This window comes from Plectrocnemia conspersa, unplaced genomic scaffold, assembly GCF_051122295.1.
Source record: "Plectrocnemia conspersa isolate PC_06_02 unplaced genomic scaffold, ASM5112229v1 ptg000001l, whole genome shotgun sequence".
NCBI classification, from domain to species: Eukaryota; Metazoa; Arthropoda; class Insecta; order Trichoptera; family Polycentropodidae; genus Plectrocnemia; species Plectrocnemia conspersa.
The window spans coordinates 21,737,570-21,853,336 of record NW_028277165.1 but is presented as its reverse complement, the minus strand read 5'-3'; the positions used below and the strand labels follow the sequence as shown (position 1 = coordinate 21,853,336).

The following is a 115,767-nucleotide window of genomic DNA, read 5'->3' as shown; positions in this document are numbered from 1 at the left end:
ACCTACAAATGAAAGGCAACGTTGTTAAAAGTTTATGGATTGTGAGTCATATGAAGAGTCATTATCAATAATCGTTAATGATATAAATAAGGAAAACTAAATGGTGAATTGTTACAATTACAATTACAAAATGTTATTTTTTATTTCATACTATTATTTCTCAAACATTTAAGAGTAATATAATAAAATGTCGAGTTAAGAATGGATCCGTAAATATTAAAATAATAAATAATCTTGAGTTGCGGCTATAATATTCCGGATAGATACCGAATATTTATTAGAATTTTTAGAATATTAGAGGCAAAATAACATCTTGTAATGACGGTGATGATGACAAGACCCATGCGCTTAGTTGGTATCTTAAATACTTATCGCAAAACATGTATTTTTGATTCTTAACGCCTCATTAGTAAATATTAAGAAAACAAAAATGTTAATCTAGAACGCATAAAAGAACGAGAAATTCTTTTAAAAAAGAGAACAAACGGAAAGTGAAGAAGCTTATGAAGTCATAGAATGTCAAGGTGAATTTTGAATGAAAATTTTTGTCTTTTTTTGATTTTTAATGTACAAAATGGTATAAAGTTGTTAAAATTAAGTTGCTTTAAATTAAATGTATTTCATAATTTTATTTTAGTAATTATTAATTTATTTTAGTAATATGGGTTGTAAAAATAATATGTGTATACTACATTTTATATGGGGTTCCAATATATAATTTACTACAAATATATTTTAACCTTTACGGATAAAAACTTTTACCTACCTATTATTTATTTATCATTTATTGATAACTTGGGACCACCCAAGAATGCAATGAAAAATGAGCGAATGTTTTGCTCTATCCTTCTAAATAGTATATAGTTAATTGTTCACTATTGTAATTCACACAATACCAGTGGCTCTCAACATATTTTTAATCGCACGGAATTTATTGTTGTTTTTTTATTACTTATGTAGTATGTACATTACAATTACTTACATATTTATCAAAAGCAATAAAATCTTCCCGTCGCTGTCACAGTGGGAACGCTCGATAACGAGCGTTCCCACTGCGACGGCGCCGACACGATTTTACTTGTTTTGATGTGAATTTTTGACTTCTGAGAAGTGATAATTGTTTTTGCGCCCTCCTATTGATCAAAATTCAGTTTGAATACACTTTGACCAATACTTTCAAATCAGAAGGATAGCTATCACATTTTTAAAACATAGTGTAATATTGAAAAGTGCAGACAAACTATGGAGCAATTTGAAAAATGCCACATCTGTCTTATACTTCTTCTTCCGCTTATTTTTCCCTAAGATTTATATTATGGACTTAACTTAATGAAAGCATGACATACATGCTTTTGTACTTCTAAAGGTTAAGCTACTTTAGTAACTACGTTCTTGCTATACATATCTTTTAATGTTTGACTTGAAATATGTTTTATAAATTATTCAATTTTATTTTACTGAAAAAATATGATAAAATCATTGCCCTTCATTAAAATATTGTTGATTATCACTGAAATAATATGATTTTATAAATTAAGTAATGGTTCAAATGCTTTTACCAACCATTGAAAAGAATAGTGAAATATATTATTAACCCTTTGGTTGCCGAAATTCGATTTATTGGCTTTAACTACTTTGGCGAATAATGCATTTAACATTTTTTAACGTGTTGTAGTGTGTTTGATTCAGGGGTAAATAATATATATGAAGGCTCTTCGCAAAAATGAATTGATAGTCAAAAATCTTGTCAAGCAAAATCAAAAAAATTGGCAAAAATCAATAAAACAAACAACGTAACATAGATATAGGTACTTTCGTTTGTTTTTGTCAATAATTTATACTAGGTACTTCGAAATCTAGAGCTACACTGAGCATCGACCAAAACTGAAGACCAAGGAAGCAGCCGCTTCCCACTTTGCGTTATTCTGGTCCAGCTCCGAAGTCAGAGTTAAACCTGATCTTGAGTGCATTAGTTTTTATGTATAAAATAAGTATTTAGATTAGAGTATTGTAAAAAATAGTAATAATACCATATTAAAACATGATCAATCATCGGGAAAAATAAGAAAGTAATTTATACTAGTGTATTATATTGTGTAATATATTACCTAATAAAATAAAACATATTTAATACAAAATAATTAATAAGTTCAGAATAACTAATTATCAACTATCAATTGGGTGTTATTAATTGTAAAAAAATCTACATACGTACATATGTATGTAGAACCTCACGGTATTGTAATTGTACCAAATATTTCCTTTGAGTGCTCGATGGTTGACCTTGAATTAGATAATCACAAATATGCATTTTTTGTTTCACTTAAAAATATCACATCATTTGATTTATTTATCACATTATATCTAATTCGAAAGATGTTTAATCTATATACTAGTTTAATCTGATAATATCGATTTGTTTTGCTGTCAAACGTTCGTTCTGATATTAGGCACTATTATGCATTTCACTTTTACATTATGGTAAAACCAAGTATTTGCATCGTGAATCGTAAGTATGTATGTAGTTTCAATATCATAGTTGTTTCTATACTCTTTTCGAATATTGTGAAATGAGTAATGACATATTAAATATTTAAACAGTAAAATAAATGAAAAATATTATTAATATTCATAACATAAATAATTGAAAAATGAACATGTAATAATTTAAAAGACAAACCTAAAATATGTTATAATGAACGCGTGTGTGTGTGTGTGTGCTTTTCAACATTAGAAACAGGACTGCACAAACATACGCGCATTCAATAACGAATGCGCAAGCGGAAATATTATTGCAGAATTACAAGTATGATATAGCATGGCAACACATACCGGCAGTTTGCCAAGTGTTGCAAGCACACAAATGTTCTGAAAAAAAGGTTAAAAATGTTTTTTTTGAAACAATTATTTTTAAATATATTTTTTTTTAATATACAATATTATAATAAATAAGCAAGGCAAATTTCGATATAAGTTACCGACATTTATGACCAAATAGCCTTTTATATATTTATGAATATTTCGTGTTTCTAACAATAAGAAGCTTATAAATAATATTCTTTACATTCAGGTACTTCTAAAAATACTTTGTACGTTGATCCTTTATTGTGTTATCTACGAGTACCAATAAAAATAAATAAGACGACTATACACAAAATCCTTTTTGTCCCATTTACTTCTTCATTCATGCATTACATTATCGAAAAACAAGTTTGTAAGAATGCGAGCGCCAAATCTTTCTTCTTTTGGAACAATAAGTCTAGGAAAACATCTTTGCAAAAAAACATTTTTCATCGATCGTTTCCGAATGCCTCTTAGGTTTTTATTAGGCACCACTAGCTAATATATTCTTATAGACAATTATCTGAAAGAACTATATGAGAAAGGAGTATGTTCAAAATGCAACTTATTTTTTTCTAAAAACTGATTTGTGTGATTGATGATTGTGATATGTATTTATATATTTTTATTTTAATTATTGCATATTTAATATTTATTTTGGAATATCTTAATAATATTTATTTCAGAAAGATTTGTCTCACATATATTTATTTATTTTTATTCATGTAAAACGTTATTTCTATTTTAAAAAAATACGTAAATATTCATAATATTATTCCACTTTGATATTCTCTGCCAATAACACTACTTAGGACATTCCCCAATATCGTACAATAAGCATCATTTTACTTCCTGCATCTGCTTATAAGAAATATGAACATCGTAGATTTCGTAGCTCTAACCTAAGGATATATCGTGCTCAACAAATAAAATAGTTTTTTTTTGTACTACCAGTAGTATCGAATGACGAAACCTAGTTCGACGCCAATCTACTAGCAATTCCATCTCCGGGACAGGATTACACCGCAATTTGAAAATGTTATGCAATTTTTTAGGTTATGAAATGCGAAATTCATTACGAGATATAGGATTTTATGTAGACAATTACAACATACACATGTATGCTCAGCTAATTCGTTTAAAAGCGACTTAGACCAAAAAAAACATTTTAAAGTATTTTTTTGTTTTTCTTGAATTCACTTTTTTTTCATAATACACCTAGTCATATATTATTTTTTAGTATTATGAAGTGTCATATTTTTTAATTAAAGTCTATATTAATTGTAGTCGTCTTGTAGGTAAGTCTTAATAATATTTTTTAATTAAAACTATATTCAGTTGTAGTAAGCAATTGCAAAAATATTTTTTACAATTTTCGCTAGATGTCACTATTTATAAAAATTATTCGCAAAATATGAAGATGTCACCTTTATTTTAATAACCGTTTATTTTAATTTTAATTCTAAAATGAAAAAATATATTTTATATTAATTATATTGTATTATGGTACACCAAATTATAATTTATTTAAAAAATATTGGTTCAAATAAACACCACTAGGTGTATAATTATACAATTTTATTGGATTTTAGGTATAAATTAAATTGTAGTAATAGTAATAATCACAAATGGTTGAGTAAAATAATTATTCTAAACTATTGAAAACAATTTAATATATCCATATCGAATACTTTTATTGCATTTTCGTCAAACTCAAACGGATCACAACTATTTTTCTAGAACCTATCTGAAACTAGGCAAATTCTCAATACATTTTTAATGTGCTCTGGATAATACTTTCCAACGGCAACGCTCATTTTGGAAACATTTGATGAAAACGTTTCGTAATACATATCGAGTAATTCGTTGTAATGTTTACATCTCATTTCTTTGTCGGTGCTCAAAAATATGAAATAGCAATATTGAGGATAGGTGAAAATTCTCTCATGGTTTGCCAATCTATCATTTTAACATCAATGACTTTGTTATCCTGAAAAACATGCATATTAAGTTGAGTCAATTAACATTTAAGCTTAAGTACTATTGATTTTGCTTACTTCATATTTTAACAGCATATTGTTATACTACCAGTCATCATGACAAAATACATTATAAGGAGCTGTCAGTTTTGAATTATTGGTTCCATCGAAACCACTACTGTTTTCAAAAACTTTAATCAATTTATCCTCATACCAGTCTTCTCTGCAGATATCAATGGTCAAAGATTCGCTTTAAAAGTCACCATAGTCTGATTTTTTCATACAAAATCTTTGTATAAGTTGATAAAATTCTGACTTTTTATCCTTCAGAACAATAGTGGCTGTATGATATCACTCAATATTCCTAATACATACACAGACATGATGGTTATTGAAGGTATCTATGAATCTAAAATCTACCATGACAAGTTTACCATGACAAAATACTAGTTTAACTCTTCTGAGTTGAGTTGGCAAAAACTCTTTATACATAAAAAATCTCTCGGTTGAATAGACTTAAAATCCTGTTCTGTCTGGAAAGCGACGCACATTTTTTAAGATCAAATTCAAAGTTTGTTTGTCTTGCCTTTGACTTTTATTCGAAATATGTTGCATAAGGTCGATACGTCTTCTTCTTTGGTGGCTTTTGTCACATGAATGGCATAGTTTTTTTTACTATGACTGTCGATTATTTCTTGTATGGTCTTTTGTAGTGTTCGTTTAGAGTTTTGAGATATTCAGTCCACTCTGACATTTTAGTATAATGCTTTTTCTTGTGTGTATGCAATTATAAATGCGCGATAGCAAAGGCATTTATATGCGTTATAAACTACGATTATTAATGTAAGCTCAAAGTTGTACATAAAAATAAACATAAAAAACATTTAAATGCTTCAGAGTTAAGTACATGTTTCTAATGTGAAAAATCTAAATATGACACATGAATGAGTAGTGAGGCAAATATTTTTAATTTTCGGTCAAACTTGAAAACAAAAATGAAACAAAATAATATTTTACAAAATATATTTTCTTTCGAGATAATACTATAAACTTTTTATATATTAAATCACATACTTCATATTTTAATTGCTACAATCTCATCGATATAATTCGTGAAGAGGTTGCTTATGTTGTCTTAAAATAAAGTTATTGATTTGAGATTACGTATGGCAAGTCTGAGGGAGGTTTAGTGCTCACCCACTTTTTCGGCAACTGATTTGCCGGTGTGACCGCTTGTACAGGTTGCAACCTGTAATCTATTTTGGATAATAAGGATTTGTTTTATATTAAATTTGCACAGTTGTAAAACTTATTGATTTAGATAGGGTTTAACGCAATAAAAGTGTTATTTTCTCACACATATTTCAATTTTTTATACATATTTGCTGATTTATTATTATTTCATGTCTGAAATTAGTAAGTTAATTATAAATACATTAATATTATTTTGAATATATGGATTGATTCATTTAAGTTCGTGTCTTGGAGTCTTATTTATAAAATATAATTGACTCAATATCGATAAATACTTCGAAATTATGTTTTATTTTTTAATGGATTTTATAATTAAAATACATTTTTTATTGACACTTATTATCGTAAATTTTTAAGAGTATTGTACTTAATCTAAAATAAAAGGAAAAAAATAATATTGTATAATAGTCAGTTTATTGAACAAAAATTATATTTTATAAATCTCCGTATTTTATACAATCTTCAATCAAGTCTTTCAATTTTCTTTTTGTTAACTCGCTGTATTCAAATATAGGTAAATTTCTTTCATCCGCATACGGGTAGGCCATCACTGTAAATACCATTATAAGACTAGTTTTCATCAGATTTTTTATTTGACTGCGATACACATGTTCCGGATAGTATTTTTCGATGTCGACGCCCATTTTGGTAACGTTTGAAGACAACGTTTTGTAGTACATATTTAAAACATCATAATAACGCTTTTCTTTAAAATCTCGATCGGTACATAAAAACATAAAATAACTAATATCCATGAGGGGCGAACCTTCTCTCATGATTTGCCAATCAATCATTCTCATGTCAACAACTTTATCGTCCTGAAAAAAAATATACAAAGTTAAGTTTATCAGGGAAATTTAACTTATAATATATAAATACTAAAATGCTTACTTCATATTTGAACATAAAATTATTGCACCAACAGTCTCCATGACACAACACACTATAAGGATCTGCTGCGTTTGAATCAATGTTTTCCCTGATATTTTCACAAACGTAGTCGTAAAAATCCATTACTTTGTTATAATACGGTTCTTCTTTTATCAAATGTTTAACGTTAGTCTTACTGCGTTGAGCCATTATTCGAAATCCAATGCCAAAGTCTGATTCATTTGCCGTAAAACTTTGAGCGGTTTGATAAAACGTTGGATTTTTGTCCTTCAGCACTATAGACAAAGCATGGAATTGGGCAATTTTCTTGATGCACATTTCAACATGTGCATAGTCGAAAGATTCATGCCTATCTTTCATTTTGAACCCTGTTATTGAGAGGTCTTCCATGATTAAAAATATATCGGACTCATTAACGCTGCCTTTATAAAACTTTGGAATACAAAATTTATCTTCTTCTTTGAGACCACAGTCTTCTTGGAATTTATACAAAGTAGGCAGCAGCTTTTCGTATACAAAAATCTCTCGGTTGAATATCTTATTAAAGTCTAGGTATTTCGATGATAGCAGTTTAGATAACACGGTCTTAAGGATTAAATATAAAGTCTTGTTCGATTCACCTTCGACTTTTATTCGGAATATGTCGCTCAGGAAGTTATCGCCATATTTGATCGGCGATTCGACGGTAATTTTGCAGTTTTTGATTTGATGACTGGCAATTATTTCTTGAATGAGTTTTTTAGAATAATCAAGAACAGCGCTCTCTTGAGACATGTCTGTGTTATGAAGTTTTGCTCGCAACTAAACGTTAATCGTAATAGTTTATTGTGTTTGTTGAATAATTGCTTTTTCAGTGACCATAAAAACGACATAAAGTAAACACGCTTAATGTTAAACTTATGACATGCATAATTTTTATTTTATTTTTCCGATTACTTATTGGAGATTTTAATATACTAAGCTTTGTCTAATCCTAAATACACTAAAAAGGAACATTTGAGGTCGTACCTTTTATTCCTTCTTCTGTATTCAGCAATGCTTCGTCAAAAATCTATTTGGAGATAAAATTAAACATTGCCTCTCTCCTCGGTGTATCTAATGATGATTTGTCATTTATTTTAATTCTTGTATTTTATTGCCAATAATAATTTGAAGACTAATGGTACATTCCTGTAGACTTTAATATTTTTGAATTAGAGACTCCAAACATCATTTTCAATAATTCGAATACCGATTATATTCGCCCGTATTTTTAACTATTCGTTATACGAGTAAGTCCAAGTAATTTATATTTGAAGTCAGTGGAAAATTTTAAAGTTTTAAATTTTTTTTTTTAAATTAAAAATTAAAAATTTCATTAACATTTTTATCGTTATTTTTATAAAAAAAATATTTAGCATTATTTTTAGATGAATTTTTTGCAGATGCAAAGAAATATATGAATATTACACCATGAATTCTTTTAAGATCGCAAAAATTTTGTACATTTCTAATTTTTAATTTAATTTTTTATAACTATATATATTTTGGCTACAATATTTTACTTATTTTCATTTTCCTGTCAGAGATCGAGTACCAAAAATAATTATTTATTTGGCATCACCGTAGCAGAGAGGAATCATCCTCAGCTATACGGTACAAGACCTCTGAGGACCTCCCACGAACATCATCCCTGCGCCAGCTTCTCCATCACCGCTTGGAGAAAACATCTCGCAATTTATCGTCTGTAGCAAGGTATGTAAATATAATATAATTAAATTCTAACTAGATTACACTAACGTCTCACTGGCTACGAAGTCACACCTAGGGTTGTCAAACCATAAAAAAGTTTAAACTTATTATTTTTTCCGAAAATTCAAACTTTCAATAATTTTTTTCCCATTATTTTTAGTGAAAATTTTTTGACCGGTATTTTTTTCAACCATTTAAACCTCAAATAAATGTTGCCCCCTTATATTTTTCCTAAAATTCCAACTTTAATATTCAAAAAAATTAAATTTAGAATAAAGTAGAAAGAAAAGTAGAACAGAACTTCGAACTAATTTCAAATTTGGTGCATTCTTTTTATTTAAAATTTTTTTAAAAAACCGGTATTATTTTAGTAATATAATTTTTTAAGTCTCTATACGTTTATTACACACAGTAACTAACAGTAGTTTTGTTCAAAGTAATAATTTAACTAAAGTTTCGTATTTATTTAAAGTATGAAACTTTTAATGTAGTATTAAATGTTTTGAACTTCATGTTTATCCTGTATTCATTATTTAAACTGTATTTTTCGATTATTTATAACTTTATGAAGATCTTCAAATATTTAATCGTTTATTATTCTATATTCGAATAGATAAAAATTACGACATTTGGAGTCTCCAGTTAGAATATGCCAAAAACTTATCAAAACTTATATACTGAAAAAAGCTCATCTTGTTCTTTGCGCCAACTTTTTTTAAAAAATTTTCTTTAATCTGATAGTCAGTTTTATGGTATATCTTGTTATAAATTATACGTAAGAATATCATAAACATACAGCTCAGTAAACTTATTATTTGGTGATCACATCACTTTTTTTCTATTGTATTTATCGTCAATCTTTTTTTACTCGTCAGTTTTTAGTATATAAATTACCCATAAAAATGAATATTTTTCAGGCTTTGTTGGTTATTGTAATGCTGGGTGAATATGTTGATATATGTTTCATTGCAGTTAATTCGTATAGCATTCAGATTTAATTTGGGTGTTAGTATCGGGCGGTTATGTGACATAACCACGCATAAAAGTGCCTCACTAATTGCGTGAATGTGTTGAAGTGAGTTTCTACCTCTCTATTTATCAACCCTTTTATATGTATATTTTATCACAGAAGCCTGAACGATTAATAGATAGAAAAAAAAGTTTATATAGAGCAATTAGGTCGTATTGTCAAACTTCAACTCTCTAATGAACCATGAATATGCCTCTTATTTTGTTTTTAGTTACATTGTATTAAAATAACATGATTATAAACATCACAGTACATGACATATTTTTTATCTAAAATATTGTTCGTTAATTAATATAAAAATATGTCCAAAATAAAATGAACGAATTTTTTGGGCAAAGTAATATATTTTATTTCGATGATACTATAATACAACGTATAAGTATAATCTTTATTACTAAGTGATATCAAACCGTACCATAATTTTTGTTTACTGTGATTAATGTTAATGGTTTTCGAAAGAATTTGGTAGTCATTATTCCCGTCTGACTCTAGAGTCTTCTAATATGACGATTTTTCTTGAGGGTTTGTTTATAGTGCACCATTGTTAAATTTACGCTATAGTATAAATATAATCTTTACGTGCGTTTTTTGCCACATTTTTTTTAATCAACTGCCAGTGTTGCTATCTAGAGAGAATAATTCAAAATATTATGTAACTGTACACCTACATGATAGTATCTAAATGTCTTTAGACATCAATTTTCAACAGGAAGATGAATAATAAATCTTACTTGCTGGTTCTTACCAGATGTAATTTTATATGTCAGTAAATCACTGTCAAGTTCCTCAAACAGTAAACAATCAGTAAATCAATGTCAAGTTCTCATTATCTAAGTACAAATATTTTATTATGCTGAATTATACAACTTAGGAATTACAATTTATACAATGTTTACATTGCAAATATAGCTTGTAAATTTATAAAACAAATAATGATACCGTGGTTAGTATTTACTAAATATACACAGTTCTTTGCTATATATTAAGATAGATATAAATTGCTTTCACCTAAATTCAGAATATTGATTTGATTATTAAAATTATTATTTAATAAAATCAGACAATGTTATATAATATTTAGTTTTTAATTTACAAATATCCATATTCTATGCAATCTTCAATTAGTTCTTTAAATCTTTTTCTTGATTTATCGGTAGGGACAATTATAGCTTCCTTGTCGATTATTCTGGATAGATCTACGGCTTCTTCCTTATCACCTAAAACGAACGGTAATGCGATCGTAGCTATAATCAAGCCATATCGCATAAACGTCTTAAGTTGATCCCTGTAAATATGCTCTGGATAGTATTTATCAATATCTACGCCCATCTTGGAGACATTCGTAGACAATGAATGATAATATAAGTCCAGCAACTCATTGAAATGATTGGTTCTTAATTTTTTGTCCGAACTTAGGAACAGCATATAACTTATATCGGTGACTGGAGAAGCTTCTTTTAACAATTGCCAGTCTACCAGTCTCATATCAATAACTCTTTCATCCTGAAATATATACATAAAAATGTTATAGATATAATAAATAATTTAACTGAATAAATAAAACTTACCTTATATTTGAATAAAAAGTTGTTATTCCAGCAGTCTCCGTGGCATATTACATTATAAGGAGCTGCAGATTTAGAATCAACCAACATATTGAGTTCATCGTACATATTTTCGTAAAATTTCACGATTTTATCATAATAAGGTTCTCCTTGACATTCTTTTAGGATGATTGGTCGGCTGGATTCGATCATAGATTTATAACAGTCACCAAGTTCGATCATCTCGATTGAACGATCCTTCGCTATTTTGTAATACGCTGGGTATTTATCCTTCAGTACAATAGTAGAAGCGTGGAATCTCGCTATGGTCTTAATGCAAAGACTCGCATGATCGAAATCAAATGCATTTTGCCTATCGTGCATTTGGAGTCCTTTTACAGCTAGATCTTCCATGATTAACAATTCGTTAGATTCTTCACAGCAGCCTTTGTACAGCTTAGTAATCTGGAATCGTTCACACTCTTCTATTCCATAGTCCTCTTGGATTTTATACAAAATCGGCAGCAATTCAGAATATGCATAAACTTCTCTCCCGAATATCTTGTTGATGTCCACGTGACTTCTTACTCCTAAAGTAGGCAACGCGATTTTCATGATCAAATTCAAAACATCAGATTTGCTTTTGATTTTTATACGGAAAATATCGCTTAAGTAATTATCGCCTTTTTGAGAGCCTTCAGTAACGAAAATTTCTGGATGTTCAATGTTGAGATTTTTGATTATTTCCTGAATTAATTGATTCGACCGTTCAGTAGGGACCTCAAGCAATTGCCTACTGGGAGACATCTTGAGTTCGCAGTATTTGGCTTTCTACTAAATTCTTATCTTCTGCCAAATACTTTATATAGAATTAAGATTGTTAAAATACACAATACATACAGTGGTTTACCCAAAAATTTTGAGGCAGAAGTACATGATCTTTTTATTCAGCGACATTTATTTTAGAGTTCCTGCTTTAACTCAAAATTGCGACGTCATGAGAAACAGGGATTAAATATATTTTTTTTGTAGGGAATCAGTTCAATATGCAATACTAACTTTAATAAATTCGAGTGTTTGTTATTGTAAGGGAAATAATAGTATTTTAAATTGAAGTAATTTCATATCAATTCAATTAGATAATATGACCTAAATACTATTATAAAAAACATAATTTAGTAAATAACTCGGAAATCAATTGGGAAAACGAGAAGAAATATTTATATATTAAGATTCCATGTATACTCGGTGTACATGTATATCATAGTAAAGAAAGGGTTAATTTCATGAAAACTAATTCTTGAGTGAGATTTTCCAGTACAAAGAATATTATTTTTGCAGTATTTTTTTTATTACTTGATTTATATAAAAATTAATTATTAAAAAAAACATAATTCAGTAAATATTTGCGATTCATGTTTATGGTTATCGAAAATATTTACGTCTGATTCATGGGTCTTCTATTATGACAATTTTTCTCGACGGTTTGTTTATATTGCACTATATATAATACATCTATAATAGTGAGGTGAAGTAGGCTATCGAATATGGAGAGAAAATGAAGTCTTTTAAAAGTGCTTTTCTAATCATATTTTTATTAAACGATAAATATAAAATTTGCTGATTAATCGAACCATGTCTTACATAAAGCACTCACAATATAAGACTTGATATCTTTGTTATCTATATTATTGTGGAAATTTCAAGACGCCTGAGCTCAACATAAACGAGTATTTTTTAGTGCTACTTACACTTTTTCTTGTATTTTTATAACAATTTTAACCAAGGCTATCGTTGATAGTGATGTGAACTAGGCTCTTGAATATGAAGAGGAAATGAATACTTTTAACTTTTTAAATTTGCTGATTAATCGTACCATGGTATTATTTAGTATCTCTGTTATCAATACTTATGTTTGCTATATATATATATAATATGAAGAGTTTGATAAGGTTAGTAAAAGAAAATAACGTTTTAATTTATTTTATTTGATTGCAAATTAATAATATGTAACACAGGTGCCCAAAAATACGAATATTTTAACTAATTTTTTTTACTATATTCATGATAAATGAAAGATATTATAAAATTCCATATTTTAAGCAATCTTCGATTAAATCTTTTACCCTATTCTTTGTCCTTTCGTTTGTAATAAACGCAGTTTGATTTCCAATGATTTCAGGTAAGTCGAGAGCGTCACATTTTTCGCTAAGAAGGATTTGCATTCCTGCAACTGCTACAATAAAACCATACCCCATAAACTTTTTAATATGCTCTCGATAAATATGTTCTGGATAATATTTATTAATATCGACGCCCATTTGGGATACATTTGAAGACAGAGTTTCGTAATACATGTTCAATAGTTCGTCATAATGTTTTGCTCTTAGTTCTTTGTCGGAACTCAAGAATAACAAATAACTGATGTCAGTTACTGGCGAGGATAATTTGATTATTTGCCAATCTATCATTCTCATTGCCACGACTTTTTCATCCTAAAATAAATAAAATAAATATTAAAATAGATATTATGAATAACGACAAGTACGGATGATAAAATACTAACTTCATATTTGAACAAAAAGTTATTGCACCAACAATCACCGTGGCATATGCAGTCGTAAGGTGCACTAGTTTTTGTTTCCATCATCATCGTAAGCTCATCATATGCGTATTCGTAAAATTTTACCATTTTATCATAGTATGGTTCTCCTTCGCACTGTTTGAGAACGTGTGGTTTGCTATTTTCGATCATGCCTTTAAAAATATCACCAAAATCAGTCATTACGGCGCTACGATCTTGAATGGATTTATAGAAAGCAGGATCCTTATCCTTTAGCACTATGCCACAAGCATGTGTTCTTGCTAACGTCTTAATGCAAAGGCTTGCATGATCAAAGTCAAATGCTTGATGTCTGTCGTACATCCTGAATCCTGTCGCTGAAAGGTCTTCCATGACCAGCATCTCGTTTTCTTCTTCATCGCAACTTTTGTATAGTTTCGCATATCTGAATCTATCTTTTTCTTTAATTCCGAAGTCTTCTTGCAGCTTATACATGATCGGCAGTAATTCGGAATATACGAAAATTTCTCTTTTGAATACTTTATTGACGTCGACGAGATTTCTCATATCAAGAGTAGTCAAAGCGAGCTTCATGATCAAATCCAAATCTTTCAATTTACTTCTGATTTTTATCCGGAATATATCACTCGTGTAATTGTCTCCTTTTTGAGACCCTCTCGTTACACTTATCTCATAGTCTTGTATGTTGTAATTATTTATTATTTCCTGAATAATATCTTTGCATCTTTGAGACGGAAGCTCAATCAATTGACCTTCGAGAGACATCTTGATGCCGCCAGTCTACGTTCACTACTAAGTCGTTATCGTTTATTACAAATTTATAAACAGCAGTGGCGTACCGAAGGGTATAAGAGAGGGGCATATGTCTCTGGGCGCCAGATCAGGAGTGGCAAAATACTTTTGAAAAAATATATTTTTTTTTAAAAATCAATTTGTTGATGATCAGTTATAGCAATATATTTTTTCACTATGATATTTTATCTCAATATTTACAACTACCATGACCTGAGTATTTCATTATAAGGATAAATGTGTCCTACTCACTAAAAAAGAACGCACGAATGAACTCTCAGTTGTGTTCAATCCTAACGGCTACAAAAGCGTTTTGCTACATAAAAACATCTTAAAATATAAACAAATTAGGTGCGAGCGAGCGTTGGTTAGAACAGTGAACACCCCATTAATAACTCTCTACAACGAATCTACTTAAAAGGAGGATTATAAAAATTTACAATGCTTTAAAAGTCACCATAGTCTGAATTATTCATACAAAATTTTTGTTCAAGTTGATAAATTTCTGACATTTTATCGTTCAGAATAATAGTCGCTGTGTGATATCGCTCAATATTCCTAATACATACACAGACATGATCGTAATTGATGATATATTGCCGTCTATGAATCTAAAATCTACTCGCTGTAAGGTCTTCCATGACAAAATACTCGTTTAACTCTTCAGAATTGCTTTTATAATACTTGGGAAAACTAAAATAAATATTTACATATTAATATGGCATGTATACTCGGTGTACATCACAGCAAAGAAAGGGTTAATTTCATGAAAAATAATTCTTGAGTGAGTTTCTGCAGTACAAAGATATTTTTTTTGCATTTATCTTCTTCTTAAGAAGTATTTTTTTTAAATATCTTGATTTATATAAAAATTATTTAAAAAAAACATAATTTAGTATGATTGTCATTCACGAGATTAGGAAAATCTATGAAAACATAATCTGTTATGATCCATTATAATTTTAAATATATAATGCTTACTAATTAGAATCTTCCAGACCATATAGAAATGAAAAAAAACTCTAGGATTTATAGTATATAGGATTCGAGCTCAGATCTTTCTGGTATTAGTCACCGACTTATACCACTAGAAAATATTGCTAAAAAATCTGTTGATTTTCTGAATGAGACCGCTTAACTCGTAATTATAGTATCTTACGGCTATATTCAATATATGTAAAAAAAATAATGCAAACATATAATGATCTTTTTCTGTATATTTAAAAAAATAATTGCTTTAAATATTTTTTTTAAGCATCTTTTCTTTTAAACTTAAGATATCATAATATTCAACTTTGTTAAGCAATGTTACACAATATTGTTTGACAGCTTAAAATATTTGAGTTGAAAAAAAAGATCAAGCTGTGCAAATTTCACGACACCCGAGCTCATCATAAACGAGTATTTGCTGTTTCAACAAACGTATTTTTTAGTGCTAATTACACTTTTTCGTATATTTTTATTTCAATTTTAGCCAGGGCTATCAAAGATAGTGATGTGAACTAGACTCATGAATATAAAGAGAAAGAAAATACTTTTAAAAGTGTTTTTATGAACTGATTAAAATAAAATTTGTTTATTAATCGAACCATGATATTATTTAGTATCCCTGTTATCAATACTTATGTTTGTTATATATAATATCAAGTGTTTGATAAGGTTAGTAAAAGAAAACGCTATTTTTATTTAATTTTTTAAATAATTAAAAATAATATTATGTATCACATATGCCCAAATATACAAATATTTACATTAATTTTCTATTTTGTACTCATGATAAATGATATATATTATAAAATTCCATATTCTAAGCAATCTTCGATTAAATCATTCACCCTATTCTTTGTCCTTTCGTTTGTAATAAACGCAGTTTGATTTCCAATGATTTCAGGTAAGTTGAGAGCATCACTTTTATCGCTAAGAACGATTTGCATTGCTGCAACTGCTATAATAAAGCCGTACCCCATAAACTTTTTAATATGCTCTCGATAAATATGTTCTGGATAATATTTATTAATATCGACGCCCATTTGGGATACATTTGAAGACAGAGTTTCGTAATACATGTTCAATAGTTCGTCGTAATGTTTTGCTCTCAGTTTTTTATCAGTACTCAAGAATAATAAATTACTTATGTCAGTTACTGGCGAGGATACTTTGATTATTTGCCAATCTACCATTCTCATTGCCACGACTTTGTCATTCTAAAATAAATAAAATAAATAATAAAATAGATATAATGAATATTGACAAGTACGGATGATCAAATACTTACTTCATATTTGAACAAAAAGTTATTGCACCAGCAATCACCGTGGCATATGCAGTCGTAAGGTGCACTAGTTTTTGTTTCCATCATCATCGTAAGCTCATCATATGCGTATTCGTAAAATTTTACCACTTTATCATAGTATGGTTGTCCTTCGCACTCCTTAAGAACGTGTGGTTTGCTATTTTCGATCATGCCTTTAAAAATATCACTAAATTCTGTCATTACGGCGCTACGATCTTGAACGGATTTATAGAAAGCAGGATCCTTATCCTTTAACACAATGCCACAAGCATGAATTCTTGCTAACGTCTTAATGCAAATGCTTGCATGATCAAAGTCAAATGCTTGATGTCTGTCGTACATCCTGAATCCTGTCGCTGAAAGGTCTTCCATGACCAGCATCTCGTTTGCTTCTTCATCGCAAACTTTGTATAGTTTCGCATACCTGAATCTATCTTTTTCTTTAATTCCGAAGTCTTCTTGCAGCTTGTACATGATCGGCAGTAATTCGGAATATACGAAAATTTCTCTTTTGAATACTTTATTGACGTCAACGAGACTTCTCATGTCAAGCGTAGACAAAGCGAGCTTCATTATCAAATCCAAATCTTTCGATTTACTTCTGATTTTTATCCGGAATATATCACTCGTGTAATTGTCTCCTTTTTGAGACCCTCTCGTTATACTTATCTCATAGTCTTCTATGTTGTAATTATTTATTATTTCCTGAATAATATCTTTGCATCTTTGAGTCGGAAGCTCAATCAATTGACTCGAGAGAGACATCTTGATGCCGCCAGTCTACGTTCAATACTAAAGTCTTATCTATTCATTTTATTATATAACTAACAGCAGTGGCATACTGAAGGGGGGAGGGTGTACAGGGGCATATGCAGAGTAAATCGAAGCGTATTCTGAATCGCGACGGTCAAAATTACTTTGTGACGTTTGACAAACGAATAGGGCTGTCACATTTGTAATTTCTTAATTAACTTACTATTATTATATCATTACAGACATTTTAAAATTCATTTCCGCACCACCGCTGAGGTAGAATAAATAGCGCAAAAATTGACAATTGTTTTGTTCAGGATCAAAATTGCTTATAGTGGCAAACCGTTTTCCTCACTTAAAAATCCTTCGTCTGTTATTGATTAAACTTTTTTTTGGTTTCTACGATAAAGTTTCTGTCTTAATGCAGGTATTATTTTTTCCCGTTCTTTTGAAATTAAGTTTAACATGATTTCATTTTCGTAATAATGTAATTTTTCTATTGTAAGCATCAGTATTCGAAATTGACGTTGACGGGAGTGGAGACGATGGTTGTAAAAATAAAATGATCTGAACAGATGACGCTTTTTACTGATGGCTTTCATGAAGGACGTAAAATATTTTCAAGCCATTTTTTTCACAATTTTGGTATTAAAAGAAATTTAAAAAACTAATATGTGACAAAAATATTTACTATTATTCAACATTTATAATTAATTTGATATTAAATATAAATGTGAAGTATGGAATGCGCAGCCTCAGTTGGCACGTGATAAATGTCGTGTTTTCATGCGTCACGTTTAATAACTAATTCTTAAAATGACACAAATAATCGCAGAACGTAATTTATGAAAATATAAATTGCATGTCTTCTGCTGTTTTGCACTGTTTTTAATCAAATATACAGAACAGGAAGCCATGTTTTATGAAGTTCGACGAATTCGCGGAGACAACCACCACTGTGAATGACCGAAACACTAGATTATTATATTTTTTTTGCACGATTTTTTAGTACGTGTCACCGCCTCTGTTAATTTATGTGCTCCATGTATTCACTAACAAAAGACGCACGTGTTTTGTTTGGAACAGGCGTCCCAAATGAGCAGAAATATTGTGATATTTTTACTTCGCTTTTCTCAGTTTTTTATCCAATCACCCGTGGGCATTTTGTTGCTTTGGGAATTTTGGCGTCCATTTTAAATTTTCAAATAGTTATAAACATAAACAAATTAAAATAATATAATTGATGAAAAAATACCAAAATGGTTTCTGATTTAAATTTATTTTTACATTAATTTATATTTAATGTGATAAATGTACCCCATGCATATTTATTATACTTCAATTTGTTTTAAAAAAAAAAATAATAATAAATGTGTTTAAGCAAAATACAAAAATAAGAATAGTAAGGGCGTAAACACAAACTTGCCATCTCTTTCTTAATTATAAATAATGATGATTTGGATCGCTCTCGAACTGACTGTGTTAACGCGAATATGATATATGAACGCCATTGTCGTTGTTCGGTATCGCGTGCTGCAAACTAAGTTAGGTTAGATCAGTGGTCGGCAAACTTATTAGCCAAAGAGCCAAATTTGTACATTACAACGGTTAAAAAAAATTGAGAGCCAAATCTATTTATTAATTTAGCAAACCTTTATTTTAATTTTCCAAATCAATACAAAGACGTTTAAATTTAGAGCTCCATATTTCCTTATTTTTTAAATCGAATGCGCGAATGCGCGTGGATATTTGTGCCAGAGCCGCACTTAAGGGGCCAAAGAGCCGCATGCGGCTCCGGAGCCGCACTTTGCCGACCTCTGGGTTAGATGAAGTTCATTACCGAAAAGTTATATATTATTAATTATTTTATAATACATACATATATAAATTAACCATTGATTTATTAAATACACTAATATAGTCGATTGCGTCATACAGTGAAATACTATAATTGCCTTTATTGTATTTCACCATATGACACAATCGATAAAATATTTTTAGGCAAATATGTTTAATGTTCGAATCTGTTAAAATGTGTAAAATTATGTTATAATTTATATTTCAGATATATAATAAAAATATGTATGTCTTTTTCTGTTAACATTTTTACCTTTTCGTTGACCTGATAAATTAACAACGCTGTGCAGGAAATAAATACATATAACAGATACCTTTTGTATCTGGTAAGAATAAGCTTATCTTATTATGCTAATCAACTTTAATTTAATCTTACTTTTTGACTCACAAAATAAAATACAAATTTGTATGTATGTACCGATGTAATTTATCATTGCGTGATGTGTGAAAACCGCCGTTTCTCGGGAATTTTTGGGTTTTGACTTGTATTGGTATGTAAATATGTTAAAAATATTTTATCAGTGGTTTTCAATCTGTAGATCACATAAGATCACAATTAAAATCATAAAAATGGTTTTATTCTACTATGGCAATTATTTGACAGCTGAAAATATATTGTAAAAAAAAAACGATTAAGCTGAGCAAATTTCACGTCGCCAGAGCTCAAGATAAACGAGTTTTATTGTTTCAACAAACGGATATTTTGGTGCTAATTACATTTTTTCGTGTATTTTTCTTTCAATCTTAGTGATGCGAAATAGGCTCTTGAATATGAATACATAGTGAAGACTTTTAAAAGTGTTATTTTAATTGTATTTTTATAAAATGATAAATTTGCTGATTAATCGAACCATGTTATTATTTAGTATCCCTGTTATCAATTATAATGTTAGTTTTATAATATGAGGAGTTTTATGATGTTAGTAAAATAAAAACATATTTTAATTCAATTTTTTTTAATTTTTATTGGATAATGCGTAGATATGTAACGTAGGAGCCCAAAAAATACGACTTCTTAAAATAATTTTCTTTATTGTATTCATGATAAATGTTAGATATTATAAAATGCCATATTCTAAACCATCTTCAATTAAATCTTTAACCCTTTTTTTTGTCCTGTCGTTTGTAACAAACTTAGTTTGATTTCCAATGATTCCAGGTAAGTCGACAGCATCATATTTTTCGCCAAGAATGACTTGCATTCCCGTAACTGCTATAATAAAACCATACATCATAAACTTTTTAATATGCTCTCGATAAATATGTTCAGGATAATATTTAGTAATATCGACGCCCATTTGGGATACATTTGAAGACAGAGTATCGTAATACATGTTCAATAGTTCGTTGTAATGTTTTGCTCTTAGTTCTTTATCGGTACTTAAGAATAGCATATAACTGATATCATGTACTGGCGAGGATACTCTGATTATTTGCCAGTCTACCATTCTCATTGCCACAACTTTGTCATTCTAAAATAAATAAAATAAATAATAAAATAGATATAATGAATAACGACAAGTATGGAAGAAAAAATACTTACTTCATATTTGAACAAAAAGTTATTGCACCAACTATCACCGTGGCATATGCAGTCGTAGGATGCACTCGTTTCTGTTTCCATCATCATCGTAAGCTCATCATATGCGTTTTCGTAAAATTTTACCATTTTATCATAGTATGGTTCTCCTTCGCACTCTTGAAGAACGCTCGGTTTGCTATTTTCGACCAAAGCCTTAAAAATATCGCCAAAGTCTGTCATTACGGTGCTACGATCCTGAATGGATTTATAGAAAGCAGGTGCCTTATCCTTTAACACTATGCCACAAGCATGAGTTCTTGCTAACGTCTTAATGCAAAGGCTTGCATGATCAAAGTCAAATGCATGATGTCTGTCGTGCATTCTGAACCCTGTTGCTGAAAGGTCTTCCATGACCAGCATCTCGTTTGCTTCTTCATCGCAACCTTTATATAGTTTCGCATATCTGAATCTATCATTTTCTTTAATTCCGTAGTCTTCTTGCAGCTTGTACATGATCGGCAGTAATTCGGTATATACGAAAATTTCTCTTTTGAATAATTTATTGATGTTGACGACACTTCTCATATCAAGCGTAGGCAAAGCGAGCTTCATGATCAAATCCAGATCTTTCGATTTACTTCTGATTTTTATCCGGAATACATCACTCATGTAATTGTCTCCTTTTTGAGACCCTTGCGTAGCACTTATCTCATATTCTTGTATGTTGGAATTATTTATTATTTCCTGAATAATATCTTTGGATCTTTGAGACGGAAGCTCAATCAATTGACTCTCGAGAGACATCATTCTCCCGCCAGTCTACGTTCACTACTAAGTAGTTATCTTGTTTTATTTTTATATACGCTAACAGTAGATGCTCGGTACCGCGTGTCGTTTAGTTAGGTTAAGCTATATATTATTAATTATTTTTTAATACATATATAAATTAATAATTGATTATTCGAATATACTAATGATTGCGTCATACAGTGAAATACAATTCTTGCTATATTGTATTTCACCATATGATGCAATCGAGATTATGTGTTTTATTTAGCCAAATATGATGTTCGAATCTGTTACAACATATAAAATTATGTTATAATTTCTATTTCATATTATCAGTTGTTATCAGTATATTTCATATTATTATCAATTACATAAATCTATAAAGAAAAAATGTATGTATTTTTATTATTTTCAATATATTTTGTAATATTATATAAAAAATTATGTATTACACCCGCATTTAAAACAATCTTCTATTACCATTTTAACCTTTTCGTTGACCTTATAAATTTACAACGTATTCAAATTTTTGTTTTGAATATCTCGTGAGCGAAATAAACATATATAACATTCCTTTTGCACATGGTAAAAATAAGTTTATCTTATTATGCTAATCAACTTAAATTTAAACTTACTTTTTAACTCATATAATATTTAAAATAAATATTAGTTATAATATAAGTTATGCCCGTAAATCATAAAATAAGTTTTATTCTACTTGCTTTTATTTCTAATTTAACAAAATATTTACAAAGAAACTGAATATTTTGAAATTCAATATACAAATATGTTTGCTTTAAGGATTAGTTGACGAAATGCATTAATGTTGTATGATACTTGTTTATTTGACAAAATTTGACAGTTGCGAAACGTCCACTTGCCTAATTTAAGTAGCAATTTTATTTCAGAGCCCGAAAATCGTATCATTTTTCGCGGGAAAAAATCTTTTTGTCAATTTACATAATCCTACTTTTAAGTAAATTCGTTGTAGAGAGTTTATTGTGGAGTGTTCACTGTTCGCTGCTACTCGCTTACACCTAACCAGTTTTAATTTTAAAACGTGTTTATGTAGCAAAACGTTGTTGTTCGCTTTCGTAGCTGTTAGGTTAAACGCGACAGAGTTCATAACCATTGGTTTCTGAGCGTGGCGCTGACTCCCTTTTTTATTTTATTTATATTGAGTTTATTTTTAAATATTTTTTTTAACTAGAAATATAACAAAAGTTGAATAATACAAATTTTATAATTTAAATTTTAATCTTATGCGTCAAAGCCAGGGTCAGGTCCTGGCCCTCTCGCTCTGTCACACGCATGCTAAAGCATGGTGTTTTTTTATGATCGTGCAACTGAGATGTTACAATGTTTCATTGACCGCCAACGAGAGTAATAATCAGGCGCGTACCGTGAGATACTCTTTCGTTCGCTCGCGTGATAAGTGACGAGGGTGAGTGAGAAGAAGTGGGCGTGCGGAGCGCATGTAACGCACGCTCTTATCTCTCACGTTCGTCACTTAACACGCGAGTGAGCGAAAGGGAATGTATCTCACCGTACGCGCCTGGTACTCATATCGGAATACATTTTCACTGGTAGATATATATTTCTACTACACTCTATTTGCGTTAGCACAGTCAGTTCGAGAGCTATCCATTTCATCATTATTCATAATGAATCAAAAAAACCCTACTTGTTCCAAAACTAATTATTTTTAGAATTTTTATTAAGTTAATTTGGAATTGAACCGCAAATGAATGTTTCGCAACTGTTAAATTAGGTTGTATTGAAATTTTTATTGCAGCATATAATTTCACCAGCGCTATCAGTTTATTATATTTATGTAAGTAGATAAGTTTATCTATAAGTATAAATCTATATAGATATGATTTTATTGAAACAGTGTGTGAGATTATATAATTTCACTAAAAATACATATTCACTGTAACATAAATAGTTTGATATAATTATAATAAATTTTCAAAGAATAAAAACACGGAATCAAATTATTTGTTATTATATTTATATATTTTTAAACGATTAAATAATACATTTTACGAACAAATATAAAATTAGACATTAATTATAATTTTTTGATAAATTAAAGTACAAGTATCTTAATATTCGCTTAGACTAAATACTTAATAAAAATGATCTTATTATTATTGATTATGTTCAGTTTTTAAGCTTGTTTTTAATTATGAATTTTTAAAGTAAAATTAATGGAAAATTTGATATAATAATTGCTTAAAAATATTAGATATTTTTAAAAGATATTTATATCATTAAATTAATGAAAAAAAAAATAGTTTCGTGATAATATAAATATATTTTTTGGAATAGTTGATTTAATATTTCGCTTTAATTACACTTCATAATATTTTTGTGCCAAAAAGATTTAAATTATATTTTTGTATTTATTTTATTATTGAAAATTTATTATGGTACCGTACGTAAATCATATAAATACAAAAAATATCGTTTCCATAATAAACAGTACACATTTTACTTATAAATAACGTTATTATATATTCATGACGTTCATTCACATGGAAATATAAAAATGATAAAATCAATTTTAAATGAATTTTTACAGCAACTTTTATATGTGAAACTTTACATTTTTACTAGTATTAAAGCTTTAATTTAATATTTGCGATGTAATTGGTAAACAATGAAAAAAATAGGAATTATATAAATGATACATTTTAAACAGCGTGTAGTTAGTGTATAATCTTATCTTGCCACAAAGTATTATACACCTAATAATTACATGTTAAAGTTGTATATGACATTGCAAATACGATTCTAACTCTAAGGTTAAATATAACCATATTCAATGCAGTCTTCAATTACGTCTTTCAATCTTATCCTTGTTCTATCGTTGATGGAAATTGGTTTTTCTCCATCTCCAATTTCGGTTATGTCGACCGCTTCTCCTTTATCGCCAAGAACGAATGGCAATACAATTACTGCCAAAATTAATCCATAATGCATGCACTTTTTCAGGTGTTCTCTATAAATATGTTCTGGATAATATTTATCTATATTTACGCCCATTTTTGTAACGTTTTTTGATAGCGTTTCGTAATATATGTCAAGTAATTCGTGATGATGTTTAGCTCGTAATTGTTTGTCAGAACCTAATAGCAGCATATAGGCAATGTCGGTAACTGGCGAAGCCTCTCTTATAATCTGCCAGTCTAGCATTCTCATGTCTACGACTTTTTCTCCCTAAAAAATAGGACAATCAATACACGACTGTAATAAAATAAATAAAATAAATAGCATACTTACTTCATATTGAAACAAAAAGTTATTGCACCAGCAGTCTCCATGGCACATTATGCTGTAAGGAGCTACAGTATCTGGTTTCATGAATGTCTCAAGTTTTTCATACATGTTTTCGGAAAGCTTCATCATTCTATCATAATACGGCTCTCCTTGACACAATTCTTGGATCACCGGCTTACTTTTTTCACAGAAGGGCTCCATGAGTCTGAATTCTGACATGGAAGATGAATGTTTCTCAACGGTCTGATAGAAACTTGGATTCTTATCTTTGAGAACTATCATACAAGCATGTGTTCTCGCCAAAGTTTCGATGCAGAGTCTAGCGTGGTCGTAATCATACGAATTGTGCCTATCGTACATTCTGAATCCTTTCACCGACAGATCTTCCATGATCAGCATCTCGTTCATTTCTTCTCCGCAGCCCTTATATAATTTAGTGAAACTGAATCTATCTTCTTCTCTGAGTCCACAATCTTCTTGGAATTGAATTAAAGTCGGCAGCATTTCGGCGTAAACGAATATTTCTCTGTTAAATATTTTATTCATGGATGCGTGTGATCTCATTTCCATGTCGGGCAACGCGATTTTCATGATCAAATTTAGTGGATCACCTGATTTTCTGGTAATTTTTATACGAAATATATCACTCAAGTAATTGTCGCCTTTTTGAGAGCCTTGCGTGACGATCGTATCATACTCTTCAATGTTAAGAGAGTCGATTATTTCCTGGATTAATTGTTGCGAACGCTCGGTTGGAAGTTTGAGCACTTGACTTTTTCCGTTGTCAGACATCTTGACGTCGCGGTTTATGATTGCCTACTGTGCTGATAATAACTTCAACAGCGTTTGCCTCTCAATTTATTTCGAGCTACACACGAAGGCTTGAAGAATGATAAAAAATCTAGTATTGAATAGCTCTCGAACGGCTGGTGCGTAAGTCGTGTCTCTTGTCAGATAATTCAACTTAAAATTCTGTGCATTTAACTATTAAATTATTTTAATGGTCATATTACCGTTATAGTAAAACTTAAGTTAAATAAGTAATAACACAGAAATGGTACATTTAATGATGGTTTGTAAAAGAAGTGCCTTGATATTTATAGCATGCATTTTTTTAACTGAGTAAAAAAATTCAATCAGGTTTTTTACGTCAGTCTAAAAAACATACATTGAAAGTATGCTGCTAGTTCCTCATTCTGACGTCATACATTAAGCAATATTTTTTATAAACTCCAGCTGCATACAGTGCTTCGGTTATTTGTACCAGAGAGTATTTATTGATTAGTGACATTTTGACAATAATTATTATAAGGATATCTTAAAGAATCTTCTGTGTGGCGAAAGCTTTGAGGGTGCAGTCTCTGCTGCCTTGGTTCAACCGGTCACAAATACGCGTTAAAAAAGCAATAAACCTGAATAATAGTGTCAGATTTTATTTTTATTTCTAAAAAAAATCTGCATAAAAGATTGTGCCTTCGATTTACGTAATGCATATTTCATGCATTGTATATTTCATTACTAACCACTTATTTAATTATGGATGAAACTGGATCTGCAAATTTTTACAATGCTGCTTTTGCCTCGGTGTTCCTTTTATAATTTGTTGTCCATCAGGTCTATCAGAACTCAATATTTTCCAGTTATAATTTAACTTTTTTTTTGTATAAAGTTTGATATTCCAGAACGATATTTCAGTGGTATAAATTGACCAATACCATTCGATTCCCATATGTAACACTATTGTTTTCAGCTCTCATCTTGCTTATAATATTACAATTAGTGATTATTATATAATTATAATTCCGATAGATTATTATAAATTAAGGTTTTCTAAATTTTACTAATCTCACGGCTGAATAATTAAAAAAAATCGAAGGTCACTTATAATGAGATTTATTAATTGTAAACTGCAATGATAGTTTATAATTAGTAAAATAAACGTAAATAATTTAGTCTGCTGTCTAACTAATTATTTTTGTCATGTTATTAACGAAGATTAAAAAAATTACAATATACATATATAAGTCCGGTCTTTACCAAATAAACTGTTTTAAAATAAATAGCTCGTGAAATACCACATTTTTAATTATTTATTTTATATTATTAAGTTTAACTAAATATATCAACTATTTATAATATTAATTTTTTTTATTCATAATGTAAATATACGTATGCAAGGCAAACATAATTTTTAGACAATTAAGAATATTAAGAGAATATAAATATTTTTTTCATTTAAAAACCAAAGACAATGCAATTGAACATATGTAGTGACATTTTAATTAAAAATCAAGATTAACTATTTTCCTGCCCATAATTGAGAATAATCATCAAATACTTATATATATGAATATTCAAATATCTGGACTAAAAAACGAAAAAATGTATGGATATGGTTTGTCTCGTGTTTTGACTCTGAGGCGTCTCTTCTTGTGCTCTCACCGCGTTTCTCATCGAGTCTTGAATCGTCTTTTTAAGTCCAATACTGTCTCCGTGAGCAAGTGTTACATATTTTATATATTTTCTTCTTATTGACTTCTACGAATTTCGGTCATAGTTAATACCGCCGATAAACATCTATTCACAGAAGTTTTTCAAATGCGTAAAAACATTTTTTGTTGAGAAGAAAAGTCCTAATGTCTCATATTTCGAAACAAAATAAAGGCACATAAAGGACCATGGATTTTGTAGCGGCACTAGTCACTCGGGTATATTAAGTGAAAAAACAACTACCTGTGTTGCTCAAGTATACAAATTGTTTTATTCTAAGATTTTTTCAAATTTAATTTGCGATATAGATAGATATTTTACGAATATTCGATCAATAAATGGAATATTTACGTAGTTGAAAATCAGACGAATAATTCGAATAATCGAATATTCGATTGAGAACAAACGAATGATTGCGATTCTTTCAATTGTCTTTTTATGTTAAAGCGCCTTTTCACAAATACTTTGAGATTGTAAAATTCAGGCAGAAATGGTTCATTTCATTCTTATTATCTTGCCATTTCCGAGCTTGACATTCCAGAAACGGAATTTCATAAATTACTGACGGATAGTGTCACCAATGATTTACGTTGATTTTAAGCACGCATAATGGTTAAATTACTCTGCTTATAGATAAAGCTTAATCAAATAGAAAAAGAATGATAAAATGTTACATCATTTAAATACAAAAATTATTTTATATATAAATGAAGTTACGTTTTTTATAATATAAATTATATTTATTTTTATAATATATATTTATATTATACTAAGTTATATTTATTTTAATTTTATTTGAAGTTTTGTGTATTAATACAGTCACATAACTTATATATAAACTTTATATGTGAATACATGATATGATATTTGCGAAAAATTAAGTCAAAGTTCAATGGTGTTTTTATTTATCTATTAACATACAAATTAACCGAGTCATCCTTAATTAAAGTGCTTCGTTTTCATGCTAATTTCACAAATAACTATATATCATTATAAATCATCATAATAATTAGTACACCATTTTAATCAAAAATTAAATTTAAATTAATCCGTAATCTAACAATCTTGCATTGTATATTTTTGTATTTACAAAAATATACAATGCAAGTTTTATTTGTAAAGGCTCATTTATTTCAATCAAGAGTGCTAAAAGTTAGTCATTTCGCAAATTTTTTTTTTAAGATTTCTTCTAGATAATATTTATTTCGATGCTCGTTTTTAAAGACGACACATTTCTAGATAGTGTTATAATTCATTTTACTTAAAATATACTAAAATCTGTTTCTTCTGATTATAGAATCTTTTCAAACAATTTAATCTCTTTGTTCCAGTGTATTAAATATAAATTCTGTGACAGATGTGTTAATAGGAGGTCCGTGAAATAAAAACAATTAAATACGCAATTGCTTAGTCCCAAGATCTTTCTTCCATTGTTAAACTTTACTTACGCACATATTGGTTTCTCTTTCGTTTTTAAATTTAAATGCTCTTTTATTTTTATATAACATAGAAATTTAGATTACTTTTTAAGATTCCCTTATATTATTAATATTTTTAAAATTAAATAATTGAAGAAAAAAATAAGGCGAAACGAAAAAGGTTTGAAAGTAAAACGATTCTAATGCTTGATTTGATTTTAAATTAGTAGCTTGCTAGGTATATCTACTATCAATTTAATAAGCATTGTTTTAATCACATCAAGTTTATGAAAAATGGTTTAATCAAACATTTTTCTTCCCTTAACAAATATTTTCTTTTATTAGCAATCTTTAAAATGTAATTATATAATATGTATAGTATTGTATGTGCTTCAAAAAATGTTATTTTGGGGATCTAGATTTTTTAGTAATTTAACCATATTGATTTTTTTTATATATTAAATTTAAATAAACAAGGTTGGTTTATTAAATCCACAGTAAAGGATTCTTCATGTCTAGTATTGGCGTTCAACTTTGATAAAATCATTAGTCAGCTCTAAATACGGCTTTCAGTGGTTTTTAATAAGCTCACATTGAAACACCCCATCTTTTTACCAGTTTATAAAACATAATAAATAATATCAGAATAATTTAAAATAAAAATATCATTATTTCACTAGATTTTTTAATTATAATATAAAAATATGTATTACAAAATATTTTGGTCGATTAGTATAATTTATAATAAACATATCTATAATATTCCATATTCCAAACAATCTTCGATCAAGTCCTTGAGCCTCTTCCTGCACGTTTCCGACACTATAAGCTCGCAAATACCTCCATCTTCTACACTGTTCACAAGATCGATTATATCCATCGATTCTCCCTTGTTGCTTAGCGTGAGCGGCAGAATTGTGAAGGACATAATGAGCCCATATTTCATGTGCTCCCTGACATGGTCCCTGTAAACGGTCTCGGGAAAATAATCGTCGAGATTGATGTTCATTTTAGCGACGCTCGTATGAAGCGTCTTGTAATAGAGAGTCAGTAATTGCTCATAGTGATTCGCTCTCGTTTCTTTGTCAGTGCCGGTAAACATTAAATAAGATAAGTCAGTGACCGGCGAGGACAGTCTGATTATTTGCCAGTCGAGCATTTGCATGCTTGTCACTTTGTCGTTCTGTAAAATAAAAAAAATGTATGTACTATATTATTGAGGCGTCTTCGATATTATTTATCTGTAATTGGGTTTACTGTAGCAATGGTTGAATTTCAATTTTAACATGTGCTTAAAAAAATCTAAGAGATCCATAAAACTTTACAATGAAAATTTAAGAATGAATTACAATTTTTTCTTTATAACTTAATGATTTGTCTATTTAATTTATATTAATTATTTGAAGTAATGCAGTAACATTGAAAACTTAAATATTATTTGAAGGTCCACTTCGCCCCTGATTACTCTGCAGAATCAACTACAAATAATAAAGCAATAAATTTATAAAAATTCATAAACGTGGCAAATCTACGTGAAAAATTACGTGAGTTACTTACCTCATATTTAAACAGGAAATTATTGGACCAGCAATCGCCATGACATAAAACATCGAACGAATTCATTTTTTTGCTTAGATACCATCTAAGCGTTTCCTCCATCGAATCGAAAAACACCTCCAGCCTGTCGATATAAGATTCGCCTTCGCAGATCTTCATAATCATATTTTTGTTCTTCTCCACGAAAACGTTAAAATTATTACCAAAATCGTTGAAATTGGTAGTATAATCCTTCACCTTCTCGAAAACATCGGGATTATTATGCTTCAATGCTATGGTAGATGCGTGAAAGTACGCAATGTTTTCAACGCAAAGCTTTGCGTGATCGTAATCCAGCGATAATAATCTATTGTACAACTTGTACCCTCTCACAGACAAGTCTTCTAGGATCATCATCTCATAATTCAGTTCAGTAACTCCTTTATAAAACTTCGCGTAATTGAACCGTTTATTTTCTGGTATGTTAAAGTCCTCTTGTATATTATATAGGATCGGAAGCATATATGAGTACATGAATATTTCCCTAGCGTAAAAGTTTTCGATTCTCACTTGCTCTCTGATTTTGACGTCGAACGGCGCCATTTTCGCGATCCAATTGATACAATGCTCACGGCCATCTTCTTTCACTCCCTTGACTACGATCCTGAAGATTTCGCCTAGATAATTTTCGCCCTTGCTGGAACCCGGCGTCACGTGTATAGTGAACTCTTTCAAGAGTTGACTCTTTAGAACTTCTTCGATAACACATTTAGAATAGTCTGTTGGCATGCCAGACAATTCACAAGACGCGGCCATGTCTCGACGAGTGACAGTTTAATACTAGAATGATTATAAAGCGCGTTCATGTCTCTATGTAGGGTGTATCTGGGAGCAATAGCGCAACATAAGATTAATGTTTGTAACAACTATTTCGCGCAATATTTACTGTCTATAATATTTTCGCTATAATAAATTGTAAGATTATCTTTAAACAAGATACTAAATAAAGTGATTACATATAAAAAGCTGATGACAATAGTAGTATTTGTTGAGAAATGTAACTGTTGAATTTAAATGATTTGGATAAAAATAACTAAAGTTTAATATTTTTTAAAGTTAGATAATTCAATTGCAGTACAATTTTACTAATAGATATTACCATTTGATACAAGTATATATTTAATGAAGCTGCGAGATACGAGTCACTCGTACAAAAGTGGTCTATGTCTCAAAATTTATTTATTTATTTAAATTAAATTAAGACCATCGTAACATAACATATTACCCAAATGCGTCACTATATATTGTATTATTTCAGTTAAATTATATTTTCGCTAGTAGAAATATATATCCACTGGTGATAATGTATTTGGACTTCACTAGTAAAAATATAACGCTACTAAAAATTCACATAAACTGTAACATTTATACATCGCATGTAAATAAATAATGATAATATGTAAATGTAAAGCATATAATTTTGCTAGCACCTGCCAGATAATTTATATTTTCACTAGTAAAAATATATCTAGCGGTGAAAATATATTCCGATATATTTTCACTGAAATGTCATATTTAAAAAAATATTTTCAGGATAGATTCGAGACTGTTTTTATAGATTTTCTTTGAGGGATACCTGAGGAAGCAAAAGTTGGCCTGTCGGTGGTCGTTTTTTTATTATTCATATTTCGATCTAATTAAACTGCACTGTATTTCATTTAATGCATTTTTCTGGCCAAATTCAAAGGAACAGAAATTGCTCCATAAATTATGTACCTTTAGAATAACAATATTCTTATGCGCATGGTAGAACGCATTGTTTATCGCGCATCCTTTTTACACAAGAGTAGTTTTTCTGGTACTTATTGCTGCTTACGAGTGATTAACATCTTAAACAGATGTGTTAATAGGAGGTGCGTGAAATAATAACAATTAAATACGCAATTGCTTAGTCCCGAGATCTTTCTTCTATACTTATGCAACGTATTGATTTCTATTTTTGTTTTAAAATTCAAACGGTCGTATGAATGCCCTCTAATTTGTAAGACTTTTATTTTTTAATATAATATAGCAATTTAGATTGCTTTTTAACATAACCTTGTATTAATCATATATTTTTTATTTAAATAATTGAAGAAAAAAATAATGCGAAATGTAAGTGAAACGTTTGTAATGCTTGATTTAATTTTCAATTGATATACTATAAATTTAACAAGCATTGTTTAAAATCACAACAAGTTAATAGAAAATTATATAAGCCAACATTTTTCTTCCCTTAAATAATACACCTGAAAATATTCTTTTATTAGCACTCGTTAGAATGAAATCAAATACATGTAGTATTGTATGTGCTTCAATAAAAATGTTATGTCGGGAATCTAGATTTTTTTTAGAAATTCAACCATACTGAAATTTTTTTATGTATTAAATTAAAATAACCAAGGTTGGTTTACACCCACAGTAAAGGAATCTTCATGTCTAATATTGGTGTTCAACTTTGTCAAAATCATGTCAGATCTGAAGACGGCTTTCAGTGGTTTTTAAGAAACTCGTGTTGAATCACCCGATCTTTTTGCCAGTTTATGAAATATAATAAATAATATCAGAATAATTTTAAATTAAAATATCATTATTTAATTATATTATAAAAATATGTATTACAAAATATTTTGGTCGATTAGTATAATATATAATAAATATAATTGCTTTATAATATTCCATATTCCAAACAATCTTCGATCAAATCCTTGAGCCTCTTCCTGCACGTTTCCGACACTATAAGCTCGAAATTACCTCCGTCCTCTACACTGTTCACAAGATCGGTTAAATCCATCGATTCTTCCTTGTTGCTTAGCGTGAGTGGCAGAATGGTGAAGGACATCATGAGTCCATATTTCATGTGCTCCCTGACATGCTCCCTGTAAACGGTCTCGGGAAAATAATCGTCGAGATTGATGTTCATTTTAGCGACGCTCGAATGAAGCGTATTGTAATAGAGAGTCAGTAATTGCTCATAGTGATTCGCTCTCGTTTCTTTGTCAGTGCCGGTAAACATTAAATAAGATAAATCAGTGACTGGTGAGGACAATCTAATTAGTTGCCAGTCGAGAATTTGCATGCTTGTCACTTTGTCGTCCTGTAAAATAAAATAAATGTATGTACTATATTATTGAGGTGTCTTCGATATTATTTATCTGTAATTGGGTTTACTGTAGCATTGGTTAATTTCAATTTTAACCTGTGCTTCAATTTTTTTCTTTATAACTTAATGCTCTGTTTATTAAATTTATATTAATTATTTGAAGTAATGCAGTAACATTGAAAACTTAAATAATATTTAAAGGTCCGTTTAGCCCTAGTTTACTCTGCTGAATCAACCCAGAGTATATTAATATAATTAGATTGTTAAGCTAGCAAACTGAGTTCGGACAATGCAAATTGATAAATAACAAGGCTGTCATATTGCGGACTTTGGCTGTTATTATCCAATACACAAATATTAAATCAATATATAAATACAAATTCAGTGCTATATAACAAATCTTTCTACATTACATGAGTTACTTACCTCATATTTAAACAGAAAATTGTTGGACCAGCAATCGCCATGACATAAAACATCGAACATATCCAGTTTGTCGATGTAAGATTCGCCTTCGCAGACCTTCATAATCACATTTTTGTTCTTCTCTATGAAAACGTTAAAATTACTACCAAAATCGTTGAAATTGGAAGTATAACCCTTCACCTTCTCGAAAACATCGGGATTATTATGCTTCAATGCTATAGTAGATGCGTGAAAGTACGCAATGTTTTCAACGCAAAGCTTTGCGTGATCGTAATCCAGCGATAATAATCTATTGTACAACTTGTATCCTCTCACAGACAAGTCTTCTAGGATCATCATCTCATAATTCAGTTCAGTAACTCCTTTATAAAACTTCGCGTAATTGAACCGTTCATTTTCTGGTATGTTAAAGTCCCCTTGTATATTATATAGGATCGGAAGCATATATGAGTACATGAATATCTCCCTAGCGTAAAAGTTTTCGATTCTCACTTGCTCTCTGATTTTAACATCGAACGGCGCCATTTTCGCGATCCAATTGATGCAATGCTCACGGCCATCTTCTTTCACTCCCTTGACTACGATCCTGAAGATTTCGCCTAGATAATTTTCGCCCTTGCAGGAACCCGGCGTCACGTGTATAGTGAAATCTTTGAAGAGTTGGCTCTTTAGAACTTCCTCGACAACACATTTAGAATAGTATGTTGGCATGCCAAATAATTCACAGGATGTGGCCATGTCTCGATAAGTGACTCTTTAATACTAGAATGATTATAAAGTACGTTCGTGTCTCTAGGTAGGGTGTAACTGAGAGCTATCAAACAACTTTAGATTAATGTTTGTAACAATTGCTTTCGTGCAATGTTTACTATTTATAGTGTTTTCACTATAATAAATTGTAAGATTATCTTCAAACGAGATACTAAATGAAGTGAATACATATGAAAAGCTGATAACAATAGTGGTATTTGTTGAGAAATGTAACTGTTGAATTTAAATGATTTAGATATAGTTATGCGAACTAAAGTTAAATATTTTTTTATAGTTAGATAATTAAATTGCAGTAAAACTTAACTAGTAGATATTGCCATTTTTGAGAAGTATGTATTTAATAACCTTTCTGAATCTTTTCGACTAAAAGAAAAGGTGGCGACTACACAGATAGGTCCACGTTTGAAAGGGCCATTGTCTCATTGTTATGACTGTGACCAAAAACGATCATTTATTAACAATGAGACAAATATCATGGCACAAGAAGGATTTCTTTTGACCACACAACACGAGTCGTTAAGAGAGTAAAGAATGTTTGATGTTACTAGGATTCTATTCAATCGGTCCATATTCTATAAACTAATAACCAATGAATCTTTGTTATATTATTTTATTGACCACGTGAGCCTTTTACCCTGTAAGAAGAATTCTTCCGAGATCGCGAGAAAATCTTTTTGCAAATGTTTTTGCAAACGGTTTTTAAACACATGTTCGTGATATTTTCATAAAAAATTACCAAAAACATTAGTTTTATTTTATATTACAAACGTTTAAATAATTTAAAAAGAAAAATATTTGAAAATAAAACACGTAAAACAAAAGAAACGAAATGTATAAATCTTTATCAAGCGTCAAGTGGCAACTGAGAGTGTTTCGTTTGTTAATACGTAACGCAGACGTAACGTAAGTCAAAACACGCGAACGCCACTCGGGTTAGTGCGAATCGGCACATTTGCCACGCGCGAGTTTATCTCGTTCAAACGCATGAAGTGGTTAAATTAAGGTATGTGAAAAACGGATTGCTTAACATTTTAGCTTAATATGACGAATAAATTCGTCATAGAAAATTTTTCAATCACATGGGCATGACTAGTTAACTTGTAATGGACTTTTAAAGAGTAATCTATAGCGAGCGGGTCGAAATATCAGGCTTTATGCTAATACATCTGTGGTGTATTGAGGCTGGAATGTCGCTCCAGTACATTTTTCTCGACCAGAATGCTTTTCGGTTTGATTTTTTAGAATATCTGTTAAAAATTATTTTAATTTGTCTGCAAGATAATAATTTATTATTTACTTCTAAGAATGTCAATACATCAACTGGAAAAAACTCATACTTGATAGTGATGATAAAATTTGTCTACATTTTTTTATTTTATTTTTTTTAGATTAAATTAAGACCATCGTGGCCTAACAGGTTACCCCAATGCGCCACGATGGTCGAAAACAAATTTTAAATTTATAAAACAAAAAAAAAACGTATATATACATAAATAGAACAATACTTAAAAATAATAAACATAACAAAAAATTATAAAATATCAAAATTAAATGAGACAAACTGGATCAGCTCCTTGTAGCCAACATTAAACAGGTCAATATGTAATGCAAGCGTATTAAGGAGCCGTATGGCCACAGCTATAGGCGAGTCGGCAAGTGCGGATGTCCTAGCCCTAACTGCCATCAAAAGAGGTCTCGATCGTGATTCTCGAAAATGTTCCGGAACCCAAAACTGGAATTCCTCGAGAATAGCTGGATTGTCGACAGCACCTTTTAGTAGTTTGAAAAAATGCTTAGCGACATACAGCTTTCTGCGAGAATTCAGCGAATCATATCCCAACGCCCCTAAAAGAAAGGCGCTGGGATATAAGTACGGATAATAACCAAATGTCCTTTTGTAAAGGTATCTTAAATACCTTTTTTGAATTTTTTCCACTAAAAGGGAATATTTGGCTATTCGGGGATTCCAAATTATAGATCCCGATTCAAGAATGCTACGAACTAAGGTGTCATAGAGGATGCGAATAACTGACGGATCGTCAAAGTGAAAGGCATTCCTCATAACAAAGCCGAGCATCTTGGAAGATTTATCACAGACGTCGTGTATGTGTAGAGAGAACCTCCATTTGCTCTCGAAAGTGATTCCGAGATCTTTAATGGAAGTTTCTCTAGTCAAAATGTTACCACCGAGATGGTAGAAATAAGCTGATGGCGAACGGGATCGAGAAAATGACACAGTATGGCACTTTCCGACACTAAAGGGCTGACGGTTAACGGAAGCCCATCTCCACAGAGAGTCTAAATCACTTTGTAGAGAGAAGGAGTCCGCAACAGATCGAATGCATTTATATAATTTTAAATCATCTGCGTACAGAAGAAAACTTGAATTTTTAATTGCTGTATTTATGTCATTAATAAATAACACAAAAAGCAGAGGTCCCAGATTGGATCCTTGAGGAACCCCCGAAGGGGTAAAATATTCTTTTGACAATCGGCCACCATAGGTTACAAACTGTCTACGATTGCTTAAAGTTGTCACCGTTTTGGTGAACGACAGAAGATTAGTAACAGTAAAACGGGCAGGACGAAACCCGTGCTGTTGGTCTAATAAAACTTGCTGAAAGTGATTGTAAAGATATTTATGAATAATTATTTCAAATAATTTAGCAGGAGCTGACAACACTGCTACTGGTCTATAATTCTTTATATATAATTTGTCACCCTTTTTATGAATAGGGGTGACTTTTGTGCATTTCCATAGATCAGGAAATGATGATGTTTTGAGAATCAGATCATAAATACATTTTAGAGGAGCAGCGAGACTTACTTCGCAACCCTTCAAAATAAAATCGGGAATTAAATCAGGTCCAGAAGAACGCCCTGTCTTTAATTTATTACATCGTAAATCGTAAATGTTCTCGCACAAAATATTATAATATATAGTATTAAAAAATATCTATATAGTAATTACTAAAAAAATTACTATATAGTAATAAAAAATATCTTTTTGATAAACAACGAGTGTTTTAGAATATATTTTTTGTAATTTGTTCATATTATTTTCATAATTTTTTAATGGCAAATATGATTTTTTTATTATTTCTTTCATTTGCTTTTGATACTAATATTCAATTTATTTGTTTTCGTTTTTGCTCTCTTGGGTGTAACGATAATTCACAAACATTTAAAATGGGTATGACGACTTACTCCATAATGACGATAACTGTAATGAGCATGACGAGAAATACCGTCAATGCAATAAAAAAGTCCTTACTTCAGAGTTGTCATTTTTATAGTCTTCATAATTAAATCCAATTTTATTTTTTATTTTATTTCAATGAATTTTAAGACATTTTATTGCTATATATAATAAAAAAGTGACTAAAATGTACATACATTTATCTTGATGAATGTGTTGTTATTATTATATATTTATAAAAAATAAAAACATCAAAGTGCCTATATTTTTCAAAGCACACTGAATGATATATGTTTTTTTTTAAAGATTTGCAACTCATCATGATACAAAATTTGAAGTAGGTAAATATAGATAAAGCTGTGACTGCAAAAAAGACCGTAATCAACATGTGATAATAATTACACTTGAAGGTCTTTGATGATTTTGCAGAATCATCAAATTGCGATTTAAGATGTGCGTGATGCTACAATTAAAAATGATTGCCTCTAAAAATAGTTTTATTACATGAATTGTATCCAATTCAGAATGTGCAAAAGTCATTTGTGTGACATAAAAAACAGCCTTGGAGTAACTATGAGAAACATGTGATTAATTATATTTGTATTTATGTTTTGTTTTAATATTGAAGGTTAAATCTTTATAAAGTTTTATGAAATTATTATTATTATCAATTGTGTGTACACTGTTTTTGTTATTTTTAATACGTATATATTTTTATTTAAAACAAACGAATTCATGCTAATTTAATTTATTGAAAGCTAATCTAATTTTTTAAAATGTTTTTCTCGAAACCAACAGCTTTTTAGATATCCTATAATTTCGATTTGTGCTGCAAGATGGCGCATTTAATTATTAAAATATTATAAAAGGAAAATTAACAAAATCGAATTATTTTTGCTAAATATAAAAGCAACAAATATTTTTTTTCTCAACTTTTCTACAATACAGTTAATATTTTTTTATTCGATATAGATTCAGAGAATTTAAGGAATTAAATATTTATTTATGTAGGTAAAAATTGTTTTACTTTGATATTTTTAGAAATTTTTTTAATGGTACGAATCAAAACGATATATTAATATTAATCAGGGGATATTAGTTTTGATAAATCAACAAATTATAATAATTTGAGCAATGTTTTTTAGTTGCATCATATTTTATGCGAAATGTTTTAGGCATTAAAAATTATTAAAAATATTTACTTTGATGATATTTATCTGATAATTAGTCGTGTTTTCTTTAGTGCTCAGTGTTGCCATATAGTTAATTTTCAATCCAAGTCAAAACGCTTGATTATCAAGCGTTTATATTAAAGCTTTTTATAACAATATTCATTTAAGTATTCGATCTGAATTTACTACTACTAATTTACATTCGCTAAAATTTTTCTCCCATGTCTAATATTTTTAAACGTTCAAAACGCAATAAAGTCAACAGTAATTTGCAAACAAATTTTAACACAATCGTAGCCGCGTCAAAAAAATACACTCTGTTTCTTTGAACAATAATGTTTATTGTGAAAGTACTACCTAGTATTGATAGTGATAGTGGGTGCTTTTGAAGGCAATGTTCCGCTCCTTTTATTTCTTGTAAAATATATATAAAAAAAGGATAAAAAACTTATACATTTAATACATCTCAAACAATTATAGTTTAGTTCAGATTCATTATTTGAGTTCGGTTTTTATTTTTTTATAAATATATTCTTGCTATGATTTTCCCCAGAGTTGGGTCCCTTAAAGAGAACGGGCCCCGGGAATTTGTCCCCTCTCCCCCTCCCTCGGTAGGCCTGCAAATACTTGCGCAAAAATAGTTCTTTTATGATTCCATCATCTATGAAATGTGTTGTTGAATATTTCAGGGGTGAAATAAATAAGAATCGAGAAATAATTAAAAAACACAAAAATTCATGTAGTTTAACAATTTTTTTTACAGTAAATAATAAAAAGATTAAAGTTTATGCATAAAAATGATTATATTTTCACTATTATTGTATAAATTTCATTTAATAAAATTAATTAAACAATATTAATAATACCAACAATTAATAAATTAATTAACAATTGTAATGTACAGAATAAAATAAAATTAAATGATTGCATATTATTGAGCTCGCAAATAAATTTATGAAATATAAATATGAAAATGTAAATTTTGTCTGCTTTTTAAAGGTAAATTATATTGATGCTGTTTTCCTTTATATTTGTAATCAATTATATTTTTTTCTGATTAATAAAATCATATACAATTTGAATCAAATTATAAAAATAATGAACACTGTTAAGAACCTAAATAATGACACAAAATCACCGTAATGTTTGCATTAAATATGTATAATGATTTTTATCATTCAATACTACTTCCAACATATTTTTGTTCGTATACTTATTTTTACTATACACAAATTTGCTTTGGCAGTAAATTGTGATACATTATCTAATCGCTTAATATATATTACATTTTTTTTTACATAACGGCTAATGGAATATATAATAAATCACAGGTTTAGTAATTGTTAATTTAAAATAATCTATATAGCTCCGAACTCGATGCAATCCTCCATTACTTCGAGTATTCTTTCTACGCAGTATTTAGACAAGTTCATGTTCATAGTATCTGAACCGCCCCCCATGAACTGATCAAAAATTTCTTCCAGTTCGGGTGTCTCTCCTCTGTTACTCAATGTCAACGGAAGAAGACCGAGGCCCATCATCAGGCCATAGTTCATGTGGTCCTTTATGTGCTGTCTGTAAATCCTTTCAGGGTAGTACTCGTTTATATCCACCCCCATCTTTGCCACGTTTGCCGATAGAGTTTCATAGTACAGATCCAAAAGATCCTTGTAATGCTTCCTTCTGATGCTTTGATCCGTCCCAGTGAACAGCATATAGGCAATGTCCGAAACTGGTGTAGAAGCCCTCATGATTTGCCAGTCTACCATAGTCATTCCAACAACTTTATCATTCTGAAAAAAATATAGAAAAATTATATTTATGACAAATACAATGAAACGTGTTTAACTATCATGTCGGACTATACTGAAGATAAAACTGTTAATACAAAACAGTGTTTGTTTTATATGAGAGAAATAACAGTACAAATAGCTGATAATGATTACGATAATTTACAACCACAGATGCTTTGTAATAACCGAAGCGCAATTATGTAAATTCCGGGTTGCTGAAAAATCGAATCTAATTTAAAAAATCAACATCTATTGATCTGTTATTGATAGCATTTTAAACATTGCAGCATTACAATATATTTAAAAATATAAATCTATATCTCATATATGTTTTTAGTTGTGATAAATGATTTTTTTATTTAGTACTAGTTTCAATCGAATATTCGAATTATTGGTCCTATTTTTACAGTTAATAGCTATTAAATAGTAAGGCATTATACTGAAATCTCAAAGTCTGTAAGGTACCGACATCAATAATATTAATTATAAAATATTATCACAGCTAACAATCAATATATGTCACTATGCACGACCTAGCTTGATTTTATTTTAATTATACATTACAATTTTCATGTGTAAGATTAGAAAAATTTAATTACATAATAATCAATAATTCAGATCTCATACTAAAACAAACGGTCAATATGGGATTCGAACCCTGGTCTTACAGGTATTAATCACAGTAGTCTATCGTGCTGGTTATATGTAATAAATAAACGCATTAATAGCTTAGGTTACATTATGTTTAACCCTCGAAAACTTTAGAACGGTTTGACCGCAAAGTTCACTATCACGCGAAAACGCGTGAACGGATCATATTGTGTTGTACTCAAATATAACACGTAATTTTGTCACTAAGCTGAATATTGTAATCTGTGATGTTTGCGAGTGACTTAGGAATGAAATTTATTTAATACATTTTACGCATAAAAATAATATTTAGCTGCACGAATGCCATTGTGGGTTAATCCTTATGTAACTGCTACTCACTGATAATAAAAGCTTTGTATGTGTTGTATTCGTAAATTATATACTATATAACAAACGTGATATGCTTGCAAATACTGCGGCGTGAAGGCCGAATTAATCCTAATGAATTAAGGCACAATTCTATTATGCAAACTAGTTATTAATCACTCGTCATCTCGCCTTCAAATAAAAATTGCACGCAGTCATAAATAATAAGTTGCAGAGATTCTTAAAAACTATTAAAAGTATATTAATAATTTTTATTATACTTGGTAAAGAAATTATGTACCGAAAATGATTGTTTTTTTAATCATATTTTATACAAAAAAAATATGTTTTACATATTTATAGTTTATATTACGCAATTGTATTTATAATATTTTATATTTACATATATGTGTAAAATTATGCAATTTTTTTTATGATAATTTATAGATGCAAAAATTAATGAAAAGTAATAAAAAGCTTATTTTTAACTAACTAGTATGCAAATATATTTGCTTAAATTAAGTATAATAAAAATTGTATCTATCACTCTTATAAATAATTATATATGAATCGATAAATTATATATTTTTAGTTTTAGGGTTTGTTTATTTTAATTTTAATAAAACATATGGTTTTAAAAAGTCATGCACTTAGTTTAGTATAAGAAAACTTCGGTCTGTTTTTTGTCTAAATTAAAATTAAATATTTTATTTGCAATAACAAGCACTAAATATTGACTTACTTCATATTTGAACAGGAAATTGTTGTTCCAACAATCTCCATGACATATGATGTTGTACGGTGCTGTAACATCTCCATCTAGAAGTCCATTCATTTCATGAACTACCTTTTTCAATGCTTCTATAATCTGATCCTTATAATCTTTATTGTGGCATATTCTTTCGACCATTTTGATGCTTCCGTCGATCCACATATCTTGATTGTTTGTGAAGTCTGACATCTTAGTGGCCTTAGACACGATCTCGTCGAAAAGTTCGCGGTTCTTGGCCTTGAGAACGATCGACGTAGAATGGAAACGAGCCAAGTTCTTAATGGCTAATGACACATGGTCATAGTCGAAAGAATGCAGCCTCTCGTGCATTCTGTATCCGTCCACTGATATATCCTTCAATAGCAACATCTCTTCCATTTCATCTTCGACGCAATCGTAGAACTTAGCGTACGAGAATCTGTCTTCCTGCGAAAGATTGTGTTCTTCCTGGATCTGGTTCAATATCGGTAGCATTCTGGTATAGACGAACTTTTCTCTGAGATACAATAGCCGCACGCTCAAGTGCTCCCTTAGCAAAGGAGTCGTAGGAGCCTTCTTCATGATCAGGTAAGCCGTATCCTCTTTTCCGTCGGACTTTAAGCCCGTGACTTTGATCTTGAATATCTCCCCCATGTAGTTGTCTCCTTTGGCCGCGCCGCTAGTGATAACGATCTTGTGGTCCTTGAATCCCAAACCGGTGACGACATTTTCGATTACTTTTTTGGATATATCCGAAACGTCGATCTCCGCGTTCGTCGCCATTGCGATACTGATAACACTGACCGATTTTAAGATCGTACGCATTTTAATATATACATATATACAAAAGCGAAGACAGGTGTTGCGAACCATTGTTTGCATCCTCTGAAATATTTACCAATGATCCTTTTACACACTAATTGAGGAGAGCAAACGCCATGATACTACAAACTATTTATGTTTACGAATTCAATATAATACAAATAATAATTGTTTTTATTAAAATAAGTTATAATTAATTGATGTTTTTGTAATTCTCGATTTTTGTCAAAATTCCGATATTTAGTTATTAATAAAAAGTAAAACACTATAAAATATTATTAACCACAAAGATAAGACCAATTGCTGTATATGTAGAATTTTGTTTTGTTTTGTTCGATTGTAAGTAGTGAAAAAATATTTTTAATTGTATTAGCATAATATCTTAACTATTGTGCATAAGGATTGCATTAATACCGGTATTATGGAGAGAGAAAACACTCAATACCTGTGTTACCGATATTGACCGAGTCCCGCCATGTTTATTGATTAGTAAAATCAGCAACTATTGTTTCGATACATATATTTTAATTAAAAGAAAAATTATTTTAATGAGTTCGGGCGCAAAATTTTTCTTTTTTTTGGAACAATAAATCAAAAAAGGACAACACCATTTTTGACAGAATATCGTCTTTGATCGACCGCTTTTGAATGTCTCCTTAATTTTTATACTGGGGGCCAGAGCACCACTCGACAATTTATTACAATAAAATATATTATTCATTATTTTTTGTCAGTTACGATATCCGAATAATGAAAAAAGAGTGCGTAAAAAATTAAAAACATGTTTATATGATTAATGATTGTGATGTGAGTTATTTATATTATTTTATTTTAATTATTGCATATATTATATAATATTAATTTTAGAATATCGCAATAATATTTATTTTCGAAAGATTCATCTCTCGTATAGTTATTTATTTCTACTTAAATTTAAAGTAATATTAATTCAATTTGAGCTATAAATGTTTATGTAAATATTATAGATTTAAACATACGTAAATACCGCATAACCCTTTTATTCCCGGACAATTTGACCTTTTCTTAATCATTGATTGCATTTTTAAATAAATTATGTTACACCTGTGTTTTGAAAACTTAGAACTTTTTTTGTGTACTCTCAATGATGCGAGGTAGCAAAAAACAATATTATTCAGTTGTTACAACATTTACAAAATTTGTTTGTTTACTTAAAAAAATAAAATATAAAGCAATTTTAATTAGTACTTATCTTTAGTTGGTTGCAATAATTGTGCGATATATAAATATGCTTTTAAAAAAAACATATTTCACAAAATTATTTCAAATATTTTTTTTATTTAAAACCAATGTTTAATGAAGCATATTTCGTGTAGAATTTGGTAAAATATATTTATGAATTGAGATAAAAATGTACAAATAATGTTCGTAAAAAAATTCGTGTATGCAATACTTGCTTTTGATTTCACTTCGCCAGCCATCCCTATCATATAAAAGAGCGCGGTTATTTCTCTGTTACATAACAGAATAATTGGGAACTGTGTGTATTTATTTTATGTTGACACTTCGCAAATACACAAAAATATGTTAATTTCAATTTTAAAAATTTGCTCCGAAATATCGGCCGGTGGAATTTTCATTAGGATTTCTACCGCGGTAAAATTACTTAGGATAATTTCCTACAATAAGCATAGATTTATTCAACGTTTTTGCTTTCACGTTATATGGGCATCGTCGTTTTCATTTCTAAACCATGGAAATATCATTTAAATCCGTACATATTATTTGCTAAAATATATATATATATATATATATATATATATATATATATATATATATATATATATATATATATATATATATAATATTTATAAAGGTGGTACCGCCGGTAGTACAAACGATATTTTTGCCTCCAATACCGGTATTACTAGTACCGGTATTGGTAATACCGGTATAAATCCTTAATTGTGTATCGTTTCTATAGATGTTAACTATATCACCTAAATATATCCGATTTATGAATCATAAGAAAATTTTGAACAGTGATCTCTGTGGTCTTTAAATTTGCACAGTTTATAATATGAATTAAGCATGCTAATGATCAATTACGTGCTATACTGCAGTACGTGGCAATAAAATCGCTAAAGAAATTGAACAGCGACGTTCAACGATTGATTACGTGTTACTGTAATTCGTGAAGACATAACATATTTAGCCGAGTAATAAAATTAATTTGTAATAACAGGATGAATTAAATTAATTGTATCGAATTTGAAATGAGTCTGAATCTATCTCGGGCATAACCGTGTAATTTAAGCTAGTTAAATATATAGTTTGAAGGTCCCTTAGCATTAACAAATTATTTTTTGCCATGAATTAAAGTAAAAATGATATTAAATCACCTATAGAGTTAAGCTCTGTGTAATTCTATAAGTACTTAAGGTCGAATCCTACTAAGCTTTTGTTATATTATTTTCTTATTTGACAACTTGCCAACTTTTCCAACAGCTGGTTATAGAAGTCAACGTACTAAAAACGTGTTGTATATTTCTGACGTACTATAATAAAAAAGTTAACTTGCACGTTTAATTGTTTAAGCGATCATGTGATACAAATATGTTATTAACTTTTGAAATTTTAACACAACCACTGATTCGTGTTATATGGAACATTTGTGATAATATTGTCAATTTTTAAGTTTAACACGTAGGTACATATAATTCGTTCAACTGATCTAGATTACGTTGATAACGATCGGGTTTTATAAAATTCCATTATGTTTTTGTGGATCTAATCTCATATCCAAGTGAAAAGTTGAAGTGCCAAAATAAAAATCATGACTTAACATTTTATTACCAACGTTATCTATCGCTAACGCTATTTTAGCTACTCTTTTAATTTCAATAACATTTTAGTATAGTAGAAATCGCCTCTATATATAAAGGCGATTTTACTCAAATTGTTGGTTACTTAACTTAAATAGCAAAATAAGATCATTTCAGCTTTTTTAAATAGACGGAGCATAAGTTGGTCAGTCAGTGGTCGTTTTATTATTATTTCGATTTCATTAAGATTAATAGTATTCAATTAAATAACACGTATTTTTCTGGATAAATTAAAAGGGTAGGGGGAGGGGTTAAATGCAAAAAAAACCTGCCCGCTCTCCAAATTACGTCTATGCTTAGAATGACTAATAAACTGATATGGCAATTATGTATATTCATAGTAATATTTTTATCAGGTTTATTAATATTATGGATTTTTGCGGTTTTCCCTATGGTAGAGAAACTCTCAGAAGAAAAACTTGCATTCAAGATTTTTATTAGATAATGAATGCAAATTACAGGAAGCTCTTTTTTTAATCTGTTATCTAATCTAACAATTCTTCAACTTCTTCATTTTTTCAATGAAACCACGATTTTTTTATGAGCAATCCCCCCGGAAGTTTTTATTGCGCAAATTACCAAAGCTACAAGAACATTTCTAGCTAGCATTTCAGTCTGAAACTCATCGGCTGTTTTATTCATTGTTTTTTCAGATACATTTATATGATGTATTCTTCTTAAATTGCTATCAAAGTTAATCAATGAAATGCGTTTGATGACTGATTTTTTACACTGGCAACAACGCAAATGTTGAATTTAAACCACATAACATTTGTTTATAAATAACTAGCAATTGTCAAACTTCAATCGTTGTAAACGACCAAGGTCGAGTGAATTAAAAATGGTATCCGTTGATGTAACGTGTATTTGAATGGTAACCGTCAATTATCTTTCATGAATTGGGCGCTACGTAGAGACGACAATGACCGCCGTTTAAAATAGCAATTTGATGATATAATGCCATGCTAAAAATATATATCACGACTAACATCGTTGGAATTTTTTTTACCATACCTTTACTATATCTTTTTAATGTATTTTACTTTAACTTATATACATAGTTTTATATTATACGTCTAAAGCAAAAGTTTCCATTAAAATATAAACGCCACTCGATTGAACCAATTGAAAAAAAATTATCATATATCACATTTTAGACTTAAACGATTGACGATCAACTATTTCCTGGTATCACTCATTAAGCAAATAATTTTAGTCCGCGTCTATCGTTTTTCCGAATCAATTCCGCGATGTTTTCATCTCTGGTTTGAAAACCGGTTTTAGTGTGTTAATAAGCCATTGACGCAGAGTTTTACTTTATTGCATACCAATGCGAGTTTCTTGCATAATTATTTTTCAATGAACTTATAACTAATCTCTTGACTGCATCAGTTAGACAATATCAAAAAAGAATAATAAATAAATATCGAAAGACGTGTTATTTTAATAAGCAAATTAAATTAACGGATATAATAACTTATTTTATTTAATATATAATTTTCACCTATTTAAATGTTGTGTAAAATTTATTAATTATCATTTGTAACATTGTAAAGTTATAATCTGTGTTTTCTGCCTCGTGTGCTACACTTAGTTTCATTACAGTGATTATGTATTTTATCTAAACGTAAGTTGAATGCCTCATAATAAAACATGTATGTTTTATTATGAGGCATTCAACTTACTTTTTTTAATACTATTTATATTTAACTAGCTGTCGGTATCTCACTATCATGAGGTACCGAAGCTAGCGAGTGTGCGAATACCGGACCCTCAACTTTTTGGGTTTTAAATATTATTTTTGCTTCGTTCTGATTTCAAAAAATATTTTTTAAAATATAGTGGTTCAAATTGGACATTATTATTTAGAAAATGGTTTAATCTATAAAATACTACTTAACATTTTCAATTCATTTGAAAATAGGTTTACAACTTGACTAAATATTTCCAGAAAAAAACATTTTATATTATTTCAGAAATAGGTTTAAGAGTTAGCTAGATAATAATAAATTAAAAATTGTTCAGTAAAATCATAATATAGCGAAGCTCACGGAACCAATGAATAAATTTAGGTATACTGAAAATTCGTTATATTGAATGTAAGGAAGATGATATATTTTTATTTTATTTTTAATTACCATATTACTATAGCATCAAAATATTCACTTGAGTGATAAGGTTGACAGATAGTTTTTTGTTTATTTTTAAGGATACTGTATGAAACACAATAAAATTTGTGAAAAAATTGTTTTCTATAAAAAGTTTGAGGGTCAGTGAAACACTTGTAATAATAGGAATAAAGGTAGTCCGGATTTTTCGTTATCCGGACTACCTTTATTCCTAATTAGTCTGGAAAATCGAGGTTCTACTGTACATCGCTTCACAAACAATAGTATTTCATAGCAAGGTAAAAAACCATAAATTTCTGCCCTTTGTAAGAGGTTTATCGATCAATACTATGTGTAACTTGGAGTGATTATTAATTGTGTTATCGATGATTAATATCAGTTTATTGTATAATTGGCAAGATTAGCAAGGTTTAGTTTGATATGATTTCTATAGGTAATTAATGTATAAATACTTTTGGTTTATTTATTGTACTATTTTTATGTACTTGATGTTGATTTTTACAGATACATTTTAATTAAAATTATATACGAGTTTAACTATATGAAAGTTTTACGTTTAAAATTAAAACAATAATGTTTATTATACACTGTACATAATTTCTGATTGATATTAAAAAAAATAGTTTGAGTTTATCCTTGAGCAAATAAACCAGTCTCCACTTCCACTCTGCCAAATATACCTAATCTATATATATATATAAACCTCGTGTTGATTTTAATTTGTCAGTATTATTTTTGCGTTGTTACGTAAGTGCAGTGTCATCAAAAATGGAGCAGTGTAATTTGATTAGCAATTTCACCAACGGCAAAATAAAGGCGTTACTGATTAAGTTGTTAGAAGACGATGGAATCGAAGTGCGCAGTCATAAGATTAAATCTGCATTGGGAAATGGTGAGAATTTAATGGGTGTCTTGAGGTGTATTCGAATAAATGGCCTTGGAAAAGAAGGCAAAGAAGTCGACATGAACTTGATTCTAAAACAAGCTCCAGATTATACCAGAGATAAATTCGACGTCGGATTGTTATACAGGAGGGAAGTTTATGCGTATCAGAATATTTTTACAGTGTTCGATAAGATGCAAGATCAACACGGAGTTCCAGAAGATAAGAGGTTCAAGCCAGTTCCTTATTTTGGCGGCGACGATGAGTACGAAAAAGAGTTTTTGATCATGCAAGATATGAAAGCTATAAATTTTAAGATGTTAGACAAGAAAGAGCCGCTTACTTACGAATGTTTATTGTTGGCTCTAGAACAAATGGCTGCGCTTCATTCTTTATCTTTTGCGCTAAAGAAAACTGATGAAGCGCAATTTAAAGAGATGAATAGTCATCTTTCGGAGCTCAAAGAATTTGAAAATTCAACATATATCAACTGGATTAAAAGTAACATGGATCTAGGTTTGAGTGTTGTGTACGATGAAGAACACAAAAAGAAAATTGCTAGCTTCAACGAGAACATACTGGAAAAAGTTGTGGAAATCGTGAGAGCAGACAAGAAGCATCCTTATACAGTATTTTGTCATGGAGATTCGTGGATTAACAATATCCTGTTCAAATTTAATGTGAGTATTAACATTACGTTATAACTAGGTTATCGCGTGAAGTAATCGAAAAAATAAATCAACGATTTCAACAGGAATATCGAGATGAGAAATTTCTGGCATATGTAATATATAAATACATTATATGTATTGAGTGGCGTTTAATGCGATGTATATTTTATCTGTTATCTATTTGTATTACTAATAATCTTATCATGAGTATCAAACTCCAAATATTTTATGTAATCACAGCATGAAGTTATAAAATGAATTTCAATAAACATTTACTTGGATGTAATGCACAAGAAAAGAGTTTCAACCCGGTTTCAAAATCTGAATTTCTATTCTGCAACTTTCTTTCGCTTAAAACTTCCTCGTTGCCTGTTTTATGGAGATGTAGGAAAGTCACCGATCCACAAAAAGAGGGATAAATCGTGTATCGCAAACTTCGCACGGGTTTCGTCCGCGTCATTCCACGGCCACTTACCTCTTGCGCATTTCGAAGTCTACCGACTTTCAATAAGCATTTGACAATATGTTATGAGTTACTTCTTCGGAAGTTAGCAATTTAGGTTTCTCGATTCTCGTTCTTGTACGCTTTTTTTCGAGTTACTTAATCACTTCATGCCTTAAATGTTTTTTTTAAATTTGTTCAAAAAATCAATATAAATAATAAATATTCAACAAAATATTAAAAATATTTTTTTAAGAACATTTTCTCAAAAAATCACAATTATTTTAAAATATAATAATAATAAAATTGAACAATATAAATAATGATTCATAAAACATAATTCCATCTTTGAAAATGGAAGATATCGCACTTGTGCGTCCTTAATTTTTTTTTTAATATGTCTGATTCTATGTTACAATTTTTTTATTAAAAACTGATTTTTAAGTGTTAAATCGCGTTAAAACTTTGTTAATTTGATTTTAATTCTACCAGCAAGTAACTAAATCCATTGTGATCATATTTTATGTAAAAATTAGAAATGAGTTGATAACTATTAGAATACAAAATCTCACATCATTTTAAAGACGGTTATATATGTGGGTATCAATCTCAAACAGATGTTGAGTCGTTTCATTCATCATCGTAAACAGACTAAAATAGTTGTCTAGTGTATTCTAATCTTAACACAGACTCTAATATTGTCTAATTTAAGTAAAAATATTGTGTTCTCTTTTAACCTATTTTATATAGTTCATATTGTTTATAATAATGCTTGATAAATGACGATTTATAATATCGTAAAAATGCAAAGATAGAAATATTATTATATTATATTATGACACTCCAAAATGTAAGTTAATATAATATAAATTTGTTCTATTAAATAATAACATAGAAAAAAATGTTTTATAACTAAATAAAACGTACATTAAACTCTATTCAGAAATCACGTCTTTTAGCAAAAGAATTTGATTAGTTCACTTTCGCTAAATAAGCTTTTAATGTAGTTTTTTACTATTAAAATTCATAGTTTTACTGAAGTAGTGCTAATATTTTTCAGACGAATTATTTATATCAATAAAATCTTATATTTAGCGTAAAAAACAGTACACTAATTATTAAAATAATTAAATTAAATATACAGAAATAAAACCATTGCATGTAGTTTTATCAATATTTGATTTAATTCTCGTCTAGATGACAATTAAGATGTTGATAATAAATATTAATAGCATTAAATGTTTTACTTTTAATACGTGATGTGTATGTTATATAAACGCATAACATAACATATAATATTGTTTATAGCACTAATAGATAAGAGATTGTAATTTTATATAGCACTCGTAGATAAGAGATTGTAATTTTTAAGAATGTCTTAAGAGAAAATAACAAAATATCTCTTATACTTAATTTAATTCGCAATGAAAATAATTTTACCAATGTGTCTATAAATATTTTATAAATAAAGTACTATTTTAATAAAATAAAATTATAGTTTATTTTATACATGGATTTTTCCATATATTAATTTATTATTGAAACTTCTATTGTTATGTTCAGTTTTATTTTATAATAAACAATTGTAAGCATTGTAGTATTTAAAAACCAGTATCTCATAATTAATAACATTGTATGCATTACAATGTTTTATTATTATTATTGTTCTATTTTACCGCTTTATAATTGTTATTCAATTAACGATATTTTTATTAAATATCAATATTTTTATCGAAAGCGCTAAATGTATTAGTTTAATAAAAATTATATAAATATTGAATTTAATGATTTTTAAGCAAATATTTAGGTTAAGCTATCTGTGGTTATATATTATTAAATATTGAATACTTGTTATACGTATTATGCTGTAATAATATTGTTACTTAACTATAATCAAGTTCATATGTTTATAGTTAAGCGATAAAATATATTTTTATATAAATTTATTTTATATAAAAATAGTTTAGGAATTATTTAAAAACTATTTTTTGTTAATTATTAAATATTATTGTATTAGCTTCATTATTTAGTAAACCAAGTATTTTGTATTTATTTAAAGAAAGAGATACAGACGCATGAAGAGAAATAACAGGCGACTCACTAAAAAGTCGTTGGTGTTGAAAGGGTTAAACAAATATTTATTTTTCTTACCATACGTCCCAGTTTGACCGGGATTGTCCCGGTTTTACAAAATTTCCGAGAATTATATGTATATTATTATATTTATGAATAGGTTTAAAAGTTAGCTAGATAATAATAAATTAAAAATTGTTCAGTGAAATCATAATACAGCGAAGCTCACGGAACCAATGAATAAATTTAGGTATACTGAAAATTCGTTATATTGAATGTAAGGAAGATGATATATTTTTATTTTATTTTTAATTAACATATTACTATAGCATCAAAGTATTCACTTGAGTGATAAGGTTGACAGATAGTTTTTTATTTATTTTTAAGGATACTGTATGAAACACAATAAAATTTATGAAAAAAATGTTTTATATAAAAAGTTTAAGGGTCAGTGAAACACCTGTAATAATAGGAAAAAAGGTAGTCCGGATTTTTCGTTATCCGGACTACCTTTATTCCTAATTAGTCTGGAAAATCGAGGTTCTACTGTACATCGCTTCTCAAGCAATAGTATTTCATAGCAAGGTAAAAACCATTAATGTATAAATACTTTTGGTTTATTTATGGTACTTTTTTTATGTACTTGATGTTGATTTTTACAGGTACATTTTAATTAAAAATATATACGAGTTTAACTATATGATAATTTTACGTTTAAAATAAAAACAATAACGTTTATTATACACTATATAATTTATTATACCTAATCTATATATATATAAACCTCGTGTGTTTTTAGTTTGTCAGTATTATATTTTGCGTTGTTAAGTAAGTGCAGTGTCATAAAAAATGGAGCAGTGTAATTTGATTAGCAATTTCACCAACGACAAGATTAAGGCGTTATTGATTAAGTTGTTAGAAGACGAAGGAATCGAAGTGGGCAGTCACGAGATTAAATCTGCATTGGGAAATGGTGAGAATTTAATGGGTGTCTTGAGGTGTATTCGAATAAATGGCCGTAGAAAGGAAGGCAAAGAAGTCGACATGAACTTGATTCTAAAACAAGCACCGGACTGTACCAGAGATAAATTCGACGTCGGATTGTTATACAGGAGGGAAGTTTATGCGTATCAGAATATTTTTACAGTGTTCGAAAAGATGCAAGATCAACACGGAGTTCCACAAGATAAGAGATTCAAGCCAGTTCCTTATTTTGGCGGCGACGATGAGTACGAAAAAGAGTTTTTGATCATGAAAGATATGAAAGCTATACATTTTAAGATGTTAGACAAGAAAGAGCCGCTTACTTACGAATGTTTATTGTTGGCTCTAGAACAAATGGCTGCGCTTCATTCTTTATCTTTTGCGCTAAAGAAAACTGATGAAGCGCAATTTAAAGAAATGAATAGTCATCTTTCGGGGCTTAAAGATTTTGAAAATTCAAAGTATATCAACTGGATTAAGAGTAACATGGTACTAGGTTTGAGTGTTGTGTACGATGAAGAACACAAAAAGAAAATTGCTAGCTTCAACGAGAACATACTGGAAAAAGTTGTGGAAATCGTGAGAGCAGACAAGAAGCATCCTTATACAGTATTTTGTCATGGAGATTCGTGGATTAACAATATCCTGTTCAAATTTGATGTGAGTATTAACATTACGTTATAACTAGGTTATCGCGTAAAGTAATCGAAAAAATAAATCAACGATATCAACAGGAACATTTTTCAATAAACATTTACTTGGATGTAATGCACAAGAAAAGAGTTTCAACCCGGTTTCAAAATCTGAATTTCTATTCTGCAACTTTCTTTCGCTTAAAACTTCTTCGTTGCCTGTTTTATGGAGATCTACGAAAGTCAGCGATCCACAGAAAGAGTGATAAATCATGTATCGAAAACTTCGCACGGGTTTCGTCCGCGTCATTCCACGGCCACTTACCTCTTGCGCATTTCGAAATCTACCGACTTTCAATAAGCATTTGACAATATGTTATGAGTTACTTTTTCGGAAGTTAGCAATTTAGGTTTCTCGATTCTCGTTCATGTTCGCTTTTTTTCGAGTTACTTAATCACTTCATGCCTTAAATATTTTTTTTAAATTTGTTCAAAAAATCAATATAAATAATAAACGTTCAACAAAATATAAAAAATGTTTTTTTAAGAATATTTTCTCAAAACACACGTTTATTTTTAAATATAATAATAATAAAATTGAACAATATAAATGATGATTCATAAAACATAATCCTATCTTTGAAAATGGAAAATTTCGCACTTGTGCGGGATCCGTCCTTAATGGCTAAGTCGCCGTCGTCAGTATCTGAGCTATGGCAACCGTCGCTCTGATTAGTATTTCGCTTATTCTAAAATACTGTTAATTTTTTCTGTGTCTTATTTTGATCTATTTTTTTGTAATTATGTAAAAATTGTAATACACGATAATAATAAAAAACTAATATTTTAGTCACATTATTGGTAAAAAAAAAAACCGAGCATAAAGTGCTTAAATTTATTAAGTCTACCGTCATTGATATGGCTGCATTCACATTGATGTGTGTTACTAACAAACTAACATTTAAGTTTATTAATACATATTGTATTTCATGATATGTAAAACGATATATTGGTTCTTCTCTATTAATTTGTTCAACATACATTAAACCATAAAACAAGTTTTTCATTATTTTATCCGGAATTTTTTAAATCTTACATGAAATGTTGATCCTTGTTTTGGGACCTCATAAATGTGTTCAATATTTGTATATACATAAACAAAGATATCACCAAGAGAAAGGTGATCAGACGACATCCCCAAAATTTTATATATTTTTGTCCTAACGACATTTTTTAGCTCTCACATCATCCTTAAAATCAACAAAAAATCTAGATGACCTTTTTTAGTGTCCTATTTTATAATCTCAAAAGCAAGGTAGTAGAAATGTTTAGTGGTTGAATTTAATGAAGATGCTTTACTCTTTCATACTTTTAACTGTTTGGTCAATGCTATGCTTCGGGGCCGAAACAGACTATGTTATTGCATGTTAATTATTTTATTGAAACGCTCATTGCGTAACAGCTAGAGATTTGGTAACACTGTCACATTGGTCTCTTTGTATTATAAATACCGATAGTGCATTTTTGAATGTCCATGATCCGCCTAAATAAGCGATTGTTACATGCGCTTTTATAATACTGATGAGATCAATAAAGGGTTATCCTAGCATATACATTTATTATAACTACAAAAATATAATTTTGCATTACAAAAATATTGATTGTAAAGTTTTAACATGACATTAAACGATTGTTGCTTCTTTCAAGCTTTTACACTCTAATTTTTTCCTAAATAAATAAGCAGGACCACGATTGAATTTATTTTTGAAAAATTCTAAAAAATATATCTGATTCTATGTTGGTATTTTTTTTTATTAAAAACTGATTTTTAAGTGATAAATCGCGCTTAAACTTTGTTAATTTGATTATAATTCTACCAGCAAGTAGCTAAAATCATTGTGATAAAATTTTATGTAAAAATTAGATATGAGTTGATAAGTTTTAGAATCATTTTAAAGACGGTTATATATGTGGGTATTAATCTCACACAGATGTTGAGTCGTTTCATTCATCATTGTAAACAGACTAAAATAGTTGTTTAGTGTATTCCAATCTTAACACAGACTTTAATATTGTCTAATTTTAGTAAAAATATTGTGTTCTCTTTTAAACTATTTTATATAGTTCATATTGTTTATAATAATGTTTGATAAATAACGATTTATAATATCGTAAAAATGCAAAGTTAGAAATAGTATTATATTATGACCCTCAAAAACGTAAGTTATTATAATATAAAATTGTTCTATTAAATAATAACATACAAAAAAAATGTTTTATAACTAGATAAAACGTACATTAAACTCTATTCAGAAATCACAGCTTTTAGCAAAAGAATTTTATTAGTTCACTTTCGCTGAATACGCTTTTTATGTAGTTTTTTATTATTAAAATTCATAGTATTACTGAAACAGTGCTATTATTTTTCAGACGAATTATTTGTATAAATAAAATCTTATATTGAGCTTAAAAAACAGTACAATAATTATTAAAATAATAAAATAAAATATACAGAAATAAAACCATTGCATGTAGTTTTATCAATATTTGATTGAATTCTCGTCTACATGTCAATTAAGATTTTGATAATAAAAATTGATAGCATTAAATGTTTTACTTTTAATATGTGATGTGTATGTTATATAAACGCATAACATAACATATAATTTTGTTTATAACACTAATAGATAAGAGATTGTAATTTTATATAGCACTCGTAGATAAGAGATTGTAATTTTTAAGAATGTGTAAAGAGAAAATAACAAAATATCTCTTATACTTAATTTAATTCGCAATGAAAATAATTTTACCAATGTGTCTATAAATATTTTATAAATAAATTACTATTTTAATAAAATAAAATTATAGTTTATTTTATACATGGATTTTTTCATATATTAATTTATTAATGAAACTTCTACTGTTATGTTCAGTTTTATTTTATATTAAACAATTGTAAGCATTGTAGTATTTAAAAACCAGTATCTCATAATTAATAACATTGTATGCATTGCAATTTTTTATTATTATTTTTCTATTTTTAAGCTTTATAATCGTTATAGAATTAACGATATTTTTATTAAATATCAATATTTTTATCGAAAGTGCTAAATGTATTAATTTAATAATTAAATTTCCCCCCCCCCCATACATTTTTTGTGGGATCATAAAATCAGCATTTCTTAAAATAATACATTGGTTATTATTAAGCTCTTGTTATTCGTGTATTTATATATGTTTTAGTGAATTCACACTAGACGACCCCATCGCGAATATGCCGCCCCCAAGCAAGTGCCGCCCGGGGCGGCCCCCCCCCATAGCTACGCCACTGTACTTAACTATAATCAAGTTCATATGTTTATAGTTAAGCGATAATATATATTTTTATATAAATTTATTTTATTTAAAAACTATTTTTGAATAATTATTAAATATTATTATATTAGCTAAGTATTTTGTATTTATTTAAAGAAAAGACGCATGAAGAGAAATAACAGGTGACTCACTAAAAAGTCGTTGGCGTTGAAAGGGTTAAACAAATAATTGTTTTTCTTACCATTTGACCGAAATTTTCCCGGTTTTACAAAATTTCCTAAAATTTTTTTTTGTCGCAGAATTCCTAAATGAACAAAAATTTCCGTTGTAAAATCATTGTTATATTTATTTTGATCAATTTGCGATTTGCACGGTAGATTGAAATTTCGTGTAAATCAAATTCACATAACTCAAGGCAAGGAATTTATATTCTTATTATATATTTATAAGAATATAAATTCCAACCATCAATAGATAACAAACATACAGCAATGATGAAGCGGAAACCGCAACAGAAACTTTTATCATTGCATTTAATAAATATATGTGGATAATGTTTATGTGCTTTTAATGTCGTCACCTATTTGGCTCTTTGCAATTGGCACTGTGCGTTCAAGTCTACCAACCAACACGTGATCGTAGACGAATAGCCGTAATGAAGATCAGTTTGCAATAAAATGTCGGGCGAAGTGGTTGCCATGGATTTTCCGAATGAAACGGTCCGCGGAATCGTTCGAAAACTAATCGAAAGTGAAGAGATAAACGATTATAAAATGAGAATATCAGCGGGATCTAACAAGGGAGACAACTATTTGAGCGTATTGTATAGAGTGCACATAGATGGTACCAAAAACGGAGAAGCTGCAAATTTGAATATAGTACTGAAGACTGCTCTGTGTTACGGGAGAGATAAATTTCCCATAGAGAGGATCTTCAAGTTGGAGACTTGCTTCTATACTGAGATTTGGCCAGAGTTTGATCAACTACAGATTAATTATAATGTGCCTGAAGATATGAGACTCAAATGTATCAAGTGCTATGACGCCAATCTGACCGATATGTGCGAAGTTATAGTTATGGAAGATCTGGGAGCTCAGGGTTTCGTAATGGGCAACAGAAGGTTGTCTTTGAGTTTTGATCAATTAAGGTTAATCCTTATGAATCTAAGTAGGTTACATGCAATATCGTTTGCGATGAAGCAAAAAGATATGCCCAAGTTCAAAGAGATTATTAAAAAAATTGGCGATGAGGTTTTTCCGGAGTCGTTCGAGCAGGCGATGATATTGTGCTCTGAACGTGCTTTAGCAGCTTTAGAAGACGAAGAGTGTGTAGCGAAATTCAAGGCATTCTCTGTCGACGCTTGGAAAAAATTCATGGCTTACGTGAAACCTGAAGGAAAGGAGCCCTACACCGTACTTTGCCACGGAGACTCTTGGATCAACAACGTTCTGTTCAGATATGAAGTTAGTATGATATATTCGGTCAAGGATTGCTATTTGTATTCTAGTCATAAATTCCGTTATGATTTGGTACATTATAAAATAAATTGCTACTGTGATGACCTTCGCGTGTTGCAATATAAAAAACAGCATTCAATCACTGCACATTTAACCAGTTTTTTTATGTTGGTTTCCTTGTTATTTTATTGTATAATTTACTAAAAAAATATTAAATATGATGATGATACTTTGAATACCAAACATTTGTTGACTGAAAATTATTAAGATTTTATTGATTATGACGTGAATTTTTGACTTCTAAGAAGTGAATAGTTTCTACGCTCTTCTATTAACCAAAATTCGATATGAATACACTTTGACCAATACTCTCATATCAGAAGTTCATAGTAATATCGGTAAGGATAACTGTCATATTTTTACAACATAGTGTGATACCCAATTGCACATAAACTATGGAGCTATATGCGAAATGCGAAGACTGTCTGTAATTCCTCTTTTGCTTATTTTCTCCTGAGAGATTTAATTTGTATTTTAGTCTTTAACTGAAAGTTCTACAACTATAATTAGTTTTCAGCTAGAACAGCAAATGAACGTTTCGCAACTGTCAAATTGAATTTCATAGACATTACAAAATTGTACTTTCGCTGATAAAAATATATATCTACTGATGAAAATGTATTTGAACTTTACTAGTGAAAATATAACCACTAAAAATACTGATTCACTGTCACGTTTATCATCACATGTAAATAAATTATGATTTATATGTAAATTTATATATGTATTACTTGGTATAAATTTTATTTTCACTGGTAAAAATATATATTTACCAGTGAAAATGTATTCCGATATGATTTTAGCTGAAATGACATATTTTAAAATTATTTTCAGGATAGATTCGAAACTGGATTAATTTTTTGAGTATACTATCTGTATTTAGGTGAAATAAAAGTCAGCTAAAAACAAATTCGATGATTTGGGGAGGAATTAGATTCATTGTTATATAGTCTATTACATATATTATGAGAATATATAGTAACGGTGATTTTATATTGATAAAAATTATCAACGTCGTCATTTTACGATATATGTAATACAAGGATGCTGCGTTTTGTACGTGCTCGAAAAATAAATATGTACCACTTTATACATAGTTCGTGGAATTAAGGGTATTAGTCGAATTATTATTGCTTAAAAAATCAATTTAAGGTATTAAAAGATTTAATTTAATTTTTTTTTATTTTTTAGGCAACACATGGCAAATATTTTTAAATAAAAGTCATTTGTACCTATTACTTTTTTTTGTTAGAATTATGATGAAAATTAAATCATAATTATTGAGCAGCATTTAACATATTTAAGCGATTAATTAATAAATTATTATTATTATTTTCAGGGTGAAAAACCAGTAGAAGTGCGTCTTCTGGATTGGCAGATGATAAAGCACTCGTCTCCTGTACTAGATATCGCCTACTTGATTTTCTCCAGCACTGACGAGGAAACCAGAGCGAAACATTTGCTTAGTCTTCTGGAACTTTATTATGAGAACCTGAAGGCAGCATTGAAGAGATTAGACTGCGACATAGACGAATGTTATCCGAGGGAAATTTACGATAAACATATAAAGGAAATGATGCCTTTCGGTTTAATTATGGCATTCTTAACAGCTCCCATATTTATGAGCGAAGACGATGATATCGTGGATTTGGAAGAGATTTTAAAAAAAGATGAATTCTCCATGGAATACCTAGAGTTGAAAAATAGCGTTTCGCAAAAGAGATATTCGGATCGAATAAACGGCGTTGTAAGAGACTTCGTCAAAATGGGTTTGATATAGTATTAAACTATGTCTATTATTACATTGTATTACTAGTTTTATATAATAATAGCCATATTAATCATTAAAGCATTTATATACACTATGTATGTTATGTGATACATTAAGATGTACTTTAGATATAATACAATAATATATTGAAGTATAAATGTGTCTTATAAAACTATTTATATTGTGTTGTAAAACATTGAAAAGTCAATTGAATCATTTAAATAAATAAAATACATAAATTATTAGCAAGCTTAAAACCAAAAGTATTTCATATCACAAGCAGCGCAAGATGCCAAAAATAAATAGGAAAAACTGGTATGTCCGATTATCTCAGGTGTGCACAAATGACAGCATCTCGTGTTTACGTTATCCTAATTTTGGCAGTGAAATTATAAATAAATAAATCAAACATATACATAAGCATTCAGACTTCTATAGTTAGTATATATTATTATACAATACATAAATAAAATGTTAAGTATTATCTTAATAAAATTTATAAATACAAATTAATTTTAAAGTATAGTATGTATTTATTTTATGTTGATTATTAATATTATAAAATAAAATATGTTTTAAATATAATTATTCTTTTATTTATATTATAAAAATATAGGTAATATAGAGTTGATGGTTAGTTGAACATAATTTACAAATATTAAATTCAGATGTTTTAGGTTTTCATATTATTGTTAAACTGCTTTATTTAAAAATAAACGCAGTCTGTTATTATTTTAAAAAGGATAAGAAACCAATTATATAGATGCGATTTTTATTTTCTTCATGATCTTCTTAAATTTTGCTTTAATTATAAATTTACAAAGCACTATTATGGTCATTACGTTCCCGCTTGTATGAATGACGTATATGCGTTGTAGAATTTCCACGTCGTTTTGATGATTCAGTTAACTCTGGGCTGGGATAGACCAAAATCTGACGAATGAAGTAGGAAGGCTGTTTGACTGTCCAAGTCCGGATTTTACTGAGTAATGAGTCGTCCGTGTCGATTTTAAAAGCTCCACTAAAGGTGAGATAAAAGTCTTGACTGTAACGTAGTTTGAAGTTGCGAGTGAAAACAGAATTGCCTGTTACTAGGTGTTCTCTCATTAATTCCAATAAATATAGTCGAAAATGAAATATCTCGGCTCTTATATCATACATTGTTCTGCTTTATTTTAATCATTTCCACTAAAAATATTATTATGCTTGGACCATCTCGCTTGGTTTTATACCATTGGTCTTAGATATGTTCGGCGGTGATGTGAGCCTATGTGTTATAAATTATATATAAATAAGAAACATAAAAATGTTTCGCTGGTCCTTCGAGGGGAGAACTTACAATAATAGTGGTCTTACTTAAACCCCTAAAAATCTATCAACCTGATTCTGATCTCCCAGACACGATAGAATTTGAAAAACACTAAGATCCATATGAGATTCGAATCCAGGTCTTATGGGTCAATAATCAGCGATTTATACTACTAGTCTATCATGCTGGTTATTTAATGACTAATTTGTTATTATTATATAATTTAGAAAAATAGTTATAATTGTAAAATTATATTTAATATAAATAATAATAAATATTTATTAGTTATTATTATGTAATTATAATTTCGGCCAATTTTCACAAATTAGGACTTTCTTTATTTTTTCAATCTTCCGGGTAATCAAAATTGAGTTAAATTGAGTCATACATGGTACAAAAATCTTATTAAGCTGATAAAAATAAGCACATATGCATATATATTAAAATAAATAACAAGCAATCCTCAGCCGGAATTCTTTTGCAATGACTAACAATTGAGTTCTTGTGTCTCGAAATTAACCTTGCGGTAAATTCTTTGCTATTCGTAATTATTTTTACAAATTCCTCTATTAAAAAGCACGTTTGTGGTACACGTTTATGGATAGCAAATAAATATACACTTAAGAGCTTTACTTACATAAGTTTTATGATTTTCTGTAGCTCATTTAATAGCGTTGTTTTATAATGTATGTAGATAAGAATACACATTAAATTTTACTTGACTTAGTTTGAGAGTCTATTTTTGTCGTATAGATGTTTAGTAAGTATATTGTATAATAATAGACTATACTGCAATGCCTTTCTTAAATACGCAATATAATTTTGTAAAAAAATTATCACATACTTCATATTATTGGCATGCATTTTGCTACAAATTCCAAAAAATTAAATTTTCTTGTCAGACAATAGTTTTAATAGCATATATGTTTTAATTATGTAGAATAATAATCACATAACATCTAATAAAACAAGGATCTGTTTATTTCATATGTATGTAAATTAATCTAAACGATATTTATCGATCAGTTGCTTATTTTTAATTTTGATGCAAGCATAACGAAGAGTTATTTATGAAGACCTAATAGTGAATCTCCTGATAAAAAATTCTGAATACTGCATCCCTTATTTTCTTGTCAAGTTAGTTGTAATTAATTATAATTTTGTATGTCTCTTCTAATGTGAAAAATATACACTCGGAGAATATATTGAGAGCTTCAAATAATATTTTAACACAAAATATACATCAAAGCTTCAATCATTGTGTAATTCTTCTCAATACAGATACTACTGTAGAGTAATCCTCTATAATAGATTTCCACTATCATAAGTTAAAATTACTTTCCCATCCTTACTTGGCAAGTTTATTATATTTTTTAATTTACAATCTGTTTATTTTATATAAAGTTTTAAAACAATTATATGTATATTAAGTGCCTAACCCATTTTGTTACCCTAGCTTATAATTATGAAATAGATAATAAGTTAATTGTCTATGTCTTTTATGACTCATACAATTAAAACCGAACATTTCCGACTTCATAATCACAGCAGTAATCACCTGGATGCAGATCATTAAAGTTATCTGACAGTTCGTCTTTAAATATGTGTTTGTATAACTAATGTACAAATTGTATTTGTCAAGATTAGAGACAGGTGTTAGTTCTATTCATATTTTTTTATTTTCCTATAAAAATTAAACGTTTATCTATAGCAAAACTCTTTAATGGTTTCTAAATCTTCACTCTGGTTGGGATTAGTCCTAAAATAAGCATTTATGGCAATTCTTAAGCACTTATTTAAGATTACGCCTAATTTAGAAAAGGAACCATCAAATAATATAATATACACAAATAATGACATCTACAAATATTTTTATTTGTAGTAAATAGCCAGCAATTTGGGCAAAGTGACACACTTCATTGACTTTATATTATTAGCCATATCTTTTAAGCGTTGCAGCTTATTCTTTGTGTATAAATCTATAAATCATAATTTTGATTTTTCTTATGGTTTATAAATGAAAACGTTTCAACCTTTATTAAATAACTGAAGATTTTTTTCATAGTAGGCAAGTTTTATCGGCAACAATAAATAACTAAATTAAAACACAATAATAATAACTTTTAATGCTCATTGATATTGAATCGAACCATAAAAATAGAGTTTAGAGATTGTGATAATTGTATAAACATGTAATTAATCATAATATATTGAAAATGTGTATTTAACGATTCATTTTATAGTTTACTTTTAATATTGCTCTTAAGTATGTCTTCGAAAATATCCAAAACATCAGCAGAGCAACCCCAAAATAGAGTGAAACCGCTTCCACCATGTCCATAGTTGTGAATTACTGGCAATTCTTTTCCGTTTATGTTACGGATCTCTTTCTCCAATCTAACGCAATGACGGCCAGGTCTCAAACCAACCCATTCGTACAAAATGTCCTCATTCTGTAACAACATAAAGAAAAAAATATTATATAAAAATACATTTTCATTATAAAATAATATGTGGAAACTCACTTTCAAACTCGGTATGATTTTTTCACAACCATCACGGATGAATTTGCTATCGTTAGAATCAATATTCAGATTAAAGTCATTTTCTTGATGTGTACCACCCAAGACGCAAGAGTCGATACTGATAAGCAATAATAACGAGTTTCTCTAATCATGTTATTTAACGTTAATTTGCAGTAAAATAAAATAATGAGTTAATAACTGTCGCTAAGTACTGCATTAAAAAAAATTAATAATACAACTATCTAACATTTAAGATTTTTATATATCTAAAAATTCTCGATACTGAAATGTTTATATGTACTCTGCGACATTGTCATGTTTGAAAATTTACATTTTAATCAAAAATACGAGTAATCAATTTAGCTTATTATTATTATGTATCTTACTTTGGTATTATATAGTTTCCGTCGTCCGAATCATCCATTACAGTATGATATATCCACGGGGCCTTAACCTAGAAACACAATTATAAATAATTTAAATCTTATTTATCAGAAAATTATGTTTGTCATAAGGACTTGTTTTTTTAACAGTTTAAAAGCACTTGCAAAAAGGATCTGAACAAAGGAGATAGTTGGTGCCATATAAAATGGAAAGCGTTGCATATCTCAGCCGTCTATATAACACTGAGTAAGTCTGCAAAGGGTTGTGGTGGAATGTTTTCAAGTGAAATTAAGCTATGCATTAATTTTAGACTAATTTTTTTACAGTAGTTATTTCTCTGTAGTAAATGAACATTATTACAATAAATTAAAAACCAACCCTTGCAACTTGTCCTCTGATCGGAGATACATTATTGTCCGGAACGATAATTTTAGAGCTCAATCCTGCACAGTTGACAATGACGTCATAATCGTTTTGCATTTCATCGATACTATGAATTTCTTGAAACTTTACCAAGCCACCAGCAGCTGTGAAACGATCCATCAAATAGTTTAATAAAATACTCGTTTCGCAGACAAACGTTACAAACTTATGGCCACTTCTGAAAAATGTAAAAGAAAATTGAAATCTGTTTCATAATATATATTTCATAAAGGACAACATACTTCATTTCCAAATGAAACATTTTTTTATACAGTGCTAAATTTTTCTCTTCCATGTCGACAAAACCGTAAGTGGCTTTCGCCCATTCCGGTGGAGTCAAATCGTCTTTGCTGATACGAATGCAAGGAATCAACGAAGAACTGGCCAAGCCTTGTCTCCAAAGCCAGAAATAAAAGTCGTGCGTTACCTTGCTCCATTTTCTGTAATTTAATATATTTTATATTTCAACTGAATTATTTTGATCAACATTAAAAATATTGATGCTTTTATCACAAGTCACTACATGCATTTTTACGCAAACACATAGCAGTGTTAATTAAATATACTTGGAAGAGTGGCTGACAGTTATTAATACGAATCAAGCATGCAACACAAAGGTAACAGCAGTAGCTTAAAATAACCACCTCACTTGCAGCATCAGTTTTTTGAATAGTGAAGATGAGAAATTCATTGACGAATAAAACATTAGTCTGTCACTTTAGCAAGTATACGAGTGGGCTAAAAAATACCGAATCGGCTGTATACACCACTATAATGCAAAAAAACTAGTATTTTTCTTTAAAAATCAATTTGAGTACAATGCACCAATTTGATTAGTTGTTATTAATTATTTGAAAGAAATATGACTTACAAAATATTCTCTGGAGGAGTGCTTCCTAATAAAAATGGACCCCAAAGTCCGCCTGCTCCATCTCCAGTTGTATTCGGACTTGTACTCTTCGTTATAATAGTCACCTGATTCCAATAAAATTTAGTATTGAATAATTTAAAATCTTAATTTTAATTTAAAATCTTACATTGATCGAAGGAAACCTTTCTTTGATTCTTAAAGCACAACTCAATCCATTGACTCCGGCACCTATAACACCAACTTTCACCATTTTGATGGAATTAAATCACACGTACAAACATTACTGATAAAATACACGTATTCAAGTCATAAATTTCTCAAATGTTGTTATTTATTATAATTTTATTTATAATTCTAAAAATAAGTTTATTAGTAAGGTATTAATATCGATGATGTTCTCACTGTAAAACCACAAATAAATCTATATTCACTTTAATCAATATTAGAAATTATTATTAATTAACTTGAAATTTTGAGAAGTATAAATACACGTCGCAAAGGTTACAGATAAGATAAACATACTAAGAATTTAACGGCATGTTCATTTGCAGGACAGATTAAACACATTTATTACTTAAAATATTTTATTTATATATGTATGTATATATATATTATTTAAAATTAAGACATTGTGAATCCCTTCAGAGATCAGTCATTATCTGATGGAATCTGAAATTAACAGAACAATCATTATTTATTTATGTTATTTAAATTAACATATGCACATATGCACAACGTACATTTTAAAAAACGTGACTCGTTTTATTCCATTGGGGTTATCAAGCAAGATGTGAGAGATCGTCCAGTTCTGGTGGCGGTGGAGCATCTCCTTGACCGATGAAAATTGGTTTCGGTACAACGGACACTGGCGCCTGCAATTTAATAATACATGAATGTTATTGAATTTTAAAAGGGAAAGTTTTACTATAAATAGCAGTGAAACTCAGCTATTATAAATCTTCTAAATTTTATTGTTATAAAAGTGATACATAAAAGTTGCTACAAAATGTAATGAGAATACCTCGATTATATTGCTTTGAAATAAAATCAGTATACTACATTTTATACATAATTTATTATTAAAAGTTGCAGACTCGAAATCATAAAGTGAACAGCAATGGTCAAAAGTGCGATGTTTCGTCTTGTAAAAATTTGGAAAGATAGGTATCTCAGTAAAAACGAAAAATTGTTTGGTAAGATTTCTAATATTCTTCATATGCCTTTATGCGTCTAAAATATGGACCATAAAGTCAGAAGAAGATTAGATGCGTTTGAAATGTAGTGTTAGAGGTGTATGTTAAGAATACCTTGGATGGCACGACGTATGAATGTAGTCTAGGAGAATTGAATATTAAATAAAGACTTTCAGCAAAGTGCATAAAACGAATTCTCCAGTTATGAGATGTCGCTCGCGGAGGACAGGGTCGTCATTTCAGCTTTATCCAGGGGTGGGGGCAAAAATTGGAAATTATAACATTATATTTATAGAATATTTTTTTTTAATTTGATTCATTTTAAATGGTTTCTATAGAAAATAATAATTACTAATAAATTAAAAAAGAACATAATAAAAAATATTTTATATTTTATAAAAAATATTGAGAGCCTCTGAATTGATATAAAAAATAATTCACAAAAGCCATATAATACATATATATATAAATATGTAGAATAAATTAACGGAATTTACTAATAGAAAAGTGTTAAAATAAATTATTAAAACATACTAATATACAAAAAAGAAGTAAAATAAACCAAAGCAATAAAACGTTGATTATTTTCTATAATTTACTTTAAATGCAATATAAAATAATAAATAAATAACAACAATAATAATTAAGGAAAATTCCGTAAAACTAACTCACTAATCAAAGGTTAAGATTCATAGTATTTCAGAATTAAATTACATACATGCATTTTTCTGACCAGATTTAAGGGTGAGCAAATTTTCCTGTTGCAGTGGAAACACTCGGTTATCTAGACTTTTTATAACAATATTACGACTTACAATAAGTGATAATCTAATGAAGCATATCTAAACCGAATTTCGATCAATAAGAGGGCGCAAAAAACAATAATATCGTCTCAGAAGTAAAAAACCCACATCAAAAGCAATAAAATCGTGTCGGCTTCGACGCAGTGGGAACACTCATTACCGAGCGTTCCCACTGCGACGGCGCCGACACGATTTTATTGCTTTTGATGTGAATTTTTGAATTCTCAGAAGTGATAATTTGTTTTTGCGCCCTCCTATTGCCCAAAATTTGATTTGAATATACTTTGATCAGTGCTCTTATATAAGAAGTCCGTAATAATATCGGTAAGTTAGCTATCATATTTTTAAAACATACGTAATATCAAAGTACAGACAAACTATGGAGCAAAATGCAAGATACGTCGTCTGTACTTCTTCTTCCACTTATTTTACCCTGAGAGATGAGTTGACTTAGTTTGTATATTAGACTTGACCTAATGAAAGTTCTATAACTATAATTAGTTCTTAATTCGAATATTTTGGGTTTTGGTTTAAACAGCAAATGGATGTAGTGCAACTGTCAAATTGAGTTTCATAGACATTTAAGAACAGCATATAATTTCACTAGCGCCTATCAGTTAAATTATACTTATAATAAATTTATGATACTGGTGAAAATGTATTTGGACTTCACTAGTGAAAAATACACATTCACCGTAACATTTATACATTACATGTAAGCGTGTAAATGTATTATTATTACATATGGAAAAGTTAAAATCACTTGCCAGATTATATTTTTACTAGTAAAATATATATTTACCGGAGAAAATGTGTTCCGATATGATTTCACTGAAATGACATATTTTAAAAAATATTTTCGCGATAGATTCAACTGTTTTTTTTTTAGATTTTCTTAAGGTATAACCTGAAAAACCCACAAATGGGCTCTTCAAAGAACTTCGGCAGCGGAATCGAGGGAAAACAGGAGGAGCATTCTACACGAGTTTGGAACCCGTCAGGATATTCACGATCCTCAGCAGTGAGGAAGCGATTTAAAGAAGAAGATATGCGGGTTAAGAATAGATTTAATATATTTGATCAAAGGACCGAGGCAGAAATTAACTTGAGATATGAATGCTTCTCTCATGATTAATTTTATGTTGTAATGTCACGAGCAGAGCGTTCAAAACACTTATATGTGATGGCGGATGTAGATAGCTCAACAAAAACATCATCCATCAAGTTAAATATTAAACGATAAGTTATAAATGAGATTATAAATCATCTTATAAAATAAATAAAAATTAGAATAAAAATCATATTTGTTTATATGTAGCAATATTAATGTAATACCTCTATAACATAAATAAAGAAACTTGATTTATAAATAATAGTGATTCGATTATATTTAATATATTTTTTAATAAATCTGTTTGATATTGTTCACTGAATTTATTAAAAATAAGTGATTTTAATCAATGGTAATTTTTGAGCTATTGCGGTCATACAATTTTGTGATAAACACATACAATACTACAATATTAATTTTGTGCCCTATAATAAATTCGTAAAAAGAAAATTGATTAAAAATATTTTTACATTCACCTCAAACAATATCTGCAACAAAAATTGAATTCAGTCCCACAACTATTATATCTAAAATCCATATCCTTAACAAGTTATATTTAATTAAAACTAAATTGAAAATATAATATAATTTGTGCTTATTCATTACGAAAAAAATAATTTAAACAATACGCAACACACTCTTCAACTCACACAATCCGAATTACTCACCGGCGGCGAAGCAGCGGCGAGAAGTGACGCATTATTCTACAATTACCTGACTAACTGTGGTGCTTTGTTGAGTAGGCGCCTTGCAGACAACGACAACTTTCTGTCCGTGCCCAACTGATCCGACTCCACTAACCGTTTTAACGATATTGGCCTGTATAAAACGTTCAGTTTACTTAACCCTTTTGGGAATTCAAATATATACACATAATACAAAAAACATATACAAAAAATCATCCTTAAAGTTTCTCAACTAATATACACATGCTAATAAACCATCAACCGCAAAAATGCCTGTGCGTTACGACTATTCTCTTCACTTACCTGCTTTGTTTTGCAACATTTACACATCAGTCGGTTCTTATCTAATTATATTAACATACAAAACAACTGTTCTATTCTATTGCGTTAACGATCAAAAGGTGGCAGATGTGCGTGCAAAATTATAACACTCACCGATTGCTGTTGTTGTTGCTGATTGCCACCCGTAGTTTTTTGTGTTACAATGACAAACTTTTGAGCCGGCTGAGTGTTGGCCACCGATCCTAAGGGGCGTCCCATGTTCGGAGTCGAAGCAGGGTTTACGACAACGGTTCGATTTGAAGTAATACCTAGATAAATATTGGAATATTTTTAATGAAGCATTTTTCAATCATTGTATTGTGGATCTGCACGTTACTTACTTCCACTAAATGAAGTTTGGCGTTGGACAGGCGGAGCCGGCGGTGGCGGTACTATGTTAGGCGTAGTTGGAACGATAGTGACGAACTTAGTCAAAGACGGAGCTGTATTTGCATTGCCGCTTGGCGCTGAAGTCGTAGACGTCGGGGTCATTCGAAGCTTACCGACAGCGTTATGAAGTGTAGCTCCCAAATGTCCATAATCGCGTCTAACAACATTATTACAATAAGATCATATATAAAAGAGAAATTCGGTAAAGAAAGACATAAGAAAATTAAGACCTAAAAACTTATTTTTTTAAAACACAATAACATTTTAACATCAAATTTGGAAAACGTCTGCGGGACAACACGAAAATAATTGTGGTATACTACAAATATTAAAAAACGTTTGATTACAAATTCAAGAAGCTATGTATAGATAAAAAAGAGATGTACTAATACAATTTTGGAGAACAAACAAAAAGAGAAGTTAAAATTATTTCTGCGATACAACTGGTCGAAATAGCGAACGGTGGAAAAATTAACAGAAGAAGAAAATTGCCTATCAAGAAACCAAAATGTATCGTAGATTACAATAATTATATGAATGGGTATCTCATTTGCTGTGAAATTTTAAATACAATTCAAATTTACAAAAACTAAATAGAACAGTTTATGCTGAAATTTGCAGAAACGTGGCTTCAAGATAGCTCCACTGAAATAGCTACACCAGATACATCAAGCATGCAAGTTTCACCCTTCGCTATTGTTACGATGCAGACCCTCAGTATTGATTACAATGAAAGATTGTCTGGAGTTTTAAAAGATCACGAATTAGTTAAAATTGCTAATAAAAAAACTAATAAATTAGTAAGGCGTAATTGTCGAGTCTGTGCAAAACTTAAAATTCGTAAATGAAGTGCGTTCATATGTAGACAGTGTAAAATTGCACTTCATGCTGGTAAATGTTTTCAAGCTGACCACACAAAAAATAAATATTAAAGTTAAAAATATATGTTTTAATAATAAATATTTTACTCGAATTTTAAGCCTCTGGAATTTGGGATATCGATTTCATTAATACAATATTAATAACATACGTTATGGTAAATACGTAGTTTAACGTGTTTTTGTTATATGAAGTTAAAATGACGAAACGCACAAATTTGTGCACATGGTATTGAATGTGTTAAACTATTATGTAAAATATAAAAAAAATACATAGAAATACATATTTATCAGTCACTTTTTTAACTATAAAAAAAATTCAACAAAATGGGCAATTTATGAATTCATCATCAAAGAAAGGTTCCGAAATATTTTTATAAACAAAATAAATACATACCTGAATTCTTCTATCAAATCTGGTGTATTTCTTAAAGATTTGATCACAGATGGAAGAATCTTTTCTAATAAGTGTTTAATGTGTCCAGCAGCTAATTTGTCTGCATTTACAGGTGCATCTATATTAGCTAATATCCTCTCGCCGATCCATTTAACGCGAGGAATGATGAATACCTGAAAGTTATAAATAAATACAGAAATAAAATTAAAACTCAAAAAGTTATTAATTTTCAATTACTTTTATAACTTCAGCGCCGAGTTCGGATAATCCTTGTATCGCTCCATACAGAGAAGCTAATGGAGTTTTTTCATTCTGTTGCGATAATCTTTCCGCTTGTGTTAATTCTTTGCCAGAAGTATCCGTAGATGGTAAAGGAGGATTCAGAGCTTTACTGAATAATCTGATAAAAACATAAAATATACATAAACAATATAAATTCCTTTATATATTTTTTTTTATATAAATAAACAATTCTACCTTGTGACTCTAGTTTGTACATTATTCGTAGATGTATTGAAATTCTTGCAGATCTGTGCCATTAACCGAGAAGCGAAATCTCGCAGAGCCCAATGGTTATCCATTTCGGGCCGCATACATAATTGTTTCGATACTATACAAGTAGACACTGAAGGTATTAACTCGTGTAACTGAAAATAATATTAATTAACTATAAGGTTTTCTGTCACAACGTAAAGTTTACATAAACCTAATATACAGCTATTTTATAATCGACTTACATATTTTTCCAAATACAAGGATTGATTATCTAATAACGCTTTCACCATTCTCATCAAATAAATTAACAACGCCAGATTATTCTGGACAACGTTGACTTTAACGCCTTCGGATATGAAGGTGCACATCCTCGGAAGCATTTCGTGGAGTCCAGGATCACAAGCGAGAGATTGGAGAGCCTCCTGTAAATATTATTAAAATAAATCTTCACATTCGACAATATAAAAATATATATATTATCACACAAACCGCTCTTCTCGCTTCGTCGGCTCCGACACAAGCTTCAGTAATTTCTTTATAATACAGCTGCTGTTCAACGCTCAGCTCGTGTGTGGCCAATTGTTTCACGTGCACAGTCTCGACATTTCGCAATTTATGCAATTTACCACTGCCTGGTTTGCCTGACAAGACAAAAATGTTAATAACAATGCCACAGAAACAAACAAAGGAAAGATTACGAAATAATCACCCGCAGCGTCTTTGTCGTTGACTTTGGTCAATTTGGTAATCGGGTCGACAGACTCTAATTTTTGTACTTCTTTACTTAGGGGAGGTGGATTTTCGGGAACAGTAGGCTGTACGCCATCTACGCATAACCAATGAGCTCGTAACGTTACGTCTAATGGTATTTTTGGAGCGGCACTCGTAAGTATGTCGTTCAAGTCTAACTCTTTCTCTTCTATGAAATGCAACTCGCGTCCTCCGCCCGATGCAAAGCGGAACGGAGTGAAGTCTCGTTGAAAAAATCCATATTGAGGCTAAAATAATAATTTAAGTAATTGATTCGAAATTTATTAAACATAATTTATGGGTTTACTACCTCGATATTCCTAAGTTTTAGAGCGTGGTTGACGTCGTCAGGCATGAACTTGAAGCGTTTTGAGTGGTGCATGAATTTGGCCGCATCCTGTATGAGCATCTTGAGCTTGAACGAAACATCATCTGCCAGCTCACGCGCGGCTTCGTCCGGCAAAGATGCTATGCCTGAGCTCTCGCCCATCGCTCGGATGGACTCCAAAGACAGTGTGGCGGGGGCTGAGCTGGCGTTTCCGCCCCCCACACCGTTACCTTCGGAAGGAGCCATTTTCGCAACGCCGCCACTGACAGACGCGCACTGACAGAAACGGTCATAACAGCAAGTGTTGTGACCATTTTCAAAAGACTCTATTACAAGTTTGTTGTTTTCTTTTAATGAATAAAAATACTATAATTAGCAAAATACACATTTTAAAACATATATATATACATATATTTTTAAATTAGCAAACAAATCAAATATTTTTTTAAGTAGAATAGCATTTATAAAAATAATTAAACTAAAGTAATTTCTATTTTACAACAAGCTGTACAAACATTTAGTTTTACCCATATGCTGGAAACAATAAGGTTGCAATGTCTTCCCCGCCTTGAAGCGTATTAAATAAGCATGCTTATTAAGTACATGCGTACATTTATTCCATATCCTAATGCTCTCTACCGTTTTGGTTAAAAGCACTATGATGGTATGTAAAATAAAACAGTAAATATAATAATTATATGTATGTACTTACTTTTTTGAGATTTTTTTTTGTGTATCTAAAAGATTATTTAGAGAAAAATAATACCAAGCAAAACTGCGAAGCAACTATGAAATTGAGTATGGAAGATAAATGTTTTTTTTGCAAATACAAAGTATATTGATTAGAAATTATGTCTAATAAAGCTATGCGAATACGTATTTGCCATTTCAGTCCACAGTGCAAATGTGGAGAGAATATTTTTCATAGTGCCAACCCAATGGTCGAACGAAAGAAACAAGTTGTCAGTGGAGACAATTGGAGAAATTTTGCTTTGTCATTTTAAATTGCAAATGACTTGCGCCCAATTTCATAATTATGTGAAAGAAGAAACTAATATTTGAATAAGGTAAACCATTACCTACCTATAATTCTCATGTTTTATTTATTTAGCACGTAAACGTCCCGCATCAATGTTTGTCAATTATGTCAACCCTACTCATAAGAGAAGAATGTTTTTTTGAAAAATCAGCATTAACTTCCTGCTGCTCTAGCACCTAATCTGCGTAAATTATTCGCTATCCATGGTCTCTAGGCTTTCAAATGTTGATGAGATATAGGAACGTCATTCGCGCTTGGCGTGTATTCGCCATGACGTCTTGTGACGTCAAACGCGCTGAAATGGTTCAAAATTAACTTGTAATGCAATATATGGTGTCGTATGCGGTAAGGGGTTAAGAATCTATCGCGCTGCCACCCTAGAGTTTTTTGATACTCACAATAAATAGCAGAAAATACTATAAAAAATAGTTAGGGAGTTATTATTTTTGAGTTTAAAAACAATTAAAAACCAATTGGATTGTTGATGTAATGAAAATGAGAGAGAGAGGAAAATTTTTATCGAATAATTTTATCATTAACCCTTAGACCGCCGACCGGTAAATTGTTAATTACTCGCTGTACGCCATGCGTTTTTAGCGATATAATTTTTTGGCTACTTACTCTGTTTAACACATCATTACAGGCAAAATACTCAATTTTTATATTTTAAAATTATATATGTATGATTAGCATGGTTTAAACATTCTAATTATATCAATAAACAAACATTTTTAGTCGTATTGTTGGATATATGGAGTGAACAAAAAAAAATCTATTCGTCGGTCCGCGAGCTGGCTCGCGTACGCACACCTACACACACATGAACGCGCGCGGCACTATACAAGCGAACGACAAGCAGGGTCATGCTCACACTGAGACAATTTTAATATATAAATCTGCAACGCATTTTTTCTTCGTCTGAACTACATCCTGTTATAAAAATTTACAAATCGACAAGATTTCTTTGATGCATATAAAATCACATATATCGTACACAAAAATAACCCTAATAACCTAACCGTTTGTTTTTGATCAATGGTGTTTGCAATTGGTTGTTGTTGAAGGTTGTCATATTTCTTTATATATAAAAATAATAAATAATAAAACTTGATAGCAAGATACGATGTTACATTTAACTATATATAATTATATGTATAATTTATAATATATACATATTCTTCTTCTTCTTCTTCCACGGCACTACAACCGGTGATCGGTTTTGGCATTTCCACCTAATTTCTTGTAGGGCTTCTAGATATATCTTGAGTTTTAGTATTTCTTCCGATATTGTTTGTATTTTTCCTGGTAGTAATATTGCACATTCCAGCTTCCAAAATTGAAGTCCAATCGTTTATCTAGATTTCGATCGTCTAGGTCAGTGGTCGGCAAACTTATTGGCCGAAGAGCCAAATATGTACATTACAATGATTTAAAAAAGTTATGAGAGCCAAATCTGTTTTTTAATTTAGTAAACCTTTATTATAATTTTAGTTGATAAACAATAATATGAAAGTAAGGTATCCATAAATTTAAATCATGACAATGACTAACAAACACTTAATGCTAACAATGTCCTTGGATCTCCTTGGAAAGTTTCAGTAAGTCAGGTTTATATGTTGTTGTTTTTAATTTTAGGTATGATTCCAGGTTCTCGTCAATAAGAAGACTTCTCAGTTTACTTTTGATGAAGTTCATGCTTGAAAAGGATTGTTCGCATAAATATGTAGAACCAAAAAGGAAAAGAACAGCAAAAGTTTTTTCAGCTGATCGTAAGAGTCAGTAATACTATTCCAGACGTTGAAAATGATCATGTCTTCATTCTCCAGGTCTTTCAAAGCAGACCACTTGTGTTGTGAACTAAGATCACATTCGTTCTTCTCCAATATTTCCAAATCAATACAAAGACGTTGAAATTTAGAGCTCTATATTTCCTTGTTTTTTAAATCCTGCAATTATATTTCAATGTTACCAATGTCAATGCCAAAAGGAGAAAATTTCAATTCAGTTATTGTAGCATTAAGAGGATTTTTGACGAATGCTAAGGTCGCTTTGCTGTTTTTAAACTACTGAAATCTGCTGAGAAATGCTTCCCTCATATTTAAAATAGTTGTTTTGAAATGGTGTTTGTCAATAGAGGAATTATTTTCTTGGCGATGCTTCAGCAGGCTCAGAAAGTGAAACAATGTTTCCCTTTCAAAATCTTGAGTAAAAATGGATAATTTGTTTTCGAATGAAATGTCTTCTTCTAACATCGGAAAAATTGTGTTTCCTTTCCCTTGTAGTTTACGGTATAAAGCTTTAGATGAGACGTAACGTCTACCATGAAATGAAAGTTTTGGATCCTGATTGTCTGTAAGTTCTGGATAGTGAACACCCTTCTCAAGGAGAAATGCTTCAATTTCTGGCAATAGGGACGCGAAACGTTTTAAAACGTTTCCTCTTGATAACCATCGAACCTCGTTATGAAGCAGAAGATCAGGACATAAGGACACTCGACCAGAATTAGCGCCCGGGCCCGTAGATATTTGTGCCAGAGCCGCACTCAAGGAGCCAAAGAGCCGCATGCGGCTCCGGAGCCGCACTTTGCCGACCCCTGGTCTAGGTCATTATGAATCGGGGCGGATTTATTATTTCTTTGTAATTTTTTCATAACTATTTGGATTTATCCACGTTGGTTGGTTTGCTCCATGATAGAAACCCTCCTCCTTTATCCGGGCTTGGGACCGGCAAGAGTGCAACATATCTACACTCCAGGCGGAATATGTAATATATATTACACACACACACACACATATATATACAATAAATAATAAACTTTTCGACCATCGTGACGCATTGGGGTAACCTGTTAGGTCACGATGGTATTAATTTAATGTAAATAAATAGAACAAGTAAAATAAAATGATTCTACGACAAGGAATCGTTTTTGTTATTATTATTATTATTATTATTTAATATTTACTAAGAGTTAATATTGATATTTTATTAATTATATCTTATTTATATTTATTAATAAGTATTTAATAGTAATTATTATTATTATTATTTAATTATTACAAACAATAAAAACCAATCACAAAAACAGTTGACAATATTAAAACAGTCGAAATAACGTATAAATATATTCACAAGTATTTACAAATCACAATTATCATTGAAATATTGATGACATAATTTAATTTCGATTCATAAATTAAAGTATAAAAAAACGAATTTCCGCGATGCGTTTGTGCTAACCCTAAAAGTGGTCTAAATAAGCACGATCGAAACCACGCGCGAAATACAAACGACTAAAATTAAGGCGTGACTTTATAATTATATATACCACTGTTTCATCGCAAATTCTATAAATAAAATCACTGAAATCGTTTACTAGGAACTCAAACTGATTTTTAAAACATATATTGCCAACTTTTACCTTTCCGTTTCTTTAAAAAATGAAGGTTTTAACGAGCGCATCATATCATGCGCTTGGCGTTAGACAGTAGATTTAGTTGCGCATCATATCATGCGCTTGGCGTTGAAAGGATTAATATTGCAAGCTTCCATCATTATATAATGGTATTTAATAAAAAATAAAAAATATATTTTTGCTACAATATTATACGTTTTCTTACATTGCAACACTGTCAGCCACGGTGGGCTGTCTGACTGCCAGGTGCCGTTGTTTCATCATGCCGGCGTTGATAGATCGTATTCCAGAAAGTATCAACTTCCCGCAGGAAGAAGAGCGCATCTTAGCATATTGGAAGGAGATTGACGCATTTAAAAATAGTTTAAAGCAATCAAAAGGAAAACCAAGGTAGATTATTTTCAACCTTACTTTTAAACGTCACTGAAGCACGTTGCTCCATATAAAGCCCCCAAAAGTAAAATATACCATAATTTTGAATCACAAATAAGAAAAAAAACGTTCAAAATATATTTTTAATTCATAAAATTTGAAATTTATTCTATGATGAAATAAGTGGAAATTTGATGTTCTTTCAGATATTCTTTTTACGATGGACCGCCTTTCGCAACGGGTTTGCCTCATTACGGTCACATACTCGCTGGCACGATCAAAGACGTCGTAACCAGATATGCCCATCAACAAGTTCGTATTATCACTTACGCTTTCGGAAGGTTTTATTTTGTACTTATAGTGATACTCTTTTAGGGATTCCATGTTGAAAGGAGATTCGGATGGGACTGTCACGGTTTGCCTGTTGAATTCGAAATCGATAAGCTCCTGGGTATCAAAGGGCCGGAGGATGTGGCCAAAATGGGCATCGATAAATACAACGCTGAATGCCGGAAGATTGTCATGAGATACTCGGACAGTTGGGTCGAAATTATTACACGAATGGGACGATGGATTGGTTAGTAAAGCAATGCTATTTATATTAAAATCCTTCATTACCATAGTTTTTTATATGTAAAACTAGTGATATATTTTACATGCAAAAATAGAAATAATATATTGGCTTATAATACATATTTTTTAACAATTGCAGATTTCGAAAACGATTACAAGACCCTTTATCCGTCGTTTATGGAATCTGTTTGGTGGGTGTTCAATGAATTATACAACAAAGGTCTCGTTTATCAAGGATTCAAAGTGATGCCGTTTTCGACCGCTTGTAACACTCCGCTATCCAATTTTGAATCTGGACAAAATTACAAAGAAGTCGTCGATCCTGCGGTTGTAGTAACTTTTCCACTCGACGACAAAACTTCATTTTTAGCGTGGACCACTACTCCTTGGACGCTCCCCAGCAATATGGCTCTCTGTGTCAATCCAAAATTGATATACGTTAAAGTGTTAGATAACACCACAGATAAAATGTACATCCTTCAAGAGAATAGATGTGAGGTTATCTTCAAGACTGCCGATCAGTATAAAATATTAGAAAAAATTGAAGGGTCTAAATTGGCAGGATTGAAATATACGCCGTTGTTTAATTATTATTCGAAGCATGAAGGAGCTTTTAGAGTATTGACCGATAGTTATGTAACCGATGATTCAGGAACGGGTATTGTCCACCAAGCGCCCTATTTCGGAGAAGACGATTTCAGAGTTTGCTTAGCGGCAGGCGTAATCACAAGAGATCAAGATCCTATTTGTCCGGTTGACGCTAGTGGCAAATTCATGTTCCCGGTTACTGATTTTCAAGGTCAATATGTAAAAGACGCCGATAAGAATATCATTGCTTATTTGAAATCAAACGGTAGATTATTTAACAGCGGTCAAGTTAAACACAGTTATCCGTTTTGTTGGAGATCTGAAACTCCCCTAATATATAAAGCTGTACCATCTTGGTTTATCAGAGTAGAACAAATGACGGAGCATCTGTTAGAAAGTAGTGCATCTACTTATTGGGTTCCGGAGTTCGTTAAAGAAAAACGGTTCGGTAATTGGTTGAGAGATGCCAGGGATTGGGCCGTAAGTAGAAATAGATATTGGGGTACTCCTATTCCGTTGTGGATATCGGCCGATAAGAAAGAAGTCGTTTGTGTGGGTAGCATTGAAGAGTTATCTAAACTGACCGGTCAAAAGATAACCGATATTCATAGAGAGAACATTGATCATTTAGAAATTCCATCGAGTCGTCTCGGACAGCCGCCGCTGAAAAGAGTAACTGAAGTATTCGATTGCTGGTTCGAATCCGGTTCTATGCCGTACGCTCAGCAGCATTATCCGTTCGAAAACGTCAAAGAATTTGAAGAATGCTTCCCGGCCGATTTTATCGCAGAAGGTATCGATCAAACTAGAGGATGGTTTTATACATTGATTGTGATCTCTACTTTACTATTTAAAAAACCACCATTTAAAAATCTGATCGCAAATGGATTGGTACTCGCCTCTGACGGCCAAAAGATGTCCAAGAGCAAGAAAAATTATCCAGATCCGATGCAAATCGTACATAAATACGGCGCCGACGCTCTGAGGCTATATCTAATCAACTCTCCAGTCGTGAGAGCTGAGAATTTACGCTTCAAAGAAGATGGAGTTCGAGACGTCATCAAAGATGTGTTTTTACCATGGTATAACGCTTTCCGGTTCTTGATGCAGAACGTTGAAAAAATAGTCATCGTGGATAAGATAGATTATATGTACAATCCGGCTTCAGTACACACGACCGACAAATCCGATAACATCATGGACAGGTGGATACTATCGTTTACGCAATCTCTTCTCATGTTCGTCAAGAAAGAAATGGAAGCTTACCGTTTATATACAGTCATTCCTAGATTGACGAAGTTCATTTCTAATCTCACCAACTGGTACGTAAGAATGAACCGGAAGCGACTGAAGGGCGAGACCGGTCAAAAGGATTGCTTGATTGCACTGAACACTCTCTTCAGCGTTTTATCCGATATGGTCAGTTTAATGGCGCCGTTTACACCGTTTTTAACAGAATTGATGTATCAAACGTTGAAAAAGATCACAATCAACGGCGGAGTCGATAGCATACATTATTCGATGCTACCGAATCCCTGTTCAGATTTAGTCGATTTGAACATTGAGCGGGCTGTGCAGAGAATGCAAAGCACTATTGAATTAGGAAGAGTGTTGAGAGACAGGAAAACTATGCCGATCAAATATCCCTTGCCTGAATTGGTGATCATTCACCGAGACGTCGATTACTTGAATGATATTAAATCTTTAGAGAAGTACATCTTAGAAGAAATGAACGTACGTAAAATAACTGTCAGTACAGATAAAGTAAAATATGGCGTATCATTGAAAGCGGAGCCGGATCATAAGACATTAGGTGCTCGACTTAAAGGTGATTTCAAAGCTATAACTCAAGCCATTAAGGAATTATCTGACGAAGACTGTCAGAAGATAATCGCAAAAGGATCATACGACGTGATGGGTCATTCTATTGAGATGTCTGAACTTCGATTCATATTCCAATCGACGGGAGCTAGTGAAAAATATGAAGCTCATAGTGATAATGACGTACTTATACTATTGGACGTTTCCCCCGATCAAGAGATGATGGACGAAGGTATAGCGCGCGAGATCATAAATAGAGTTCAAAAACTAAGGAAAAAAGCTCATTTAGTACCAACTGACGAAATTAGCGTGTATTATTCCATCACTGGTGATTCGAGCGATTTACTACGCATTGCTCAAAGTCATGCTAATTTTATTGAAAGCACAATCAAAGCGTCCTTCATACAAATCGATTATATAAATATTCCCAGGTCTGTAATTATCGAAGAGACGCAAGAATTGAAGGGTGTCAAGCTAAAACTGGTAATAACACAAAAGAAACCAATCGTATTACCCTTCTTGCCGTGGGTTAACGTGTTATTGAGTGGATATTCACCTAGATACGGAGCTACATCTTCAAAAGGAATGATGCTATTGAAGACTTTTAAAGGTGAAAATGTCAGCATTAAAAAATTGACAGAGGAAGTTGAGAAAATATTCGGATTGTACACGTTGAAGTATCAGTTGTGGTTTGAAAATAGACCTTTAATGGAGAGCGATGTGTTTAAGATAACTGGACGCACAATATATGCTTCACCGTCACCGCCGAACGTGCCAGATGCTGCCAATGGCGATTTGCCTTTCTGCAAATTTTTGAATAGGGAAGAAGATGGCAAATACAAAACAATCATCGTTGAAAATCCTGTCGGAAGAGAGTTGGATTATGATATAGAATGAGCATATTAAAATGTATTTATTATTGCAAGGAGTGTTTCATTTTATCATTATTTTTTTACCCATCCCAACCTGCTCTAAGAATTACGTATAATAAAATAGCGGGCTTCAATCTGCTAACATCTTCCGAATTCTAACCCAATGGTTTCCAAACTTTGTGTTGCTGCGCCCAATATTAAAAATATAATCTTGGCGCCCCACCTGATTTCATAAAATAATTAAAGCACAATTTTAAATAGTAAAAATATATTTACCTTCAAAAAATGTGTATGGTTCTGAAGCATGCATTAGACGGCGTTTCAAGCGTGCGCCAATATTTGTTTGCTTGTCATCAGGAGATTTACATCGAAGTGCAGAATATTCCTGGGCTTCTCCATTATTTTTCGACTCAACAAGTATATTTAATAATTTTAACGCATTTATCTATTCAAATCAACCAATTTTCTAAAAATTTAAACTATTTGTTCCACTTAATGTCGTTCTCATAAAAAAATTCATTAGATTTAGCTTTTTCAGAAATTGAGTTGCAAAATGACATCTGACCAGACGTCCTCCTTAAACATAAATTTTTAAAGACTTTTTGAGCTCCTGTAGCAATTTCTTCTCCTTAAATTTTTTTTCAGAGACGTCTCTTGAACAAAATTTCGAAATAACCTTTTATTAGCTCCCATGGCAAAAATGACCTTTTTATTTTTAGTGTCCTTCATTGATATTTTCAAAATCTGGTCACCTTACATTTATGCCTGCTGAGTGCAAGCATATTCAGTCAATCGCCACAACACATCATATGTGTACAAATCTACATTTCTCCTGCAATAATAAAAAAAAATTGTTTTTGAACATTTAAGGCATTTAATTTTTTAGGTATTGTTTATTTTTTTCCTCGTTTTAGGAACTGGCTCTACAAACTAAAAGTAGTTTAGCAACCGGCTCTATTGAGCCGATGCGAACTTATAACAGCACACTTACCTTCACTACTTTTAACCATTGTAAAACATGTTCGTCAGCTTTATTGTTTTGTCCTACAGAAATAAGGAACTTCTAACCCTTTTAATATCTACCTCTACAAGCAGTGACCTTAGATTTAAACATGTATAACAGTAACAGGATGTTTTTAACAATTTTCACATTTGACCGGATATTGTGTCCGAAATATCTATTCTACTGTACATGTAAATTCTAACGATAAATCGAATTTTCTTACTTTGGGGGTTTATATTTTATTGTTCTATTCTCACTATTTTGTATAAGCATCAGTATCTTCATTATTAGTGGATTTGCTATTGGAATTAGTTAAAAAACGACCTATTCCTTTAAAAATATTAGAAATAAATTTGTAATAAAGGATTAAAGATTAAGCAATGGATATAAATATAAATATAACAATTATGTTAAGTTTTTATTAATAAAACTACAAATATATATTTAAGAAATTAAACACCGGGCAAATATAATTCCAAAATTTCGGCAGGTTCATCTGGTTTTTCGAGTACTTTGACCTTTTTGGGTGGTTTAATCTTTCTGCCGTGGCGACCACTCTTGCGCTGCCATAGACCTGATCTTGGTCTATAGCCGAGCCACCTTAATCTTTGGGCGGAGCCGATCGGAATTGACGAATGTATTATATTTGACATCCGACCTGCGTATAAATCAAACATGTCATTATTGAATCAACAAAACTTTAATTGATTAATCGTCTTGTAACTTACCGACGACAGCTATACATTTTTCATCGATGCTAAATATCCTTTTTGAAGGCATTTGAACGAAGACTCTTTTTTTTTCTTTTCTCAATATTGTTGCAAATGAACCTGCAGCACGGACATAAAATCCCCCAACTCCTGAAAATGTATTAAATTGATGGTAATTAATATACACCTAGGATTACTATTATGTTATTGTATTTTGTTAGTAAGCAAAGCTTTACAAAAACATTTTTTATTGAAAATTAAAATTGTACAAATATTTTAAATTAAAGGGTGGGTTCATGCATGATATTTTTGAGTCATTTTAAAAAAAAATATTGTGACCGGGAAGCGGTTAAGCTAACCATAGACAAATAGCTTTTGAGAATACCACTATAACACACTTAAATTTGACATTAGGATATCTAAAATATCTAATTCGATTATTTCTGAACGTTGCTTTTGAGTGGAGGATATCTCGACACGTAAACAAGTCTGCGAAAAATCTTTCAAGGTACTCGGCTTTGTTATGGGGAACATGTTTCACTTTGATGATCAGAAATAGGAATTACACATCTAAAGATTGAGAAATAAACACTGTGAAATATGTGATAGTCAACTCGTTTTATTAATTCAATATATAATCATGAATTAAATATTCGTAAAACTTTGCATGGCTGACATAAATAGTAAACTGATAAATTGAAGTAAGTCTTACCAGGTAATTTTTCAATACCACTAACTATCGTTCCATTGGGCAAAGCTCCCAATAAATATGCATCACCTTCATTTGGCCTAACTAAAAATAAATAAACACATTAATAGCGTAAAATATAACGTAACTAATACAGCAACAAAATATATTATACCAGGTATTCTGGGCAGTTCTCTGGACGTTTTGATTATATCGCCCGCTTTCATATTTTCCGTTGCTAGTATATATTTTAGTTCATCGCCCGAAGCGACCAGAGCTACAAAGGCAGTGCGATTTCCGTCTTCAAAAATCTACAAAAACGACACATTATACATAATTGTATGAACAAATACATTTTTATTAGAAGGTTGAAACGCATATTACTTGTATAACCCTCTCTTCCTTCGGCGGCCCTTCTACGGGTCCGTCTCTAACCCATTTGATCCAATGATATCTATGCTTCATGCCACCGCCGATTCCGTTGTGTACCACTCTGCCTATATAACACGACAAGCGCATTTTTCGACTTTAGGTTATGTCATGTGTCGGAGTATACAAGTGAAAATTGATCGTAAAAATTACCAGTTTTAGGATGTCGTCCAGCCAAATTGGTCACGTTGAGGGGCTTCACTGTATATTCTTCGGGATAGTGTACAATTCGCCGGAGGCATTTTCCGCCGGGTTTGATTGTATTGTGCGCCGGCCAATGAGCTTCTCTTGTATTATTTTTCAAACATGAAGCGGAAGCGGAAGCTATAGGAGTGGTGCGAATCGCCCCTATAGATAACCTAGCCGTCAATCGGCATAAATAGTTCATACTTTCTGCACTAAGTGACAGCTCTTGATTTTATATTTTGGACATAAACAACAAATATTCGGCCATGATATTTATATATTAAAGTGACCACTTTTGAAAATGGCAAAGGACACTAAAAATAAAAAGGTCATCTCGGAAATTTTGTTTGAGGAAGAAAAAGAAAAAAATATTATAGAACAAATAAGTACGGGTCACCTTAATATATATACGTATATACATCAGGCGCGGACGGTGAGATACTTTCCCTCTCGATCGCTCGCGTGTTAAGTGACGAGAGTGAGTGAGAGATAAGGGCATGAGAACCGCGAGTGCTTCTGCAAAAACATCATTTTTTACAATGAAAAGAATAAAAACATTCACTAGAAATAGTCAAAGTGAGAATAGATCGTCAGCTCTTGCATTAATAATAATCGAAAAAAGCTTTTAGACAAATTAATGAAAGACAATATATTGTGTGATATGGTTATTGATGACTTTTGTAAGAAGGAGCGTCGAATAAAATTATTTTTAAAAAAATAAATACATAATATGTTAATCAAGTATAAAAAATAAATTTAAAAATATATTGTCATTTACATAACAATTTTTTTATATGTATGAAAATTTTAATATTTGTTGAACATTCGGTGTCAATCGTAAGTCATCTGCGCCAGGATGTTACTCGCTATGGCATGCATAGATACGCGGTGAAAAGGTTAATAGAAAAAACGTGACAAATAGCTTATTAAAGATATTTAAGCGTCTTGCATTTGTGTACAAATTGTGGCATAAAGTGATATAATGTATGTACTTCTACGCACGCTAAAACAATATATTAAGGTTATAAACAGCTTCGAATATAGAACCTTGCGTCTGTTCTATAAGCGATCAGTGAACAAATCTGCAATCAGTCACCGACTACAACACAGCACCACATAGTGGATAATTTTGTTACTAGGTGAATGGCGGTATTCAAAGTATCTAGTGCAGAGAATACGCAAGAGCATATCCATATTCCAATATATATTAGGGATACATAAGCACAATGAATAATTCGATTGTTTTACATGTTTTCATATTAAATTTAGCAAAATAACTAGACTTTAATAATGGAGCAAAGATCAACTTGAAATCATGACGCGATCGACTGATATAGTACAACCAATTTTTAGTTGGTAACAGAAAAAATTACATTGCATTATTTTCCAATGAAAAAGGTTTTTTTAATTAAAAATCCTGGGCGAAAATTTTTCAAATACGTTTTTTATTTAAATATAATTATTGCGACATACTTATTACTAATATTTAACACATATGTTTAATGGAACATATTCCGTGCACTAATTGGGTAAAAATATGTCTGACTGAAGATAAAATGTACAAATAGTAGAAAGAATTCGTGTATGCGATATTTGCTTTTGTTTTCACTTCGCCAGCCATCCCTATCATAAAAAAGGAGCCAGCAGGCGCAATGACGTGTTTATTTCTTTGGTACATAGCATAATTACTGGGAACTGATAGGTACCGTTAGATTTGTCTGAGATAAAGCAAATGTATTTCTTTTATGTTGACACGTCGTGCATATCGTACAAAAATATCGAATATGTAAAAAAAATTCCAATTTGCGCCGTAATATGGCAATTCTTATGTACAATACACGATGAAGTGTTCATGAGAAATATATGCTTTATAGAAGATGTGCTGTGTTGTTTTGAAAAGTAAATTTCAAAAGCGATATATTATTTGAAGGTCGGTCGAATTCTGGGTAATTACATACTATATTACAAAGACATTTGTCAATTCAACTTTTAAAGTATAAGTTCTCAGAGTATACATAAGGGGATCAATTAAGTTTAATAAACTAATAATTAAGTATATATAAATGTGATTTTGAAAAAAAGTGTTAACTTATATAATTTTTTATATTTAAAAAAAATAGTATAATAGCACATATAAAAACTTTCTGGCATATAGAAAGTGGAGATCCAATTCTAACTAAGAAAATACAAATATTGTTAGAATACGATGAAATGTTAAAGGTATATTTTATATAAAATTAATATCAATCACTTAACTAGTTACATTAAATTGAATTTAAAATATTCTCTAAAATTGAAACACTGCCACCTTTGATATTAAATTATATGTATAAGTTTTGATAAACCACTAATTTTCAACATATTTATTATTTATGATTATTTTAAATGATTTAATTAAAATTATATTTGATACAACTTACCAATATAATAGTTGCTACGTAATGTCAGAACATAATTATAATATTCAATTTACCTCTAATTTTAGTGAACTTTTTAATTCTTGCACTTCTAATTCTGTTATAGCTGAAACGATTTTTAACTTAGCTTTAGCTCTATTAAACGGAGACAATCTTTTCATGCTAATTGCAATACTTTGGAAAAATAAATCTATATCTGTATTTTCCTTTTTGTTTCTGTTTTGCAATATATACTTCATTATTGTGGCAGACGCACTTTCCTGCACTTCCGAGTTATTTTCGGTAGGTATTGGTGATGTAAGCATTTCATTCCGAAGATTATTCAATGTTTTGTCTACAAAAATATATAAAATAAGATATTGATTAAGAATATCAAGAAAACAAAGATTTTACCTAATTGTTCAAAATGATTTTTCTGTAAATAAAAGAAAAGTAAGTATTGATTTATATCATACAATGTATAACATAATGATAATGATTTGTGCATACCACAATTGTTTGTGTTTTGATATCAGCATTATATGTGTTTGCATGTAATACTTCTTTAACATCGTGCAATTCTGAAAATACATTATTTCAAGAAGTACAAATAAAAACAATAAGTGCTTAATGCTATTCTAACCTATATCGATGTTATCATTTGTTTCATTTCCATACGTGCTTAGGCTGTCACTGTCATACTCCATTTTAACATTTTCCTGCAATAAATATGAAAATATAAATTAATAAATTCTTAAATACTTTATGGCAGATTAAGTTTCATTTACCCCGATTAGAAATTCGTTGGTAGTATGTGTTTCTAATGAATTTGGTTCTATAAATAATATTTAATTACTTATAAAAACACGTAGTTGTATACAAATTTATTTGATTTTTACCCATTTTAGTATTAATACTCGAACAATACAAAGCGTACTGACATATTCAATATAACAAAATTTGACACTTCCGATGTTGGTCTAAATGTCACTTTTAAGTGGCCATGCTTTAAAAATTGTATTACAGAAATGCAATAATTTATACAGGCAAGTAAACATTAGAAATATGTTTAAGTACCTGGTATATACCTATATCGGGGCCACGTTCATAAACCAGATTGTTATGAACATTTGTTTTGCTTTTACCCATAACGTCTGCGAAAGTATCTTACAACATTTTGCTAAATTTTAATCATTATTTATACTTATTTTTCCTTTATAAGATTAGCAATATCAATAACTTATTTTTAATTAGGTAAATGTATATATATTGCCGTGACACGTAGCAAAAGATGTGATTTTTCATCGCAATTTTAACATTACCAATTATTATAATTACATAATACTATAAATAGATTGCAATTATATTTGAAAAGATTTCAGTAAAAATAACTAGTTTTACTGTGCTCTTTAATTTACTTATTAGCCATTAAAACCAAAGGAAAGAAAAAAAAATATTTAAACAATTATTAATACAAAATAAATTTTAATAAAATAATTAGTATACAATTTTATTTATTTTTACAGAATTAGAATATTAATCTCCATTTTCTAGAATATCACTTACCAACTGCGAAACTTCTATTTTAAACCTTAGCATTTGCTTATGCGATAGCTTGTTTAACTCAGGGAGTAAGCTTTTCAAAAACGTCCTGCAGGTTTCTATGGATTCCGATTGGTCGTTAAAATTTACGACATTCTTCGCTAGAAGTTGAGATGACAAATACGACGAATCTGGAAATTAATATATATATATATATATATATATACACAAGTATATAGGGGTGTGACAAAATAATTGGACCAGAGATTACTTATCATATTTTTGTGGTTTCTACACACCTTTATGTAATTTAAAAAAGTAAAAACAATATTTTTACACAAACAATTTATTTTTGCACATTTTTGGTTTAAAAAATAAATATGTAGTAACACCACCTTTCTCTTTTATTACTTCAATTTTTTATGTTTTCAATGTATTTTTTCTAAATATCTAAATTAGTATTTGAGCATTTATATATGATGGATTTAAGAACTGCTGAACAATTTTCTATTAGATTTATATCAGCTGAATTATCTGGCCAACGTAAAACTAGTACATTTTTATTGCCAAGTAATTATTTATTGATTTTGCCATGTGACAGGAAGCTGCTTCTTGAATAAATATAGTTATTGTTTTTCATGCTTTTGTCAATAAAATATGAGTATAAATATCTTGGCAAAACGTTTTTATATTGATTTTGATTCGTCGTTCCTCGAACAAAATAAAGGGGACTGACACCCTTGCCACTAATAACAGACTATAACATCACTGAACTTGTATATTTTACGACCCTTTTTATACATTCTTCCTTGTACTTTTCCGAAGGTCATCTATGCACACTATCGCATTGTTCGGTCAACATGCGCATGATTGTCTCATTGGAGAAACAAACCTACAAAAAATTACTGTTAACATTCATAGCGTGAATTGAAAAAAAATATAAATATCATTTTAAAACATAATTTAAAGACATACATTTTTACATCATATACATCATCAGCAGTCTAATCTCGGTGTTGCCTGGCCTATTCGAAACGTATTTTTTGCATCGTCTTTGTTAGCCGTGGCTTCATCACTGTGGGGCTGCTTTTAACATCCACCTCACGTAATCGACGTTGTAAAGTTCTCATAGATATTTCGATTCCATCATAATTTAAAATTGCTGTTACACATTCATTTGTAACCCGCCTATTTCGCAGTGCAATAGAAACAATTTTTCTGTCCGTCCGAGGGGTCGTTTTGCGTTTTCGTCCACATTTATGTCGTTGTGACGAATAGGGTTGCTGTCCAAGTGCTAACATTTTTTTTATTCTCATCACTGATTGATGAGACACGTTTAATTTTTGGGCTATTTCTCGATAAGTATAAGTTTCTTCACCGAGTAAAGTACAAATAGCAATTTTCACTTCAGCAGAAATATTTTTTCTTTGGACCATTTTATAAAAAATCACTGTTTTACATAAAAAATTGAAAATTATTATTAAATACTATCGAATTAATCCACAAATTACCAATTATATACAAACAATTATGATATGAGTGATACAAATATAAGAAAATAAAATCATTTTATCTGAATGTTTCGACAGAACCAAACATTTCCGTACACTGAATAGTTTCATTTATTCAATATGTAACTGTATCGTACTCGCAACCTTTGGTGTTCACATTCATGTATTCATTATTTTTTTGTTAAACATCTCCGCCTACTTATGAGCTTTAAATATTTTAACGCACAAAATTTATTTCCTATACGAGTTGTTTACAAAATATCGAAATATAAGATATGTTGGAGTGGTCCAATTATTTTGTCACTTTTATTTATATATTACATACACACATTCATGCATAAACTACTTTTCATAATTTAAAAACATATAAACTCGAAACACGGCATACTGAATTTATTTCTTTCAGAAACTTGCATTACTTCGTTTCTGATTTGTAACAAATGAACTCGTCCCAATGGGAGCTACGCCGAGTATCAACCGTGATGATCCTTGATAGAAAAAGAAAGCAGCCGCTTTCCACTTTCATGTATGCACAGTTACTGGAATTCAAGAGGTCGACCAGACCTTTTAGGTGACTTGAAGACTATGAGAATAAACACTTAGATATACACTAATAATTGCATAAATTGAATGTGAATTTTAAAACTTTGTATCAATAAAAATAAAATAATAATACAATACAAGGTATTAAGTTAAGACGTTCATTTGATTGCAATTATCTATCCATATAGTAAGGCCGGTTTCACACGTGCCGGGTGGATTTTCCCGGCACCGGGCCGGCGCTGTGTAGTGGGGATGGTGTTGTATGGGCTAGTACCTATCATTTCAGACGTGCCGGACAAATCTACCCGGCGCCGTCCCGACGCTGCCCATACAACACCACCCCCACTACACGGCGCCGGGCAAATCCATCCGGCACGTGTGAAACCGGCCTAAGACATTCATTTAATATAGCTAGCATGGTAGACATTGGTTCTTATTATCTTCTCGTTCCTTTGAATATCAATATATGTAATAAATATCAAGACTTTAATTAGCCGCCTTCACTGTATCTCCTTTTCTTTTATTAAATTATCATAATCTACTTGAAAGATTAAACACTTCATTGTTATTTTAAACTGAATTCATGACTTATCTCAATCACAACGATCTTGACTAATAATTAATTATCAAGATTACATTAACACCAATTGACCGATTGTGCAACTTTGCCCTATGTGTGCTCACTATATTCACAGTACTTTATAGTGGATCTACTACTGTGTATCGGTATGGAATCTATTTTTACTAGTACGAAATATTTCATATATACATATACATATGTATGTATTTGTACATACAGCTCATAATGAAAAAATATTATTTATTGTTGATTGGTATATACCATTTTTGTGAAAATATAAAGCTGATGCATAAGCAATCTCATGTAAATAAAGAGTCAATGTAAATTATTTTTACATACATATATTCTTCAATTTGGAACATGGAAGACTGTCAACCCCGATAAAAGCTATAATTCAACATAAGTCACCAAAACCATTTGGAATTTGTATAGTATATCTTCATTTATAACTGTTTAAAATGTTAGGTTTAAATACTTGACTGAGAAGAAAATATGTATATAGTTGTTGAATATTTAGTGTAGCTTCACACGTGCCAGATGGATTCGCCCGGCGCCATTTACAAACCCTTCACACGTGGCCGGTCTTTAGCCGGTTTCTTCCCAACCCTGTAAACTGATGCCAGTCATTTAGGATTAACGGCTTCACATAAGTCCTTCCACGCATTTCGCGTTAGGATTTTATTTTTGTATGTATTCTACTAAGATAATTAAAAGAGATTTAAAATTTCGAGGTCTATTTCTTCTGCTATTGCCTAAACACGAGGAATATATCTAATAGTTTTATTACAAGATACCATAATCACTGTCAACGGCTGACTGCCGGCCCGGTTCATGTGCGAGTTTTACCCCCACTACACTCATTCGACATGTGTGAAGCTACACTAACAGTATTAAACAAAGTTAGTTGTATATTATAAATTAAATATTACCAGAATCATTGTCTTTTTCCTGTAAATAAAAAAAGTAAAATATTTAATTTATGAAAATATAATAAATATTAATTAAAATTTAATTATAATAAATAATACCTGTGGATTATCAGTGCAGTTTGTGATTAAAATATTTTTAACGTCATGTGTTTCTGTAAAAAAACCCAATATATTATTATCTTACAAAGATAAAAAATAAAGTATTATATATCTAACCAATTTCTAGCATATCATCCATTTGACGAATATCATTTTCATTTGAGATTTGTCTGTTCCCCTGAAATTCCATACAAGGTTTAATTGACTTATCAATTAATTATTAAGTACATTTTTGGTATTGTATTGATTACCCGAACTGTGCAGTCGAACGTATTGCAATATTTATAAATGTGATCTTCAGCATCTGCTTCTGCAAATTACTAATAATAATTATATATGTATGTCGCATTAATAATACGTGAAAATTTAAAAGTATTATTAAAATTAAATGACCTTTTTTCACCTCATCACTAATTTCTTCTATTTCTGTCGCAACTTTTTCGTCACTGTTACACGTCTTGTTTTTTACCTTTTTAAGGCATAAAATATGTTAAAGTGTTAAAATATTGTTTAATTGAATCGGTATAAAAGTTATTTTAATTACCTCATTGGTAAAAAAGTTATTACTGAAAACACTGTGTGGATCATGGGGCTCTGTAATTATGTATTTTTTGTTGTAATATAATTATAATATACAGAACGCGTTAATGAAATCAACTAATACATTAATATCATAAACATACCAGTTTTAACGATATTTAGTAGAGACATTGTTGATATTTTTGAGTCTGCGCCGAACGTCAATTCCATGTTATATATTTTGGCCTCAATACAATCTCGGACGTCCATGTTGTTTTAATGTTATTGTAATATTTTACGAGCATAATAAAAATTACATTGAAATAAAAATACAATTAAAGATAAAAAAATTATTAAAAATATATTCTAATTGTCGGGTTTTTATTTGAAGAATAAATTTAAAATTAATAAAAAAATGTTTGATACTACCCTTTTTTAAAATAACCTAACTTATTTATCGTGTCACAATAAAAGCTCCACCAACTTTTGGTCCAACGACGAAACTATGTCATTGGACCAGATTTCTGTTTGTATAACACGGTCACAATTCCGCTGACCCCTTCTCTTAAACCTGATATCTAATTTATAGAAGCTTCATTATATACTGTGATGGTGACAGGTGGCAATTATACACAGATTGGGCCACTGCAGTAGTATTTTATTGATGAATAACGGTTGTTTACATTGTAAAAGACGGACGCGAGACGACGCGTTTGAATGCGCGGAAGATTGCTAGTGTAGAGAATAACCGTCACGCCAGTGCTACTCAAATGCCGACCAGTTTTGGCCATAACAAATCTAAATGTAAATCGGCCCCCATACTTCCTTATTAAAAACAAGTATTTATTATTTAGTATATGAGGGGGTAGGGGCTACATGCAGCTAATGCCAAATAAATTATATCATAAACTTAGCAATAAAGCATTCACTTCGACTTTGAATGAATGGACATAATTTATTAGGTCTTTTTTGTTAGCGATTGATAAAAATATTAATTATGTCAATACCTGTGATACCGGTAATACCGTATTGCATGTTTTTTATCTCGGTAATATCGGTTTTGAAAATCCCGGTATTATTGCAGTCTCTAATTCCAATCCACTAACACAAATTTTTCCTAGATTTACATAATCTCACGGATAAATATAGTGATGCATAATTAAAATATAGTCAATTTAGGCCGTGCACAGTGACACATCACTGACATCTTATGATTGTAAGCTGTAATAATAGTTAATAATTTGTAAAATAGATGTCAGTAATTTACAGATTTTGATAAAAGTCTGGTTTCTCACTAACAAATTAATGTGTTGATTGTGTTTACACCGTTTTAATGCATAAAATACAGCAATTTTAAAACACGTGGTTACGATAAGTGCTTATCTATATAAATTTTATGGTTATCTATAAATAGAGTCAAATAACTCTTTAAATTCTTTGGATGGCATTGATTATTGATAAAATCGTTATGATTAAGAAGCTTGGAACTATGATTATTATATACGTTTTATATGGTAAATAATAATATTAATATAATAGTTATCTATTTACTTATTTCACATACTTATGCTAATTATTATTTTTTAATATGTATAAAATATAATTTTAAAATATCTGTTGTGCGTCATTAACACCTGGACAATATTACATTTTGCAGAGTCATAAGAATTTACGGTAATTCTTGATTAGTAATAGTTGCAATAAATCACGATTTTAAGATAACGATAATATTGTGATAAGTATGAAGGAGTGAAATGAGATGATTTTATTTTCAGATTAGTGAGATATATGCAATTACAGTAAAAATACATTTTTTTTAAATCATGATTTGCCACTACATGTGATGTAGAAATTGAATATGTCGAATGAAGTATCATTTGTAAATTGAATAAACTATGCATTTCACATATTTGTGTAAGATTAGATTATTTGGAAGTGACTACGTTAGAGTAAAAAGAAGGTGATTAAAATTTTACTTACTCTAATTAAACACTAAGAGTTTATTTTTTCACTAATATTAAAAGTAAAAGTTATGCTAGAAATATATTTTTACAGACAAAATATTCTGTCGTTTTTCAATTATATTTTCACAGTATGCTGTAAACGTACCTATATTTTTATTATTTTTTAGACATCGTTTTTGACTTCGATGACATATTGTAGACTATCATGGCGGAAATATACCTGCTGTAACGTCGGTCCATCATCGTGAATTTTTTTGAAGTAATTGTCGCGTTACGCGGCTGCTTAAATATTAACATTTATTTTATGAGTAAAATATCTTAAATTTTCACGCTGCGCAAATAATTGTATCCAGAATAAACCTATTTTTCTTATTTAAATATAACTTTTAAATCCTTAAGAGTTATTGACTTTTGTTTTTTTTTCTATTTTATGTGAGTACAAATAATATAATAACTATTCAACATATTGTTTTATTTAATTCATGTATATTCTGATTGTACTGAATTTCTTACTGTTAATGAATGTTTAAGTATCAGTAGTACGAACAGCTTCCACAAATTTACAATTTAATCATTACTACTTATATGTATATTTTATTTTACGCTGTAAATCAGATTTATCGGATCGGAGTCGTCATTGTAGCGTATATTGGCACAATGATCGTCTTAAGTAACCAGGTTGGACTCTTAACTAATCAGTCTCTGTTTCAATTGGTGTTTTTGTATCTGAATCGATACGAATTTTGACCTGACGATGGGACAGTTTAGTGTCATTATATAATATATGTACATAATATCTTTCACTAAACCTTCCATTTGTTCTTTTATTATATTATATATTATATTATTCCGTTTTCCCTTCACTGACGTGTACATGTTTCGTATCTGATGTGTCGATTATTATTTTCCTAATCTGATGTGGGTAATTTTAGGTGAAATCAATGATTCAACACAGGAGAAATGTTTATGACTGTGCATTCTGAAAACATTGAATCTATTTATTTTATATATTTTTTTAATTTATGATTCAAAATCTAAATAAGTCTGAACCATCCTAAAACACAACACTGATCAAACTGGTTTCCATGATATTCTATGGTTTTCGATAGAGAAATGTTCATTTTTACTATACATAACAATACATAATTCGGTATTTCGAATTTAATCGAAATTAGGAATTTAATAATTAATTAAGCTTTATCGTCATCTATACCCTAATCTGATATGATACGACGCGATATTGGATAGATTTCGAACATGCGAAATTGCGGCAAAATCCACGAATCATTGTTAAAGTTGTATCATACGATTCAGCACGCTAGACAATCTACTGGATTAAACCGAGCTGGTAAAGATTTGACTAGGAAGGTAAGATAAAAATTGTTTATATATGGTTTAATTTAATGAATATCTTGTGACTCATACCAGTTGTAAAATCTTTAAAGACTATTTTTAATAAATTAATATTGTAGTTAGTCTTATGTTCCAATGTATTGTATTTAATTAATTTAAATATTATGTTTTAAAAAACAATTGTATAATAATATTGACCTTAGCAACAGTCTTTAGACAGAACCATAAGCTGACATACTATAATATTGATAGTTTTATGCAAAATGAACAGACTCAGTAAACTGCACTGCATTAAAAGAAGTATATAAATTTACTATCATTATTTTTACAGCGAACTTAAATCTGTATTTTTTGGTCGTTAAATATGTTAGTGTATAATATATACATGTTTTTAATATAATATCTGCTTGATGGTTATGTATGTATGAAAATATGTATTGATTATATACACGCTTGAACGTAACTATTGCGCCAGAGTCAGCGTATTCACAAGTTTCTCAAAATGCATACTATTTTATGTTAGATTAGGTCAGTTGTAAACTTATACATATGACCTTTATATGGTTTATTTAGTTTTTCGTTGATTTTTTGATGAGGTTTGCTATTGTTTTTTTGTCAATGAATAATCATTCAGATTGTTTAGTTAATGTTTGGATTATATTTGCATTGATTAAAATTAATCAGATTGTGAAAATTCATCTAAAACTGTGTAAATTAGTTGATACGTACACAAAATCGATTCATTAAATACTAGTAAAATCCCAAAACAAAAAGATAAATCTGTTATCAATATTTTAAAATGACCTTAGATTAAATTGTAGCAGAATTTAGTGATATTGAATGCTAGCGCAGTATAATCGATCATAAACCATGTATGGTAAATTAATATACTTTAAGGCATGATAATGTTATAAAATAGTTGTATATTATATATATTACATATCATAATATATATTACATTAAATCATCAAGCTACTTTAATAAAAGATTTTATGTAGTTGATGGGAAATAAAATTATAAATTACTTACTAAGTTAGTTAAAACTATCTGTAACAATGTAATGATATTTCAGAACAACGTGTACCAATAAATATGGATGTAAGCAAACATAGATATATTATTATTTTAATACATTACTACAACATCCATTTATTATTATACTGCTCTTCTGCAACACAATACATCATATACGGTTTGTCGTATGTTAATCTCCGGCAATTTTTTTGTTATCTGATCTATGACATCTACTGATCGGATAATGGATGTTGTATTTAGTAGACGAAATGAAAAACGGCCGTGATACGTAATCTAAATTATTATTTGGATCATTTATCCGAACCACTAAAGATATTTTGATGCGAATTTTTCACATTTATCTCTTGTTAGATAACAAAAATATTAATGATCATTGATTATGTCCGATAAAGGGTCCACCTTCGACATCATGGCCACTGATTTCAAATTGAATGCTGAATTTAACGATTTCGAAGATGGGTTGAGGAGATACAAGGATCCGTTGGATGCGTAAGTTAAAGTATATTTTGCATTATATATTTTCGGAGGCACTATTATTAATATAATAATTTTAGCACATATATCAAATCGTCAACGAAATCAAAAGAGTACAACACTGAAGATGCTACTGAAGGCGAAAAGGATGTTGTTCCTCCGAGTATTAGCTACTTTTCATTGGTATGTAAAAATGCATTAAAATTGCTTGAAATGAAAACTTTGCCATCGATGGTTTGTTTATTCTAATATTATTTTGATTCTATATAATTCTTCAATATTTAATAATATTATAATTCTTCACATATATAATATATCCATAATCACTTTCGGCAAGTGCTAATAGAGAAATATCACGGGTTTCGTTTACGTCGTTCCACGGTCACTAAACTCTTGTGTCTTTCAAAGACAGTGACAAAATCCCTCGATTATAAAAGCTTCTCTTACAGTTTCGGGGAAGATGTTCAAAGTAGAAATATTTCCGTCGATGACTTGAGAGTTATGTTCGAGTAGGCGTTGAGAATGCTCGGTTTCGTTATGCGGAGCGAGTGTCACTTCAATAATTTAATTATATATATATAAATGTATAAATTGATCACATTGGAACTAACCTTAACTTTTTTCTCATTGCAGTATAGATATTCAACAAGTACGGATAAAATTATGTTAGTTGTCGCATTTCTAAGTGCGGTCATAACAGGCTGTGTGGCTCCTGTGAACACTTTGATATTTGCCGAGCTCACCCAATCTATGGTGTACTACGGTTTGCTTAAAGAAAATATAACTGCACTAGTGCCAGATGACTTCGATTTTGCTCATGATATCACGTTATTCGCTTTGAGGAACATAGGACTGGGATGCATACTATTTGTCTTCAGTTATTTATCGACTACCCTATCCAATTACACGGCTCACAATCAGGTACATAAAAAACATATAATTAGTAACTTGATTTGTACGAAAGTATGTCATTTAATACAGTGGTACCTACATGCACATATGATATGATATGATATTATATTATACTAATGTAGTAAAATATGGCAGATTTTCACAATAAGGAAAAGATTTTTGGAAGCAGCGTTGAATCAAGATATAGCGTACTATGATTTAAATTCATCCGGTGACTTCGCATCTAGGATGACTGAGTTAGTAATTATTGAACTTTATTTTAGTCACTCTATCAATGATAATAATGCGTGTATATCTTTAGCGATCTACTCAAATTGGAAGACGGAATCGGGGAAAAGTCTACAACTTGTTTCCATTATTGGGTGTCATTCATCAGCTGTGTCGTTCTAGCTTTAGCTAGAGGATGGAGGCTGGCTTTAGTATGTCTTGCGTCTTTCCCTATAACGCTCATTTCTGTCGGGACAGTCGGTGTGGTGAGTGTCTTGAAAATATATATTAAATGGTCTATAAGTCACTATTGAAAAATGTATATTTAAAAATAACAACAAATTAAATAGTTCGAGCTAGTTTATAACTTTTTATCCTCGGCGCGATCATTGCTTGGGACAGATGCCCGGTTGAGTAAGTACGTGTCAAAAGACAAAAGCAAAACGCTCGTGCGGCGATTTTCATGTATGTCAAATAACTTTCTATATTTGAGACAACTAATTCTCTTTATTTTATATGAATAATTAAAAAAACATATTGGTATTTAATTTTAAAAGTGATTTATGGGTCACCTATATTTTAGTTAATAATCTGTATGAAATTAAAATGATTTTTTAAGGTTTCCTCCAGGCTTTCTAAAAAGGAATCTCGTGCATATGGCGTAGCCGGCGCCATAGCAGAAGAAGTATTGAGTGGTATCCGTACAGTTGTTGCATTTGGAGGGCAACAGAAAGAAGTTCTACGTTATAGAGACAACTTGGTCGATGCCAAAAACATAAACATTAAAAGAAGTATGTTTAATTTTTTTTCTATTTATATGTATATGATTTTTATACTGCCTTTGTAAAGAAGGCCAATCAAAATGACTTCTTAAATCTAACAAAACTTTAGTTATAAGAAAATGAAAAAAATAAACAGCCTCGAATTTATCTTGATATTTAAAAATATTCTATTTCACTAAAATCATGTCGGAATACATTTTCACCGGTAGATATATATTTTTACGAGTGAAAATATAATTTTTCTGGCAGGTTCTAGTAAAATTATATGAAGTTCTTTCCTGTAGCTCCTCACCGTTTGTAATAATGGTCCAAACATTTCACCAGACAACTCTGAAGCGAAATATTTGAATTTATTGTATGTGAATATTAGTTGAAACTATATTTTATATTAAAAATTCGTTTAAAATCTATTTTTTATATTAAAAAGAGCGTTACTATATAAAAATACAGGTACTAAGATTCGTTCATATACTTGAAGCGATTGGAATCCCTTTTATTGATGACGTCACGCTTGAGACGTTTGTCCTTGTAGAACAGTAGTCAATGCTATCATGGCCAATACTGAAATTTGAATAGATTAAAATATCCTTTGATAAATGAATGACTTCGATAGTGTATAAAATCGAATCTAGGTTCTTATAAAATGTAGTTTCTATGCATTGTTTTCAAAGCTTGACTACTTGTTGTAGATATAGAAAATTAATAAAAAAATCTTACAGTTGATAAGATAACTTTTTAAAATCTGTGTTCAAATATGATTAATATATAATATAAACGAGGTTGAACTGTAACATAATATAAATTTATACATATTTTTAGATTTATTCACCGGTATTGGTATTGGCGTACTATTCTTGTCTATTTATTGCACTTATGCATTGTCGTTTTGGTACGGCGTCGGATTAGTTATAGATGGAACGTATAACACTTCAGTTATGGTGTCTGTAAGTATGAAACAATACATTTTTATATAATATTTGCTGATTTATGGCTTTAAAATGTTGCTTTTTCATAGGTATTCTTCGGTGTATTAATGGGCACAATGAACTTTGGAATGTCTACACCTTTTATTGAAATATTTGGCATGGCTAAAGGTGCTGGCGCTAAAGTATTCTCAGTTATCGAAAACATTCCCATTATTGACCCTCTCGCCGAGAGAGGAGAAATACCTACAGAGTGCATAGGCAACTTGTCTTTCAAAAACGTATTTTTTAACTATCCCTCAAGGCCTGATACCGAAGTAAACATAATATAACTTTGGTAAGTGTTTATAAACTAGTTTTAATCATGGTTTTATCTTCTATTTTAGATTTTGAAGGGATTGAACTTGGATATAAAAAGCGGCGAGACTGTCGCCATTGTCGGTGGATCTGGCTGCGGAAAGTCCACGTGTATTCAACTTGTGCAAAGATTTTATGATCCTCTTCAAGGAAGTGTAAGTGATATGTGAAAATATCAATATAGCAATTGGCCTATGTTATCGCAATTTGGTGTAGAATATTTTATTTTATTTTAAAACGTCAAAAATGCATAATGTATTAATTTTACACCATCAATAGGTAACACTGGATGATAAAGACTTGAGGGAACTATCAGTTACTTGGTTGAGAAGTAAAATTGGCGTTGTTGGTCAGGAACCAGTATTATTTAACACAACGATTGGAGAAAATATTAGATACGGTTTGGAAAGCGCTACCAAGACTGACATAGAAAATGCTGCACGTCAATCGAACGCTCATGACTTTATCAAAACGTTGCCAGAAGTGAGTCACTATAACAAGTTTATGTATGTGGGAATATTAAACTGAGCTTTATCTATATTTCCAGGGCTATGAAACTTTGGTTGGCGAAAGAGGCACTCAATTGTCTGGTGGACAGAAGCAACGTATCGCAATCGCTCGCGCTCTAGTCAGAAATCCTAAAATATTACTCTTAGATGAAGCTACTTCAGCTTTAGACAATACCAGTGAAGCTAAAGTACAGAAAGCTCTCGATAAAGTAAATATTTTGTACATATTAAAATTATTTTAATTATAGTGTATTAAAAAAATATAATTAAAGGCAGGTGAAGGACGTACTACGATCATCGTCGCACATAGACTTTCCACAATTAGAAACGCAGATGTGATTATCGCATTGCACGAAGGAAAGGTTGTTGAGCAAGGATCTCACGAGCAGTTGATGAGTTTGAATGGACATTATTACAAACTTGTGATGGCTCAAATCGGTCCCAAAGCTGATGAAAATGGTAACGAAAAACGAACAAAAGGATAATTCGATCATATGGCAAATATTATAATATTCTAATGTACACAGATATTTTGGAACGCAGGAAAGATAGAACTATAAGTATAATGAGTGACCGTAGTGAAGAGGAAGATAAAATTCCAGATACTCAAGTAAGTTTAAATTCTCGTTTGAGAAAATTATGGCATAAGCATTGCTTTTTCATTGCTGGTTAAAATCTCAGGTATTTTTTTATTTAAATCATGTCTGAAAGATACATATGAACAAAGCCTTTTATACAAAAAAAGTGCCGAAAGTTCACTGGAAGTCGAAAAAAATAATTAAAAAAACAATACACGGAAAATATTTTTTTAAATATATAATTTCAGTAAAATCAACTCAGAATACATTTTCACCCATAGATATATATAGTAGTTTTACCAGTGAAAATATATTTTATCTGGGAAGTTATATTTTTGCTAGTGAAGCCCAAATGCATTTTCACCAGTAGATATATATTATTTAACTGATAGGCGCTGGTGAAAATATATACTGCGCTATAATGTATATAAAACTCAATTTGACAGTCGCGATACGTCTATTTGCTGCTCAAACCCAAACCTAACAAAATGAAAGTTCTAAAACCGTTATTAGATCAAGTCAAAAATACAAGGTAAGCCAACTCAAGGAAGGAGAAGTGCAGACAGGCGTCGTATCTTGCAGATTGCCCCATAGTTTGTCTTCATTTGGGCTTTACACTATGTTTTAAAAATATGATAGCTGTCTCTACCGATATTACTACGAACTTCTGATATGGGAGTATTGGTAAAAGTGTATTTAAATCGAAATTTGATTGATAGGAGGGCGCAAAAACAATTATCACTTCTCAGAAATCAAAAATTGACGTCAAAAGCTATAAAATCGTGTCGGCGCCGTCGCAGTGGGAACGCTCATTGCCGAGCGTTCCCATTGCGACAGGGCTGGCACGATTTTATTGCTTTTGACGAGGGCTTTTGACTTCTGAGAATTGATAATTGTTTTTTGCACTCTCTTATTGGTCAAAATTCGATTTAGAAATCGTAGTATTGTAAAAAAATCGTGAATTAAATTGTAGCTTCTTATCTTTTTATATTTCAATATTGCCATATATTCTGTCGTCGTTTCAGTTATTGTTGTGGTCTTTTTTTAGTGGGATCGGCGATTGAGAAGTAACCGAAATTTTTTTCATTTTTAAACTTGAGGTTAAACTTAAACACTTAAAAATAAAAATAATGACGTTATATTTGCGTAAAAATAAAGAAATAAAATGTTATGCAGATTATCAATCGATTTTTAAACAGCAAAAGTACCGTAAAAAAGGTGCCGGAACGCCGTTCCACCGCGTTGCATGAAAAATAAGTCCTGCATATTAGTATTTTTTTTTTAAATAATAAAATTATAATAATTTTAATAATTTTCATTTCCTTTTTTTTTTTTTCCTCAATTAAAGGTCTTACCAGATGAAGATGATATACCAGTTACACTACCATTATGGAAAATAATCAGATTGAATAAACCCGATTGGCAGTTTGTAACATTGGCATGTTTCTGTTCGTTCTTGATGGGATCAGCAATGCCTGTCTTTTCTGTATTATTCGGCGAAATCATAGGCGTAAGTATACATTTTGAGTATATTATTCTATCAGGCACAATCTGAAACATGAAACAAAACCATTTCAGGAATTCGGCAAGGGTGATCCAGATAAAATACGTGAAACGACTGATTTCTTTTGTATGATTTTTGTGATCACTGGCTTTATCACTGGCACAGCAACATTTTTATCGGTAAACGATAAGGTTTTATTATTAATTTTGTAGCCCAATAAAGCATTTTTTTTCATAGATCTTTATGTTTGGTATTGCCGGAGAGAGAATGACTATGCGGCTTAGAGGAGATGCTTTCGAAGCTATGTTAAATCAAGAAATAGGATATTTTGACGATAAAAGAAATGCCACTGGTGCTTTATGTGCAAGGCTCTCTGGAGAAGCCAGCGCCGTTCAAGGGGTAATTTATAGTCAATATTGATGTTATTGTTATAAATAAAACTAATTAATACATTTATAAACAGGCAACAGGACAGCGTGTTGGTACTATAATCCAATCTATGGCTACGCTAGTCCTAGCTATTTCTCTTTCTATATTCTTTGAATGGCGCCTTGGACTTGTGGCTCTATCGTTCATGCCGTTCACTTTAGGAGCCACCGTGATGCATAAACAGGTCATTAAATCAGAAAGTTTTGGTTCATCAAAAGCGATGGAGAGGAGTACAAAGGTATTTATGATATTAATTTACTTTATACTTGCTAGTTAAACGCTGGAAAAGCTGTTTTATATGTAGTTTGATTAGCAATATGATGAATAGTCCACACTGATTCAAAAGGGCGGTAACAAATTGTCACGAACGATGTAAAGTATTGTAATAGATTCTTCGCATTGGCGATGCTTGTAGTCCTAGTTAATGCCTCGCAATTGTGCGAGTCTCTCTGATCTCTGGTCTCTACCGCTCTCTTTGTCTTAGTTCTAGTAGCGCTGATGTAATTCTTATATAAGGATTACAATAAAACCGAAATTTTCAATACTGGTATTACTGAGAGTAAAACAGTCAATACCGGTATTTCATTTGGTAATACCGGTAGTATCAAATGTCAATTTTTGCTCCAATACCAGTACTACCGGTATTGCAATTCAGTCTTACACGTTTCTTTGAATGAAGTTTTGACGAATGAAAGAGTATACTTACTTAGACTAATGACTGTTCTCTTGAACCACCAATATTTCGAACGAAGCAAAAGTTTGTCTTTCGGGTGAACCTTTATAAGCGATACCTTGTAGTCAAGGCAAGATGTTGATAAAGATACACGTAACAATACCGAACGAGACTCAGCGTGACCATTGTTGAACCGCTTTCTCAAATTCTAAGACGTTCCTTATATGACAAAGTACCATTGACCGATTGTCAATAGGCATTCCCGTTCATAACGAGAGTTCCCACTGCGACGGCACGATTTTATTGCCTTTGACGTGGATTTTTGACTTTTTGCGCTCTCCTATTGGTTAAAATTCGGTTTAGATATGCTTCATTTGATTATCACTTATAGTAAGTCAAAATATTGTAATAAAAAATCTTAATATGCACGTTAGATAACCGTGCGTTTCCACTGCAACGGCGACGGCTTTATTTTATTGCTTTTGACGTGGATTCTAAATAGGGATTCCTTTGAATTTAGGCAGAAAAATGCATGTCATTTAATGAATTTAAACGAAATCGAAATATTAAAAAAACGACCACTGATTGGCTAACTTTTGTCCCACCCTTCCGGAAAAAGCTGAAATGACGTCCATGAAAAACGCTTCAAGGTTTCTCTTACTACATACTGTTAATTAGGAATATTTAAACGAAATTTGATCGATTAAAATAATTTACATTAGTGGTTAGGATTTTGATTGAATTTTTTCAAAAATAATTATTTAATAAATATTTATCTAATACAAATATAAAACAAGTGAAAATTATGTAGTGACACCTGTTGGTAAATAAAAACAATAATACAAATGGTTCAATAATTTGATAAAAAGCAAAATAATTTATTACATATGTAATTAATATCCTTACTGATTTATCAACTTTATCGTCATTTTTGAGTAACTTTCGCTACTATTTTCTGCAATTTCTTTTACTTTAAACCTCTTGTACCAAACGTTTCCACTGTAACGCCACGACATGATTTTATTGCTTTTGACATGGATTTTTGATTTCTGAGAAGGGATAACTGTTTATATATGTTTTATTCGATTTTCGTAATATTAGTACATACATATTAATATGAATTCTAGATAACAGTAGAAGTCGTAATATTAGTATATAAATCTTAATATGAATGCTAGATAACTGAGCGTTTCCACTGCGACGGCAACGGTACGATTTTTTTGCTTTCGACGTAGGTTCTAATAAGGGACCCATTGAATTCGGCCAGAAAAATACTTGTTATTTAATGAAATTCTATGAATCTTAGTGAAATTGAAATATTAAAAAAACGACTTCAGTTCCCCTCCCCCAGGAAAAAGCTGAAATAACGTCCCTGATGATGTAATTTGTGTAACTCAGTAAGCTTGTACATTATCCATTTGTTTGTTGTTTACTTTTTTCATGAAACATTAAAAGCAAATCATATCTTCCTATTTCTTGGTTCTACAATTATTTACAGATATTGTTCTGGTCCAGCATATCATATTGCAGCTATTTTCCATTTATTTTCTTGAGCTTTTTTACATCTTTGATTGCATATCTCTTCTTAAGTCTCCTTTTGCTATCTAATTTTTAATATTAGAGCTTGATGTAAAAAATTGTCTTGTAGCTTGCAGTCGACGTTATCGGTAGCATAAGAACAGTCGCTTCACTCGGACGAGAGAAAATGTTTGTCGATCAGTTTGTCCGTGAACTGGAGCCCGCTATGATTAAAGCAAAAAAGAACACACATTACAGAGGATTGGTTTACGGCATTGCTAGAAGTTTGATTTTCTTCGCATTTGCTGCGTCCATTTATTACGGAGGCTATCTTATAATAAACGAAGGTGTCGAGTATTTTAACGTATTAAGGTTAGTCGGTATAAATTATTTATTTTAAAATATAATACAACGTTTTCGTATTAATGTAGAGTCTCACAAGCATTAATTTTGGCTACAATCTCGGTCGCTAACGCTTTAACTTTTGCGCCGAATATGCAGAAAGGAATTCAATCGGCCAGTAACATCTTACATTTAATGAACAGAATACCGAAGATACTCGATCCACAAATAGCGACAAATGGTACTTATGTAGGTGTCTTTTACGCGTGTACATAACTTTAAGCAGTTAACTAATGAAACGCTGACAATTTAGGAAACCAAAGGGGAAGTGAAATACGAAGGCGTTGATTTTGCGTATCCGACGAGACCTTATCTTCGCGTTCTGAACAATTTGGGATTAACTATAGAACCAGGTAAAACAGTAGCACTCGTCGGAGCAAGTGGATGTGGTAAATCGACGTGCATTCAATTATTGGAAAGGTTCTACGATCCGTCCAACGGACAAGTTGTAAGTATAACTTTGGGTTTTCGCACATTTGTGACGTCTAGTATCAATACCAGACATGTCCATTTTTTTATGGTTTATTTACTATATATTAGTGAATAATCCATAATATAGAGCAAATAATAATATAGTATTATAGTTTGTTTAAATCAAATAAATTTCAGTTAAGAATTCAAATAAAAATATAAAATAATTATCTTAAAAATCCAATTACTCAATGGTATTTGAGAGAGATGTGATCTGATGTTGATTGTAGACAATTACAATTAATTTATTCTTTAGTATATTAAACACAATTTATGCAATATTTGATTCAGTTAAATGTTAACTGATATCAAATTAGCTATTTAATAATATATGTAACAACAATGCTAAAAAAACATTAATTTAGTTATTAGATGATAAACCAATCAATGAATTGATGTTGAATGAATTGAGACGCAACCTCGGTATTGTGTCGCAAGAACCGATTCTTTTCGATCGTACGATTGGAGAAAATATAGCATATGGCGATAACAGTCGCGAAGTGACACAACAAGAGATAATCGAAGCTGCTATGAAAGCCAATATACATAAATTTATTACATCATTACCGATGGTAAGTAAATTGTTGAATTTTATCTTTATCTGCATTCCATAATTTATTAATTATTCCTATTATAGGGCTACGAAACAAGTCTTGGAACTAAAGGAGCACAGTTATCGGGTGGTCAAAAACAAAGAGTAGCAATCGCTAGAGCTTTACTTCGTAATCCTCGTGTGCTTCTATTAGACGAAGCGACGTCAGCTTTGGACACCGAGAGTGAAAAGGTCTGTTGTTTGAGATTATGATTAAAAATAATTGAATATCTAACAATTTTGAATTACAGGTTGTGCAAGAAGCTCTAGATCAAGCCAAGATTGGAAGAACGTGCATCACCATAGCTCATCGTTTGACGACAATCAAAGATGCTGATTTGATCTGCGTATTCAACGAAGGTCGCATTGCAGAATCCGGAACGCACGGAGAACTATTGCACAGAAGAGGCATCTATTATAAATTATACACTCAATCGAGCAAAACTGTTTAAAACATTTGTTATAGTTTAATTAGTATTTATTATATTTAAAATATTAAATAGTGTATGTTTTGTATTGTTCTGTGATAATAAAAGTAAAACGAAAATCTTGTTACATTGTTAATATTGAGTATGAATTATTATTTAAACATGCTAAATAATATACTACCAACCAAAAAAAGCAGCTTTGGCTCATGGCGTATGGGTTTATTTTGATAAATTATACAAAATGAAGCTCATGCCCCCCCCTTCTATCAACAAATTATTAAGAATGAGAACAATGAAGTTGGATCCTGACAATTGTTTGTAAAACACATAAAACAAATTGGAGATGCAAAAAAATACTCTGAAATATCGTAGCATCAGAGTATCATTGCTAATTTTTTTATCACAACACAATCAAGGAATGAACCTCACTTGCAAAAACTTGCAAAACTTATTTTAAATGTGTAAAATATGATAAATGTAATCCAACTTCAGTTTCCGAACATTAAAAAAATTCGGATTTTTTTTATTAATCGAACATTTGATGTGTTTCATTAAAAATGAAAAATAATATTAATTAAATTGTCACCTTTCGATCTTTTGGAGCAACCAATTCTTCCGATTACTTATTTGTACATTTCGAGCGGTCTCTCGGCTCTTGGTGAATGTTGGTTTTTAGGTGTCAAAGGTTTCGAGTTTGTCGGCGTAGACACGACTTTTAGCGTAACCCCACAAAATCATATGATCTTGGTGGCCAGTTGACGTCACCAAAACTTGGAATAATGCGACCTGAGAACTTTTCATGCAAAACATCCAACCACATTGCACCAGATGTATGGAAAATTGCACCATCTTGTTGAAACCACATGTGTTCCACATTAATCTTTTCGATTTCATGCCAAAAATATACAGTTATCATGCGCCTATAGCGCTCAAGATTACAGTCCAATCTTAATCGTTTTTAAAAAAGTAAGGCCCAATGACGCTGCCTAACCACAATGCCACCAAACAGTCATTTTTTGGGCATATAATGGCTCCTCGTGAAGCAAATGATGAATTTACTCGCACTTTTGCTTATTAACATATACAGAGGTGGAAATATACCTCATCAGAAAAAACAAAGCAAACTAATATTTTAGTTTTTGAATAATAAATAATATATCTGCTATATATTTAATTTTTAATTTCATACCTATAAAAAGATACATGTGGTCTCCATTTGTGCAGGTTGAAACACTTGTTGATAAAAAACCGCTACATCAATAAAATTTATTATTTATCTTTTAATCGATCTTTTTTTTATGATATATACAGTAAAAAAATCTACTCTAGTTTTGATTCGTGGATGAGAGGATTAAGGGGAAAAAGATATTAGAAATATTTACTTTACTTTTTTCTATAATTTTTGTTACTGATTAAAAAAAATATTATTTATTGCATAAAAGATTTCTATGCTTATCATAAAGACGATGATAAAGCAAAACTAAGTCGTTATCGCGCAAGCGCAAATATTTTTTTATACTGGCAGCCCTGAATCTGACAGATGTCAAAAGTCAAATGTCTCCGACCGGCAGTGATCGATGTTCAGCGGCAGGTTCTTCACATTCCTATTATTTTATTTTCATTTCACCACAGTCGGTTAGTTTGATTTATTAACAATAATTATTATAAACAAAAACTAGAATATTTTATTTTACCATTTTGTTTACCAAATTATATTAATTTATCATACAAATGTATTAGTTAATAAATCATTTTGAATTTAAATCTAACTTGGTTTACTTTTATACGTATTAATAATATAATATTTTCGTAGATTATAATTTGAATAAAAAAATGGCTAAGACAGGACTATTGTTCATATCGAACTCATCTAAGATTCCCAACATGCTTAGTAATGTCACAAAATACGTTAGCGATACGTTATACGTATCTATATCAGACAAATCACTACCAATTCTAAAGTACAGCAAATGGATCAACGGAATATACAAACACGTAAGTGATGACTATTAATATCATATACGATCTTAATATTTAATGTGTAATATTTGTAGGCGACTAGATCTTGCGAAAAGCTCGACGTTAGAGTATTATTGGGAAACTTGAAGGATTCCAAGAGTACTATTGATACATACTTTCCGATCGACGTCATAATGATTGATAATCAACAGACGCTCTCTACCGATTTCGTGAAGGGTTGCGTATCAAAGTTGAACCATAACTTTAATATAATCAAATTGGGTGTGTGATGATTTATAATTGCTGTCATAGTTAATTTGATTTATGTTTTTATATAAACAATTTTATCAGTTTAAGATTGTGAAAAATATGTGTTATGTAATCATTTTATATTTTATTATAGATGCTGAACCTATGGCAAATATAATAGACGACAATAATACAATTAAATCTGACGATGTTATCTTTGATTATGCAGCTTTAGGCGGAACGTTTGATAGACTTCATAACGGTCACAAAATTTTATTATCGGAAGGCGTGTTGCGAGTTAGGAAAGGTTTAACTGTAGGAGTTACAGATGTCAATATGATCAAATGTAATATATTTAATATTCTCACTATTATATTAATAAACAAGTTGAATAATTAAATTATATGTATTACAGCAAAGAAGTTATGGGAAATAATTGAACCGTTGAGCTTGAGAATTGATAATGTAAAATTGTTCTTAAATGATATAGACCCGACTTTAGAATATAATGTAGTTCCAATACAAGATGTTTATGGACCCACTAAAGATGATGCGAAATTGGAGGTTTTAATAAATAACATTTATACTATTAATAATATGAAATATAATTAAACATAATTTTTTTCAAGCTATTGATTGTCAGTAAGGAGACGATCAAAGGAGGCGATGCTGTAAATAAGAAACGGAAAGAGAACAACTTGAATGAACTGTCCATTCATTGCATTGATTTGGCAGACGAAAACAAAAATGAGCATAGCGAAGAAGAAGCTAAAGTCAGCTCGAGTAATAGAAGGATGAGATTGCTCGGAACTACAATCAAAGAACCGAAGGTTTGATTCAATGATTTTGTCTTTCTTAAAAATCCTTTCTTAAAATTTATGTGTTCAGGAAAATTTAATTATTCCATCGTCGCCGTATGTGATTGGTCTTACTGGTGGTATTGCAAGCGGAAAGACAAACATCACTAAACGTTTGAAGTATGTGGTGATTCATTATAGAATTTTAATTCTTTGGTTATTAATTTAAATTGATATTTTAGGGAGCTTGGTGCTGGAATTGTAAACTGCGATCTAATCGCTCACGAGCTTTACATGCCTGGCACTCCAATGAATGCTACTATCGCAGAAAATTTTGGTCAACACGTTATTAACGAACGCGGCGAAGTCGATAGGAAAGAACTCGGAAGTATTGTCTTCAATGATCCTGTAAATATAATAATTAAAATCTATTAGTTCTATGCATAAATTCGAGATTGGTAAATTCTGCTGTGATTAAAAATATATATTGAGTCGTTTATTTAATTTTACATATCTAGTAAAGAAATGCAGTTTACAATTAGTAATAATAAATAAAAAAGATCAAAAATAAATCTTTTATACTGTGTTACTATTGTCAGTTTGGAAAAAGATACAAGAATGTAAAATGTTGGGGTATAATCTTAAGAGAAATATTATCTAAATTGGAAACAATCAAAAATGATATTTTTCACAATAATATTGTTAAAAATACTATTATAATATTATTTTTTACATTAGCACTAGGTTAGTGGTATTTTTTATATACCTATTTTTATGGACACCCGAAAAATTGACGGATAAACACAAGTACTTATTTTTTATTTTTAAATAATTCATTTAACTATAAGACTAAAATAGACATAATATACAAACATAAATATTATTACAAGTAAAATGGTAAAGTGACAATAAAAATAATATACTCAACAATTCGGAATAATTTCTACGAACATATTAAATTTTATTAGTACACTTTCCACACAGAATCTTTTTACATTTAGTACATGCTTAAAAAAATTTATTAGTTGTTACATTCTCTATCTTTCGGAATCACTTTTGAGAGCAAGTGAAGGATTTCTCTACATATAAACGACTTTTGCAAAACAACTTCATGTTTATCTTTATTATGAAGAGAGGGTTTTAATTTTACTTCATTTAATGTTATTTTTTTATATATTATTTTAATGTTCATTTAATGTTCTTTTTTGTTATATTATTATTATTTAATATAATTATATTATTTAATGTTCAGCCATTGGCGTCCAAATTTTTTTGTTATATACACTACACAATCACTAATAGTAAATGAATTTCAGTAATCATAACTAGACCAGTTCGAAGGGCTTAGTTCTCTTCAGCCGTCTTTTCAAGTTGTCCACATTGAGGATATTACTGCCTCGGTGTTGACGTGTTGTTGGAGCGATGTTTGGTGCTTAGCAACAAAACGTCTTATAGTACTGGCGACATCTTCTACACCTAGGTCACGATGTATGTCTCTATCATGAACATACCACGGTACATTCACAATGTTTTATAACACTTTATTTTGAATTTTTTTAACCATTCTAACATGGCACTATTTGGCATCCCTAGAGTTGAATGCCGTAGACCCAAACTGGTTTCAGGATTAGATTGTATATCTTGATTTTATTGTATATTGATAGCTTAGAATTTCATCCCATAAGCCAATATAGCTTGCTATATTTTATTTCAAGATCTTTTTTTTTTTTTTATATGTTTCTTCCACTGCAGTTTGATGTCCAAGGTCATGCCAAGGTATTTCCAAATAGGATAGTGTTGCCGTTTATTAAAATTTGCAATTGATCAGTTATATTTTTATTGGTGAAGTTGATATGTACCGATAATTTAATTCATTCAACTTTATTTTACATTTTTCGCTCCATTTGGTGATCCTGTCAGCAGCTTGTTGAAGGTTTTCAATAGTATTCGCTATTTCTTTCCCCACTGTCAGGATTGCTGTATCATCCGCAAATTTTGCGATTGTGGCAAATCATACGTGTATAACACATATAGTATCGGCCCTAGGACACTTCCTTGTAGGACTCCAGCTTTTATTTCTTTTAATTCAGAATATTCGTTATTTTTTTTAATTCTAAACAATCTGTTGGAAATGTATGATTCTTTTAAAAATAAATAAATAAAATTTCAGTATGGTGAACCATGTCTGTAAGATAGATATAGGAGACTCTTATATTTTTTTATATACTTTGTATTGTTTTTTGACCATTGTGACTATAGTTTTAATTTAAATAAATAAACGTAGGGATTTTACTCACAATGACTGGCAACACAAACGCTATCTATAAATTTATATATATTGATCAGCAGTCGTTTCATACCAACATTTAGAGTCCTAATGCTCTTTTTCCAAACTGACGATATGTATCGAGATATTAACATGAGTTATGAAATATTATAATTTAATTTATTGATCTACATATGTTGCTATTTAAACCAGTCTAGGTTGATTGAACTAAACAATCTCATGTGGCCTGCTATAATAGATTTTGCCAGGAAGCAGGTCGAACAGTTGGGCAATGAAGGTTATAAAATTGTGGTTATGGAAGCCGCTGTTTTGCTACAAGCAAACTGGCATCAATATTGCCATCAAGTATGGACTAGCATCATTCCGCCTGAAGAAGTAATATTTATTTGAATGCATGGATAATTTATAGCGTTATTGATGATTATCTTGATATTTTTAGGCAATTAAAAGAATGATGGAGAGGAACAACTTATCGGAAGAAGCGGCCAAATCGCGACTTATTTCTCAACCGAGTAACGCAGAACAAATTGCCATTGCTAATGTTGTATTTTCATCATATTGGAAGTATGAGTTTACTTCTACGCAAGTCAAAAAGGCATGGGATAATTTGCACAAATATTTAAAATGAAAGATATTGTTGTTAATGTTGTATTTTTTTGGGTAAATTGGATATTGTTAATCGTTTAATTCAATTGTATATGTTGATTGTTCAAATACTATTATTTTTGTATTCTAATATGAATAAATAAATATATTTTTATATAATATTAGAATAGTACATTTTAATCACATTTATTATTCAATTCCCATGTGATTTTCAAACTCAGTAATGACTACATGAGCATTGAATATTGAAATATTATATGTAATTATGTAATTATAGTAGATATATAAAGATTAATACCAAAAAATATCTTATTCAAAAACATTCACGTAAAAGCTCAACATGTCTTTTATAATTGGGATTATTTGTATTGTGTTACTGAATTCTGTACATTCTTATACAATATATAAAAACGATTCAGTTGAAGATGATATATCGGCAGTGATGGTAAAATTATTACTTTAATTAATATAATAGGTTGTTCCATAAGTGCGTTTTTTTCTTACATTTGCAAAAATGTATACCTTTTTGAAAAATTAACAATAATTTTAGTGTTCTTTCGGTGTTTGTTAACAGTAGTCGTATCAACGATGTTCGTTATTAATGGGATATTTTTGGTTTCGATATTTTCAATATTAAATCAACAATGGCAGTGGAGATAAAATAATCTCAGTTAAGCTATATTATGCTTTATGAGTTTCAACTCGGTCAATAGCAGCTAAAAATATATAATGCAATGGGCAGTTGGTTCTAAAAATTTCGTTCCTGGATTTTTACATTGAATATCTACGTATGGGCGGGTTGTTAGTGAGGATATTAGGGCTGCCATCATAGCAGATCCCAGATTAACGGTATGGAAGCTAGCACGAAAGTTCAACGTGTCGTCTACATCAGTCCACAGACATTTAAAAAAATAGGAAAGGTATTAATTTGCAGAATAGCTCATAAATTGTCTGACGAAAACCCCGCGTAGCGTATCTCAATATGCCAATCATTAATGATTCTAGAACAGAAAGATTTACTTTTGAGCTATATTGTTACTGGAGATGCGAAGTGGATTCTGAACTTTAACACGCGACGTAAAAGGCAGTGGTTTGGCGGCAATTAACTCCCAATTTCAAGCCTGGGAACAAGATTACATCCCAATAAGATGTTATGCATTTGGTGGGATATGAAGAGTA

At 30.3% G+C, this 115,767-nt stretch overlaps 17 protein-coding genes and 1 long non-coding RNA gene across 31 annotated transcripts in view; 5 read left to right on the top strand and 13 right to left on the bottom strand.

The window, feature by feature from the left end:
- LOC148239208 (uncharacterized) overlaps window positions 1-2,822 on the bottom strand; it is a 13,285-nt gene extending 10,463 nt beyond the window's left edge. The window contains exons 1-3 of one of the 4 annotated variants that reach the window (XM_088196072.1): window positions 2,681-2,822; window positions 767-2,283; window positions 1-2 (exon numbers count right to left, since the gene is read on the bottom strand). The exon at window positions 1-2 is cut by the window's left edge and continues 926 nt beyond it. The gene's annotated coding sequence lies outside the window, so the exon portion shown is untranslated. The remainder of the gene's footprint in view (window positions 3-766; window positions 2,284-2,680) is intronic. The other 3 variants (XM_088196084.1, XM_088196061.1, XM_088196095.1) reach the window with 3 other exon arrangements.
- A 3,686-nt stretch (window positions 2,823-6,508) lies between these two features.
- On the bottom strand, window positions 6,509-7,739 carry LOC148239207 (uncharacterized). Its single transcript, XM_088181375.1, has 2 exons — window positions 6,966-7,739; window positions 6,509-6,892 (listed from the first exon to the last, which is right to left on the bottom strand). Exons 1-2 carry the CDS (start codon window positions 7,737-7,739, stop codon window positions 6,509-6,511), a joined length of 1,158 nt encoding a protein of 385 aa, XP_088037501.1.
- Window positions 7,740-10,162: 2,423 nt separating this feature from the next.
- On the bottom strand, window positions 10,163-12,107 carry LOC148239206 (uncharacterized). The gene is made up of 2 exons (XM_088187212.1): window positions 11,295-12,107; window positions 10,163-11,229 (listed from the first exon to the last, which is right to left on the bottom strand). Exons 1-2 carry the CDS (start codon window positions 12,075-12,077, stop codon window positions 10,816-10,818), a joined length of 1,197 nt encoding a protein of 398 aa, XP_088043338.1. The 5' UTR covers window positions 12,078-12,107; the 3' UTR covers window positions 10,163-10,815.
- Window positions 12,108-13,240: 1,133 nt separating this feature from the next.
- LOC148239205 (uncharacterized) lies at window positions 13,241-14,737 on the bottom strand. The gene is made up of 2 exons (XM_088190944.1): window positions 13,837-14,737; window positions 13,241-13,765 (listed from the first exon to the last, which is right to left on the bottom strand). The coding sequence occupies exons 1-2, from the start codon at window positions 14,617-14,619 to the stop codon at window positions 13,352-13,354; spliced, it is 1,197 nt and encodes a 398-aa protein (XP_088047070.1). The 5' UTR covers window positions 14,620-14,737; the 3' UTR covers window positions 13,241-13,351.
- Window positions 14,738-16,325: 1,588 nt separating this feature from the next.
- Window positions 16,326-21,903, bottom strand: LOC148239204 (uncharacterized). Its single transcript, XM_088181368.1, has 4 exons — window positions 21,093-21,903; window positions 20,611-21,021; window positions 16,922-17,719; window positions 16,326-16,850 (listed from the first exon to the last, which is right to left on the bottom strand). Exons 1-4 carry the CDS (start codon window positions 21,876-21,878, stop codon window positions 16,437-16,439), a joined length of 2,409 nt encoding a protein of 802 aa, XP_088037494.1. The 5' UTR covers window positions 21,879-21,903; the 3' UTR covers window positions 16,326-16,436.
- Window positions 21,904-24,160: 2,257 nt separating this feature from the next.
- LOC148239203 (uncharacterized) lies at window positions 24,161-25,966 on the bottom strand. Its single transcript, XM_088186962.1, has 2 exons — window positions 25,149-25,966; window positions 24,161-25,085 (listed from the first exon to the last, which is right to left on the bottom strand). The coding sequence occupies exons 1-2, from the start codon at window positions 25,935-25,937 to the stop codon at window positions 24,672-24,674; spliced, it is 1,203 nt and encodes a 400-aa protein (XP_088043088.1). The 5' UTR covers window positions 25,938-25,966; the 3' UTR covers window positions 24,161-24,671.
- Window positions 25,967-29,724: 3,758 nt separating this feature from the next.
- LOC148239202 (uncharacterized) lies at window positions 29,725-31,431 on the bottom strand. 2 transcript variants are annotated; one of them, XM_088186557.1, is made up of 2 exons: window positions 30,611-31,431; window positions 29,725-30,531 (listed from the first exon to the last, which is right to left on the bottom strand). In XM_088186557.1, the coding sequence occupies exons 1-2, from the start codon at window positions 31,403-31,405 to the stop codon at window positions 30,481-30,483; spliced, it is 846 nt and encodes a 281-aa protein (XP_088042683.1). In that variant the 5' UTR covers window positions 31,406-31,431; the 3' UTR covers window positions 29,725-30,480. The 2 variants fall into 2 exon arrangements, with proteins under 2 accessions (XP_088042683.1, XP_088042674.1); XM_088186548.1 differs by having other exon boundaries at window positions 29,725-30,236.
- Window positions 31,432-33,273: 1,842 nt separating this feature from the next.
- On the bottom strand, window positions 33,274-43,607 carry LOC148239201 (uncharacterized). The gene is made up of 4 exons (XM_088181331.1): window positions 42,792-43,607; window positions 40,674-41,092; window positions 34,158-34,911; window positions 33,274-33,725 (listed from the first exon to the last, which is right to left on the bottom strand). The coding sequence occupies exons 1-4, from the start codon at window positions 43,581-43,583 to the stop codon at window positions 33,297-33,299; spliced, it is 2,394 nt and encodes a 797-aa protein (XP_088037457.1). The 5' UTR covers window positions 43,584-43,607; the 3' UTR covers window positions 33,274-33,296.
- A 5,723-nt stretch (window positions 43,608-49,330) lies between these two features.
- Window positions 49,331-61,488, top strand: LOC148239200 (uncharacterized). 3 transcript variants are annotated; one of them, XM_088198934.1, is made up of 2 exons: window positions 49,331-50,178; window positions 60,472-61,488. In XM_088198934.1, the coding sequence occupies exons 1-2, from the start codon at window positions 49,384-49,386 to the stop codon at window positions 60,910-60,912; spliced, it is 1,236 nt and encodes a 411-aa protein (XP_088055060.1). In that variant the 5' UTR covers window positions 49,331-49,383; the 3' UTR covers window positions 60,913-61,488. The 3 variants fall into 3 exon arrangements, with proteins under 3 accessions (XP_088055060.1, XP_088055051.1, XP_088055070.1); XM_088198925.1 differs by lacking the exon at window positions 49,331-50,178 and adding an exon at window positions 53,419-54,328; XM_088198944.1 differs by lacking the exon at window positions 49,331-50,178 and adding an exon at window positions 57,779-59,078.
- Window positions 61,489-64,312: 2,824 nt separating this feature from the next.
- On the bottom strand, window positions 64,313-66,893 carry Daao2 (D-amino acid oxidase 2). The gene is made up of 7 exons (XM_088198952.1): window positions 66,582-66,893; window positions 66,416-66,519; window positions 65,787-65,984; window positions 65,500-65,722; window positions 65,124-65,191; window positions 64,738-64,855; window positions 64,313-64,665 (listed from the first exon to the last, which is right to left on the bottom strand). The coding sequence occupies exons 1-7, from the start codon at window positions 66,663-66,665 to the stop codon at window positions 64,450-64,452; spliced, it is 1,011 nt and encodes a 336-aa protein (XP_088055078.1). The 5' UTR covers window positions 66,666-66,893; the 3' UTR covers window positions 64,313-64,449.
- Window positions 66,894-66,981: 88 nt separating this feature from the next.
- On the bottom strand, window positions 66,982-74,077 carry LOC148239197 (transcription initiation factor TFIID subunit 6-like). 3 transcript variants are annotated; one of them, XM_088198897.1, is made up of 12 exons: window positions 73,750-74,076; window positions 73,399-73,687; window positions 73,179-73,330; window positions 72,932-73,111; window positions 72,672-72,841; window positions 72,432-72,594; window positions 72,195-72,367; window positions 70,871-71,076; window positions 70,644-70,798; window positions 70,237-70,341; window positions 67,156-67,287; window positions 66,982-67,084 (listed from the first exon to the last, which is right to left on the bottom strand). In XM_088198897.1, exons 1-11 carry the CDS (start codon window positions 74,011-74,013, stop codon window positions 67,195-67,197), a joined length of 1,950 nt encoding a protein of 649 aa, XP_088055023.1. In that variant the 5' UTR covers window positions 74,014-74,076; the 3' UTR covers window positions 66,982-67,084; window positions 67,156-67,194. The 3 variants fall into 3 exon arrangements, with proteins under 3 accessions (XP_088055023.1, XP_088055032.1, XP_088055042.1); XM_088198906.1 differs by having other exon boundaries at window positions 73,179-73,321; XM_088198916.1 differs by lacking the exon at window positions 70,237-70,341 and having other exon boundaries at window positions 73,750-74,077.
- Window positions 67,294-71,845, top strand: LOC148239198 (uncharacterized). The gene is made up of 2 exons (XR_015811531.1): window positions 67,294-68,352; window positions 69,301-71,845. It is a non-coding gene; the product is annotated as an uncharacterized LOC148239198 (long non-coding RNA).
- Window positions 74,078-78,423: 4,346 nt separating the features above from the next.
- IleRS (Isoleucyl-tRNA synthetase) lies at window positions 78,424-82,497 on the top strand. The gene is made up of 4 exons (XM_088198822.1): window positions 78,424-78,608; window positions 78,797-78,902; window positions 78,966-79,167; window positions 79,303-82,497. The coding sequence occupies exons 1-4, from the start codon at window positions 78,481-78,483 to the stop codon at window positions 82,467-82,469; spliced, it is 3,603 nt and encodes a 1,200-aa protein (XP_088054948.1). The 5' UTR covers window positions 78,424-78,480; the 3' UTR covers window positions 82,470-82,497.
- A 1,355-nt stretch (window positions 82,498-83,852) lies between these two features.
- On the bottom strand, window positions 83,853-85,711 carry mRpL2 (mitochondrial ribosomal protein L2). The gene is made up of 6 exons (XM_088198835.1): window positions 85,428-85,711; window positions 85,230-85,342; window positions 85,021-85,156; window positions 84,870-84,950; window positions 84,176-84,307; window positions 83,853-84,105 (listed from the first exon to the last, which is right to left on the bottom strand). Exons 1-6 carry the CDS (start codon window positions 85,660-85,662, stop codon window positions 83,900-83,902), a joined length of 903 nt encoding a protein of 300 aa, XP_088054961.1. The 5' UTR covers window positions 85,663-85,711; the 3' UTR covers window positions 83,853-83,899.
- A 1,173-nt stretch (window positions 85,712-86,884) lies between these two features.
- Window positions 86,885-88,855, bottom strand: LOC148239194 (uncharacterized). Of its 2 annotated transcripts, none has more exons than XM_088198882.1 (6): window positions 88,756-88,855; window positions 88,645-88,711; window positions 88,500-88,575; window positions 88,367-88,437; window positions 88,271-88,292; window positions 86,885-88,211 (listed from the first exon to the last, which is right to left on the bottom strand). In XM_088198882.1, exons 3-6 carry the CDS (start codon window positions 88,561-88,563, stop codon window positions 87,925-87,927), a joined length of 444 nt encoding a protein of 147 aa, XP_088055008.1. In that variant the 5' UTR covers window positions 88,564-88,575; window positions 88,645-88,711; window positions 88,756-88,855; the 3' UTR covers window positions 86,885-87,924. The 2 variants fall into 2 exon arrangements, with proteins under 2 accessions (XP_088055008.1, XP_088055000.1); XM_088198874.1 differs by having other exon boundaries at window positions 88,645-88,691.
- A 477-nt stretch (window positions 88,856-89,332) lies between these two features.
- Window positions 89,333-94,318, bottom strand: LOC148239193 (uncharacterized). 3 transcript variants are annotated; one of them, XR_015811518.1, is made up of 9 exons: window positions 93,744-94,318; window positions 93,605-93,654; window positions 93,454-93,529; window positions 93,312-93,370; window positions 93,178-93,238; window positions 93,061-93,113; window positions 92,962-92,980; window positions 90,374-90,848; window positions 89,729-90,290 (listed from the first exon to the last, which is right to left on the bottom strand). XR_015811518.1 is itself a non-coding variant. In XM_088198860.1 (8 exons), exons 1-8 carry the CDS (start codon window positions 93,847-93,849, stop codon window positions 89,393-89,395), a joined length of 621 nt encoding a protein of 206 aa, XP_088054986.1. In that variant the 5' UTR covers window positions 93,850-93,858; the 3' UTR covers window positions 89,333-89,392. The 3 variants fall into 3 exon arrangements, 1 of the variants encoding a protein (XP_088054986.1); XR_015811517.1 differs by having other exon boundaries at window positions 89,729-90,303; window positions 93,744-93,865; XM_088198860.1 differs by lacking the exons at window positions 89,729-90,290; window positions 90,374-90,848 and adding an exon at window positions 89,333-89,589 and having other exon boundaries at window positions 93,744-93,858.
- A 2,492-nt stretch (window positions 94,319-96,810) lies between these two features.
- Mdr50 (Multi drug resistance 50) lies at window positions 96,811-108,802 on the top strand. The gene is made up of 24 exons (XM_088181916.1): window positions 96,811-96,911; window positions 98,324-98,420; window positions 98,486-98,588; window positions 99,039-99,326; window positions 99,453-99,553; window positions 99,619-99,790; window positions 100,144-100,315; window positions 101,126-101,250; window positions 101,322-101,546; window positions 101,616-101,741; window positions 101,866-102,069; window positions 102,134-102,304; window positions 102,368-102,554; window positions 102,623-102,705; window positions 104,022-104,183; window positions 104,252-104,356; window positions 104,415-104,576; window positions 104,641-104,844; window positions 106,928-107,169; window positions 107,229-107,388; window positions 107,453-107,647; window positions 108,036-108,242; window positions 108,308-108,454; window positions 108,514-108,802. The coding sequence occupies exons 2-24, from the start codon at window positions 98,341-98,343 to the stop codon at window positions 108,712-108,714; spliced, it is 3,822 nt and encodes a 1,273-aa protein (XP_088038042.1). The 5' UTR covers window positions 96,811-96,911; window positions 98,324-98,340; the 3' UTR covers window positions 108,715-108,802.
- A 1,383-nt stretch (window positions 108,803-110,185) lies between these two features.
- On the top strand, window positions 110,186-114,732 carry Ppat-Dpck (Bifunctional Phosphopantetheine adenylyltransferase - Dephospho-CoA kinase). 3 transcript variants are annotated; one of them, XM_088182971.1, is made up of 10 exons: window positions 110,186-110,281; window positions 110,504-110,685; window positions 110,745-110,931; window positions 111,053-111,244; window positions 111,314-111,462; window positions 111,528-111,728; window positions 111,787-111,875; window positions 111,938-112,103; window positions 114,175-114,357; window positions 114,422-114,732. In XM_088182971.1, exons 1-10 carry the CDS (start codon window positions 110,245-110,247, stop codon window positions 114,608-114,610), a joined length of 1,575 nt encoding a protein of 524 aa, XP_088039097.1. In that variant the 5' UTR covers window positions 110,186-110,244; the 3' UTR covers window positions 114,611-114,732. The 3 variants fall into 3 exon arrangements, with proteins under 3 accessions (XP_088039097.1, XP_088039094.1, XP_088039107.1); XM_088182968.1 differs by having other exon boundaries at window positions 110,208-110,325; XM_088182981.1 differs by having other exon boundaries at window positions 110,218-110,277.
- Window positions 114,733-115,767: the final 1,035 nt, after the last annotated feature.

Excerpts from the sequence above, each read along its gene's own strand:
- LOC148239207 (XM_088181375.1), bottom strand. The coding sequence starts at position 7,739 with ATGTCTCAAGAGAGCGCTGTTCTTGATTATTCTAAAAAACTCATTCAA. Across the intron at positions 6,893-6,965 it reads ATTTTATGTTCAAATATGAA|GACGATAAAGTTGTTGACAT; the intron begins GTAAGCATTTTA and ends ATTTTTTTTCAG.
- LOC148239206 (XM_088187212.1), bottom strand. The coding sequence starts at position 12,077 with ATGTCTCCCAGTAGGCAATTGCTTGAGGTCCCTACTGAACGGTCGAAT. Across the intron at positions 11,230-11,294 it reads ACTTTTTATTCAAATATAAG|GATGAAAGAGTTATTGATAT; the intron begins GTAAGTTTTATT and ends TATATATTTCAG.
- LOC148239205 (XM_088190944.1), bottom strand. The coding sequence starts at position 14,619 with ATGTCTCTCGAAGGTCAATTGATTGAGCTTCCGTCTCAAAGATGCAAA. Across the intron at positions 13,766-13,836 it reads ACTTTTTGTTCAAATATGAA|GATGAAAAAGTCGTGGCAAT; the intron begins GTTAGTATTTTA and ends TATTTATTTTAG.
- LOC148239204 (XM_088181368.1), bottom strand. The coding sequence starts at position 21,878 with ATGATGTCTCTCGAGAGTCAATTGATTGAGCTTCCGTCTCAAAGATCC. Across the intron at positions 21,022-21,092 it reads ACTTTTTGTTCAAATATGAA|AATGACAAAGTTGTGGCAAT; the intron begins GTAAGTATTTTT and ends TATTTATTTTAG. Across the intron at positions 16,851-16,921 it reads ACTTTTTGTTCAAATATGAA|AATGACAAAGTCGTGGCAAT; the intron begins GTAAGTATTTGA and ends TATTTATTTTAG.
- LOC148239203 (XM_088186962.1), bottom strand. The coding sequence starts at position 25,937 with ATGTCTGACAACGGAAAAAGTCAAGTGCTCAAACTTCCAACCGAGCGT. Across the intron at positions 25,086-25,148 it reads ACTTTTTGTTTCAATATGAA|GGAGAAAAAGTCGTAGACAT; the intron begins GTAAGTATGCTA and ends CCTATTTTTTAG.
- LOC148239202 (XM_088186548.1), bottom strand. The coding sequence starts at position 31,405 with ATGGCCGCGTCTTGTGAATTGTCTGGCATGCCAACAGACTATTCTAAA. Across the intron at positions 30,237-30,610 it reads ATTTCCTGTTTAAATATGAG|AACGACAAAGTGACAAGCAT; the intron begins GTAAGTAACTCA and ends TTTATTTTACAG.
- LOC148239201 (XM_088181331.1), bottom strand. The coding sequence starts at position 43,583 with ATGGCGACGAACGCGGAGATCGACGTTTCGGATATATCCAAAAAAGTA. Across the intron at positions 41,093-42,791 it reads ATTTCCTGTTCAAATATGAA|AATGATAAAGTTGTTGGAAT; the intron begins GTAAGTCAATAT and ends TATTTTTTTCAG. Across the intron at positions 34,912-40,673 it reads GTAATGGAGGATTGCATCGA|AGTCACTTATCGAGACATGG; the intron begins GTTCGGAGCTAT and ends CTAGTATTAAAG.
- LOC148239200 (XM_088198934.1), top strand. The coding sequence starts at position 49,384 with ATGGAGCAGTGTAATTTGATTAGCAATTTCACCAACGGCAAAATAAAG. Across the intron at positions 50,179-60,471 it reads ATATCCTGTTCAAATTTAAT|GGTGAAAAACCAGTAGAAGT; the intron begins GTGAGTATTAAC and ends TATTATTTTCAG.
- Daao2 (XM_088198952.1), bottom strand. The coding sequence starts at position 66,665 with ATGGTGAAAGTTGGTGTTATAGGTGCCGGAGTCAATGGATTGAGTTGT. Across the intron at positions 65,985-66,415 it reads ACTCCTCCAGAGAATATTTT|AAAATGGAGCAAGGTAACGC; the intron begins GTAAGTCATATT and ends ATTAAATTACAG. Across the intron at positions 64,666-64,737 it reads AAATCATACCGAGTTTGAAA|AATGAGGACATTTTGTACGA; the intron begins GTGAGTTTCCAC and ends ATGTTGTTACAG.
- LOC148239197 (XM_088198897.1), bottom strand. The coding sequence starts at position 74,013 with ATGGCTCCTTCCGAAGGTAACGGTGTGGGGGGCGGAAACGCCAGCTCA. Across the intron at positions 73,688-73,749 it reads TAAAACTTAGGAATATCGAG|CCTCAATATGGATTTTTTCA; the intron begins GTAGTAAACCCA and ends TTATTATTTTAG. Across the intron at positions 70,799-70,870 it reads CCAAACTTCATTTAGTGGAA|GTATTACTTCAAATCGAACC; the intron begins GTAAGTAACGTG and ends ATATTTATCTAG.
- IleRS (XM_088198822.1), top strand. The coding sequence starts at position 78,481 with ATGCCGGCGTTGATAGATCGTATTCCAGAAAGTATCAACTTCCCGCAG. Across the intron at positions 78,609-78,796 it reads CAATCAAAAGGAAAACCAAG|ATATTCTTTTTACGATGGAC; the intron begins GTAGATTATTTT and ends ATGTTCTTTCAG. Across the intron at positions 78,903-78,965 it reads CCAGATATGCCCATCAACAA|GGATTCCATGTTGAAAGGAG; the intron begins GTTCGTATTATC and ends ATACTCTTTTAG.
- mRpL2 (XM_088198835.1), bottom strand. The coding sequence starts at position 85,662 with ATGAACTATTTATGCCGATTGACGGCTAGGTTATCTATAGGGGCGATT. Across the intron at positions 85,157-85,229 it reads AGGAAGAGAGGGTTATACAA|ATTTTTGAAGACGGAAATCG; the intron begins GTAATATGCGTT and ends TCGTTTTTGTAG. Across the intron at positions 84,106-84,175 it reads AAAATGTATAGCTGTCGTCG|GTCGGATGTCAAATATAATA; the intron begins GTAAGTTACAAG and ends ATTTATACGCAG.
- LOC148239194 (XM_088198874.1), bottom strand. Across the intron at positions 88,576-88,644 it reads CCAACGAATTTCTAATCGGG|GAAAATGTTAAAATGGAGTA; the intron begins GTAAATGAAACT and ends TATTTATTGCAG. Across the intron at positions 88,438-88,499 it reads AAATGATAACATCGATATAG|AATTGCACGATGTTAAAGAA; the intron begins GTTAGAATAGCA and ends ATGTATTTTCAG.
- LOC148239193 (XM_088198860.1), bottom strand. The coding sequence starts at position 93,849 with ATGGACGTCCGAGATTGTATTGAGGCCAAAATATATAACATGGAATTG. Across the intron at positions 93,530-93,604 it reads ATAACTTTTTTACCAATGAG|GTAAAAAACAAGACGTGTAA; the intron begins GTAATTAAAATA and ends TGCCTTAAAAAG. Across the intron at positions 93,239-93,311 it reads CGTTCGACTGCACAGTTCGG|GGGAACAGACAAATCTCAAA; the intron begins GTAATCAATACA and ends ATGGAATTTCAG.
- Mdr50 (XM_088181916.1), top strand. The coding sequence starts at position 98,341 with ATGGCCACTGATTTCAAATTGAATGCTGAATTTAACGATTTCGAAGAT. Across the intron at positions 102,706-104,021 it reads ATAAAATTCCAGATACTCAA|GTCTTACCAGATGAAGATGA; the intron begins GTAAGTTTAAAT and ends CCTCAATTAAAG. Across the intron at positions 104,577-104,640 it reads AAGCCAGCGCCGTTCAAGGG|GCAACAGGACAGCGTGTTGG; the intron begins GTAATTTATAGT and ends ATTTATAAACAG.
- Ppat-Dpck (XM_088182968.1), top strand. The coding sequence starts at position 110,268 with ATGTTCAGCGGCAGGTTCTTCACATTCCTATTATTTTATTTTCATTTC. Across the intron at positions 110,686-110,744 it reads TCAACGGAATATACAAACAC|GCGACTAGATCTTGCGAAAA; the intron begins GTAAGTGATGAC and ends TAATATTTGTAG. Across the intron at positions 111,876-111,937 it reads AACATCACTAAACGTTTGAA|GGAGCTTGGTGCTGGAATTG; the intron begins GTATGTGGTGAT and ends TTGATATTTTAG.